Raw genomic sequence first — 144,179 nt, forward strand, 5'->3', positions numbered from 1 at the left:
ATTGGTGCACAAAATTCCTCCTCAACATTACCTTCTCATCAATCCAAACTTGTCTCCAACACTACTCTACCTTCTTTACCATCATCAACATCACCTCACCAATCACATGTACCAGTTACTGAACCTCATCCTATACTTGCCGATTTTAGAATTCAAAATCAAAAACTTCATTCCAGACCTCTCATAGTAGACTTAACACCTACCACATCACACCCTTTCACCATTCAAAATCAACCTACTACATCACAACCTCATAGATTACAAAATCAAAGCCTTCTCACTGTTAGGAACCTCATTCCTGCCCTTTCATAGTAGACTTAACACCATCTCAATTTCCCATTTCATCCACTAATATACCTTTTACATCACACCATTCAAAATCAACCTACTACATCACAATCTCACTGATAACAAAATTAGGAGCCTTCTCACTGCCCTCTTGTAATTGATTTGACTCCATCACAATGTCTTACTTCATCAACTGGTTTGCATACTGCATTACACCCTCCTAAAACAAATCATTCAACATCAGCAACCTTTTCTCTACCTATGAATACACATCTTATATTAACCAGAGCAAAAACCAGTCTTCAAAACAAAATAGCCCTCATCATATCTGGTCAAGAACCTGTTCTACTAAAACCTAATCCCGTTGCTGAAGCCTTGGTCAGTAGTGAATGGAGAGAAGCCATGCAACTTGAGTATGATGCATTAGTAAAGAACAACACTTGGTCCTTTGTTCCCAAGATGAATGATATGCAGATTGTTGGTAACAAATGGGTCTTCAGGACAAAGTTTCTTGATGATGGGTCCCTACAAAAGCACAAAGTAAGGCTGGTTGCCAAGGGGTTTCAGCAAACCCTTGGCTTGGATTTTTTTGAAACTTTCAACCCTATTATTAAGCTCTCAACCATCAGAATTATACTAAGCCTTGCTGTGACAAATGACTGTGACATCCAACAACTGGATGTCAATAATGCTTTCCTAAATGGCATTCTTAATGAAACAATCTATATGAGGCAGCCTGAAGGGTTTGAAAATCCTCAATATCCTACTCATGTTTGCAAGTTGAACAAAGCCCTTTATGACCTTAAATAGGCTCCAAGACCTGGTTTGACAAGCTGAAGTTTGCTCTTTTGGATAGAGGTTTTAATAACTCTATATCTGACTCCAGTTTATTCATTCTCAAAACTGGTTCCTACATCATCTATGTCCTTGTACATGTTGATGATATATTGATTACTGGATCCAATGGTTCATCCATACATCAGCTTATTCAAGATCTTAATGATCAGTCTACCTTAAAAACTCTTGGGTCTTTTCAGTATTTTCTTGGTTTGGAAGCCACAAAAACCTCTGATGACAGTCATTTGAAGCAAACAAAATACATCATGGATTTACTATCCAAAACTAAGATGTTGGATGCTCATGCATGTTCCACACCCATGACTATTGGCACAAAACGTTTTTCCACTGATAGTGAGTTGTTCAAAGATCTTAGCCTATACAGAAGCACCATCGGGGCCTTCCAATACTTAACTTTAACAAGACCTAACATCAACTTCACTATTAATAAACTAAGTTAGTTTCTTCAAGCACCAATGGAGCTCTAATGGCAAGCTTGCAAGAGAGTTTTAAGGTATATCAAAGGCACACAATATCATGGGTTGCAATTTAGACCAGCTGCATCTCTGAATGTTAAATGCTATGCTGATGCAAACTTGCGCAGCAGCTTAGATGATCGATGATCCAGTATTGTGTTTATCTAGGAGCTAACCTTATCCAATGGAGTTCGCAAAAACAGAGAGTTGTTGCCCTTTCTTCAACAGAGGCTGAATATAGAGCCTTAGCACACACAACCATTGAAATAACTTGGTTGCAAAGCATGTTTTGTGAGTTAGCCTTGTCCCTGAAAACTCCTCCAGTAATTTGGTGCGATAATGTTAGTGCTGGTGCCCTTGTTACAAATCCTGTTTTTCATTCTAGGACCAAGCATATTGAGATTGATATCCATTACATCAGTGATCAGGTTTTGGCTAAAAAGATTATGGTTCAGTATGTTCCATCTCAGCTGCAAATTGCTAATGTACTTACCAAAGCTTTATCAGCAGCCCAATTCCTTGAATTGAAGCAAAAATTGACTATTATAGCCATGCCTGATTCTAAAAAGAAAGAGGAAGTAAAGTGTGGTATGAAAGACTCTGTGTGTTTATCAGAAGCTAATGCAAAAGCTAAAATATCAAGCTAATTCAGAAGTATTTACTACAACAATTTAGTAGCAAAAAAGTTAAATGTAGTTTAGTAGCTAAAAAGAAGAATGTAATTCTGAAGTTGAAAAGTAAAATGTAGTTCAGAAAGTATTAACTGAAGCGACAGTTTAGCTAAAGTTGGAGCAAAGTTCAAATAAGTAAAATGGAATTCAGAAGCTATTAATTGAAGCAATAGTTCAAAAGCTATTAATTGAAGCAGCGGTTCAACTAATGCTATAGCATAATTTAGTCTTTTAAATATATTGTGTGTCAATTACACCATGAGTAGTATATGATGTGGAATTGTTTTGAAGTCATTCAGGTTGCTGCAAAGAAGAAACAAAGTTCTAATCCTTAGCTGTCAAAAACATAGCCAAGGAAATGAAGTTTGGTTTGAGGGGAAATATTGAGCTTCAACCATATGAGGAGTAGTTCAGTTTGAGGGGAAATGTTGACCATACAAAGGGGGAAAACTGCAATTCTGAAAACACAAAGGACCACACCTATTTGTCAAAGACGGTGTCATTTTGAGTAGTTCATTTTACAGAAATCAATTGTACTCTGTTTAAGCTCACACACGAGCTACTTTACTGCTTCTTAACCAATTCTCTCTCCTATATATAAGAGAGATCTTGGTTGTATTCATTCTTAACATTGTTAATACAAAATCAGTTGTTAATTTTTTTTTGCTCTATTAAATCTTCACAATAGCCCAATTTATGAATATGTGTTGACTTTATCGTTGTTAAATTTTTAATTGAGCATTAATTCTAAGTTTTATTCAATTCTTAAGGGCCCGAGAGTTGAATGATTTTATGGGTTAGGTTGGGATCGAGAGATGAAACCTGATTAGTCTAAGGTAATAAAGCCATAGATTGAGCGAATGCTAGAGATAGGTTACCGCGATTTGTGAGGCTCTGGTAAATTCTATAGAACTTAATGATCTTTTAGCTTTTAAATCTACTTTGGAGATATTTTGGGTTGTTGCTTAAGGGTTAATTTGCTAATTGTTCGAGAGAAACTTAGTGAAATATTAGGGAGTTTGACCTTTAGAATAAGCTTAATTAGGTTAGCAATAATTGTTAATGCATAGGATTAAATTGGTGTGAATTGTGTGCCCTAGGTTTAGTCTTATTGATCTTTTCACCAAAGTATTAATAAAATTTTGCTTTTGTTTAGTTTTTAGTTTGTTTTATTTTTCATTAAATCATTCTTAAAATTCTGTTTTATCAAATAGTAATAAAATAGATTAGTTTGATACTTGATAAGTAGTTCTCTTGGGATTCGACACTCATTTACTCGAGCTTTACTACTTAAACGATTTTGTACACTTACAAATAGAAATGACATCACTATTTTTCAAACCTAAAACCCATAAAAGAAAAAAAAATTCCATGGCATGTTGTACCTGCACGAGGATTATGGATATCTCAATGGTTAAAAGGGCTAGAAATACGGGAATGTTCTTTTGGAAAATGAGCTTGAATTTCTTTACATGGAATATGTATTATTGATACGATTCTGAGAAGGCAATACAAGAGAAGAGATAAGATTATGAGAAGCATATGTATTATTGATAATGCGATGGCGCTTTAGATTGGATAAAATTAGGTGCATGTTGAGGATATATTATTCAATGTTCAGACTCAAAGAGTGTATGGGAACTGGGAAGATTAGTCCCTCAAGAACAAGTGCTTATCAAAGAGATCGATATTTGATATATCTTAGCATCTTGAATAAGCACTTTAATTAAACAATTATTTGTTTGATATTTGCGATGCATAAGACAAAATTTATGTTGGTTTCCCAGCCAATGGATCTTGTCTGGGACTAGGACTGAACCTTATCCATTCAACTATTCATCCACCTAAAAATTTGGATAATCAATGATATGTTAATATTAATAATTCTCTTCTAGTACATCTTTTTGTAATTTTTCTATCGTTCAGATTATAGAAAAAAGGATAGTAAAGTTCTAGTGTTGACTGCGATCTTTTTCCACTTTAATATCACTGCATTCTTTTACTGTAAAACAAAATAATGATACAGTAATTAGTATTATATCAAGTGATTACAACTAAATAGAGGGTGATACTTTATATTTAACTAAAGTGGCTCCTTTTTGAACCCATCTGGGAATGTTTATTATATTCATGAAATCATGGAAATTCACATTGTTATGAAAATTTTTAATATTTTGTATAAAGAGTTACGTTTGGTAGTTTGCATGTTCAATCAACTCCTTCTTCACATGGTTTTCCAGAAATCCAATGTCCTTTTCTTCCAAAATGGTGACCTGTTGAAACGCCAAACTTCCTCCAGCAAGGCTGTGGTCAGTAGTAAAAGAAAAACAAATAACTAAAGAGATTGCAATCGGAAACTTTACTTCTTTTGTTGTAAAATCCATCAAAACTGAAGTTTGAAGCTCATACCAAAATATCAATAATAGTGAATGAAAAGGAATTGTGAAAAGAAATGGGTATTTATCTTGTTGCTATCAGTGTTGTGTAAATATATACCAGAAAAGTATTGCAGACAGTGCAGGATTGATTAGAAATTTCAACTTTTATCCATAAAAGAAGATGCGCGTCTTGCTGAGTTGGCCAATATTTTTTGTATGGATCTCTGCATGATAGCATTTTTGGGTTTTACAATGCATGTACCTATTAAAGAGGCCAAAATTAGGGTTAAATATAATGGTTGAAAAGAAGATAACAATATCTTCATTGAAAATTTCAAGTGATTGTAAGAAAAAAAAATTCAGTTCGATGTAGAAGTAGTGATGGCAATGGGCCGGGCCTGATCCATATCCAACCAATTCAACAACAAAACATACCCCAAAACCAAGTAGAAATTCGGCCAAACTAAAAACATAAACAAAATCACACTTACTTGCAAACCCGGACCAAGACAAGTAGAAACACTTCAAGCCTAAAGGATTACTCCATCAACTTAAATTGATTCACCACCAAATCCCCTTGCCAAGACTTGGATAAAGAATGTACAATCAAAGAACACAAAAGTTCTCTCAAATGGATAAACCAATTTTCATATATTTCAAGACTAAATGTTATAATGGAATAGTTGCCCTTATATAGGAAAAATACAAGGATAAACAAGTAATTGACAAATACAAGAAAATGAAATAAACTTAGTTAAATATTACAAGCTATTCATTCAAAAAGCAAGGCCATGCCTATTTAATGCAAAAGAGACATAATTCCCTAATTCTAGGATATATGTCTTTAACCAGCCCATTAGTTATCTAAGCTTACTTCCATTAGATAAAAACTAATCAATGATCCCAATTAAGTATACTAATAAGGGTGTAAGAATTTGGGCCTTGAGAATCATGTAAATGGATCCAATAAGGGATCATGTGGATCTTCCCCTTTGGAATGAAACTTGGGCCGGATTGAACTTTTTCAACCCTTGGACTTCTTTCTTTGTGGGCTTGAGCTTCCCTTGTTGTGCTTGGGCTTGGAGTGGCTTGGACCGAATTGTTTGGACTCTCTCCCTCCTTGGAACTTGCTTGGGCCGAATAGCCTTCATTGCTTTCCACATTCCACAAACCAAGTGTTTTAGGACTTGGAGTGAAATTCTTCAATTCAACCGAATTAGCAAGTGTTTTAGGACTTGCAATTCCTTGTCTACTCATGTTTACAAGTAGAACTTGTAAACGTATCATCCTCCTTGGGTTGAGATGGATTTTCCCTAAAATCCAGATCATCCTCCAAGTATGGGCTTAGATCCCCCATATTGAAGGTGGTCGAGACTCTCCCATACTCACTAGTCAACTCCATCTTATAAGCATTGTCATTTACCCTCTCAACAACCTCAAAAGGTCCATCTGCCCAATGAGCTAACTTTCTGCCCAATGAGCTAACTTACTTTTTCTCTTACTTGGAAACCTCTCATTTCTTAAGTGAATCCACATTAAATCCCCAAGTTGGAAAAGCTTAGGCTTTCTATGCTTATTTGCCTTATTCTTGATCTTTTCATTTGATTTTTCAATTTCAGCTCTCACGGTTTCATGAAGTTTCTTCATTTGCCTCAATTTCTCATTAGCATCCACACTTTGCCCAAAATCAAGGGGTAGGGAAATGAGATCAAAAGGGATAAGTGGGTTTACTCCATATAAAACCTCAAATGGAGTGTGACCTGTAGTAGAACTAGGACTCCTATTGTAGGTAAATTCAACATGTGCCCATTGCAAATCCCAATCCTTTAAATGCTTACTCATCAAACTCCTTAGGACTTTGGCCAACACCTTATTCACCACTTCGGTTTGGCCATTGGTTTGAGGGTGAAGTGAGGTACTAAACATCAATTTTGTCCCTAATTTACCTCATAAACTTTTCCAAAAATGACTCAAAAATTTTGTATCCCTATCCAAGACAATGGTTCTTGAAATGCCATGAAGTCTCACTACTTCTCTAAAGAATAATTCGGCAACTTTGGAGGTATCATGTGTGGTATGACATGGTATAAAATGAGCCATTTTTTAGAACCTATCAACCACTACCATGATAGCATCCTTTCCCCTTTGGGTCCTAGGCAATGCAACCACAAAATCCATGTTAAGATCTTCCCAAGGGTGCTTGGCTATGGGTAAGGGTAAGTATAGGCTAGCCTTGAATTGACTTTTAGCTCTTTGACATGATCCACACCTCCTAATGAGAGCTTGAACATCCCCTAATATCTTAGGCCAATAGAAATATTCTTTGGTGGTTTCTAATGTCTTAGTAACCCCAAAGTGACCTGCCAAGCCACCACTATGTGCTTCCCTCATGATTAATTCTCTAAAACTACCCTTAGGAACACATAATTTTCAACCCTTGAACAAATACCCATCATGCATAATATAATCCTCAAAACCAGGTTTCCCACATTCAGTTATGCATGTTTTCATCTCCAAATCTACCTCATATCACAACATTAATTCAAAGCCTAAAACTCTAGAATCAAGTAAAGAAAGTAAGGCATACCTTCTAGAGAGTGCATTAGCTACAACATTGTGTGCTCCTTGCTTGTAATTCAGCACAAATGAGAAAGATTGGATGAACTCAACCCATTCAGCATGTCTTGTATTGAGTTTGTGCTGCTTACTGATGAACCTCAAAGCTTGGTGGTTCGAATGGAGGACAAATTGTCTTGGCCGAAGGTAGTGACTCCAATGGTCAAGTGCCCTCATAAAGCATAAAACTCCTTATCATATGTGTTATATTTTCTCCTTGAATCACTAAGCTTCTCACTAAAGTATGCTATTGACCTTTTGGATTGATTCAAAATTGCCCCAATGCTAACACCACTTGCATCACACTCTACTTCAAACACTTGGTTGAAATCCGATAAAGCAAGGATGGGAGCTTCACACAACTTCTTCTTAATCAAGTCAAATACCTCATTTGCTACCTTAGTCCACTCAAAAGATCCCTTCTTCAAACATTCAGTTATGGGAGCCATGATGGAACTAAAATTAAGTACAAATCTTCGGTAGAAAGAGGCTAAACCATGAAAACTCCTAACTTTCGTAATTGAACTAGGTTTAGGCCAACTATGACTGGATTCTACCTTAGATTGATCTACCTTAATTCCTTCTTCCGAAACCACATAACCTCAGAACACCAATTGCTTCATAAATTAATTCACATTTTTCAAGCTTAGCATACAACTTTTTTTGCCTCAACAATTCAAGCACTAAGCTAAGGTGTTCTACATGGCTATCTTCACATGTACTATATATTAATATGTCATCAAAATAAACAACCACAAATTTTCCAATAAAAGGCTTGAGTACCTCATTCATTAACCTTATGAAATTGCTTGGTGCATTGGAAAGGGCGAAAGGCATCACCATTCATTCATACAATCCGCCCTTGGTCTTGAATGCCATTTTCCACTCATCTCCTTCTCTCATTCTAATCTAATGGTAACCACTTCTTAGATTAATTTTTGAGAAGATGGTTGCACCATGAAGCTTATCTAACATGTCATCCAATCAAGGTATGGGATACCTATATTTGATAGTTATTTGCTTGATGGCTTGACTATCAATACACATTCGGTAAGTACCATCTTTCTTGGGCACAAGCAAGGCTAGAACCAAACAAGGACTCATGCTCTCTCTCACAAATCCCATGGAAATCAACTCTTCAACTTGTCTTTGAAGCTCTCTTGACTCCTTGGGATTACATTGATATTCTGGCCTATTGGGAAGAGGGGCACTGAGATCCAAATCAATGTAGTGCTCTATTCCCCTAAGTGGTGGTAAATCGCTTCGTAACTCTTGAGGAAAAGCATCCACAAATTCATCCAAGAGATGATGAACTTTTGGGTAAAATTCAAGTTGTTTCCTCTCTTGGTTTGTTTCGGCTATAAGAAGTGCAATAAAAGGCTTGTGTTTTTGGAAGGCTTTCTCTAATTGGATGCTATTTAGGATAAGGGTCTTTCGGGTTGGTTCTTTGGATGGTGTTTAGGAAAGTGTTTGGGAAGTTTTTTGTGTGGGGGCTTGGACAATGGCTTGGGTGGGGGCTAATGTGTTAGTGATTGATCTCGAGAAGGCAACGGGAAAAAAAAAAAAACACAAATTAAAAATAGAAATCAATCACTTTCTACGCCAAGATCCAGGTATAGATCAAATTGCTTACAGGTTAATAAACAGAAAAATTGTATAATATAAATCATAGTAAATAATCCATACAAAGATCAAGAACACATTACCAACGTTTGGAGGCTCCTTCAATACTTTGATTTCGCTTGTCGATTCAAGAAGAGAATCGCAAGAATGTCGTCCACACGAAGATAATCCGCAGAACCTACTATAGTTTTGCTAGAACTAATAGAAGGCTTCAAGAATCAAGTGAATCTAAGAAAGAAATTCTTTGATTCACACACTATGAAAAACATGAGAGAGAGAAGAAAAGGTGGCTAGGGTTTTCTTTTCAATCAATGAATGAAAAAAAATTATTATCTTATGTTTTAATTAAGTTTCACTTATATAGTGTCACTTAATTAAAAACCCTAATCCCAATAGGAATAGCCATGGACTCTTAAGTTAATCAATCCTTGCAACCAAACACACCTTTTATGGTATTTTAATTTTAATTGATTATATATATATAATATTAACATTTAATTATTAATAATAATCCATTTAAATATATGCGCACATATATTTAAATGTAATCTCACTAATTTTAATTTTAATATTAAAATTAAATACAGGCAACAACCTTAGCAAATTTAATTGCACTATGAGATTATCAAAATACCTTTTCGTCCTAAAAAGATGAAAATACCATTTTCACAAAACCAATTCTTAAATTATCTTCTAAGTGTGTGAGCTATAGGCTCCTTATCATATCGGCAGTGAGTAGTATCGCGATTAACGTCAATTAATCGTCTCACTACTCACAGACCAAGATTGGCCCCTAGCAAGGCATCATAGCCACCCGATAGATTTGGATTCAATGAAACAGCTACCTATCAACGATATGGTTACTGTACAATCAAATCCTTTCATCATCTATTATCTCATCGAGACTAAGGTACAAAAATGGTGTCAACCTCAGTTATCCTCGATATTTATGTATTCAATTACTGGACCAATAACCAAAATAATAAATTGGATTGAGCGAAAACTCAATCCCACTGTGGCCACAGTTTTAGTGTCATTGTAATTCACTGAATTGCACTGTGAGATAACTTCTCCCGTGCCTGGGAGTGATGAATCCTCTGTCGATGCACCATAGTCTTGATACACTCCTTGATGCAGCCAATCACTATCGTATTGACAGCTTTGAATAGAACTGCGTTAGGCTAGTGTCAAACTACACCAATCGGTGCACAAGGCACTCTGGTGACCTCAAGTCTAAGGAGCACATGCACTACCATTCGTTAGAGGATTTATTCCATAGACACTAGGGTTACCATCCATATGGAATCCTCTGGTAGGTCTGTCCAGTGAACTTGCCTCTAGCAAGCACCCATGCGTTGTACCAGGTTGTCGGCAAACAACCTTAACAAGTAAGATTAGTCACTGGCTTTCAACAGAGTCGTTCAACACTATGATATCCTTACCATATTATCTGTGTCCTTGGTTAGAATAATATTAGGGCTACGGACGTTTCTAGAATGACCACCATATGTGATCATTAGGTTCTCACTATCAAGATTTGAAACACTTGATACCCTCGTTATAGTTCTACCATCCTAAGGACATATATCATTATATACACAATATAGAAGAATATGTCTTTTTATTGATAAATAAACATTTATCACAGAGTCCATTTTATAATTATTGATTAGCTCTAGGGCACCTACTCTAACATAATGGTGCAAGGGTAATGGTTTTCTTATTAAGCTTGAATGAGTAGGTGTTCTTGCGGCCATCATGGATCACCTCTCGGTCATATTGCCATGGTCTTCCAAGTAAAAGATTACAAACATCCATGGGGATGACGTCACAAAGCACTTCATCCGAATAACTCTTACCAATAGAGAATGGTGCTACTACTTGCTTGACTACTTGGATGGTGTCTCCATTACTCAACCATTATAGCTTGTATAGATGAGAATGATTTCCAATTGCAGCCCCAATTTGTCCACAAGTGTGGTGGAGGCAACATTGGTACAACTCCCACTATCTATGATCATTGAGCAAACTTTCCCCTTGATGGTGTATCTTGTATGAAACAAGTTCTTCCTTTGGTTCTCTTAAGGTTTGACTTGAGTATGCAACAACCTCTTGAGCATAAGCATCTCCCTACTATCGGCTTCCACAATAACTTCATTCTCACTCTTATATACTTCCTCTTCTTCACTAGAATCCCTTTGACATGTATCATCAATCTTAACCTTGACACTTGGCTTGGAAGTGTCCATAACCTTGACACTTGAAACACTTCTTGTTCTTCAAATCTGGCCATGGAGTATCATGCTTCACAAAACTTGTTTTCTGCTTTTGTGCTTTATTGGCTTTGTTCTTATCATAAGCTATAGGTGCCACATATGGTTTGGTGTAAGAAGATGAACCCATTTGGTAGTTATTCTACTTGAAGAGCTTCTTAAGGGCCAAAGACTTCATGCTCTTCAATTGCCTCTCAATCTTTGAGGACAGCTTGCAAACATCCTCAAAAGAATGGTAAGTTTGCAACTCAATCTTGTATGCAATGTACTTACTCAAACCGCCAATGAACCTTGCAATTGTATGCTCTTTCTCTTTGGGAATATCACTTCTCAACATCAACCCTGCAAACTCCCGAATATACTCTTTATCTTTTCTATCTCCTTGCTTCAAATTATGGAGCATGAGATAAAGGTCTTGCTTGTGATTGTCGGGAAAGAACATTTTCTTCAACACTCTCTTTAACTTCTCCCATGACCTAATCCTAGTCTTCCCTTCCCTTTCTCTCTTCTTCTTTGTATTTTCCCACCACAAGGAGGTATATTCCTTGAACTTTAATATGGCCACTTTGCATCTCTTCTCATCATTGTAGTTTTTGAATTCAAATACCCGTTCAATCTCATGCAACCAATCAATGAAGTCATTTGGGTCAAGACTTCAATTGAATTCGGGTAAGTCTATCTTAATACCCCTAACATCATAAAAGTTTCTTCTTCTCCTCCTAGGTGCCTCAGTTTCACTAGAGGAAGCACTACTATCTTCTATCTCTTCCACCTATGGTGGTATTTCCATGGTGGTTCTTTGGTGGTAGTGTAGTCGTTCTTCTCGGTGCGGTTGGTGTAGGGTTTCTACATGAACGGGTTTGGGTTAGGATAAATTGGCTTTGTCCATAGACATGTTAACCATCATGGCCATCACGGCCATCAATGTATTCATTTGTTGTTTAACCTCATCAATTTCACCTTGTAACTTTAGGTTAGCAAACTCCGATGGGGGTGGAGGTGAAGGTGAGGAGGTTGGAGTTTTGTTTGGCAAAAACTTTGGGTGAGTTTTGGTTCTATAAACAGTAATCTCAGATGAACAATAACTTTTTTTGAATATGAGAAATGTGAAATTTGGGAGGGAAAGGTCAAGTGTATAAGTTTTGGCAATTTTGGTTAAAGTGAATAGTATTTATGATTAGTAGGGATTAGACTAATTAAGTGTGTTTAGGGTTTGGTTAAGGTTTATAGTTGGTTTGGTTGGGAAGGAATGGGTTTAGTTGAATTTGGAGGGAATTAGTTAGGATTGGGTGAGGAGACAATGGACTTGGTTAGAAGGGAACAAGATGTAAAGGAGTTGGTTAGGGTAATAGTGTTTGAGGAAAGAGAAAAAGGTTCAATGACATACAAATGAAAGGGAAAACAAGTCAAGCCAAAAAACCTTCCAAATCCGACAACTCCAACTCAATTTTCGGCCAAACTACACAAATTCAACCGTAAAACAATTTTACTCCACTTCACAACCTATGCTGTAATACCAAATGATCCATACCCAACCAATTCAACAATAAAATGTTAGAGTAGGTGCCTTAGAGCCAATCAATTATTGTAAAATTGACTCTATAATAAATGTTTATTTATCAATAAAAGGCATATTCTTCTGCATCGTGTATGTAATGATATATGTCCTTGGGATGGTAGAACTGTGACGAGGGTATCAAGTATTTCAAATCTTAATAGTGAGAACCTTATGATCAAATATGGTGACCATTCTAGAAACGTTCATAGCCGCAGTATTATTCTGACTAAGGACAGAGACAATACGGTAAGACTATCATAGTGGTGAATGACCCTGTTGAAAGGCAGTGACTGATCTCACTTGTCAAGGTTGTTTGCCAACAACCTGGTGCAACGCATGAGTGCTTACTAGAGGCAAGTTCACTGGACAGACCCACCAGAGGATTCCATATGGATGGTAACCCCAGTGTCTATGGAATAAATCCTCTAACGAATGGTGGTGCATGTGATCCTTAGGCTTGAGATCACTGAAGCGCCTTGTGCACCAATTGGTGTAATTTGACATTAGCCCAACGTAGTTCTATTCAGAGCTATCAATAAGGTAGTGATTGGCTACATTGAGAAGTGTATCGAGACTATGGTGGATCGACAAAGGATTCATCACTCATAGATAAGAGAGAAGTTATCTCAATAGGTAATTAAGTAAATGGAAATGAAACTAAATCTATGGCCACAGTGGGATTGAGTTGATGCTCAATCCAATTTAATATTCTTGTCATTGGTCTAGTAACTGAATACAAACATGTCGAGGATATCTGAGATTGACACTATTTCTGTACCTCAGTCCCAATGAGATAACAATTGATGAAAGGATTTGATTGCACTGTAACCATACCATTGACAGGCTGCGATTTCGCTGAATCCGAATCTATCAGGTGGCCCTCGCTAGGGGCCAATCTTGGTCTGTGTGTAGTGAGAGGATTAATTTGTGTTAATCGCGATACTACACACTGTCGATATGATGAGGAGCCTACGGGTCACACACTTAGAAGATAATTTAAGAATCAATTTGTGAAAAGGGTATTTTCGTCTTTTAGGACGAAAGGATATTTGTGTAATCTCACAGTGCAATTAAATTTGCTGAGGTTATTGCCTGTATTTAATTTTAAAATTAAATTAGTGAGATTATATTTAAATATATCTATGTATATATTTAAATGAATTATTATTATTAATTGAATGTTAATATACTATTATATATTAATTTATTATAATTATAATAATAATTTATTTATTTAAAATACCATAAAGCGTGTGTTTGGTTGCAAGGGTGAACTAGGGTTGGAGCCTATGGCTATTCCTAAGTGGAATAGGGTTTTAATTGTTGCACTATATAAGTGCAACTTAAAATTAAAACATTAAGGGATTATTCATTCAATTAAAACCCTAGCCACTTTATCTCTCTCTCTCTCTCTTAAGAAGAAAACTTTTCTTGTTCCTCTTTCTTAATTCTTGAAACCCTTGATTGTTCTAGCAAAATAATCAAGGGTTCTGCGGATTATCTTCGTGTGGATTTCTATGAGTGCGATTCTACTTTGGATCGATTGACGAAAAATCACGTGAACAGTAGACGATAAATAGTAATCGTGAATAGTAACTATGAACAGTGTTCCTATCCGAAATCAGAGATATTCGAAGGAGCCTCCAAACATACGTAAGTATTCTAATTCTTGAATGGATTTATTTTATACAGATTTTGTTTATAAACATGTAAACGGTATAATCTATACTAGGATCTAGGCAAAGAAAGGTAATTGATTTACCGATTGAATTTTTGTTTTCCGTTGCGTATGGTAGATCAATTATTTACACAAAACATACCCCAAAACCAAGTAGAAATTCGGCCAAACTAAAAACATAAACAAAATCACACTTACTTGCAAATCCGGACCAAGACAAGTAGAAACACTTCAAGCCTAAAGGATTACTCCACCAACTTAAATTGATTCACTACCAAATCCCCTTGCCAAGACTTGGATAAAGAATGCACAATCAAAGAACACAAAAGTTCTCTCAAATGGATAAACCAATTTTGATATATTTCAAGACTAAATGTTACAATAGAATAGTTGCCCTTATATAGGCAAAATACAAGGATAAACAAGTAATTAACAAATACAAGAAAATGAAATAAACTTAGTTAAATATTACCAAAAAGCAAGGTCATGCCTATTTAATGCAAAAGAGACATAATTCCCTAATTCTAGGATCTATGTCTTTAACCACCCCATTAGTTATCTAAGCTTACTTCCATTAGATCAAAACTAATCAATGATCTTAATTAAGTCTACTAAGGGTGTAAAAATTTGGGCCTTGATAATCATGTAAAATTTGGGCCTTGAGAATCATGTCAATGGATCCAATGAGGGATCATGTGGATCTTCCCCTTTGGAATGAAACTTGGGCCAAATTGAACTTTTTCAACACTTGGACTTCTTTCTTTGTGGACTTGAGCTCCCCTTGTTGTGCTTGTGCTTGGAGTGGCTTGGACCGAAATGTTTGGACTCTCCCCCTCCTTGGAACTTACTTGGGCCAAATAGCCTTCATTGCTTTCCACATTCCACAAACCAAATGTTTTAGGTTTTGGAGTGAAATTCTTCAATTCAACTGAATTAGCAAGTGTTTTAGGACTTGTAATTCCTTGTTCACTCATGTTTACAAGTGTTTTAGGACTTGTAAACGTATCAAGGCCGGGATCGGGTACCCCTTGGCCCAGGCCCAAGCCAGACCTCATGACAAAAGCCCAAGCCCGGCTCAGGCCCGTCACAGATATGACAAGTAAAGCCAAAGCCCGACTAGACGAGTTTTTTGTAACCTCAGGCCCGGCCCAAGCCCGTCCATTTTTATAATCTGAATTTTTAAATATTAATAAATTTCAATTTTTTTTTAATTTTTAATTCTACAAACAGTTTTTGAATATTAATTTATTTTTGAACACTTACCAAATGGGATGAGATTAGGGTTTGGGAACAATGGGTATATATATGTAGGATAATCTTGTAATTAAATATATAATATAAGGGTAATTTAGTAAAATTAATACTAAAATTATAGGGTAGGAAGATATACCCAAGCCCAACCCATATCGGAGGTCAAGCTTTAAAATCAGGCCCAGACCCAAGCCCAAACCCATAAACACTGGGTAAAGCCCGACCTTTTAAAGACAGAACAAGTCAGGAAACAGAAAATATCAGACCCATTATCATCTCTATACAGAAGGTTTATTTTCAAAGTTACAGAAGATAAAACAAGGAGATTTTTGTCCTCTTATTCAAAACTAAAGATAAAAATGGGGTAGAGCACTCCCCCACGAACACCAAGCATCTCAATTTTGCAACAAGAATGTCAGTTGTTGAAGTACTTCCAGATTTGTATTATAAAACAACTGCTCTGTGTTTTGTTTAATTTTATATAATAAGCCTAAGTCTAAAGATAATGTATTAACCCGATTTAGTTTTCTCTATTATAATGATCATATTTGAATAGTAAAACACCAGAAAACACCCCAATGAAATATTGAAAGGTCCACAGTGCAAGCTCCAAGCTGACCCTTTTGGTAATTGAAGTGAGAATCTTGCATTTATAAGGGATATATGATATATCTAGATCTTGAAAGGTCATGGCGTCACATTTCTTGAAGCTTGCCGTTTTGTTCCATTATTGACAAGTGTTTTCCAGGAATTTTCTTGGCTGCTTCGCGCTTGCAAAAAGTTACAACAGGGACCACGGCCAGCTTATAAAGCAACCGGGGTTCCATCGAGCATACACTTGAAATGAAAGCTACAGAAAGGACAAGAATGTTCTGTGTGAAGCTAAATATTTCTCTGTACTTGCAAAACAAGAAATACATAATGGAGTTGGTTAGTACTTGGACGAGGACAGGTCAAGTTGAAGAAAAAAAAAATGTGGATTTAAATTACCAAGTTATGACAAAAAAGATGAACTTACCAAAATGCCCAATTTGGCTAGTTGTATCAGGTATGTGTTGCGATCTATTCTATCAACATATACAGTACTCTTATTTTGGGGCTACAATTTAAAACACGGACTTTTTATATCTCACTACTCCTTTTCCAAAGCACTTTCACTAGATTTCTTTCGATGGAAACTACGAGCAAACGTCGACGGAAGCAGGCCAAAACATCAGTCTTTGAGTCTGAAGGTAAGAAAGAAAGAGAAGGTTTTATAGTTGTCAAATTTGTTCTTTTAGAATATGGGTTCGATCAGCTTTTTGTTGTTTGTCTCCTTGGGTTTGTTATGTTTATAATAGCTTTAAATTTTCTCTGTTTGGCAGAGGTTAGTAGTATTGAATGGGAATTCATTAACGTGACTGAACAAGAAGAAGATCTCATCTACAGAATGCGTAGACTCGTTGGAGATAGGTGGCAAATTAACCATTAAACTTAATTACATATTAATCATTAGACCCCATTCCCATTATATATGTATATATCTTCGTTCATGATCTTCTTCTTCATCTCTGTGCTGTGTTTGTGATCCTTTTGCTTTATTGTATCAGATATATAGAATTAGATTAAACTGTATTTAAAACACGCAGAAGAGCCATGTACTTTCTGGGTCTTAATCATATAATGCATTGATTTTTTTCTTTGATTAATAGGTGATAGACCCCAATTTGTAAATGAATACCAATAAGGCTTAATTTAAGTTGTGTTGTCTATAACTGATCACATGTTTCATTCAATTACAATAATAACAATAAGACTCTGGCTAGTGGCCACCAGAAACTTTAGACTGTAGTTTCCATATTTGGTGGTAGACCCCCCAAGCTGATGGTTCCTTGTGATTTACTCTGAAATGAAATCACTCATGTCTGCTATCTACAAAGATTCTATCTCATTTAAATTATTATTTCACTTTAAAACTTTGGTATTACTTTTCTTGATTGTCTTTGAATCTACTGCATTGCTAGCCTCATATATCTGTAGTCTGTACTTTGAACAAGAACATTTAATGGCAGTTCTCTGGGTTAAGACTCAAGTGTGGCTTGAAATTAATGCAGTAATGGATTGTCCATATCAATTTTCAGTGTCACAGTATAAGACACATGAAATTAATAACTCTACACAAGGACTGGTATTTGCATATTAATCAAATTTGGTATATCAAAATTGAAGAAACATAAGTAGCATTAGTATTAGATTTATTTAAATGAAATTAAGTTTTATTAAATGATGTCAAAAATTAAGTAAAAAAATAAAAAATATGAATACTTTTTCAGGTGGGATTTGATAGCTGGACGAATACCAGGACGCAAAGCAGAAGAGATAGAGAGGTTTTGGATAATGAAAAACTGTGAAGGGTTTGCTGAGAGAAGAAGACAGAGTAAGAAAAGGAATTCATAAATCTTTGGTGAAGGATTGTTAATGCCTAAAAATATTTTCTTAATTATTTGGTTTAACCTTTGTAAAAAAATTTTAAGGCTCCTAATTAATTAGGAGTCTTTTTAATTAGTTAGCATATTTTCCTGAGCAATACACCAGCTTCCATTGATCAGTGGTCTCTTGTTCAATTTATGATTCAATTTTATTATATATTCATGTAAGTACACATTGGAATCTTCAAAGTGTTTCAGAGAGGCATTTACTTGGAATCTTCTGTTGGTAATTCCTGTAGCTCAAACAACAATTCAATCTAGCTATTATCTCGCAGGTTAATGTTACTAAATGGATGTTTTCCAAGTGTGAATTCAATCAAGCTAATCTCGCATGTTAATGCTACTAAAAGGAAGAGAAAATAGGATGGTTGTAAAGCAAGAGAAAGGATAACCAATAAAGCATATATAATTCTATCTCATCTCATCTCATCAAACCAAATCCCTCTACGGTGAGCCTGGAAGAACTCGCAGTGTGAGTTAGGCCACTTTATTCGGCTCTTCCGCTACCATCACCAACAATCACAACAATGTTGATGATGGTAGCGGCTGAGCTGTTAAAAGTGGGTGGTAGATAAAGAGGGGAATTGTTGGTGATGCTCTAAGCTGGTATCACAGTAGCAAACTAAATAGTGGTTTCCGTTACTTATGAAATTGGCATATAGAGGTTCTAGCCCGTTTCTCTCATAACAGAAGAGCTACTACAGGGAAGGGGACCTCTTTCTAGAGGAAGGGATTTCGTGTACTCACTGATGCTTGCCTTAGCCCCTCCCTGCCTTAAATATCTGATCTTCAAATAAAAAGTTTTGACTACTAATTCCCATCAATCATCTAACTGAAAGAACTAGAGAGCATTTAGAATCAAACTAAAACTAATCACACACAAATACAGAACTAGTAAAGAGAAAAAAACACGGGCGATTTATCCTAGTTCATCCAAATCCGGGCTACGTCTAACAAAATCAATACTATTTTAATATTGCCCCACCTCTTTCATTACAATTAATGTATTTGTTATGATTTTCTATATCATTCATACAAGAAAATAATGTTTTCTATATCACTCAAAAGAACGGGACTCATGCGTGCATCGCCCCTTATAGACGAACTCATTGTTGAAGATAAAACTACTAATCCTCGAGCAATCACAATGGTTCATACAATCACTTCCTCAAATGATAATACCCCAAGATTTAACAGATTCTTCATGAGTTTCCCTGCTCAAAGGAATGGATTTCTCAAGGGTTGTAAGGGAATTATTGGCTTGAATGGTACTCATCTCAAAGGTCCTTACCGAGGTGTTCTAATATCAACAGTAACCTTGGATCCAAACAATCTGTTCCCAGTTGCAGTTTCCATTTGTGAGGTTGAGAATTCACGTAGTTTGGGGCTGGCTTCTTGAATTATTGCGTGGATCTTAGGTGATGATAATGATAACCCCATCACTTTCTGAGTGATAGACAGAAGGGTCTCATTCAGCTCTAAAGAGCATTGGCCAAACTCACCTATAGCATCGTGCGGCACATTATGTCAACTTCGCAGAGCTTTCTTGGGTTAAAGCTTAGAAATATGTATTGGGAAGCAAGCAAAGCTATAGAGAAAGATATTTTCTCTTAGAGGCTATGAAAAGAATAAGGATTGGGATGATGAAACTGTTGTAACTTTGGTAGAGGAAGAAAAAAATTATCTATTCTTTTTCTTAATCATACATAATACATTTCCCTTTTATAATTTTAAAGGAATAAACTAAATAACACACTTACTGATAACAGCAATAAGAGAAATTCAAATTCAATTTAAAATAAATTGCAATTCAGTTTTATCTAACCCAAAATTCTTTGGCCATGTCTTCTCATCGTGTTTTCCTCTTCTACCAAAAGGATTCAAACTTCAACACTCCTTGAATCTTTTTTGATAGTGAACTTCAAAGCATGATCTTCACTTTATGGTTTTTCAAGCCAAACTTGCAGCCAATCTTGCTGCCAAACATGTTGATTCTTACCCCTTCCAATCTTCCTGTTGGAGTGGTTCTCCCTCCATCTCTGTTTGGAGTGTTCTTTTGTTGGGATATGTGGCTCACTTTCCTATTTGTTCCTATGTAAACTGTATATCTTAGGAAAACTATTTAATAAATAATACAATTGTAGAGGAATAGAATTTAGGAGTCGTATTAGGAATTGAAATATGAATCCTATTGGAATTAAAATCCTTATCCTACCCAATGGCGGACCCATTATTTTAACAGCAAGAAAAATATATATATCAAGAACTTGAAAGAAAAGAATGCAATAACATAATACTTTCCTACTTGAATAAATCTATGAGAATCAAAATTTGAATAAATGTCAACCAAAACTTAAATCAAGTCAATGTTGCGTTTTTTAATATGAATTAATAGAAAAAGAGGAATTTTCTTGTGATAAACATAAATAATAACTCAAATTCTTTAGTAATTTTGAGCAGCTGAACGATGACGTTTGAAATGTAGGAAAGTGATGTGAAGAGCGAAGAATAACGCTTTTTAAAATATAGTTAAGGTTTTAATTTGGGAAAATAGGACATTCTTAGACACAAAACACAAAATAAACTTACAATATCTATGTCTTTTTCCCTCAAATTAGAATAATAAACCTCCAAAAAGAAAAAAACATGATTCAACCCTAAAAAAACTAAATTGAAATAAGCAATACGCATACCTAAAACTGATAAACAGAAACACTAACTATTGTGGCACCTGAGTAATGAAAGCTTCAACATTTAGTCTTCAAAAATTAATGAACAACATGAGAGGAAAAAGAGGATGAGAGAGTAAAGAATTTTAGGATAAAAATCATAAAAAACAAATGGAGCCGTGGAGAAGAAGAGTGAAGAAAGTTTTAAAATTTTAAAATGATGTGGGTTTGGAATATATATATTAATAACTGTTAGAGTCATGAAAGTGACTCTATTTTGATGATAAAAATACCCCATGTGTGATTAAATTGAAGTATATTGAGACAATTAAAGAATTTATGAATTTATTCACGAAAATCGCTTCCTAATATTTTTCTTATGAATTTAACGTGTTTGGAATGATTTTGGAAAGGATATGAGTTGATATTAGGTGTGGTTTATGGATTAGGGGTGATTTTGTCCCATTTATGTTGTTTAGGGGGTAAACTGTCATATTTATAAGGGTTGATTTTGTCACTTTTCAATTATGTAGGGACCAAAGTGATATTTTGTATTTTGTTCTATAAAATAAAACGAAAAGCCGCAGATCGTGGAAGCTGTTCATCTATCTTTTCTGGAGACTCCTCAGCTTCTTTTCCGACGACCTCCGGTGACGATCCATCTCACCGTTTCAGCCTCCATCATCAACCACCAAAACCACCGTAAACCGCCACCGTAAATCACGAAAATGCCGCGAACTTTCGCCTTCCAGGCTAGATTTCACTGTTTTTCGACAAACGTTTCGGCTCCCCAGGACTTGATCTCCCTTCCCCACAGCCGGATCTACACATCCCAAGCTTTAGCTCCCTAGGACCTGATTTGAACTCCCCATCACCAGAGCCTTCCATCGGTACCTTCGGATCCCATTTCTGCCACCATTTTTCGGAAGACCCACCGAAAAATTAACGTTTTTTGGCAAGTGCGGCTGTTCGTATTCCGGGCTGTCCGTTGGTCTTTTCTGCCCCTTTTTCGCATCATATCGTTGTCGATTACCTCCTTTTCGCCATGATCAACTTCGTTTCCACCGTTTCAGTCTCCGTCATCACCACCATGAGCGGCTGAGTTCCCAGTTGTTTGTTACGGTGTAGGCGAGATCGAGATTGACTCCACGACTCTGCTCATCAGCTCTCGACTAGTTGGATGAACCCGATTATAAGATATTTGGTAGTATTGTGCTTCGGATTATATTTGTTTTCGTTTCATGTTTGATTTCGATACTTTAATATGGTTTGAGCATAATCTGTGATGAATATTGTTGTCCATTTTAATTTAATGTTTTCATAGAACTCGCTAAATGATAAACGTTGGTTTGAAATAATTAAATGATGAATATTGCTTTTTATTACTTCGCATCGATTGTAATTGAGTTGTGTTCGGATTTAATTTCATTTCTATTGTTGTTGCGTTTATTATGAAGTTGGTTGATTGGAAGTTACGTGTTGACAAATTGTATTTGTTAATCGCGTACCAACTAGTGGTATTATCTTGTAGCGTTTATCGACATTTAATGATAGTCTTTAACCAATCGAATTTGAGTGATCAGGTGAGACAGGATAGATTATACCTAGAGTGCCGGGAGGCCATTTCGTTGATTTACCTTGCCTTGTAGGTTTAGGGGATCGTAGAGGGTGGAGAAGAATTATGTGAGTCGGTCTCGTGTCGAACCAAAACCGTAACGGTAACATTTTTATTATAAAGTCTTTATTAGTTTTAATTTCACTCTTTTATTATTTGCATTTAGTTTATTTAGTTTCATTAATCAATTGCTAATTTCATTTCCACTACTCAAAATACATTAGGTTGTTAGTCTTGCTCCCTGTGGATTCCTGCTTATTGCTAACTACGGTAATTAGATTTAATTTTGTGACTGTGACGACCGGTTCAACAATACCAATTTTTTTTTTTTTATATATAGTAGTTCTCATTTTCAAAAAAATCTGAGGGTAGGCCTAGGTATATATATTAATAACACTTTTTTGTAGCCTATATATTAATAATTTTTAAAAAAATATGAGGCTTACCCTCAAAGGGGATGGATCTACCCCTAATCCTACTTATAAATATAGGGGTGAGAACCAATTCAATGTTATGAGATAATGTAAGAACATAGGGTATTTGATGTAAGGGTTATTAAACACCATGAGGAGAGTGTCTTAGAAACTAAGATTGTTTCCACTCTAGGTATTGGGTTGAGCGTGATTAGAAACTAGCATGTTTCCGCTTTGTTTATATACCGGGTTTACGGTGTTGTGTACTCTTGTATATTATGTTCATGAAATTATAGTGTATTTCTCTCATCTGTGGATGTATGCGGGTTATGACAAACCATATAAATATCGTATCTCTTTGTGTAGTATGATTGATTCTTATGTTATTAATCTCGAATGCATATGTTCCGCTGTGCGATCTCCTAACAAGTGGTATCAGAGCTCCAAGTTGCAACTTGGGAGATGAGTTCTTTCAAGATGCACTACAAGAATTTAGGCTTCTCACAACAAAATAATTTGTCACTATAAATATCAAAATTGTGACAATTTTGCTAATGTGAAGAATTGTATTAGTCACTATGTTGGTCACATTAAGCTTATACTCTTAAGTATATAGTGACGTAAGAGTATTTGGTCACTATAGCCTAATTATTTATTGTGACAATAATAATTTGTCACTTTAAACTAGTTTATTGTGATAAATTATTTGTAACAATAGAAGACATTTTTTATCACTACAAGTAATATTTTGTCAAAATTGATTTATATTGAAAGACCAAATGATAAACTTTATGGTGAGAAAATCATATATTATGACAAAATTGATTTTGTCAAAATTGTGAATAATGACTAAATTATTTGCTCATAATTTGAATAGTGACAAAAATTTATTTGTCATTGACTTTATTATGACAACATTTATTTTGTCATATGTTTATTTATATGACAATATTATTTGTCAAAAATTGTATAGTGACGGAAATAATTTTGTAAAATTTAATAGCATGACAAATAATTTTTTATACAAATATTTTTACTTGACAAATTTTTTATTGTCAAAATAATATAGACGTGACAAATATTTTTTTTTAATCTCAATAATGATAAAAATATTCATGTCTATACTTATAAAGTCTGACGAATCTTTTTCATGAAAAGAATATGCAAGTGAAAAAATGATTTATGCGGAAATTAAAATCCTAATAAAATATATTTATCAAATTTTGTTAATAGCGACAAAAATATTTTTGTCAAAAACGTGAAAAGTGTAATGACAAAAATTTAAGTCATTAAATTTTGAGACCTTATATAATTTTTTTGTTAATATTAAAAGTAACAAAAGTATCTTGTCAATAATTTAAAAGAGTGGCAAAGGTTATTTTTTAACAATTTGATTTAACAATTTTATATATACATTTCATATTTAATAAATAAAATTATAAATAATTGTCTTTTTTTTTTTCCATGATGGAACGTACATCTATTATCATAAATAAAACTATGAATCTATATATCACTTTTCAGCTTAAAATGAAATTATATCAAGAAAAAATTTATTAAAATATATAAAGTCAACAACATTAAAATTTTAATGCCCTTAATTTACGTTTAACATATAAAAGCTAAAGATAGTATACTACGGCTATTTTATTAATAAAAATGTGAAAGTACCCATGTGTTGATACTCTCTTCTTGATAGTTTTTTCATTCTGCAAACAAAAAAAAATGTCATAAGAATATATATATAGAGAAGGAAAAAAAATAACAATAACCTCTAAATAATATTACATTAATTACTAGAAAGGCTTTCATTATATCAAAAAGTATATGAAGAAGAAAATTAAAAAATTTATTTAGACCTATTAATTAAGATATAATTTTACCTTAAGGGGAAATAGAACCATCTCATCCACTCGTTGTTGGCTTATCAATTCATCAACCTTTGACATGAGGTTATTGTGAGATTTTTGTAAAGCATCGATTATTGCCTGTTGATTTTTAATTTGCTCACACCGATCTTGTATTTGCTCCTTCAATTGACCATTTCGTTGTTCAAATTCGATTTTTCAACATGTAAAAGAGCCTCTAATTTTGAGCTTTTATTTTGTTTTACCCCCAAAACTTTCTCTAGAATTTCATGTCCAGTCATATCAATACCCTCCTTTATCGTTTGTGAGTGAATTACTTTCATTTTCTCCTATGAAACACAGAAAAAAAAAAAAAAAAAAAAAAAAAAAAAAAAAAAAAAAAAAAAAGTATAGTTTAAAATTACTTACATAATTTCTTGGGCTTGTGGGTGGATCCATGTGCCGTCATTCTTTACAATTAGGTGTCATGATTGTTCGTTATAAGAAGAAAGATGACAATAACGCTGAAATAGAAAAAAAAAAAAAAAAAAAAAAAAAAAAAAAAAAAAAAAAGCGCGAAAGAAGATGAAGGGTGAGTAGAAGGATGCAAAATGGAGGAATTAGGTTTTCATTCCGTAAATACATACTTGACTTGAAAGAGGAAAAATATTTTAAATATGAAATATACTTAAAAATAGAATTCTGTTTTTAATTATATATATTATATAATTGACTTAAGCAGGAAAGATATTTAAAATAAGAAAGATATTAATATTTTAGAGTTTTAATTGTACATACACTATATAATTGACTTGCAATAGGAAAAATATTTAAATACGAAGATACTTAAAATTAGTTTAGAGTATTAATTTTTACACCTAGGAGAGAACTAAAAAAAAAATTGCCGTGTCCTATGAATGCCTCAAAAATTTCCCACTCCAACAATTTCATCTCTGTATGTCCTTGCCTTCCCGTACAATTTTTATGTTAATTTACGCTACATATTATTATTTATGATAAGGTGTGAATCCGATTTACTATGGTGCATTATTACATGTTCCCATCAATCAATAAACCTACCACAGAAACAACCAAACAACATCCATAATTTTTCCCTCTCAATCTAATTTTTCAGTTATAAAATACTTAACAAAAAAGCTACTTCAAAATTTTCTTTTATCACACCATAGATTAGATAATATTCAAAACCTAAAAAATAATAGTAATAATAGTCATCAACATTGTTAAAAAATTTAAAAAGGTTGATTCATATTGTAGGCCAAGGACGGAGGGAGGGGGGTCAGTTGACCCTCCTTGACTTTGAAAAATTATCAAATATAAATATGAAATTAATTTTTAAATTTATCATATATAGCAAATTAAATTTTTAGTTTTTACAAAAAAATCCCACATATACATATAATAAATTATATAATGAATTTTATATCATTATTTAATTGTACAAATAACAAAATGAAGAAAAATTATATATCTTTTTATATATTTTATAAAATAAATATCATTTCTAAAATTTGTTTGTTAAATTAGACTACTGTCAATAGCAAATTAAATTTTTAGTTTTTACAAAAAAAATCCCACATATACATTTAATAAATTATATAATGAATTTTATATCATTATTTAATTGTACAAAGAACAGAATGAAGAAAATTTATATATCTTTTTATATATTTTATAAAATAAATATCATTTCTAAAATTTGTTTGTTAAATTAGACTACTGTCAATTGTTTTGTGTTTCAATTATATATATATATATATATTTATTTATTTATTTGTAAGGGTTAGCTTACAATCCACCGCCATGGCCCCCCATTAAATTGCAGATGTTCAGATGAAAAATCGAACTTCAAACCATGTGCATATATATGTGTGTGTGTGTGTGTGTGTGTGTGTGTGTGTGTGTGTGTGAGTGTATAAGGGCTAGCTTAAAACCCACTGTCATGGTCCCCCACTTAAATTGCGGATGCTCAGATGGAAAATCGAACTTGAGATCGTGTGCCTATTCAGTATTCACACTATCCTCAATTCGTTCTAACCATCTAGACTATCCATAGATAGGTTATATCAAAATATTGAAGTTAGGAAAAAAATGATAAATATAAAAAATCTGTATTTTGATGCATTATTTTAAGGGGTCGAAACATAAAAGTGTAATTACAACAAAAGTTATAATATTTAACTATAAAAGTTAGATACATCTTTAAATATTTTATTAATATCTCACTTGTCAAGGTTATTTGTCGATAACCTGGTGCAACGCATGAGTGCTTGCTAGAGGCAAGTTCACTGAACAGACCCACCAGAGGATTCCATATGGATGGTAATCCCAATGTCTCTAACTGATGGTAGTGCATGTGATCCTTAGACTTGAGATCACCGAAGCACCTTGTGCACCAATTGGTATAGTTTGACACTAACCCAACGTAGTTCTATTAAGAGCTATCAATAAGGTAGTGATTGACTACATTGAGAAGTGTATCAAGACTATAGTAGATCGACAAAGGATTCATCACTCCTAGGTACGGGAGAAGTTATCCTACTGGGTAATTCAGTAAATGGCAAGGACACTAAATCTGTGGCCACAGTGGGATTGAGTTGATGCTCAATCCAATTTATTATTCCGGTCATTGGTCTATTAACTGAATACAAACACATCGAGGATATCTGAGGTTGACACTATTTCAGTATCTCAGTTTCGATGAGATAACGGATGATGAAAGGATTGGATTGCACGATAACTATACCGTTGACAGGTTGCGATTTCGCTGAATCTGAATCTATCAGGTGGCCATGATGTCTTACTAGGGGCTAATCTTGGTCTGTGTGTAGTGAGACGATTAATTTGTGTTAATCGCGATACTACACACTACCGATATGATGAGGAGCCTATGGGTCACACACTTAGAAGATAATTTAAGAATCAATTTGTGAGAAGGGTATTTTCGTCTTTCAGGAAGAAAGAGTATTTTGGTAATCTCACAGTGCAATTAAATTTGCTGAAGTTGTTGCCTGTATTTAATTTTAATATTAACATTAAATTAGTGAGATTATATTTAAATATATCTATGTATATATTTAAATGAATTATTATTATTAATTAAATGTTAATATATTATTATATATTAATTGATTTTAATTATAATAATAATTAATTAATTAAAATATCATAAAGGGGATGTTTGGTTGCAAGGGTGAAATAGGGTTGAAGCCCATGTCTATTCCTAAGTGGAATAGGGTTTTAATTGTTGCACTATATAAGTGCAACTTAAAATTAAAACAAATGAAGGATTATTCAATAATAAAAAACCCTAGCCACCCTATCTCTCTCTCTCTCTCACGTTACACTCTTGAGTGAAGACTAAAATTTTTCTTGTTCTTCTTTGTTGATTCTTGAAGCTCTTGATTGTTCTAGCAATAATCAAGGGTTCTGCGGATTATCTTCGTGTGGACTTCCGTGAGTGCGATCCTACATTGGATCGATTAGCGAAGAATCACGTGAACAGTGTTGGTGAACAGTATCCAATGAACAGTTCGGTGAACAGTAGCCGGTGAACAGTATTCGTGTCCGAAGTCAGAGATATTCGGAGGAGCCTCCAAACGTCGGTATGAACTAAATCCTTCTATGGATTTGTTTTTATACAGTTTTATTTTACGTTTCAGTTTATGCATGAAAACGTTATAATCTGTACTCGGATCTTGGTTCATGTAATTGATCGATTCGTTTTAAATATTATGGTTTTCCGCTGCATGAATCCGGTTAATTACTAACACCAACTTCCCCGGAAGTGGCATTCTTTCATTCCATGGGCTGAGTTTTGGTACAATACTGCCTATCATGCATCTACAGGAATGACTCCCTTCCAAGCTCTATACGGAAGGCCCCCACCAAAAATTCCACATTACCATGAAGGTTATTATCCAGTAAATGATGTCAACCAAAGCCTAGCTTCTCGAGATGCCTTGCTACGACAACTTAAGGAAAATTTACATGCCACAAACAATCAAATGAAGCAGCAAGTAGATTCCAAACGCCAGGACATTAACTATTAAGTGGGGGAAGCTTCATCCCTACCGCCAGCAATCTGTGTTTAAAAGAGCCTATCAAAAGCTTGCAAGCAGGTTCTATGGGCCATATCAGATTAAAGAAAAAATTGGAAAGGTGGCCTACAAGCTCAAGCTGCCAGAAGGTTCTCACATTCACTCGGTCTTTCACGTGTCCATTCTGAAGAAGAAATTGGGTGACACAATTGCTGTTGGTACTGAGTTACCTCCAATTGCTGAAGATGGTGATTTGATTATGGAACGGGAGGCAATATTAGACACCCGTTGGGTCAAGAAAGGGTCCAAAATTGTCGAAGAAAGCTTGATCAAATGGAAAAGCCTTCCAGTAGATGATGCTACGTGGGAAAACAAACAAGAAATGAAAGACAAGTTCTTAAATATGAACCTTGAGGACAAGGTTCCAGCAAAAGGAGGGGGTATTGATAAGCCAAGAAGATCCCAAAGAGTGCCCATGAAGAACCCAAAGTATTTTGACCAAGAGCTGTCATGCATGGAAGATTCCACAAGTTTGCTTGCTTAAGAATAGGTCAAGTAGTTATTATTTACTTTTGAATAATTTTGGCTGCTTTGTTGTCATTACTTATTAGTGTCCTATTTCTTAGAGATGTGATCTAAGAATTAGGAATAGTTGTTAATTTCCTTTTGTATTTAAACTCTTTTATAGTCATAAATAAGACAAGCTAATTCCAATTAAAATTCTTGTGGTTTATTCTCACCCTAAGTAGAATACTATCTTCACTAAACAATAGTCTTATAGCTTCGATTGGGACCTATCATAAAATGTCTTCCAATCAGGTTATGCCTTTTGTACCCTCTGTGCATAAAACTATTGGTGCAACTCCAAGAGGTGGGAGGCCAAGGAAGGTGTAGGTATATTATTGATTTATTATGTTTTCTATTTATTAGTGATAAGTTCTCTCTTTTGAGTTTAATGGTCTTTAAATTCCAACCTTTTTTGTTGGTATCTTCAGACATTTCCAAGAGGTGTTTCTTCATCAATATCAAATGAAAGTACGTGTAGAGGAAGAGGGGTTTGGTGTTAGGCAACAAGAAGTGTTACAATTGGAAGAACAGCTACAAGTGGAAGGGGAGCAGCTTTTGTACTTGGTTCAACAACACAATGCAATCAATCTTCATCAACACCTCCACCACCGTGTAGCCAGAACAACCAGTGAATCAGAACCTTATGCCATTAACTTGTCAGGTATATTTTTGTTTAAAAATGAAAAATGGCTAATATTCATTACAATATTTTAAATTTATATGGTTATGTTGTGTATACTGTATACATGTAGTGTATAGATATATGCATATCATGATATCAGATTATGACATGCATATATGACTTGTAGTGCCATGCACAAGGGCATAAAACCTGCAGAATTATTGGCTTCGTTTATCTACTGTTGTTATAATAGGAATGTTTATTTATTTTGTCTTCTGAAGTTTTCTATGATGTTCTCAAATGTGCGTTATTATGTTTACATATTCTAGATCAACAAGAAAATAATTTTAGCAACCCTTGTACATACGGCTTTCTGTTGCCTAGTTTGTGAAGACGTTGATTGCTTCTCTATATAGTGGCTGTGCCTCTTTTTCTTGGTGGTGTATCGATGTGAGGATATGTGCTATGTAGATTGTCAAGTGTTGTGTGAGAAGTTGGTATTTGCTAATGGGAGAATAGGGTTGTGTTTCCGTTTTATGTCATTGCTTACTGGTTCATATAGAGTAGCAAATACAAAACGTAACCATTGGAAACTAGAATCCCAACGGTTACTGGTAGGGTGCAAATCCGGATATCCGATCCGAATAGGGCTTTTCCTGACCATCCGAATTTTCGGATCAGGCTATATAATGATCCGAATCCGATCTAAATATGTGGATATCGATTTTACGAATATCCCATATTCTGATCGGATATCCGAAATTGATCCGAATTTTAAAATTTTCTTATTAAAATCAAATAATCTAGCAATAAAATTGAAATTATAATTCCCTTACATGATAAAAGTATCTAAAAAAAAAATAACAGAAACACAAAACATTTAACCTATATTGTCCAAACACTGTCACAGCTAAATGAATGCTATCTTCATTGTCAATTCTACTCGTCATCATCCTCATGTACAAAACAAAACAAAAAAATAAACTATTTCAATAAACAACTTTTAAGATTAACAACAAAATTAATTGCATAAGGAATAAATTACATTGCATTGCCCTCATCATCATCGCTATGCATTGACAATATCATCACTGTAGTGTTCAGATTACACAATCAAACCCAAATTAACCACAGCAGCCGTTAGAAACACAAATCAAACACAAAATCAAACCAGTCACTAAGTTGAATCAAATCCAGCCACCAACAATCTTTGGAAACACACATAAAACCAAACCCAATCGGACAGTTTGAACAAACCCAGCCTCCATCAACCTGTAAAGGTTCGAAACGCAAATCAATACTAATTAACAATAGAAGGTTTGTAACGGGACAAAGAGAGAAGGCACCATATTACGGTGCATTAACATCAAACTCAAATCAACATCAAAAAAAAAACACCCATCAATTGTACCATTAACAAACCATCACCAATAATAATAAAGAAATAAGCACTACCAAATCGCACCAGGCTATACGGTGTGGCGGCAGTCGTACTAGGCTGTGACAACAATCGATTTGGGGCTCAATCGTCAGAGAGACTGAGATCTGAGAGAGTTGAGCGAGAGAGACTGAGATCTGAGAGTGTTCGAGCGAGAGAGAGTGAGAGACCGAGAGAGTTGAGAGAGTGAGAGACCGAAAGAGTTGAGGAGAGAGACTGAGATCTGAGTCTGAGAGAGTTTTGAGTGACTGTGTGTCTGTGTCTGTGTCGTTGTGCATGTTTGAGCGAGAGAGACCGACAGTTGAGCGAGAGAGGCTGAGATCTGAGTCTGAGAGAGTTTGAGTGGCTGAATGATGTGTGTCTGTGTCTGTGCGTGTTCGGCGCGAGAGAACGACGAGAGTCAGAGAGTTGAGCGAGAGAGACAGAATGAGAGACTGAGATGAGTCTGGTCTGAGAGAGTGAGAGGCTGTGCGTGTTTGAGCGAGAGAGACTAAGTGAGAGACTGAGATGAGATCTGGTCTGAGAGAGTGAGAGGTTGTGCGTGTTCGAGCGAGGAGAGAGACAGAAGTGAGAGAGTGACTTAATTGTGCTAGATTGTTAGGGTTATTTTAAAACTCAAAACGACGTAGTTTAGTAAAATCCGACGGATCGGATATTGATTTTTTAACAATCCAATTCGTATCCAATCTGAATATTCGGATTTTTTAAATTACGATCCGCATCAAATCCGAATTTTCGGATATCCAATTTTTTCGGAGTGAGTGGAGTGGATTAGGATCGGATATCGGATATTGATATTTTTTGCACAGCCCTAGTTACTGGTTTATACTTTTTATAGAGAGCAAATACAAAATTATATGTAAATATACTAATTACCAAAATTACATTTATACGTTACAAATTAAAATTAAAAAAACACATTATACATTACAAATTAAAATAAGTAAAGTAAATATACTACACATTGAAAATTCAAAATCAAATATATATGTTCAATTTGTAGTGTATAATGTGTTTTTTTTTTTTTTTTAATTTGAAGTTGTAGTGGGTAATGTGTTTATTTAATTTAGTGTGATTTATGTAAGCAAATTTTCATTTTTTTTTTCTAAAAGGGGTATCTTTGTCATTTCAATACAAATTTAAAAGTTAATAATAGTCAACTGACCTTTTGCTAAGTCAAAGGACTAAAAAAGTAGTATTTGAAACGAGATGGACCAAAAGAACAGTATTTGAATAGATTGTCCTTAAATACCCGAAACTATAGGGATGAAAAAGTATTTATTTCCGGTTCAGGCTGCTGGTGGTGATAGTTGTTTTCTGGGCCGTCTTGTGTTATCTGTTATGTTCTTGTAATAGCCTAGTGGGCGGTAGTTTCTTTCTAAGTGCTTTCTAAAAAAGAAAAATGCTTAAGTGGATGTTCAAATGCATAATAACCAGCCATAGTTTAAAGAAGACGTTTGGATCATATAATATTTTATTATACCTTGAAGATTATTGGAAATATTTAGAAAATGTATTTAGTTGGTTCGAATAAATTAGTGAATAATATGTTTAGTTAGGAGGATAAATAAATGAGTATGTTATATAGATTATTAAAATACCTTCCTTTTTAAATATTAATATAATAGTAATTTTTTTTTTTGAATCATTTCTTTTAACCCCCTACATTTGAAATTTTGCTAAAACACCACAACCATATAAAACTTTAATTTGTAGCAAAATTTCCCCTACCCACCCCAAGCCATTGTCGGCAACCAGCCACCACCGTCGGTGCTACTGACAGTCGATGGAATGGCGCACGACTGGCCTTATATGGCTGGTCGTGCGTCAATGAAGCCAAAAATGGCCATGGATCACAAATCCAAGGCATAAAAACAGCCACAGATCTGGTCGTCTGACCAGATCTGTGATCCATGGCCAGAAAAGGCCTTACCAACGCACGATCGACCAAATCCCGTCGGTCATGCACCATTATGGCGACTGAAATTGGCCACTCGCAGTAGTCGTGGGTGGTTGAGGGTATTTTATTAACTTTTAAACTTTTTTGTGACTGGCGTGTTTTAACTAATTTCTCAAATGTAAAGCGGCTGGGTAATTGTTATTTGGTAGACATTTGAGGGCAATTGTGTCTAAAATGGTTTTTAATTAAAGGCAAAATAGGTAGAAAAATCAAATTACCCCGGTAATGTTTTAATAACACCTCCTAATAAAGTAATAAGATTACCCCCCACATTACCAACAGTAAACATGATTTGTAATAAAAGATTACTGTAATATTTTATTACTTGCAAACCAAACACAAGAATTTTACAAAATAAATGAAGATTACCTCTGTTATCTTACATACCCTCATCCAAACGGCCCAAAAGGTATAACTTTTTCTTACAATAAACCTCACGTCTGAGCTCAGAACCCCGTAAAACTAATGGGTAAGTTCATCAAATCCCATACTATTTCTTGAAATATCACTAACAATCTAACATTGTTACATGGTGATCTGAAAATACTACATCTCAAAGTATTTTACTCCTTCGGGAAGAAAATATTACATCTCAAAGTATACGTATGGTGATTTGAAATATTGATTTTTTAAACATATATTACATGGTATGAGAATTTTATGTTCATGTAGTTAAATGGCTATGGTATAGATCATTGGTATACATCACTTACACAGTAATATTGGAACAACAAAGAGGGAGAAAATCGTATTATAGAGACGCATAATGTTGTTGATTCATCATTTCATACTACGTACTGGCGAAGATAATCAACCCGAGTAGGATGCTTGAGCTTCATGAGAGCCTTAACCTCATGCTTGCGCACCATTTCTCTTGAAATATTTAAGTTCCCCGCAATTTCTCCCAGTGTTCTATCGCCTTTCCCGTCTAGTCCATATCTCTGTCTAATCACCAAGCTCTCCTTAGGCTTTAGAGAATCAAGCTGGAAAGGAGATCCAAAAAAGGGATATAAGTTGTCAATGAGCAATAGTTCATAGTTTATCACACAGTACATTTACTAATCAATCAAACTATGTTTTTATATATTGCTTCCAGTGCAAGAAAAAGAAAGAAAAAGAGGCAGACTGCAAAGCGAGCACTCTGTTATTGAAGACCTATAATTAAATAAGAGCCTAGCCAATTGTATGGTTTGTGCATAAGGATTGCGTCTTAATATGATCTTACAGTTCACTCAGTTATATCATAGATGATTTCTAAAGTTTCTTCTTCTAGTTGTTTAGTAATCTTAATTTATTCTGACTGGCAATCAATGAATGACGGAAGAAATGTAAGGCTAACTAATTAGGATGAATGGTTACCACATCATCAAGTGCAAGCCTGAGAAGAGCTGGTTGCCTCGGTTTGTCGGTTTCAACACCATCAACATCAGTAATCGCATTAATGAACTCTTCTTGTGTGACTGCATGCCTAGAATGGAGAGAAAGAACAGGTTTTGAGGCCTTCATTACTTCACGGTACCTCTCAGGGGAGATACCGACCTTTTTAATTATCTCTTCCTCTGTTGGCAATCTCTGAAGCTCAAACAACAATTCAAGTTTTGCTCTCTGGATTTCCACTCTGACCTGCATAATTAAAGTGCATAAGTGAGAACAAGTCCCTGTCCACTAGGATCAACCATCATGAATGCTTTTTTCTTTCTTTTTTTAATGAAAACAAGAAAAACCAATATTTATTAGGAAGAATGCATACTGATTCAAGGCCAAACGGAACGCGTGTAAAGCTTGAAACTGTCATCGAACGTATGATAGCATGCCTAATCCAAAACAGACCATATGTTGATAGCCGGGATCTCCTTTTCGGTTCAAAGCGATCAATTGCTGTAATAAGTCCCTTCACACCAGCCTGACAGAGGTCTTGAAATTTGGGGCCATTTGCAAAGTCTTGAAAATATTTGTTGATAACAAATAAAACGAGTCGGAGATTGTGCTGCAACATTAATAAGCATTATTTGCCCATGTTTCCTATTAAAAGTTTCTATGCAAAAGCCAAATAGCAACTGCCTATTGACCAAAAGACTGAAAAAAAAAAAAAAAAAATTGAAAGAACCGTACTTTACAGACACCAATTTTCCATAATAACTATTATGATGTCCACCTTTCATTTGCTTTCTTTACAAAATAATAAACCAGATTTCTCATAGATTGTATAGTGCAGTGAAAGATGAGACATGGACCCTTCTTCGAACTCATTGAATCAGAAGAATTTCTTGTTGCTGTTATATGTTAAGTTTATCTAAAACTCTTGGAAATTAAATATGAAATTGACTAGCATTAGTTGTAATTAATAAGCATTTAGCAAAGGCAAATACAGAGAACATATTATAGCAGACTATGCACAGCACAAGTCCCTTTTTGCTATTCTATTATGCATAGTCTGAAATGGAATATGCAAAAAATACTTACTCTAATGAGCTTGTTTCGTGCAGCTCGACCAACCTCCAAGCATCTTCTTACTTGAACCACAGTCATACTTGTTGCCTCAGCTAATTCAGCGTCAGTTGGTTCTCTCCCTATGTCTTTCTGTAAATGCTCCTTTACTTGAATGAGTGCCTGAAATATAACAAAATAAACTTATCAGCAGAAGAGCATACAGGAGACATATTGCTTTTTGAAAAGAGGAGGCTCACCTTCATAGGCTGCATCAACTTGAACAACCAAGTATGCTCTGTAGACGAAAGAACTGGAGGTATCTTCATTTTTTTCCAATCCAAGCTAACCAAATCAGTTGAAGATGAATAATCCCTTACAAGTATCTCAATCTTCTCATTTTCAGCCTTAACATCCTTTGTTTTTTGTCTTTTTTCCACCACTTCATCTATCTTGTTCTTCCTCAGTTCAATTCTTTTATCAAGATTCAATCTTTTCGGCCTCTTAGTCATGTTCCTAACTACCGGTTTACTAGTATCAGCTTCGCTAGCTCTCTTTCTCCTCCGCCTTCCTCTCCTCATTACACCATCATTATCTTCAACATCTGAAGTTCTAATTGCAGGACTAAGCTTGTATATGTTTTCAAGTTTAGCAGCCGCTTCATTGTAATCCACTTCCGATGTACATGGAGAGGCCTCATCAGTGAAGACTGCTTTCACCCTCTTCAAAGATTTGCTGCCTTTTCCTAGTCTCTTCCGTTGCTGCTTAGGCGCTTCTATCGGCAATGGAATCAGCTCATGCGGTGCTACTAAAGCTGTATTGTCTGTTTTATCCCCTTTGAATGCTACAATCAATGGTCTCTTTAATGTTGAATGGTGAGTTTGAAACTTGGTGCTTAATCCAACTGGAGTCCTTGCAGCTGAACTAGAGACAGTCACAACTCCCATACCAATTTTTCTGATAAAAAATGAAAGCAATCTCAAACTGCACAAGATTATAAGGCTGATCAATAACACAATCGATTTAAATCTAAATTAGGAGCAAACTTTTTTTTTGAGGCAGTAACTCATATATAGCAGAATAGAAGAAATTTAATAATATTAGAGCTACTAAATCATGCTTTCAATATATATATATATATATACTATGTCAAAATTTGGGCACTACAACCTTTACAAACCCAATATATATATATACTATGTCAAAACACTATTCAACTATGTCAAAATTTGGGCACTACAACCTTTACAAACCCAATCTTCATCATCTTCCATTAAAATTCAAACATTTCATTCATTAATCAATAATCTGCCAATTGGTTTATCTCCATTAAAAAGCGATTTGGCTCAAAATCAAACAGATGCTTCGCACAGTAACGGTACTGATCAAAGTTACACGGTAATCTTCATTAGCTTCCATGCAAAACTAAAGTTTGATCATGCAAAATACTATTTAATGAACAACGAAAACACTCAAAATCAGCTAAAATTTATAGTGTTTTTCATGGAAGAACAAGCTCCTGCAACAAGCATTAACACAATGATCAATTCAAAGAGACACCAACGTACCTAAAAACGCGCAGATTCTAAGGAACTGGACTCAGGATTCCGATAGCAAATCTGTAGAGAATCTAAACTGTGAAAGTTTCTGAGTTTTATTGCAAGAATCATGTGTTTTGTTTACGTAAAAAACCGTAACCACAAATTATATCAGTTGGAAAATCGACGGACAGGAAAATATGGTTAGCTGAATCGAGGGTGGAGAAAGTGTACAAGTAAGTCTTGGAAGAAAATGATATGGAAGTGTTGAGATGACGTGGTGACTTTACAGTGGAAGAGAAGATATTTTGTGGTTTCTTACGGATGTGTCTGCCACACGTGGTTGATTTCTATTGGTCCACGGATATTACCAATTGGTTGTGGGACCTACTTTGTGGTGGTCACGGATGTCTTACGTTGCTTAATTTCAGCCATTTCATTATTTGGAATATAAATAAAAGTTTGAAAAAGAAAATGAAAAATATATTAGTCACTTAAATGTTAAATACTACCACAAATACTGAAATTATTTGATATTTAATAATCAATAATATTTTTTTTAAGAAAGAGGAAAAAATTAAAAAATAAAAACAATAAAGCTGTTTATGATTGATAAAGCTTAATGGGCTTGATTGAACTATAAGTGAGCCAATTGGATCTGTTTAGCTTGGGTCAAGTTAAACCAACATTTATAACGAAGAAAAATTGATCACCTACAGCTCCGTATTGCCCGGTCGCGCCCCCACTAAACTCAAATAACCTCTGCCTCGCCTCATCTCTGGATTTTGGGCGCCGGTGATCCCTGCATGAAGCAGGCAAAACCCACTCCTGCCTCGCTCTTGCTCCAACCCTCGAATACGTCCCTTCCTAAAAACTGTAATATGTTTTATTTTAATATAAAAGAAAAAAGATTAGATTAATTATAATACTCATTAAAGTATATTGGACTATCTACGCGTCGTTGCAATATAGAAAAAAAAAAACTCACAATCGTAAACTCAATTTTATTCTTTTTTACAAACTATAAATATTTGAGCTTAATAAACCACCCACGACATATGTATTAACAATTAATTAATATATTGATAACTATTTTTATCCAATTATAGTGTATAAATGAAGAGAAATGCTATATATATAAAATAAAGAAACCTAATATCATGAGATGAAATTCCTCCAACTAGGGTGTAGCCTGGATTTCAAGACAATAAGATTAAAAGATCTAAGTTGATAAATTTACAATAAAATATATATCAGAATAATAAGTATAAAAAATTATAATATAAATATTTAATTTTAAAAGTTATACACTATCAATTCTATAATTGTTCTCGATGATTTTTCATATTTTGAAAACGTTGCATAATTGATTTATTGACAATGTCATCAAATATCTCTTTCAATATATGCAATAAGATAATTTTTTAACAATTGATCTCTTGTTCGATTTCGTAATCAAAATCTAGGAATTTCATCTTCCAATTTCAAACATATTTATTAAACTCAACAAAAATCAAATATATTACCCAAAATTAACTAAACCTAGCTCATTCAACATTCAATTATGTCAATTACATACATAAAATGATTAAAACAACCTAAGGCAACATAGCTCATAATCTTTCATCAACTAAGAAAAATAGAAGAAGATATTTTAAATTAAAATAACAAAAAATGAGCTTCATTTTATCTTTTGACCTCCAAATGAGTAGTTTTTCTTAATTAATCTAACTAAATGAAGAAGAAAATATGAGAAAATATGAGAGGAATTGAGAAAGAGAGAAAACATGAAAAAAATGGATACTTTTGAATTCTAAAATCAATAAAAAATAAAAATATTTTAGTGATGTTAATAAAATATAAATAATTTTAATAGGATCAATATAAATTTTAGTAAAAATAAAATTGTTAATTACTATAAAATATACGCTGCTTTTAATAATTTCAAAATTTGAACGGGTCAACTGACCCAATGAGTATATTTTGGCTATACCCCTGCCTCCAAGGCTCCAACTCTGCTCTTGGCAGTTAGAGCTGGCCATGAATTCCTCACTCGACAGGGCCGGATTTGTTTGGATACCCGGTCCCACGTGTATTATTGATTTATTGTCAACCCTGATACCTATACAACAATCCAAAAAAATCAATAAAGTTTCTTGAAAACAAATATTAACAATTATTTTTTCAATTTTCTCTTAAAATAAAAGATATATATATTTTTTTTTCATCCTCCATTGATGTCAAAATCTATCATTTCCTCATTTATAAATCAGAAAGCTGAATATTTGATCTCATAAAAATCAAGAAACCTGTGATTTCAAAGAAAAATTTGGTGCTAGTTACAGCATACATGATCTGTTAAGAGTTTGGATCGTTGTTTACATTAAAAAAACAGTCAATATATTAAATATTCTTTATATTAATTTAATGTATATACCCCCACCTTAAACCTAAATTGTTTCGAAAATAAATGAAGACAAAAACATGAAGGCGTTGACTCAATTAAAAGAAGGATTCAATTCAAAGAATGAAATGCATAGAGTCCACACGTCTTACGAAAAACCGAAGGTGTAAACTCATGTTGCTTGTTGCGGCTAATAGTAAGACCCTTTCAACTTCAACCACCATTTAATACAATGTTTCTAGTCTTACATTAATTGCTTCTTCTTTGGGGCCTTACAATGATACGGAGCGGCGATACACGGTACAAGAGAAAGAGATGACAGCCGTGGTGCATTGTCTACGCACTTGGCGACATTATTTACTTGGGTCCAAATTCTTAGTGAAGACGGACAATGTGGCAACAAGCTATTTCCAAAGTTAGAAGAAACTCAGCCCCAAACAAGCTAGATGGCAAGATTTCTTGGCCGAGTTCAACTATGTGTTGGAGTACAAGCCCGGGAAAGCTAATTTAGTAGCAGATGCATTGAGTCGGAAGGCCGAGTTTGCAGCCATAAGCAAGGTACAAGGGGATCTTCTCAAGATTATAAGGGAAGGTCTCGATCATGACGCATTGGCCAAGCAACTCATCTCCTTAGCTCGAGATGGCAAGACCAAGCGCTTTTGGGTAGAAGATGGCCTCCTGTACACCAACGGGAGAAGGGTGTACGTTCCGAAGTGGGGAAATTTGTGGAGGAACTTGATCAAGGAGTGTCACGACACCAAATGGGCCGGACATCCCGGACAAAGGCGCACCCGAGCACTATTAGAAGTAGCCTACTATTGGCCACAAATGCGGGACGATGTGGAACAATTTATGAGAACTTGTCTTATGTGTCAACAAGATAAGGTCGAACACCGAAGCCCTGCTGGATTACTAGAACCATTGCCCACACCGAGTCGACCGTGGGAAAGCATCTCAATGGATTTCATAGTGTGCCTATCGAAATCCGAAGGGTTTACTACTATTATTGTTGTGGTGGACAGGTTATCAAAGTATGCTACCTTCATCCCCGCACCAAAGGAATGTACAGCGGAAGACATAGCCAAGCTCTTTTTCAAGCATGTTGTGAAGTATGGGGTCTTCCGAAGTCTATCATAAGTGATCGAGATAGTCGATTCACCGGGAGATTCTGGACCGAATTATTCAAACTCATGGGGTCGGCATTGCACTTTTCTACAAGCTTTCACCCTCAAACCGATGGGCAGACCGAGAGAGTGAATGCTTTGCTGGAGATTTATCTACGGCACTTTGTAAGCGCCAACCAACTTGATTGGGCGAAGTTGATTAATGTAGCCCAGTTTTCATACAACTTACAGAGAAGTGAAGCCACTAACAAAAGCCCGTTCGAAATAGTAATAGGTCAACAGCCACTCACGCCGCACACTTTGGGTACAAGTTATAAGGGGAGCAGCCCCGCGGCATTCAAAGTTGCTAAGTCATGGCATGAGCAAGCCGATATCACACGGGTGTATCTCGACAAAGCAACTAAGAAAATGAAGAAATGGGCGGACAAGAAACGGAGGCATGTAGAGTACAATGTGGGAGATTTAGTACTTGTCAAAATCCTCCCTTCACAACACAAGTCCACCCGATCATTGCACAAGGCCCTTGTCTGAAGATACGAGGGGCCATTTCCCATAATCAAGAGGGTCGGTAATGTGTCTTACAAGCTTGAGCTACCTTCTTGGTTGAGACTTCATCCGGTCTTCCATGTGAGTTGTTTGAAGCCGTACCATGAAGATACGGAAGATCCGGAAAGAGGAGAACCAAAGCGCGTACCGTTTGGCAACACCAAGTTCTATGATAAGGAGGTGGAGTGTGTGTTAGCCGATTGCGTCGTTCGACAAAAGGGCCATCCTCCAAGTCGGGAATACTTTGTCAAATGGAAAGGGCTACCAAAAAGTGAAGCTAGTTGGGAACCCGAGAGTGCATTGTGGCAATTCAAAGACAAGGTCCGAGAATTCCATGAAGAGTCGATGAGGACGTCTCCGGATTAGGTGGGGGAGAATGTGACGCATCTCAAGCATTTCATCAAACACTTGGTGTGCGTCACCCGGACATTCTAGAAGCTTCCGGAATACTCTTGTATATGCTAGAATCTTGTAATTAATGTGGTAGTTGGTAGATAGTAGTTGGTAGGTGGTAGTTGGGAGTTAGCTAATCTCCACCGTTGATCTTGGACGATCTAGACCGTTCATTGTATACTCCAACTACTATAAAAGGGGGAGGCTTTTATTTGGCCAAACCATCCAAGAATTGTAAAGTTCTCTCAATTAGTAAAGAGTTCTCTTCTAGCATCTCTTGTGAGTTTGTGTGAGTGTTTTCTTACTTGCAAGGCTAGGAGCGTGAGCAAGCAAGGTTGACTTAGGGCAATCGTCGGGAGATTAGCACCTAAGGCTGAACGAGTCCGAAGGGAAGCAATCGGGTCGTTACACTTGGCCCTAAGAGAGTTAGAGTTAGCCATGAATTCCTCACTCGACAAGGCCGGATTTGTTTGGATACCCGGTCCCACGTATATTATTGATTTATTGTCAACCCTAATACCTATATAACAATCCAAAAAAATCAATAAAGTTTCTTGAAAACAAATATTAACAATTATTTTTTCAATTTTCTCTTAAAATAAAAGATATATATATTTTTTTTTCATCCTCCATTGATGTCAAAATCTATCATTTCCTCATTTATAAATCAGAAAGCTGAATATTTGATCTCATAAAAATCAAGAAACCTGTGATTTCAAAGAAAAATTTGGTGCTAGTTACAGCATACATGATCTGTTAAGAGTTTGGATCGTTGTTTACATTAAAAAAACAGTCAATATATTAAATATTCTTTATATTAATTTAATGTATATACCCCCACCTTAAACCTAAATTGTTTCGAAAATAAATGAAGACAAAAACATGAAGGCGTTGACTCAATTAAAAGAAGGATTCAATTCAAAGAATGAAATGCATAGAGTCCACACGTCTTACGAAAAACCGAAGGTGTAAACTCATGTTGCTTGTTGCGGCTAATAGTAAGACCCTTTCAACTTCAACCACCATTTAATACAATGTTTCTAGTCTTACATTAATAGCTTCTTCTTTGGGGCCTTAATGTTTCCTCACCCTTATTTTATTATTATTTTTTAAAATAAAATTACCTTTCTCCCTCAAAAGGATGTGCCAAAATCATTGTATTCGATTTGGTCCATTTTTTATGTTCTATTAAATTAATCACGTTATCATTCCAACATATCTACTTGCATTTATGGTTTCTTTATAGTGCTATTTGATTTCAATTATGAACGTATTTTAAAATCTTTTAAGTCTATTAAATACTCTATCAACCTAATTAATTAAATAAGTCATAAATATTATTAATAAAATTTGAGATAAGTCTGACTCCTCATCCAATAAAGTTTTATTGGATATGGAGTCAAGCCTACCTCAAATTATATCATGGTATCAGAGTCCAAGTTTAAAAGAGCTGAATGTTTAACTAACGGGTGAGAAGTTAGAGCTAATAACTACCTCTATTAACAGGCATGATCCAATATATAGGCTTGACCGTGATGAAAAGTGTTGAAGTCTTACATTAACTAGACACGTTCAAACCTATTGGATTATAAAATGAGGCAATCCTCCTATTCAATAACGCCTTAGTGGGTGAGGAGTTAAACCCACCTCAAATTTTATCAATTATAAGTAACCTATTTTGTGGGATTCGAACACAAAACTGTTGAATAATTCATGTAACTAACTAAATTCTTATCATCCGGCTATAAAGGATAGTGGTTTACGAGTTTCTTTTGTCCTATAGTTGAGATTACGAGAAATTTAGACAATATATCATTACATTTGGTATTGGGTCTTTCAGATTATAAATGTGGGTAGAAAGTGTCACTTAATAAATTAGTTTTTTTTTTTTTTTTTTTGAGAATTTGGCGAGCACAAATACCAATAATATAATATGCTACGGTTTTGGCCGGTGATAAAGATGAAAAATCAAAACTGACAATTTGGGGTAAGTTGGCAACTAAACACATATTTCTAAGGTTTATATTCAAGTATCTCAATCATTATGCTACTATTCATCAAAAATAATATATTATAATTAACATTATCTGAGACACAAACCTAGCATGCACTATAGTATTATAGTATTATCCTTTAAGATAATAAGTTTAATTAGATATTGCTTCGAGGGTCGATTATTACACAAAAATAAGGTTTTATTAGTTGCAACCCAAATTTGAAACGTTTTCTGGATCCAGTCATATAATATGTGTCAAGTTGTTGTATATGTATAGTTGTTGATAGGAGATGGACAGACATTGATTAAAGCCAAAGGGCGAGCCGTAATTGAACAAAGATTGATTTATTTATTGATACGACAAAGGATGATAGAAATTAAAAGGCGGCTCATGAGTTCTCACACTGTATATTCTTCTGCTCCCTACTGCCCTCACCCACGCAACACTCTATTTATTATTTGGCCTTTTGCTTTGGGGCTTCAATTTTACGTCTGTTCAGAGGGAAGACAGATTGGTCCAATCATTGAATTTGAATTCGTCCTAAGTAACTAAACCTTTTCATACAACAAAATACTGTATCCTGTTTCCTGAGATGTTATCGCCCTAATTAAACCTTTTTTTTTTTTTTTTTAAGTTCTCAAAAATTATTTTATCTATTATTTAAAAATTATGATACAAATAACCTGAACAAATTATTCATGCACCCAAAAACATAATTCTTATTCCTCATAAACTTCAAATAATACTATTTCTAAATTATAAATGAGTAATACTATTTTTAGAAAGTGCATAAATAAGAGCGAGAGACAGATGGAGTTCAAGGGAAGCTATTCCAATATCTTTGTGTCAAACAAAGAATTGAATCTAAAACTGTAGGTTGAAACCATTCACAACCTCTTTGGTTTGCCCTTCCGACTTGACTGCCTATGGATGGGTATTATCAATTATTTTATTTTTCTATATAAATATGAGTAAAGTTGAAATTTATTTCTTTTAACAAATTAATTGTTTGCTCAAATTCAGACACAGAAAACAACTCAAATGTGTGGAGTTACATGAATCATTCACCAATTTTATTCTATAATTTTTAGGCCGAACGACTTGAATATACCCAAGGTTTATCGTAACGATAAGTTGGTACCTAAAAGGTTTTAAAACGACAAATAGGTACCTTCTGTCATGTTCTGTTAGTGATTTTTGTTTATTAATAGTGAAAAGACTAAAATGCCCTTCAAAGTTTCAATTTTAGTTTTTTATAAATTTAAAAATTTCTAAAAAACCCCCTAGGTTTGCTAATTTAATTAAACACCCCCATATATAAAATTTTTGTTAAATGACAAAAACACCCCCACCACCCCTAGTGCCAGATTCCGGCCACCATCGTCGGGATCTGGCCGGAAAACTGCGTAACGTGCCGATCTGGCCTTTTCCGGTCAGATCCGCCACGGATCTGGCTGGAAAAGGCCAGATCTACTGCTAGATCTTGCCGTCGACGCCGCAGATGGAGTTTTGCGGCGTCGACGGCCACATCTAGCCGTAGATTTGGCCTTTTCCGGCCAGATCAGCCACGGATCTCGTCGGAAAAGGCTAGATCGGCGCGTTACGACACAGATCCGACGAGTCTATGTCGTAACGCAACTTTTCGACCAGATTCCGGCGGTGGTGGCCGGAATCTGGCACTGCGGGTGGCAGGGGTGTTTTTGTTATTTTATAAAAATTTTATATATTGGGGTATTTAGTTAAATTTGTAAACTTAGGGGGTTTTTTAGAAATTTTTAAATTTATAAAAAACTAAAATTCTACTTTTAAGGTCATTTTAGTCTTTTCTCTATTAATAAACAGAAATCACTAACAGAATATGACGGAAAGTACCTATTTATCATTTCAAAACATTTTGGGTACCAACTTATCGTTACGATAAACCTTGGGCACGTGTAAGTCATTCTCTCTAATTTTTATTTAAAAAAATTAATTAATTATGCTTATGTTCAAGCATGAAAGTGACCAAGAAATTATCCACCATTCCACCTTCACACGCAAACTCAATAAATTAATTCCAGAACATGCATGCTTTTGAAAGCCCCCCAAAAAAAAAAAAAATTACATCACGTCCGCCCACGTGTAATCCACCCTGCTTTAGTTAATTACTATTTGAATAGGATTAATTATATTTTTAATAAAAGCATAAACAACAGAAATGAAAACAACGTATGCTAGGGTTCAACAATTAGTGTCATGGACACGTCATTACTGTTTCATCACTAAATTCACTCGCTAATGTTATAGTCATATTCGTATCCAGTATCCACCTCCTCTTTGACTTTTTTTTGTACGATCCCAATCATTATTTTAAATTAAAGGTTTAATTAAATATAATCTTGATTATTATTATTATTATTATTTTTTAATGATCGGAATCAGTTTTTGTTCATCTTAATTAATCTCTTAAGACCTTAGAACTATTGACAGAATAAGAGTTTTAGTGGTTATCTCTATTAGCAATCGAGAAGAGATTGAAAGTCAAGATTTTTTGAATAATATATCCAAGAGTCCCTATCAATCCCACTCGACTATCCAAAGATAGTTATAATCTTGATTATTCTTACAATTATACTTGATAATCATTTCGTATTTAAAAAAAAAAAATTACTTTATGTGATTAATGTTTTAAATTCATATTTATTAAATTAATTTAAGATTTATACATAAATTCATAATAATAATAACAAAATTAAAACTCATGTAAAAGTTATATACAGGGAAAGTAAAAATGAAATTGTGAGGGAATTTGCATGTGTAGAGCGTCAGAGGAGTACGCAAAGGAGAAATGGTCAGCAGTGGACTTTGTTCACTCTTTGAACCTATAGATTGTTCCTATGACCAAAGACCGGTCTTATACGAAGAAAATCAACTTTTCTTTAATTTCTTCAGTCAAACTTTCCCTCACTTTTCTTCATTTAAACAGAAAGCAACTCTTATCCCCTTAAATAAATCACAAACCCATCTCCATTCTTCCTCACCTCAATTTAACCCACAACTCATGTTCCGCAACAATTCATACATTTAGCTTCTTTATTCACTGCTACCTTCTTTCTTCTTCAAGTTAACAGCAACTTTTCGCCATTAACGGTTTCTTTTATAAACTTCCCAGCTAAAGCTATAGTATGATCATATAGCTTCTTCAATATTTTATACCTTTTGTGTCTAGAGATACTGTTTTGTTGTCCATTCTTCGAGCCATTTAATAGATGGAGAATATGGGTGACTGGGAGCAAAACAACCACCTGATAAATGAGTTAACACAAGGGAGGGAGTTGGCAAGGCAACTTCAATTTAATCTAAATGTGCCATATTCCTCCCATGAAACTCGTGAGATATTGGTACAAAAGATTGTATCGTCATACGAGAAAGCGCTTTCTATTCTCAACTTCAGCAGCAGTACATCAGTGGGCGAGCCACAGCCTGCAGGACTCGGAATCGAGTCCCCGCCGCTAAGTGGAAGCCCCCGGAGTGAGGACTCGGATCGTGATTTGACGGAGCAGGATGGCTCAAAAAAGAGGTACTATATAGTAAATTAAACTATTCATAATCCACTTCTTATAACTGTTCATACTTTAAGTTTCTTGTACGGTGGTTCTGAGCTTTTTTGTCTTTTGAATTTGTGTGTTGCAGAAAGACGTTTCCAAGGTGGACAAAACGGGTGCGTGTTAGTCCAGGAGCAGGATTGGAAGGGCCTCTTGATGATGGCTTTAGCTGGAGAAAATATGGGCAGAAAGATATTCTTGGAGCCAAACATCCACGGTATATATATAATTAAGAAATGTTTTCATCTATTTTCTTTGCCAGCATGAAGTGCTCTTAACATTACTCAAAACGAATATAAATCAAAAAATACGTGCATACGCAAGCACATAAATACTATAAAGAGTTATGTGTCTCTGAGCAGGAAGCAAAGAAGATAATCTTAAACTCACTCGTTATGGAATCTTACTAAGTTGAAGTTGTGGCCCTTGATTCCATGTTTTGCACCAATATGCATGGCCATATTAATTTTCATTACTACCCAAGAATGTGAGAACCCAAAGCGCAGCAAATTATAAGTCATCTTCATTAATTGGACGGTGCAAGTTCATAGAAATTGATGGCGAAAAATTCGGCCATCATGTGAATTACCCTATTTAATTCCCTCATTATCTATCAAAAATCGTTGGTCAATTTTATGCCACAAAGATGTTTCTCAATGTTTGGTTGAAATTTAATTTCTTTTTTTTTTTTTTTTTTTTTTTTTCTCACAGGGGCTACTACAGATGCACTCATCGAAATGTCCAAGGCTGCTTGGCCACAAAACAAGTGCAAAGATCCGACAAAGATCCCACAATCTTTGAGATAACCTATCGTGGAAGGCACACTTGTGCACAAGCCTCTAAAATGGTTGCTTCTTCCTCAGCGCCACTTGAAAATCAAGAACCAATCATCAATAGCAATATTGAACCACAACAACACAATTACCAACCACTGCAAATTACTCATCCACAACAACAACAACAAGAGGCACTCTTGAATCTGAGAGAAGGCCTTACAATTGTCACAGAAGATTTAGACGTTCACCAGCAGTCACTTGCTTCGTTTCATTTTCCACCTTCTATATCAAATACAAACACTGAAAGTCATGTGATCTCGTCTTCCATGGTTAATAACAATTTCACAGGAAACTTTTCACATTCGTTTATATCTCCAGCGACGTCTGGGACTAATTATTTCTCGGCTTCTTCAAGTGGGATGAATAGCTTTCAAGGGAATCTTAACTTTCGAAGTTCTGATCAGTCAGAACTCAATGAAATTGTCTCAGCTGCTACTTCTTCAGCAACCAATTCTCCAACTGTTGGCAGCCTGGATTTCCCATTTGGTAACGCTGAATTCGATCCAAACTTCACGTTTGACAGTTCACTTTTTTCCTCATTCCAACGCTTCGGAAAATGAAGATAATTTCGCTTAGTTACATTGAGTTAGTAATTGATTAATGATAATTTCTGTAGCAAGTTTGTCATGTCTTAAATTCGAAATTATTTGTTTGCCCCCTAAAAGAGCAGTTCCTTAGTCTTGATTCTGCGATGTATAATTGTATTATCAATTGTTGCTTATTATCATTTATATAGTAATGAATCTCAATATTCAAGATTGTCACGTCGCAGCTAGATAGAGATATAAACGGAACGATTTTTCTTTTTTTATCAACTCAATTCAACATATTATATGACATAATACAATCTAGAGTAGAGATGGGCGTTTGACCTAACCCACCCCGCCCCGAATGGGGTGGGGTTCCATGAAAAAGTCAAGGGTGAGTACTAGTGCGGGTCCAAAAAAAAAGCCCATAACTGGGTGCGGGGGTGAGAGCGGGAATGACCCCTCACCCGCACCCGGTTCTTAAAAACATAATGTACTAATACTATAGTTCTAATTAAGTTTTTCAATGTAAAAGTGTGTTTGTTTGAAAATTTTCAAAGAACTCTAATCATCTCGTAAAATTAGTTCATATTTTTTGTAACCACTACTATGGTCAAATTATTTACCTTGTCCAAAAAATATGTGAATAATTGGAAAGTTGCCTTCCCAACCTAATCCATACTTAATTTGTATAATCATGTTATTGCAACAACTTAAATTGTTTCTCTTAATTCAAAAATGTGAATATATATTTTCTGATTCTTTTAACTTCAAAATTCGTTAAAAACTATATACTTAATTAAAGATGTTATTTTAAAAAATTATTGCATATAATAATTTGTTTAATGTAAATAATGAGCGTGACATGTTGATTTTACTTTTTAATAAAGTACATCATTATTAACTATATTGAGATATAAAATTGAATCAATTGATATCTCAACTTTAATTGAAAAGTTATACTCTTCTTTAGTAATGTCACATTTTGAATTTTTTTTTTTTTTTTTTTTTATGGGATTATTCTCCACGGGTAATTTTGCCCAATAAAACCTCGTTAAGCCGAGCGGGGTGGGGGTCTCTCCTCCCCCATGGGGTGGGTGTAGGGATCCCCCGTCAAACCTGCCCTTGGAGGCGGGTTCGGGTGCAGGGGATGAGGTCCCCGACCTCGATCCGCCCCGTGCCCATCCCTAATATAGAGATATTGGTTTGAATAGGGATAGGGATATAAGAAAGGTACCCCCAATAACAATTGTTCTTCCCCTAATATTGCATGGAATAGAAATTGAAAATAATCCAATTTTTTTTCAAGAATTTTTCTGTTAAGGTTGGTAAGCCAGGTCTCTATTGTTGGTATCAAGCCCTGAAAGACAAATGTTATAGGAAGAAAGTGAAACCATCTGAGTGGAAAAACTAAAATGGGCTAATTGATGCCCATTGGGCTTAATTAAAACTAATAAATATGGGCTTACTAAATACAGTACAAAGTTTTGGGAGGCAGATAATAATTCAGTAATGGGCTTGCCTCTTGGGCTATTTCTAGAGCCACCAACGAGTTATTAACTACAATGTTCATTAAAGCATCTGAAAATTGAGAATGAATTGTCTTGTACAATTTGTAGTGGGTGGGCAGGCCATCTCATAAATATTTATGACCCTATACAAGAGTTACTTTGAAGGCCTTCTAATAATACAAATATATATTAAAAAAATTATTTCAAATTTATTTTTCTTATCTTTTGAGATGTAAAATCACTAAAAGAGGTAGACAACGACCAACGGGCTAATAGGGCCAGGTTGGTGAGGGGTTTTGAAGAGTAGATGCTAAAGAAGTGACGGTCAGTGAAATTGGTGATTTTCAATTCTAGAATTGACCAGAAAAGGCTCGAGAAGTCGCGACCCAATAGGTATCAGTGGCCGACAATTGGCGGAGTAAACAAATGAGGTATGATAGGAGTTTTGGTGAGAGGGCTGAGGGGTGGAAGATGGTGGTGTTGGGGAAGGCCAACAACACCAAGTACATGCCGAAAAGGTCGGAAATGGCTGTCGCACGTGCTAGAGTTAGGTTGCGAGATTTGTAAAAAATTGGTCAAATCAAAAGCTATCAAGATTTGGAAAACACTTGGGAAATGATAAAGTAATGATTTTGGTCGATTTTGGTGAGGAAATTGACCAGAATCAACTCCAAACGGTTGGCGGCGAAAGAGGGATGGAGATAATTTATGTGAATGTCGAATTTTGGGTTTGAATTGGGGGTGAGTAATTTGAGATATGTAAATGACTATTTTACCCTTTCATTGCTAAAAAAAAATTCAATATATTAATTTAGGAGTGTAAATTAGAATACATAAAACTAGAGGTATAAACTTGTTATTTCATCAAACTTTGGGTGGAAATATATGTAAAAAGTTTATAATTAATTTGAGTGTCTTTGGCTTTTTTTTGGGCTCATTAAACCTATCTAGATAAGAAATTATACACTATTTTTATTTTTGTAATATATTTAAAATAAAATTTACAAAAAAAAATTGGGCGCTTTTTTACCTTATTTTTGGGAGGCCCTAGGCAAGTGCCTAGCCTGCCTACCCCTTGAGCCGGCCCTGAGGTGGTCCAAGGCATTCATACAAATTTCAGCTAGCTGCTGTAAAATCTCAGTCTAAGCTTATGGGAGGGACCTTCTCACAATTTGATGTTTTTCAACTTCGGGTGGAACTGGACAACTATATCTAAAAATCCTGAATATTAAATTGTCTTTTCTTTTCTAAAATTTGTGTGTTTCCGACTTGTTACCTTGTTAATGACTTTATAAGTTACAATAAATTAATAAAAATTTAGCCAAAAGATCGATACTGATGGGCAATCAGAAAGATGATTGTGGCAACTACTTTATATAAAGGGTAACATTAAGAGCTTTAATTTTGTTGTTAATGAATTTAACCAAAATGCCATGCCTCTATATTTATCAAGCAACGACAGACTGAGTCATCCTCAACTTAGAGTCATCTGCAGCTTGTCTAACTAATTGGTCTTTGTTTGTTTTGAGCATGTGTGCTCTTGTTGGGCATATGTGCCTGTTTCTCTTTTCTGTTTGGTTTGAGACTACAAGTATTGTTAAGACACCTAAGCCCATCTCCGACATCTTCTAAGGGTATGACCTTAGTTTTCTTTATAGTTTATCCCCTCCCAAAAAAAAAAAAAAAAAAAACTTTTGGAGTAGGAGTCTGAACTCCTGGCCACTTAGCTAATTTTAAAGCCTTTTTGATTATATGGGTCCCACCTGATAAATTGTGGCTAACCAATTGCGATTACTGTGTCGGAATTATGAGAGAAATTTATGAGAGAGATTATGGGTGTAGCATTACTCATGGGACATACATATGCAAGAGATGTAGAGGTCTCAATATAAGTCATGTCTATTTTCTGCCTAATCAAGGGAGACTGCACAAATTGTATAATTGGTTTGCCAAATGGTAAGATTGGCTAGTACTTACGGCTCAAAAAATTATACAACCGGGGAACACTATCCACTCATACTAAACCATCTACTAATATTGAAACACTGAAATTTAAAATGATCATATCAAAGGAAATTTACTAAAAAAAATCATCAAAGGTCCATGATTCCTGAACATTTATGAACATGTCTATTGTCTAATATAGCAAATCATTATAGAACAGTATATGCATGTAGTGTCGCACTCCAATTTTGATTATGTTAGATGACACTTACAAAAATGTCGACTTCAGGAAAATTCCATCTTAGATTCTAAATTTGAAATGGTTAATAATGTCATTACTATTGCAGCAATTAATTTAAATTATTGGCTGGGACGCACTTGGCAGTGCTCTCTGTAGGAATACTGAAAATGATATAATTGATAATTAATTTGATGCAGATCTTATTTTAGCTGGCAAACATTTTTTTTTTTTTTTCTCTATAGAGGTGCCTATGTCAGTTTACGCGTACCTCGGTTATTCTTCAGGAGAAGTTATCTCACAACAACCCATTGTCGTGGCCCTTCAAGTAAATCATGGACAAAGATACTATTTTTGCTTCCAACGAGGAATCAAACTTGGGACTGTGAGTTTTTAGCTGGTAACTTCATTGAATTAAAATGGAGATGGAATTTAATAAATCATTTACATATTTTTCTAACACTCACATATTCTATTCAGATTCTCAAATTAGTTAATTCTATCATCATGCATGCATGCATGCATCCTCCTTATTTAACAAATAAATGTACAGAGCACATTCACATATTATAATTTTTTTTATTAGCTAGCATTTGCTCGTATTTTGAAAGATTTAGGTTAAATTTAGCTTGGGAAATGGAAATATATCATTAATTAATAAGACTCATACATACTAATTAATTAAAGTCGCTTGAGAATGCTCAAAGGGTTACACTAGCTAAAACAAGTCATGACACTTCTAATCATCTACGTACAAATTTAATTATATAAATTGGTCAATAGAAATGCCGGTTAATGTCTACCACATTTCATTTATTTATGCAAATCTTCTTCGAAACTTCCTGTTAGGGTTGGGACCTGAGACTGAAACTATCATTAGTAGACAGACTTAGCAGAATGTCTGTTGAATTTGTTGAGCAAGCTCCTCCGCACTCAGTTGGCATTCAATTCCAATCTATTAACAAAACAAACACTTCTTCAATAAATTTCAACTGTTAATGGAAACAGAAGGGGGCAAGAATCTAGAGAAACCCTAGTTTTTAGCAATGCATTATGTTCTTTAAGTGACATGCAATAAACATTAGAGTCCGTACCATTATAGTACGATTCTCCATTTTAGTTGAGTGTGAATTTACTCCTGCAAATTATTAAAGAAATATAGGACTTTTAAGTTTTGCTACAGTTTTTCCGCTTAGAGTTTACAGCCTTGCGAATAATATCTGTTCATTTAAATTTCACTATATTCATAAATGGAGCTTACTTTCATGGTCTAAATAATTTACGACATTAGTGACACAGTTTTTGATGAAATTATTCAAACTTTTTATCCCAAGAAAATCCCAAAATTTAAGCAAGAGGTGTATATGTACTAGCAAGCTTAAGCTTAGTTGGCAATTAATATACATCTGTTATGTCTTATTCAAAAGACAATATGCAGACGAGAGTGAGCAGAAACATTTTGTAAGATCTGAATAGCACTACAGACAAAGTGAAAAAAGCTTCATGGGTCACAACAGAAAAGACAGGTCGAAGAAAAAAAAGTTGAAGAAATTAAAGAAAAATGGTTAAAATTTTATAGCACCTTGCTCAAGAAAAAAAAAATGTACACAGCCTCAATGATCCTTTGTAGAAACTAGGTTATTATATTGTTAGTAAGGACTTATGATTAAATTAGATATTGATGATTAATGCTAACTTTTTTTTTCCCTCTTAAATGAGAAATTATCATTTTTCTTATAATTATTATTATAATTTCATATGGTTATTAAAGTTCCAAATTAAATGAGGTAGAGTTTTACCTTGATTGTGAAGGAGTTAAGCATGGTTTCATCAACAGTGTTGATGTTCACATTGAGAATCTCCAGGGAGAGGTCTTCAAGAGCGGCTATTATTTTCCCAGCCTGGCCAGGAATTCTTGGGGAAACCGTCTTTAAAAGAACGTTTGGGCCAGAAAACTTCACCTCCACATCAGCAATGGCAGACTTTGAATTGGCAACGAGCTCATTAATACTGTCAATGGAGGAAGTACTTGAAGAGCAAGGGGATGGTTCAACGGAACTCGGCTTAGTTGGAGATAGGTAACCTTGCTGCAACCTCGGCCGGTAAGGGCTTCCCGGCTGTGGAGTTCTCGGACTTATAGGTAGGTTCAATCTCGGACTGAGCGGCGGTTTTCTAGGGCTAAGTGGTAAAGGTCTTGGACTTGAAACTATTCTAGGGCTTAAAACCTCACTGTAAACTTTTCTTTGCTTCTTGGCTTCAAGTGATTGAAGAACTTGCTGCAACTCATTGATGTAATCAACAACACCTCCAATTATAGAAGCTTGATCTCCCTAATCCAAAACAAAATAGGAAAAGAAATAAATAAAAGATCTTCAGTCCTAACTTGAAGTAGAAGGTGATGACTTACTCTTTTGACATAGAAGCAAGGCATAAGAGATCGCAACACTGAGAGGTGCTCGTTCATTTGCTTTCTCCGGTTACGCTCCACCGTTATGTGAGACATCCTTTGTTGTCCATCCGGGAGCGCTTCATCAGAGGAATTGGTGGCAGCATTATTAATCTTCTGCCTCTTGCTCTTGGGTGAAGTTTCAAGCTCAGTTTCAGACTCTTGCAGAATACTTGAAGAAGTAGACTTCTGTGACACCAATCTTGCGCCCTTTTCTTGTTGATAGGAGCTTATTACAACAGTTTCATCCAACAGCGTAACTGGAGGGAAGTCCGTGACGCTATCTAAACTCTCAAAAATAGCGAAGAGATCATCCTCGGCCAACTCAGGTTCGTCAAAAAAATCAGACAAACAATCAACCATTTTGACCTTTTCTTTTCTTTTCTTGTCGAAACAAGGAAGATTGTTTTTCTTTCCCGGAAAGTGCGGTTAGGAGACAGAAGTGAAGTGAGAGTAGAAAAATACCCAGATATCCAAGAAAATTAGGAGTGATTGTCAAGATCAAGAAAAGGATACCAAAAGGAGTAAATAGGAGAGCTGATAAGAAAGGGACTAAACTATCACCATCAGCTCTTATTTTGATGGGCTTTCTTATGAAATCAAAAGATTTGAGTTTGTTGCCGTTAGCTGCTGGGTTTCTCACGAAAAATAAGGGCAGTCTCAGGGAAGCACAGAATTCCAAGAACTTCAAATGAACAATGATAGCCGTTGCTGATCGATTTGGAGATAGATAGAGAGAGGGACAGCAGCAGCTTGATAGAAGTAAGCTATATAAGATGTAAGATGGGAGATTGTTATGAAGAATAAAGGAAATTAATGTCGAAATCAATAAGAGTAGTGGGGTAGTGGAGGATTCTTGAGCTTTATTTATTTATTTATTTTAATTTTTTGTTTAAAATTAAAAAAAAAAAAAAAAATACCTTTGGTCGAGATCTTGAAATTTAATGACTACATGCATGCTGTTCCAGGCCACTTGCTTCTAGGGCATGTCTAAAATTAACCATAGATGCTACAATTTTGTTTGCATGCAAGACATTAATTGTTTATCACTGAATGGAAACACATTTCTATTTATAACTTTTTTATTTGAGTTTACAGACATTTACCCGAATCTCATAAAAATATAAGACATAGAGATAGCAGATCATTAATTGTTATTTAATATATATAATTGCGGAAATATTTATATAGAGTTGTCATTTTCTGAATTTAAAATAAAAATAAAAATTGACAGTCCGTTCAATTCATTTATCCTTTTTTTTTTCTTTTTTTTGAAAAAGATAAATTTCATAAAAGAAGAGAAACTATATAGAAACTAAGGGTATACCCTTAGAAAAGGTTTAAAGAAGACCAAAAACAGATGTGCTTATTTTTTTTAACAAAAGGATGGAAACAAACACCCAAAAGGGAGCACACAGGCTCCAAACCAAGGAGGGAGAAGGTCACAAGCGCCCTAACGGAGCTCGCAGGCTCAAACCAAATAGAAAAGACAAAATAGTACAGGCGTCCAACAAGAGCGCACAAGCTCAAAACAAACAACACCAATTAGTTGGGCAGGCTCCAAATGGCTCTAAGCTGAGAATGGATGACATACTTGGTTGCTATGTCAGAAGCTCGATCTCGGACTATGAAAAAGATCTCATCGTTGATCACACGCAAGGTCTTGCTCTTATAACTAAACACATGTGGTTATTCCTTTCGCAACAAATGAATCATCTATCCCAATCATACACTTAAAGCTATATATACAACATCTCAGCATCAAATATATTCCTTGATGAGAAAGATTTAAAATGATCCAATTTGAGCAAAAGATTCAAAATGATCCAATTTGAACTTTATCTTCTGCATGCCATCACATCACCAAGTGCATTCTCAAATACTTGTCAGATGAGTCAGGCCGTGATGATTTAAATTAAAGAAGGAGCAAAAGAAAGGTCCTTTGGTAATTAATCCCTCTGGTATTATGGCAAAAAAAGGTTCCCTGGTAATTAAATATGATCTCTATATTTCGAAAAATGAGTTTGGTTTTAATTCGTCTTCAATAGTAGACAAACAGTAAATAACACTTAATAGTAATGATAGGGCATTGAAAGGGGTGAAATCCGTGAAGGGGCATCGTTTCTGAACACTTTAAAGTGCCAGTTTCTAATTGACATCCATTAATGTTTTACGAATATGCATGGTGTTACTGTTTATAGCTGAAAATGGGACCAAAATTTCACTCATCAACTCTCTTAAATTGAAAGAATTTTAACTGTTCTCTGTTAGTACTAATTAACTAGATGCTTGCAGTTGCAGAGATTAGCCGATCGAGAAGTAATAACCAAATCTCATACAGTAAATTAAAAAAAAAAATCAAATATTATACATTAAATTTACTAAATCTAATGCATAAAGTTGATGAAAGCGTCTTAAATTTAATGGATATATATAGAAGATTTCAGTACAAAGAAACCTAAAGGCAACTTTGCAAGCCAAAAAGCATGCTCTTCATGAGTTATTTTCCGACTGCTATTACAATTTATTGCTCGTTGTGTGCTGGACTTTGACATAACATTATGTAAATACGTAGCAGAACTGATTATAAATGACAAAGATACCCTAAGGTAGTCGTTAGGTTTAAATTGAAGGAGGTTCTTCAATTTTGAATGTGATGTTGTCAGAAATTCCTGACCATCGCTTGTGGGTACTACCACTGCTTCAGATTCGTCTAGCCATCCACCTTGAGCCAAACTATATTGACATGATCAATAGGACCCACGTATTGATCATCCTGAACTTTTGTTTTTACAATTTCAATTGACATATACACTTAAACGCTAATTTTGTAAAGGAAATTTAAGCGATTAATTGTGCGAAGTCAGGAGGTACAATGTTGGGATTGTGCCTTAAATCTTAAATCCGATATTGCCGGGAAAGGGGGTTGCAAGAGGACTCTCCCCTTTAGATAGACTAGTAGATTGAGTTTTCAAAATATCTCAAAAAGTGTAAAATAGACACCAAAAGAATAGTCATTATGGGCCGTTATTAAGGGTGTAATTGAGCTTTTTGGGATAAAGTAAGAAGTTTACAATTTTTCTATTCTAAAAATTGCACAGTTGTAAGCTTTTGCTTAGTAGATTGTTTGAGTAAATAGTGGACGTACGTTAAATTGATTGGGCTAAACCACTTTAAAATTTTTATGTTTGGCTTGCTTTATTTTTTTTGTTGCTTGTCGTAATTTTGCATTTGAGTTGTGGGAATCTTTTTCAACAAGTGGTATCAGATCCCACGGTTCTTGTCAAGCATCTCAATTTTTTTGGAGATATGTCTAAGTTTGAGGTTCCGTTATTTGATGGTAAAATTAATTTTATGTTATGGCAAAGTACGATACAAGACCTTTTGGTACAACAAGGTCTTAATCAGACATTAGAAGAGAGTAAGCCAGAGAAGATGTCTGATAGAGATTGGAATAGAATTTAGAGGAGAGTTGTCAGTACAATCAGATTGACTTTAGCTCTAGAGATAAAGTACAGCGTGCTGACCGAGTCTACACCAAAGGGCTTGCGGGAAAAATTGGAGGGTATTTATGCGTCGAAATCGCTGACTAACAGATTGTGTTTTAAGATGGATCTGTATTCTCTGAAGATGGATAAAGGTTCGAGTCTCCATGATCATTTAAGTGAATTTAATAGGCTAGTATCTCTATTGTTGGGTATTTCTGATGAGTTAAAGGATGAGGAAAATGCACTGATATTGTTGTCATCTTTGCCTAAATATTATAGACTTTTAGTTCAAACTTTGTTGGTAGTCAGATCTACTTTAAAATTAGATGATGTGATTGCCTTGTTGCATGAGAATGAAAGATTTATAGGATCAGATAACTCATCACTTAGAGGAAATCTATTAGTTATAGAAGGTTCTAATCGAGGGAGGACTCAAGAGGTGATAAATCAAAAGTCAGAGATTACAGTAACAATGACTGTTATTATTGTGGAGAGAAGGGACATATCCAACCACGCTGTAAGAAATTAAGAGAATGTATGCTTGCTTTCAAGAAGGCTCAACAGACGAAGGATTCGAAGGATGATGCTTGGGTTGCTAACAATGAATGTGAATTTTCAGTAACATGTCAAGATGAAACTCAAACTTTAAAGGGTGAAAAAGGTTGGGTTTTAGATTCTGCTGCGTCTATGTATGTTTGTAATGATAAAGATTGTTTTGTTGAATTTAAAGAAGATGAAAATTATGGAAATATTGTTGTTAGTAATAACGAGAAAGTGAAGATTGAAGGCATTGGTAGCGTTCGTCTCAAGCTTTACAATGGTGCTGTCAAGAAGCTTTGTCATGTGAGATATGTGTTGAGTTGTAGTCACAATTTGATTTATTTGGATGAGTTGGCCTCTCGTGGATATACCTACATTGGTCAAAGAAATGGATGCGAAGTGTATAAATGTGATGTTCTGATTTTGCAAGGCAAAAGAAATGAAAAACAACTATATTTGCTTGATGAAGGTGAGTGTTGTAAGAAATCAAGAGATAAAATTGTTCCAGTTTCTATTGTGAAAGAAAAGAAGACTATCAAATGAGTAAGATTTTCATATGCTACTGTGATGTTTAAGGATTCAAGTCAAGCGAGGAATTGTTGGGATTGTGCCTTGAATCCCATATTGCCAGGGAAAGGGAGTTGCAAGGGGATTCTCCCCTTTAAATAGACTAGTAGATTGAGTTTTTAAAATATCTCAAAAAGTATAAAATAAACACTTAAAAATAGTCATTGTGGATTGTTATTAAAGATGTAATTGGGTTTTTTGGGATATTACAATTTTACTCTTCTAAAAATTGTACAGTTGTAAGCTTTTGCTTAGTGGATTGTTTGAATAAATAGTAGACGTAGGCTAAATTGATTAAGCCGAACCACTTTAAAATTCTTGTGTTTTGTTTGTTTTATGGTATTGCTTACCATAATTATCCGATTGAGTTATGAGAATCTTTTTCAACATTTAAGAGGGTATTTAGTCGATCATTTAAAGGAGAATGATGTGCAAACACAAGTTTCTCTGTGGGAAATTTAAATGGCACTGACTCGATGCTCAGCAGGTTACATTGTACTGGAAAACCATAGATGCAAACTGGTGAGGAAAGACATGGTTGAGGTACGGTAATAATTACGTCAATCTTTTCAGGTTCTTGAATCTGGATGAATGATCAATGTTTGATGATTTAAAGGAAGGGACGTTTGCAATAGAATGACACCTAAATGTAAAAAGTGGTCAGAAACAGCAGTGAAACGAATGTATATATTTATAAGTTTAATTAGTTTCCGGCATGAATTAATGCCGTAGTTTTTATCATCCGGAAAATCTTTATGTTTGCAAAAGGCAAAAGTGGAGAATATTCTTCATAAAATCATCAAAGGCTGCTGCTATTTATGTGCATGTGGTGGCTGCTACTAAAAACTTCATCAGATTAATTTTCTTTAATTTATTGCTATGAAATTTTGTAATCAACACATAAAATATATATTGTAGTGATGGATTGATATTACAGTTTTTCTTTTTTCTTGAAATCTCAAGTGGATTGAGTAATTTCCTGGGATTTGTTTTGAGAATCATGAGATTTATTGATAAACATAGATATGTCTCCTTCTCTAATAACTATTGAAATAGAAGAGTCACAGTCAATTGATGTCCAAGTTGAAAGTAATATTTAGAAAAATCATGTGGTTTGATTGAAACTTTGGCAACTGAAAACCATGCTTTCTATAGTTAGCGATAGCTTTAAAACGACAGCATTCAAAACACAACAAACTGAACATATACGTGAATATATGAATGATGAAAGAGAGAGACAAAAATTAGTAATTCATAATAATAAACACCAGAAACTCAAATTGAAAAATAAATAAATAAATAATAATAATAAATGACGAAGGCAATGACGACCAAGAGTACTCTGCAAAATCTGCAAGTTGTCTGCTTTGAGAGTTCCATATTTTAAAGATGGTGAGCTTTCAATGAGAGCAGACACGGCATCTCCGTGCCTTCGATGATCCTTCTAGTTTTCTACGGACGACTATCAATACACATTACAGAAAATGAAATTGCTCTCTCTTTCTCTCTCTTTGTTGCAGTGCGGCAAGAGTGACAAGGTGAGAGGAGTAATTGCAAGTTTCAGCATGGGAATGCGTTTCATTTAAGTTTAACGGAGTACCAAATTTTTGTTTTATTAAAATTTCAAATGTATCCAAAAGTTTCCTATCAACCATCAATTTTCACATTTACCATTCTCACCAACCTCCTCTCTCTCACTCTTCCTTTGGTTCTTTTCTACTTTAATTCATCATTTACGTTCAGATATCATTGAACACTCTCCCCCCAAACCAATATAATTACTAATAAAGGCTCCATTCATCATTAATTTGCGGTTCTAACTCCTTCAATTAGGGTTTAGTTGGCAAGCATGCAAAAACCCTAATTCAAACCCTTTCATTTCAAGTTCATATATATATATATATATATATATAGTGACCAAATTTTGTTCTTGTCTATACTGAATCGAAGCCATTTCTGTGAACAGTGATGAATTCATATAGATTTTTGGGTGCAGATCTATATAGCTAAGCTATATGTACGTAAAACATAATTTAATAAACGAATCATTTAAAGCCTACTAGGCAATCTATGTGAACTGAATATATATATATATATGGGACAAAACTTAAAACAGTTCTCAAGAATTAATAATCTGGGTCCTGCCACAACTTCATTCACTTCTCCAATCTCTGAAACATCATTTACTATCACCACGAAATGTATGAGCAAGACATTACTGCACTTTTACCCTCATCTCTCTCTTCTTCTTATTCTTCTTCTTCATATAAATATAAATATAAATAAATTTAAATTATATTGCATGGTGTTATTTTTAGACATATTGGGGTTTGTGAGTGGTCCCAATCGGATGGGTATGGATGTCGGATTGCCCAAACGAGGACCCACTAACTTGATTGCATATTAGATTTTGGTGACCCATTTTTTTATGTCATGTCCCTATAACCTTTGAGGCTTAAGCTTTGGTTCATCTCCCCCTTCCCTCCTCCATTAATTTGTGTGTTATATTATAGAATCAAATCATAAAATCTTTTAGTATCTTTTTAAGCTATTGAAGTAAATGTTGCCGCTCTCGGGTCCTACTACTATGCATATATTATATACATAAATTCATGTTTACGCGTGGAAGTAAATATTGTTTCCCTCTTCTAATTTCTATATAGAATACATACACTCAGCATTATTTTAAGTAAATAAAATTATCTCTGCTATAAATGAGCTCGTATTGGTCATTGTTATGTTCTTTTTTTTAATATTTTCCCGTTGGAAAATAATGAACTTTTGGACAAACCAAATAAAAGCCTAGCTGGTTATGAAAACGCAACCACCAGTTTATCAGTGTGGGAAGAAGAAAATATTAAAATATATACAGATTGAATGACATATCTTAAATGGTATATATTAATTAATCACCATTGATAAATCTTCCTAGTCAGGTGATGAGCATTCATAAAAATGAAATGACGCACACACACAAGACAGGGGCTGCCTCCTCTCGATGAGTGTTATCTTTCTTCATAGATTTGTGTTTGGAGGGTACTATTTCTCTGCACGGTGGAGTTAATAAAAAGGGACAAAGTGGGTGAGTGTCTCTCTCAATGAGCTCTAATTAAATCAACCATGAATGTCATGGTTAATGTAATATTGTATCTATAGTGCATGGTTAATGGAAAAGCCTAAGTACGCTCTTAGGACCATTCATTATGATGGGAATGTCAGCAACATATGTGTCACCTTAACTTCTATTGTTTACAAAACCAAACCATATCAATTCTCAGATAATTATACACCATTAATTCATCATACTCTCCTTCCTTTATCCTTCATCCGAATTATTTCATAAACTTTTGATGGTGGGAAATCTATTTATGTTGGCTCCTGAATTTGTCGCCTCGGCTCCCATAGGATGGGTCATGTTCTGGCTGAAATCCAGCTGTGGAATTTGTACATATGAGAAGGGATCGATGTAATGTAACATGAAATGAATTTCACAAAGTTTGGTGATCAAATCAGTTTGTGTCCAGCAAGAAGGGAAACATAATAAAGGCAGGAAGAGGACCCCCTTGTAATTCAATTTTACATCTTTTTGAATTGAAATTGAACGATAATGATGTTTTCTTTTAAATCAAGGACCATAGGCCTAGCCCAATACCAACCCATCGAAAATTTATGGGCCCTTGGGCTCGACTCGAGGTATTGGACCGCTGAAGTTTCTTCGGTAGGCCAATTATCTTGTTGTCCATCTTTTTTAAGGCAGAAGAGGAAGCCCAACATGACCAGAAACTTCTACGGGCTCAGTCAAAACTTCCTCTGTAAGATTTTCCGTTACGGTTTTTTACTTTTATTTACTGTTTCAACTCTGTAGTACCCGGGAAAATTGACAAAACCCTAAAAGAGAAGAGAGGATTTTGGGATAATTATTCGAGAAGATCGAGTTACCTTACAGCAAGTGAATGTTGGTTTGATATTTGATATGGAAGATGGGGAAGAGTGTCGTAGGTGCAGAGAATTGGAAGTTGAGATTGAGAAGAAGATGAGTGAGTGCAAAACTATGGAGGCTATGATTAAGAAGTTAGAAGAAAAGGTGAAGTCTTTGAAGAGGAGAAAGGGCGGTCCTGACGGAAATAGAAAGCTTTCTGGAATTGTGGACTTGACAGGAGAAGAAGAAGAAGATAGGGTGGTTGAACTCATGATTGAGAACAGTGTTTTGGAATGTGAAAAGAAAAAGGCTGAGTCTGAAGTTGAGTTTTTGAAGCAAAAGTTGAAGGAAGTGGAGATCAATGTCAGTGAAGCCGTTGAAGATAAACCAGTGAATAATTCAGTTTCTGGTAAAAAGATTATGTTTTTTTTTTTTTCAAGTCTTTTGTTTGTTATTTGAGATTAATTGTGTATTATTAAAATCTTTATTTTATTTTTGTTTTGGTATGATATTCCTAAGAGTTTCTTTTCTTAGGAATAATTTTTTCTCTTGCATTGTGATACCAGTGTCGTTCTATTTGTTGAAATAATTCTTTAGGCATATGAACTGGGATGTGTGCAATAATGAATGATGACAGTTTGTGCTGAATAATCATTAAACTGAATGTTATTTTTTTGGGTTGTATGTTAGAAACTCCTTATAATGGCACAATTTCTGAGCATGTTACTTGTACTAAAAAAGAAGAGGGAGTTCTTGGGTTGAAATCTCAAGTGGCATCTGGTAGACGAGTCAGAAAACATTTGGTATTTGATGAAGGCCAAAGTCCAGGCAAGAAGATAGCTCCATCGACACCTAGCGTTGCTACAACTGCTTCTCTAGGAATAATTGATGTGTGTGACAGTGATGAAGAACATGATATGGCCCATGATGGAATAACGTCTGTCGATAATCACGGAAATGGAAATGTCTGCCTTTCAACTGATCGCGCATTAGAAGGAATTGTGGGTAGTGAAAAGGAGACTTCTAAGGGAAGTGGGAAGATTGCTCTTTTTAAGCGCTGCTGTGAGGAAAACACAGCTAAATTTGAGGATGATATCCCATTTGTTTCGACTCCTAAAAGAAAACGGGCTTCTAATGTTGTTACTAGTGATACAGAGAGTGATGATGAGAATGATATTCCATTTAGTTCAAATCCTAAAAGAAAACGAGCTTCTACTGTTGTTACTAGTGATACAGAGAGTGATGATAAAGATGATAATATTCCCATCTGTAAACTCAGGAGGATGCATCTTCATGAAATAATTTCTGATCAAGTTCCTTCTGAAATAAATAGTTGCTCTGCAACTACTACTGCTTCCGGAGCTGACAACATTGCAAATTCCAAAACTCGTGCTAGGCGGCGCCTAGTGTCATTGAGAAAGTGCTTAGAAAAGAGTCTGGTAGCAGAATGTTCTTCAAGTAAGACCAATGAAACTGAATGTCAACGTGGAATTCATACAGCTGAAGTTCTTGAAGATGATACGTCGGAAAGGGATGGATCAGATAGTGAGGGTGAGAGCTTGAATGGATTTATTGTGGAAAGCTCTGAAGTTTCAGATGATGAGGATGCTTCTAGTGAGGCTAAAGATGAATCAGATGACAATGAGGACTTTCATGACATTTTATCTAGACTTAAAAGGAGCAAAGGTCGGAAATTGGAGTGGGAGTTTGAAGCAGACATGCTCGCAGCCTTTGGAAAGGATCCTGAACTGTGCATGAAGGCTGTATGTGCTCTTTATCGACAACAGACTAACGAAGAAAAGGCAATCAAGGGATCTTTGGTCTACAATCACAGGGGTTTCAGCAAATTTGATGCAGCCAGGTATGGATTTCCATGTTTCCTAGTCATGGTTAGTTCTTAAAGTAGTTGAACAGCGAATCCGATCCACTCTCATGCATTTAGTCATTACATACTAACATTGTTGTTTATGGTCGGAAAAAATAATTTGGTAATGTGATTTAGGAAAAAATAATTTGGTACTGTATTCGATGAAAATTGGTAATATGATGTAGAATCAACTTTTTGTCACTTCCTCCACATGTGGATTGGAGTCGCAAAAACCCTAGGTTTATGAATTTCCCAGTTTTTAACTCGACAAATGTCACTAGAGTTACTGAGAAAAAGTTTCCCTATCAGTTTTCCCAAATCAAAATGTCTGTCTGAATTAATTGGTTGTTCATTCCATCATTTAACGACCCCCATAAATTCTTTCCTTTGCCTCTGAAAAAGATGTGGTATTGTTTTTTGGAGCATTTATAAATGTAATTTGGTTCGACTCTGAACTGCGAATGTTGGTACTGGCTAGAGTTTTTGCAAAAGGCAAAATCTTCCTCATCCAGCATGCAATTTAAAGCCATCAGTCTAATTATAGGGTCTCTTCCCTGCAGTCATCATAACTTTAACTTACTCAAATTAGTGATTCTATAGAAACCCCCTAGCATGAGGAGAGTGACACTTCTTTGTACCAGGCAATAATTTTCTTGTAATGTTATTATAAGCAAATTGACAAGTCTACGTTCTTGATGTGCAAATGATGAGGAGATGCTATTTCTGATGCAATGTATTTCTATTTAGCTATTTATTTTTTAAGGATATGCCCTTATTGTTTTAGTCTATCCGCTTAGTGGAACCATTATATCTACCTGGGCTTAATTTCTAAAATGTGTTAAATCTCAACACACTGTATAAATCAACTAACCCTGTTACACTTATTCTTTCTGAAATCTCTACTATCTTTCTGATAGGGGCACTACTCTGGCTGAGTTTCTCACTGAGGGAAATGCACAAGAAGATCTGAAAAAATCTGTGAAGCAGTTGGAAGAGTATGACCATAAGGGGGTTGAGATGTGCAGAACGTTTGCCACTCGCTACTCTAAGCAATTGTTTGAAATCTACAAGAACAAAGAGGATCCTCTCTTTTCCCCTTCTTGACTTACCCTGCCACTGACCCAGACTTGAAGATATTACAAATCAGAGAAGTGCTTCTGGAAACCAAGTTGCAGAGAATGGCATTTTGTTATTTTTCCATTCACTGCATAGTATAATATTCGGTTTACTCAGATTTGGCATGTACATTTAATATTATTGTAGAAACACAACTCCATGGTTTATTTGTGTGTATATATGTTCCTATGACCAAAAAAAAATCGGTGCTGTACTTGTGATATTGCTGCCTAATGTTATCAAATGTTATATAAGTAGTTCCCACTTCCCAGTAGTCATCTCAGTGATTTTTTTGGGATGTTTTTTGGTACATTTTCCTGTTAGGGAGCTTGACTATTTGGAGAATTAAGAGCCAAAGATGGTCTCATAAATCCAGGTGGCAGACAAGTGGTTCATCAAATTCTAAAGAGTTCTGCATTTGGTGACCTAACGGTTGGGCAGGTATGGCTTTGGCATCACTTAATATTTAAGAAAGCTCCTTGAATGGCTCAGGGACAATAATCAAAGATTATAATATGTTTTTCCTTAATAATAAATTGCCATCCTAGATTACGTGTACTGAACTTTACCTCTCGTTCTCTTAAGTTATTAATATAAGAAGCTTCCTATCCTAGGCAGCATATGCAAACTCAGAAGATGGAATCAATTTCGTATGAAGTAGCTGGAGGTGTAAAAGGCCACAAAGGGAGCTACAATTCTGGGTTCCAAATGCCACTACACTACCCCAAGTACTGTAAATCAGATTATGAAGCCATGCCGGAATGGCAGCTCAATCGCCTTCTATCAGAATATGGTTTGCCGGTCGTTGGAAGTGTGGAACAGAAGAGGAAATTTGCCATGGGAGCTTTTCTCTGGCCTCAATAGAGTTTACATCCGAGTGAACAAGAAATTGGAGTATCTTGTGGTTCAATTGCATGAATGTTCATTTTGAGCTTTTCAAAGTTATGTTCTGTCCATAAATTTATGGGATTTTGTGTTTGTGAATTGTGATGTTTTTTGAAATTATGAAGCATATTTGCTTGGAAATTAATATTATAAGCCATTATTTAAGTCAATTTATCCATATTATTATTATTATTTTAATATAGTTTTATCCTTTATAAAAATTACTAAATAAGACTCAAAAATATTTTATACACGATTCATTTTAAATAAACCCTTTGCAATTTATTTAAAATTTCTAATCTATTGTATGCCTTGAATCTCATATTGCCTGGGAAAGGGAGTTGCAAGGGGACTCTCCCTTTAAAAGAATAGTAAATTGAGTTTTTAAAGTATCTCAAAAAGTATAAAAAAAACACTAAAAAATAATCATTGTGGTGTTATTAAGGTAATTGGTTTTTGGAATATTACAATTTTTCTCTTCTAAAAATTTACAATTGTAAGTTTTGCTTAGTGGATTGTTGAATAGATAATGAACATAGGCTAAATGATTAGCCGAACCACTTTAAAATCTTGTGTTGTTTTGTTTATTTTTTTTTATTGCTTGCAAATTTGAGTTGAGTTGATGCGAATCTTTTTCAACATGAAGAGGTTATTTAATCGATCATTTAAAAGAGAATGATGTGCAAACACAAGTTTTCTGTGGGAAATTTAAATGGCACTGACTCGATGCACAGCAGGTTACATTGTACTGGAAAACCATAATGCAAACGGTGAGGAAAGACATGGTTAGGTACGGTAATAATTACGTCAATCTTTTAGGTTCTTGAATGGATGAATGATCAATGTTTGAGATTTAAAGGAAGGGACGTTTGCAATAGAATGACACCTAAATGTAAAAAGTGGTCAGAAACAGCAGTGAAACGATGTATATATTTATAGTTTAATTAGTTTCCGGCATGAATTAATGCCGTAGTTTTATCATCCGGAAAATCTTTATGTTGCAAAGGCAAAAGTGGAGGATATTCTTCATAAAATCATCAAAGCTGCTGTATTATGTGATGTGGTGGCTGCTACTAAAACTTCATCAGATTAATTTTCTTTAATTTATTGCTATGAAATTTTAATCAACACATAAAATTATTGTGAGTGATGGATTGATATAAAGTTTTTCTTTTTTCTTTAAATCTCAAGTGGATTGGTAATTTCCTGGGATATGTTTTGAGAATCATGAGATTTATTGATAAACATAGATATGTCTCCTTCTCTAATAACTATTGAAATAGAAGAGTCACAGTCAATTGAGTCCAAGTTGAAAGTAAATTTAGAAAAATCATGTGGTTTGATTGAAACTTTGGCAACTGAAACCATGCTTTCTATAGTTAGCGATAGCTTTAAAAGACAGCATTCAAAACACAACAAACGAACATATACGTGAATATATGAGATGATGAAGAGAGAGACAAAAATTAGTAATTCATAATAATAACACCAGAAACTCAAATTGAAAAATAAATAAATAATAATAATAAATGACGAAGGCAATGACGACCAAGATACTCTGCAAACATTGCAAGTTGTCTGTTTGAGAGTTCCATATTTTAAAGATGGTGAGCTTTCAAGAGAGCAGACACGGCATCTCCGTGCCTCTATGATCCTTCTAGTTTTCTACGGACGACTATCAATAACATTACAGAAAATGAAATGCTCTCTCTTTCTCTCTCTTTGTTGCAGTGCGGCAAGAGTGACAAGGTGAGAGGAGTAATTGCAAGTTTCAGCATGGGAATGGTTTCATTTAATTTAAGGAGTACCAAATTTTTGTTTTATAAAATTTCAAAGTATCCAAAAGTTTCCTTCAACCATCAATTTCACATTTACATTTCACCAACCTCCTCTCTCTCATCTTCCTTTGGTTCTTTTCTACTTTAATTCATCATTTACGTTCAGATATCATTAACACTCTCCCCCCAAACCAATATAATTACTAATAAAGCTCCATTCATCATTAATTTGCGGTTCTAACTCCTTCAATTAGGTTTAGTTGGCAAGCATGCAAAAACCCTAATTAAACCCTTTCTTTCAAGTCTATAATATATATATATTATATAGTGACCAAATTTTGTTCTTGTCTATACTGAATCGAAGCCATTTCTGTGACAGTGATGAATTCATAGATTTGGGTGCAGATCTATATAGCTAAGCTATATGTACGTAAAACATAATTTAATAAAACGAATCATTTAAAGCCTACTAGGCAATCTATGTGAACTGAATATATATATATAGGGACAAAACTTAAAACAGTTCTCAAGAATTAATAACTGGGTCCTGCCACAACTTCATTCACTTCTCCAATCTCTGAAACATCATTTACTATCACACGAAATGTATGAGCAAGACATTACTGCACTTTTACCCTCATCTCTCTCTTCTTCTTCTTCTTCTTCTTCATATAAATATAAATATAAATAAATTTAAATTATATTGCATGGTGTTATTTTAGACATATTGGGGTTGTGAGTGTCCCAATCGGATGGGTATGGATGTCGGATTGCCCAAAGAGGACCCACTAACTTGATTGCATATTAGATTTTGGTGACCCATTTTTTTATGTCATGTCCCTATAACCGTTGAGGCTTAAGCTTTGGTTCATCTCCCCCTTCCTCCATTAATTTGTGTGTATATTATAGAACAAATCATAAAATCTTTAGTATCTTTTTAAGCTATTGAAGTAAATGTTGCCGCTCTGGGTCCTACTACTATGCATATATTATATACATAAATTCATGTACGCGTGGAAGTAAATATTGTTTCCCTCTTCAATTTCTATATAGAATACATACACCAGCATATTTAAGTAAATAAATTATCTCTGCTATAAATGAGCTCGTATGTCATTGTTTGTTCTTTTTTTAATATTTTCCGTGGAAAATAATGAACTTTTGGACAAACCAAATAAAGCCTAGCTGGTTATGAAAACGCAACCACCAGTTTATCAGTGGGAAGAAGAAAATATTAAAATATATACAGATTGAATGACAATCTTAAATGGTTTATTAATTAATCACAATTGATAAATCTTCCTAGTCTGGTGATGAGCATTCATAAAAATGAAATGACGCACACACACACAAGACAGGGGCTGCCTCCTTCGATGAGTGTTATCTTTCTTCATAGATTTGTGTTTGGAGGGTACTATTTCTCTGCACGGTGGAGTTAATAAAAAGGGACAAAGTGGGTGAGTGTCTCTCTCAATGAGCTCTAATAAATCAACCATGAATGTCATGGTTAATGTAATATTGTATCTATAGTGCATGGTTAATGGAAAAGCCTAAGTACGTCTAGCTCATTATGATGGGAATGTCAGCAACAATGTGTCACCTTAACTTCTATGGTTACAAAACCAAACCATATCAATTTCAGATAATTATACACCATTAATTCATCATACTCCTTCCTTATCCTTATCCAATTATTTCATAAACTTTGATGGTGGGAAATCTATTTATGTTGGCTCCTGAATTGTCGCCTCGGCTCCATAGGATGGGTCATTTCTGGCTGAAATCCAGTGTGGAATTTGTATATATGAGAAGGGATCGATGTAATGTAACATGAAATGAATTTCACAAAGTTTGGTGATCAAATCAGTTTGTGTCCAGCAAGAAGGGAACATAATAAAGGCAGGAAGAGGACCCCCTTGTAATTCAATTTTACATCTTTTTGATCAAATCAGATTGTTTTCTTTTAATCAGGACCATAGGCCTAGCCACTACCAACCCATCGAAAATTTATGGCCCTTGGGCTCGAATCGAGGTATTGGACCGCTGAAGTTTCTTCGGTAGGCCATTATCTTGTTGTCCATCTTTTTTAAGGCAGAAGAGGAAGTCCAACATGACCAGAAACTTCTAGGGCTCAGGCAAAACTTCCTCTGTAAGATTTTCCGTTACGGTTTTTTACTTTTATTTACTGTTTCAACTCTGTAGTACCCGGGAAAATTGACAAAACCCTAAAAGAGAAGAGAGATTTTGGGATAATTATTCGAGAAGATCGAGTTACTGACAGCAGTGAATGTTGGTTTGATATTGATATGGAAGATGGGAAGAGTGTCGTAGGTGTAGAGAATGGAAGTTGAGATTGAGAAGAGAAGTGAGTGCAAAACTATGGAGGCTATGATTAAGAAGTTAGAAGAAAAGGTGAAGTCTTTGAAGAGGAGAAAGGGCGGTCCTGACGGAAATAGAAAGCTTCTGGAATTGTGGACTTGACAGGAGAAGAAGAAGAAGATAGGGTGGTTGAACTCATGATTGAGAAACGTGTTTTGGAATGTGAAAAGAAAAAGGCTGAGTCTGAGTTGAGTTTTTGAAGCAAAAGTTGAAGGAAGTGGAGATTAATGTCAGTGGAGCCGTTGAAGATAAACCGTGAATAATTCAGTTTCTGGTAAAAAGATTATGTTTTTTTTTTTAAGTCTTTTGTTTGTTATTTGAGATTAATTGTGTATTATTAAAATTTTATTTATTTTTGTTTTGGTATGATATTCTAAGAGTTTCTTTCTTAGGAATAATTTTTCTCTTGCATTGTGATACCAGTGTCGTTCTATTTGTTGAAATAATTCTAGGCTATGAACTGGGATGTGGGGATAATGAATGAGACAGTTTTTGCTGAATAATCATTAAACTGAATGTTATTTTTTGGGTTGTATGTTAGAAACTCCTTATAATGGACACATTTCTGAGCATGTTACTTGTACTAAAAAAGAAGAGGGAGTTCTTGGGTTGAAATCTCAAGTGGCATGGTAGACGAGTCAAAACATTTGGTATTTGATGAAGGCCAAAGTCCGGCAAGAAGATAGCTCCATCGACACCTAGCGTTGCTACAACTGCTCTCTAGGAATAATGATGTGTGTGAGTGATGAAGAACTGATATGGCCCATGATGGAATAACGTCTGTCGATAATCACGGAAATGGAAATGTCTGCCTTTCAATGATCGCGCATTAGAAGGAATTGTGGGTAGTGAAAAGGAGACTTCAAGGGAAGTGGGAAGATTGCTCTTTTTAAGCGCGCGCTGTGAGGAAAACACAGCTAAATTTGAGGATGATATCCCATTTGTTTCGACTCCTAAAAGAAAACGGGCTTCTAATGTTGTTACTAGTGAACAGAGAGTGATGTGAGAATTATTCCATTTAGTTCAAATCCTAAAAGAAAACGAGCTCTACTGTTGTTACTAGTGATACAGAGAGTGATGATAAGATGATAATATTCCCATCTGAAACTCAGGAGGTGCATCTTCATGAATAATTTCTGATCAAGTTCCTTCTGAAATAAATAGTTGCTCTGCAACTACTACTGCTTCCGGAGCTGACAACATTGCAAATTCCAAAACTCGTGCTAGGCGGCGCCTAGTGTCATTGAGAAAGTGCTTAGAAAAGAGTCGGTAGCAGAATGTTCTTCAAATAAGACCAATGAAACTGAATGTCAACGTGGAATTATCAGCTGAAGTTCTTGAAGAGATACGTCGGAAAGGGATGGATCAGATATGAGGGTGAGAGCTTGAATGGATTTATTGTGGAAAGCTCTGAAGCTCAGATGATGAGGTGCTTCTAGTGAGGCTAAAGATGAATCAGATGACATGAGGACTTTCATGACATTTTATCTAGACTAAAAGGAGCAACTTTTACGAATATGCATGGTGTTACTGTTTATAGCTGAAAATGGGACCAAAATTTCACTCATCAACTCTCTTAAATTGAAAGAATTTTAACTGTTCTCTGTTAGTACTAATTAACTAGATGCTTGCAGTTGCAGAGATTAGCCGATCGAGAAGTAATAACCAAATCTCATACAGTAAATTAAAAAAAAAAAAAAAATCAAATATTATACATTAAATTTACTAAATCTAATGCATAAAGTTGATGAAAGCGTCTTAAATTTAATGGATATATATAGAAGATTTCAGTACAAAGAAACCTAGATGCAACTTTGCAAGCCAAAAAGCATGCTCTTCATGAGTTATTTTCGGACTGCTATTACAATTTATTGCTCGTTGTGTGCTGGACTTTGACATAACATTATGTAAATACGTAGCAGAACTGATTATAAATCACAAAGATACCCTAAGGTAGTCGTTAGGTTTAAATTGAAGGAGGTTCTTCAATTTTGAATGTGATGTTGTCAGAAATTCCTGACCATCGCTTGTGGGTACTACTACTGCTTCAGATTTGTCTAGCCCTTGAGCCAAACTATATTGACATGATCAATAGGACCCACGTATTGATCATCCTGAACTTTTGTTTTTACAATTTCAATTGACATATACACTTAAACGCTAATTTTGTAAAGGAAATTTAAGCGATTAATTGTGCGAAGTCAGGAGGTACAATGTTGGGATTGTGCCTTGAATCCCATATTGTCAGGAAAGAGAATTGCAAGGGGACTCTCCCCTTTAAATAGACTAGTAGATTAGATTTTCAAAGTATCTCAAAAAGTGTAAAATAAAACCAAAAGAATAGTCATTATGGGCCGTTATTGAGGGTGTAATTGAGTTTTTTGGGATAATGTAAGAAGTTTGTAATTTTTCTCTTTTAAAAATTGCATAGTTGTACGCTTTTGCTTAGTGGATTGTTTGAGTAAATAGTAGACGTACACTAAATTGATTGAGCTGAACCACTTTTTATGTTTGGCTTGCTTTATTTTTTTTGTTGCTTGCCATAATTTTGCGTTGAAGTTGTGGGAATCTTTTTCAACAAGTGGTATCAGAGCCCACGGTTCGTGTCAAGCATCTCAAATTTTCTGGAGATATGTCTAAGTTTGAGATTCCTTTATTTGATGGTAAAATTAATTTTATGTTATGGCAAAGTACGATACAAGATCTTTTGGTACAACAAGGTCTTGATCAAGCATTAGAAGAGAGTAAGCCAAAGAAGATGTTTGAGATTGCAATAGAATTTAGAGGAGAGTTGTCAGTACAATTAGATTGACTTTAGCTCCAGAGATAAAGTACAATGTGCTGACCGAGTCTACACCAAAGGGCTTGTGGGAAAAATTAGAGAGTATTTATGCGTCGAAATTGCTGACTAACAGATTGTGTTTGAAGATGGATTTGTATTCTCTGAAGATGTATGAAGGTGTGAGTCTCCATGATCATTTAAATGAATTTAATAGGCTAGTATATCTATTGTTGGCTATTTCTGATGAGTTAAAGGATGAGGAAAATGCACTGATATTGTTGTCGTCTTTGCCTAAATATTATAGACCTTTAGTTTAAACTTTGTTGGTAGACAGATCTACTTTAAAATTAGATGATGTGACTGCCTTGTTGCGTGAGAATGAAAGACTTATACGATCAGATAACTCATCACTTAGAGGAAATCTACTAGTTGCATAAAGTTCTAATCGAGGGAGGACTCAAGAGAGAGGTGATAAATCAAAAGTCAGAGATTACAGTAACAATGACTGTTATTATTGTGGAGAGAATGGACATATCCAACTACACTGCAAGAAATTAAGAGAATATATGCTTGCTTTCAAGAAGGCTCAACAGATGAAGGATTCGAAGGATGATGCTTGGGTTGCTAATAATGAATGTGAATTTTTAGTAATATGTCAAGATGAAACTCAAACTTTAAAGGGTGAAAAAGGTTGGGTCTTAGATTTTGCTGCATCTATGCATGTTTGTAATGATAAAGATTGTTTTGTTGAATTAAAAGAAGATGAAAATTATGGAAATATTATTGTCAGTAATAACGACAAAGTAAAGATTGAAGACATTGGTAGCGTTCGTTTCAAGCTTTACAATGGTGTTGTCAAGAAGCTTTGTCATGTGAGGTATGTGTCGAGTTGTAGTCACAATTTGATTTCTTTGGGTGAGTTGGCTTCTCATGGATATACTTACATTGGTCAAAGAGATGGATGCGAAGTGTATAAGGATGATGTTCTGATTTTGCAAGGCAAAAAAAATGAAAAACAACTACATTTGCTTGATGAAGGTGAGTGTCTTAAGAAATCAAGATATAAAATTGTTCCAGTTCTTGTTGTGAAAGAAAAGAAGACTATCAAATGAGTAAGATTTTCAGATGTTATTGTGATGTTTGGGGATTCAAGTCAAGGGAGGAATTGTTGGGATTGTGCCTTGAATCTCATATTGCCTGGGAAAGGGGAGTTGCAAGGGGACTCTCCCTTTTAAACAGACTAGTAAATTGAGTTTTTAAAGTATCTCAAAAAGTATAAAAATAGACACTAAAAAATAATCATTGTGGGCTGTTATTAAGGGTGTAATTGGACTTTTTGGAATATTACAATTTTTCTCTTCTAAAAATTATACAATTGTAAGTTTTGCTTAGTGGATTGATTGAATAGATAATGAACATAGGCTAAATTGATTAGGCCGAACCACTTTAAAATTCTTGTGTTTTGTTTGCTTTATTTTTTTTATTGCTTGCCATAATTTTGAGTTTGAGTTGTGCGAATCTTTTTCAACATGCAAGAGGTTATTTAATCGATCATTTAAAAGAGAATGATGTGCAAACACAAGTTTATCTGTGGGAAATTTAAATGGCACTGACTCGATGCACAGCAGGTTACATTGTACTGGAAAACCATACATGCAAACTGGTGAGGAAAGACATGGTTGAGGTACGGTAATAATTACGTCAATCTTTTGAGGTTCTTGAATCTGGATGAATGATCAATGTTTGAGATTTAAAGGAAGGGACGTTTGCAATAGAATGACACCTAAATGTAAAAAGTGGTCAGAAACAGCAGTGAAACGAATGTATATATTTATAAGTTTAATTAGTTTCCGGCATGAATTAATGCCGTAGTTTTTATCATCCGGAAAATCTTTATGTTTGCAAAAGGCAAAAGTGGAGAATATTCTTCATAAAATCATCAAAGGCTGCTGCTATTTATGTGCATGTGGTGGCTGCTACTAAAAACTTCATCAGATTAATTTTCTTTAATTTATTGCTATGAAATTTTGTAATCAACACATAAAATATATATTGTAGTGATGGATTGATATTACAGTTTTTCTTTTTTCTTGAAATCTCAAGTGGATTGAGTAATTTCCTGGGATTTGTTTTGAGAATCATGAGATTTATTGATAAACATAGATATGTCTCCTTCTCTAATAACTATTGAAATAGAAGAGTCACAGTCAATTGATGTCCAAGTTGAAAGTAATATTTAGAAAAATCATGTGGTTTGATTGAAACTTTGGCAACTGAAAACCATGCTTTCTATAGTTAGCGATAGCTTTAAAACGACAGCATTCAAAACACAACAAACTGAACATATACGTGAATATATGAATGATGAAAGAGAGAGACAAAAATTAGTAATTCATAATAATAAACACCAGAAACTCAAATTGAAAAATAAATAAATAAATAATAATAATAAATGACGAAGGCAATGACGACCAAGAGTACTCTGCAAAATCTGCAAGTTGTCTGCTTTGAGAGTTCCATATTTTAAAGATGGTGAGCTTTCAATGAGAGCAGACACGGCATCTCCGTGCCTTCGATGATCCTTCTAGTTTTCTACGGACGACTATCAATACACATTACAGAAAATGAAATTGCTCTCTCTTTCTCTCTCTTTGTTGCAGTGCGGCAAGAGTGACAAGGTGAGAGGAGTAATTGCAAGTTTCAGCATGGGAATGCGTTTCATTTAAGTTTAACGGAGTACCAAATTTTTGTTTTATTAAAATTTCAAATGTATCCAAAAGTTTCCTATCAACCATCAATTTTCACATTTACCATTCTCACCAACCTCCTCTCTCTCACTCTTCCTTTGGTTCTTTTCTACTTTAATTCATCATTTACGTTCAGATATCATTGAACACTCTCCCCCCAAACCAATATAATTACTAATAAAGGCTCCATTCATCATTAATTTGCGGTTCTAACTCCTTCAATTAGGGTTTAGTTGGCAAGCATGCAAAAACCCTAATTCAAACCCTTTCATTTCAAGTTCATATATATATATATATATATATATAGTGACCAAATTTTGTTCTTGTCTATACTGAATCGAAGCCATTTCTGTGAACAGTGATGAATTCATATAGATTTTTGGGTGCAGATCTATATAGCTAAGCTATATGTACGTAAAACATAATTTAATAAACGAATCATTTAAAGCCTACTAGGCAATCTATGTGAACTGAATATATATATATATGGGACAAAACTTAAAACAGTTCTCAAGAATTAATAAGCTGGGTCCTGCCACAACTTCATTCACTTCTCCAATCTCTGAAACATCATTTACTATCACCACGAAATGTATGAGCAAGACATTACTGCACTTTTACCCTCATCTCTCTCTTCTTCTTATTCTTCTTCTTCATATAAATATAAATATAAATAAATTTAAATTATATTGCATGGTGTTATTTTCAGACATATTGGGGTTTGTGAGTAGTCCCAATCGGATGGGTATGGATGTCGGATTGCCCAAACGAGGACCCACTAACTTGATTGCATATTAGATTTTGGTGACCCATTTTTTTATGTCATGTCCCTATAACCTTTGAGGCTTAAGCTTTGGTTCATCTCCCCCTTCCCTCCTCCATTAATTTGTGTGTTATATTATAGAACCAAATCATAAAATCTTTTAGTATCTTTTTAAGCTATTGAAGTAAATGTTGCCGCTCTCGGGTCCTACTACTATGCATATATTATATACATAAATTCATGTTTACGCGTGGAAGTAAATATTGTTTCCCTCTTCTAATTTCTATATAGAATACATACACTCAGCATTATTTTAAGTAAATAAAATTATCTCTGCTATAAATGAGCTCGTATTGGTCATTGTTATGTTCTTTTTTTTAATATTTTCCCGTTGGAAAATAATGAACTTTTGGACAAACCAAATAAAAGCCTAGCTGGTTATGAAAACGCAACCACCAGTTTATCAGTGTGGGAAGAAGAAAATATTAAAATATATACAGATTGAATGACATATCTTAAATGGTATATATTAATTAATCACCATTGATAAATCTTCCTAGTCAGGTGATGAGCATTCATAAAAATGAAATGACGCACACACACAAGACAGGGGCTGCCTCCTCTCGATGAGTGTTATCTTTCTTCATAGATTTGTGTTTGGAGGGTACTATTTCTCTGCACGGTGGAGTTAATAAAAAGGGACAAAGTGGGTGAGTGTCTCTCTCAATGAGCTCTAATTAAATCAACCATGAATGTCATGGTTAATGTAATATTGTATCTATAGTGCATGGTTAATGGAAAAGCCTAAGTACGCTCTTAGGACCATTCATTATGATGGGAATGTCAGCAACATATGTGTCACCTTAACTTCTATTGTTTACAAAACCAAACCATATCAATTCTCAGATAATTATACACCATTAATTCATCATACTCTCCTTCCTTTATCCTTCATCCGAATTATTTCATAAACTTTTGATGGTGGGAAATCTATTTATGTTGGCTCCTGAATTTGTCGCCTCGGCTCCCATAGGATGGGTCATGTTCTGGCTGAAATCCAGCTGTGGAATTTGTACATATGAGAAGGGATCGATGTAATGTAACATGAAATGAATTTCACAAAGTTTGGTGATCAAATCAGTTTGTGTCCAGCAAGAAGGGAAACATAATAAAGGCAGGAAGAGGACCCCCTTGTAATTCAATTTTACATCTTTTTGAATTGAAATTGAACGATAATGATGTTTTCTTTTAAATCAAGGACCATAGGCCTAGCCCAATACCAACCCATCGAAAATTTATGGGCCCTTGGGCTCGACTCGAGGTATTGGACCGCTGAAGTTTCTTCGGTAGGCCAATTATCTTGTTGTCCATCTTTTTTAAGGCAGAAGAGGAAGCCCAACATGACCAGAAACTTCTACGGGCTCAGTCAAAACTTCCTCTGTAAGATTTTCCGTTACGGTTTTTTACTTTTATTTACTGTTTCAACTCTGTAGTACCCGGGAAAATTGACAAAACCCTAAAAGAGAAGAGAGGATTTTGGGATAATTATTCGAGAAGATCGAGTTACCTTACAGCAAGTGAATGTTGGTTTGATATTTGATATGGAAGATGGGGAAGAGTGTCGTAGGTGCAGAGAATTGGAAGTTGAGATTGAGAAGAAGATGAGTGAGTGCAAAACTATGGAGGCTATGATTAAGAAGTTAGAAGAAAAGGTGAAGTCTTTGAAGAGGAGAAAGGGCGGTCCTGACGGAAATAGAAAGCTTTCTGGAATTGTGGACTTGACAGGAGAAGAAGAAGAAGATAGGGTGGTTGAACTCATGATTGAGAACAGTGTTTTGGAATGTGAAAAGAAAAAGGCTGAGTCTGAAGTTGAGTTTTTGAAGCAAAAGTTGAAGGAAGTGGAGATCAATGTCAGTGAAGCCGTTGAAGATAAACCAGTGAATAATTCAGTTTCTGGTAAAAAGATTATGTTTTTTTTTTTTTCAAGTCTTTTGTTTGTTATTTGAGATTAATTGTGTATTATTAAAATCTTTATTTTATTTTTGTTTTGGTATGATATTCCTAAGAGTTTCTTTTCTTAGGAATAATTTTTTCTCTTGCATTGTGATACCAGTGTCGTTCTATTTGTTGAAATAATTCTTTAGGCATATGAACTGGGATGTGTGCAATAATGAATGATGACAGTTTGTGCTGAATAATCATTAAACTGAATGTTATTTTTTTGGGTTGTATGTTAGAAACTCCTTATAATGGCACAATTTCTGAGCATGTTACTTGTACTAAAAAAGAAGAGGGAGTTCTTGGGTTGAAATCTCAAGTGGCATCTGGTAGACGAGTCAGAAAACATTTGGTATTTGATGAAGGCCAAAGTCCAGGCAAGAAGATAGCTCCATCGACACCTAGCGTTGCTACAACTGCTTCTCTAGGAATAATTGATGTGTGTGACAGTGATGAAGAACATGATATGGCCCATGATGGAATAACGTCTGTCGATAATCACGGAAATGGAAATGTCTGCCTTTCAACTGATCGCGCATTAGAAGGAATTGTGGGTAGTGAAAAGGAGACTTCTAAGGGAAGTGGGAAGATTGCTCTTTTTAAGCGCTGCTGTGAGGAAAACACAGCTAAATTTGAGGATGATATCCCATTTGTTTCGACTCCTAAAAGAAAACGGGCTTCTAATGTTGTTACTAGTGATACAGAGAGTGATGATGAGAATGATATTCCATTTAGTTCAAATCCTAAAAGAAAACGAGCTTCTACTGTTGTTACTAGTGATACAGAGAGTGATGATAAAGATGATAATATTCCCATCTGTAAACTCAGGAGGATGCATCTTCATGAAATAATTTCTGATCAAGTTCCTTCTGAAATAAATAGTTGCTCTGCAACTACTACTGCTTCCGGAGCTGACAACATTGCAAATTCCAAAACTCGTGCTAGGCGGCGCCTAGTGTCATTGAGAAAGTGCTTAGAAAAGAGTCTGGTAGCAGAATGTTCTTCAAGTAAGACCAATGAAACTGAATGTCAACGTGGAATTCATACAGCTGAAGTTCTTGAAGATGATACGTCGGAAAGGGATGGATCAGATAGTGAGGGTGAGAGCTTGAATGGATTTATTGTGGAAAGCTCTGAAGTTTCAGATGATGAGGATGCTTCTAGTGAGGCTAAAGATGAATCAGATGACAATGAGGACTTTCATGACATTTTATCTAGACTTAAAAGGAGCAAAGGTCGGAAATTGGAGTGGGAGTTTGAAGCAGACATGCTCGCAGCCTTTGGAAAGGATCCTGAACTGTGCATGAAGGCTGTATGTGCTCTTTATCGACAACAGACTAACGAAGAAAAGGCAATCAAGGGATCTTTGGTCTACAATCACAGGGGTTTCAGCAAATTTGATGCAGCCAGGTATGGATTTCCATGTTTCCTAGTCATGGTTAGTTCTTAAAGTAGTTGAACAGCGAATCCGATCCACTCTCATGCATTTAGTCATTACATACTAACATTGTTGTTTATGGTCGGAAAAAATAATTTGGTAATGTGATTTAGGAAAAAATAATTTGGTACTGTATTCGATGAAAATTGGTAATATGATGTAGAATCAACTTTTTGTCACTTCCTCCACATGTGGATTGGAGTCGCAAAAACCCTAGGTTTATGAATTTCCCAGTTTTTAACTCGACAAATGTCACTAGAGTTACTGAGAAAAAGTTTCCCTATCAGTTTTCCCAAATCAAAATGTCTGTCTGAATTAATTGGTTGTTCATTCCATCATTTAACGACCCCCATAAATTCTTTCCTTTGCCTCTGAAAAAGATGTGGTATTGTTTTTTGGAGCATTTATAAATGTAATTTGGTTCGACTCTGAACTGCGAATGTTGGTACTGGCTAGAGTTTTTGCAAAAGGCAAAATCTTCCTCATCCAGCATGCAATTTAAAGCCATCAGTCTAATTATAGGGTCTCTTCCCTGCAGTCATCATAACTTTAACTTACTCAAATTAGTGATTCTATAGAAACCCCCTAGCATGAGGAGAGTGACACTTCTTTGTACCAGGCAATAATTTTCTTGTAATGTTATTATAAGCAAATTGACAAGTCTACGTTCTTGATGTGCAAATGATGAGGAGATGCTATTTCTGATGCAATGTATTTCTATTTAGCTATTTATTTTTTAAGGATATGCCCTTATTGTTTTAGTCTATCCGCTTAGTGGAACCATTATATCTACCTGGGCTTAATTTCTAAAATGTGTTAAATCTCAACACACTGTATAAATCAACTAACCCTGTTACACTTATTCTTTCTGAAATCTCTACTATCTTTCTGATAGGGGCACTACTCTGGCTGAGTTTCTCACTGAGGGAAATGCACAAGAAGATCTGAAAAAATCTGTGAAGCAGTTGGAAGAGTATGACCATAAGGGGGTTGAGATGTGCAGAACGTTTGCCACTCGCTACTCTAAGCAATTGTTTGAAATCTACAAGAACAAAGAGGATCCTCTCTTTTCCCCTTCTTGACTTACCCTGCCACTGACCCAGACTTGAAGATATTACAAATCAGAGAAGTGCTTCTGGAAACCAAGTTGCAGAGAATGGCATTTTGTTATTTTTCCATTCACTGCATAGTATAATATTCGGTTTACTCAGATTTGGCATGTACATTTAATATTATTGTAGAAACACAACTCCATGGTTTATTTGTGTGTATATATGTTCCTATGACCAAAAAAAAATCGGTGCTGTACTTGTGATATTGCTGCCTAATGTTATCAAATGTTATATAAGTAGTTCCCACTTCCCAGTAGTCATCTCAGTGATTTTTTTGGGATGTTTTTTGGTACATTTTCCTGTTAGGGAGCTTGACTATTTGGAGAATTAAGAGCCAAAGATGGTCTCATAAATCCAGGTGGCAGACAAGTGGTTCATCAAATTCTAAAGAGTTCTGCATTTGGTGACCTAACGGTTGGGCAGGTATGGCTTTGGCATCACTTAATATTTAAGAAAGCTCCTTGAATGGCTCAGGGACAATAATCAAAGATTATAATATGTTTTTCCTTAATAATAAATTGCCATCCTAGATTACGTGTACTGAACTTTACCTCTCGTTCTCTTAAGTTATTAATATAAGAAGCTTCCTATCCTAGGCAGCATATGCAAACTCAGAAGATGGAATCAATTTCGTATGAAGTAGCTGGAGGTGTAAAAGGCCACAAAGGGAGCTACAATTCTGGGTTCCAAATGCCACTACACTACCCCAAGTACTGTAAATCAGATTATGAAGCCATGCCGGAATGGCAGCTCAATCGCCTTCTATCAGAATATGGTTTGCCGGTCGTTGGAAGTGTGGAACAGAAGAGGAAATTTGCCATGGGAGCTTTTCTCTGGCCTCAATAGAGTTTACATCCGAGTGAACAAGAAATTGGAGTATCTTGTGGTTCAATTGCATGAATGTTCATTTTGAGCTTTTCAAAGTTATGTTCTGTCCATAAATTTATGGGATTTTGTGTTTGTGAATTGTGATGTTTTTTGAAATTATGAAGCATATTTGCTTGGAAATTAATATTATAAGCCATTATTTAAGTCAATTTATCCATATTATTATTATTATTTTAATATAGTTTTATCCTTTATAAAAATTACTAAATAAGACTCAAAAATATTTTATACACGATTCATTTTAAATAAACCCTTTGCAATTTATTTAAAATTTCTAATCCTCTTCTACATCATAAACCCTAATTTTATTTTTGAAATATCGCAAATAAAATGAATTTGATCAATAATATATATGCATTAGCTTCATTGGATTCATTTTATCATATTTTATTGTTTCTAACTTTCAATTGATTTGCATAAATACATAATTTATAAGTTTGTTATTCTATTTTTTCATTTTTTTTGAAAAACAAAAAAAAAAAAAAAAAGATGTGATTTAATGTGCACAACTATTTTATGCTTGATTGATATGTTAAATGAAGATTAAAAAAAAAAAAACAAAAAGAGGATATATAAAACAAATATCGATAAAGTATGTTTAAAAATTTTATGGGGTAAATATAAAAGTGGGGTTTATTAAGATAAATTATAGAGGGTAATAGCATCACTCAAGTATTTATTGATAAAATTATAAACATATTTTAAATAATTATTTAATAAGTTTTTCACCAGCCATTTACCCAAAAGAGTGTATCTATTTCAACGAAAATACACAGCAAACATATAGAAAATTACAAATAGTTTTAATTAATTAAAAAAAAATATAAGAAAAATAATTTAATATTAATAAAATCCAACATATTTAAGAATGATCATTGACTTTGCAACAAAAATGGAACATTCCATTCTGGCAACAACTAATAGTTGAGCAAACAACCTGTCTAATATCTCTTTTAAAACATACAGCTTGGAATTATAATGAAAACAGATCAATCAAACTCAAAGTAACTTCATTTGCATGCAAATTTAATTAAATAAATCAACTCACGTCGTATAAAACTGGTTGTTTCTCTTGACTCTTCACCACGTTCACCATCACACCACCTTTTGCCTCTTCTAGGGTTTCTATATCTCTTCTCTTCTCTTTTCGATATGTAATTGGTGCAGGCACCTCAATAGACCAAGGAATAGCTTATGTTATGATGCTGGTGGCATTGATTCTCACTTACCTCATTCATTGAAGTGCCTACCCATTCACTGTAGTAGCAACCTCAATTCTCAATAATAATGGTTTCATTTTGATTAGCCTTTACAAAGAGTGCAATTAGGGAGAATTAGCTGTGGTGTGTGTTCATAGATTGCCTTGATTATGCCATTTGTTGTTATTCTTATTCTCCATTAATAATAATCTCCGTTTAATTTTTGTCTAAGTGAGGCTTGCTAGCACCAATCACCATTATTTTTCAGATTTATGAAAAATATAAGTTTGACGACAACTCAATCTCATACCTCATGACTCATCCCCTCTCACATAATTTGCAAAACTATTGGAGATAAATCGAAATTATTCACAATTACAGTATGAATAAATGTATCCCTCACAGGGATTTCAGGAGCTTCTTTTCCTTGAACCCAAAATCCATCCAGACATTTCTGAAAGTTTCTCAAACAACTTCCACATGTTCACCAAATTCCAAACTTGTTTCAAAACCTTACTAGCTAAAGACTCTTCCAATTTACTTTCCCCCCTCCGACAATATAGACGCCGTCTCACCAGTTAAGTGAACCTTCCTCTGTATAGTTCTGGCTTGTAGACACCAAAGTTTGATGAATACAAAAGCCCAAAAGTGAAAGACTTGTAACTAGCGAAACTGAGATTACCTCTCAGCAAAAAGAAAAAATTGGAAAAAACAATTGCTTAGGTAACCACCCAAAGCAAGACAAAATTTTGCTCAAACGAGCTGTACACAGTACATTTCCAGTAACCTGAAAACCAAAATTGTGTTAGACAAAAGGTCCTGTCTCTGCTTCGCAGGCCTACAGGAAAAAGGATCTAACATGATCAGTGCATAATTTTATTTTGTACGTATGATATGCACAGAAATGCTTGTAGACATCTTGTTGATGTTAGGTGTTGCTCCTATGCTGTCACCAAACGTTTGATTCCTCTTAAGACAAGTGTGTGTCCCGGTCCTAATATTAAGCATTATATCTGCTATGTAGAACATACTTCACAACTTCATAGAATGAAACCACAATCCCAACTGAAGGGCCTGCACGGGCAACACGAGGACCAACTCCTGTGAACAAACCCTTCATTCCCGAATCCCTGTTCCAAGAAAAAATTTTAAGGTCACTATTACTGATATTTGCATTTTATAAGTCAACCATAAATTGTAACAGCCAAAGAAACCAATAGATTCGGCACTACCCTTTAAGTAGTAAACAATATGGGAAAAGATTTAGGATGTTTAAGCAAACACCCAAAGAAATTTTTAAATCTGATGAAATGGTAGTTAAAAGTAAAATTTGTAGTTTGGCTTCCTAGGTGCAAATGGGATATTGACAGGACCAAAACACAGCATGGCCACAAACTCAAAGATCATATTCCCAACAAAATACAATCAGAGAACAAAGTTCTTGTGAATAAATACTTCATAGAGAACTTGGTATAGTTCAAATTGAGATCTAAAAGGACATGAAATGCGAAAAATACCTCCAAACGTCAATCAATGTTTGCCGTGTTGTCATCCTCAATGCCCTCACAGGATCTTTCTGAAATTAAGAGAATAGTAACACATTTACTAGATGATATTTACATGAGTTTAAGAAAGCAATATGTCAATCTAAAGTTGTTCATAAAGAACCACAGTTCATCTTTAATATCAATATTATCAATTTACATACAAGGCATTCAATTATTCTCAACAGTCAGAAGGGCATTTCATATATGGTTTATCATAAACAAATAAGCGCCTAAAAGTTATTCCTCATAGAAATTTTCTAACTGATATAACTGATAGCTTGCATCATCCTAGCCCAATCAAGAAAAATGTTAAAAACCTTTCAGAAATACCTCTATTTGCCTTCGGGTTTTTGCAACATCTAGAGGACATGTAGCACCTGCAGCAAGGCTTCCAGCAACAAAACCAGCAGAAAAGTTTGCTCCCAGAACACCGGCTGCGTTAGATTCCTCACCAACCAGAGTAAGAAGTCTTCTCCGGATCTATTCGAAAAGAGAAATTAAATTATGATCAACTAATATGGCAAATGAACGAGAACCTAGTGTATCTTAACAAAATATCAGTACAAAAGAGCAAAGTTTGACAGAACAAGATCTCACAGGTTCAAGGGTAGACCAACAAATTGCTGAGAATGGAACATCACGAGCAAGCTGGGTTCCCATGCCTGTCCAAAGCATGCGGTAAACTTTCACTGTCACAAAAAAGAGTGTCAGTTTGAATGGAAATCCAAGAAACAACAAAATTGTTCATGACAACATGTTAATATGAATTTAGAAGTATCCTCCTAGCTATTCTCTCAAAGCTGAAAGATTTCTGTTTTCTTTTATCAGTCTTTAATGTTTTTTTTCTAGCAACCAAGAAAATCTTTTATTTTAAGATAACAGCTTAAAAATTAATTTACAGTGGTATTGTTAGTACAAACATATATAACCTTATCTAACTTATAAATGTGAAAACAAATTGAGATAGGGAGAATAGGTTGGGTCTTATATGTATAAAAAATTATCGATTAGACTTCATAAAAAAAAAAATAATAATAATAAATACTAAAATATCCAGACTTCAACTTAAGGTAACAGCTTGCATGCTTCCATTTTTAGTATTTGGTTAAAAACTTATAGAAGTTATACACATTCATGTTAGTCCTGGAATCATTCAGTAGTTAATTTGTCACAGTGACACATTTCTTAAATGCTTTACTACTATAGCGAATGAAGTTCACTTCTTTAAGAAGTCTATCTGTTCTAATGCACTAGCCTAACATCTCCAAATTCAAAGACCCAATTGCAGTAAAGTAAAAATGAGCAAAGATTCTAAGATTACCAACTCAATGACAGATAAACCACCATTTCATAATATTTGGGATAATGAGCAAAGCAAAGACCTTGATAGGCTAGTGATTGATTAAGCCAGGTTCAGAATTATAGTAGAGTAGCAAATCAACTTACAGCTGTTTTGAACATTATTTGTGCCCTTAACATGGGAGACAACACCAACTAGGGTCCTCCAGACGCCAGGAGGTTTATTACACATTTGGGTCTCCTTGAATGCCTATTACAAAACAAAGGAAGAAAAATAACAATATAAAAAGTATGAATAGAAAAAAGAAAAAAGAAAAAAGTAATATATGTTCAGGATCATCTCTCCTTGACATGCTTCCCAAAAAATATAGAAAAAAAATTAATAACAAAAATTTGGCATTGATCGTCATATAACCTGCATCCTGGTCCTGGCAAGTTCAATAGGGTAGCAAGTTGTGCAAGCTAATGAGCGTGCCAATGATCCTGAAACCAGAGGGACATATGGTGTTGCAGATGGAGCATTCTGGGTTGTTAGATCCTCTAACCAGTTGCGAAACATGTCATAGCAGGGCAGATAGATCCCAACCTGCACAGAAAACGTGAATGCCCATCAACTAGAGCTCACTCAACAATTATAAAAAACATGCCAAACAACACACTTAAAACTGAAATCGCCATTCCAAACAGATAAACTCACCGTTGGTACAGCCAACGCGAGACCCGCATTTGTGCCTCTCCAGAGCCTTGAAAATCCTTCCTGCAACGTCAAAATGCAATGCGAGCACAAAAATGTTACAATTTCTCCAACAATGCCAGAAAATTATTAGAATCACTTTTGGCACCGAGAAAATCATTAGAACCTGAATCACAAATAAAATCCAGCACAAAAAATCATTTCCACCAACCTGTCTTATAATTTTGTAAAAGACATCAAGGGTGCCCTTGTACTGAAAACAATCCGGAGGACAAATTGAAACAGTACCATGAACTCCAGCACGGGTGCAAGTCGGAGAACACCTTAAATCAGCAAACAACTGGCCAAAATAAAACCAAGATCAATTCAATTCACAAGCACAACAATAATTTTGAACAAATAATAACAATTAAAAGCGAACATTAGTACAATACTCAATCAAACGCACCGTTCTAGGTCCAAAATATGCCATACGACTAATGAGATTACTTAACGGATGCGAATAAGGTACTCCAGCAGCTTGCGCTTGTAATCTCGTCTGAAAACAAATTTAACGAAAGTGATAAATACAGACATTCACCATTAATTAATTTTTTATATTTTAATTTTAAAAAGAATTTGTCATATTACCTTGACCACATCAAGAGGATTAACAATAATCGCCGACAAAAAAGCGGCACCGGCTGCGGAGAAAGCTCTCGCTCCAAACCCTAATTTTACCTCGGATGGTGATGCATTGGTCGTCTGATGAGACTGCGAAGTACTGAATTCAACCTCATCTCTATCAGAAACCGCCGATTCCATCAATGACAAATCACGTCCGTTGATCTCCATAGTTTCCGTTTGCACAGAACTCATCCATGGATTCTGCGTTTTCCCCGCCTCCACCATCCCTACTAAAAACCCTAGCAAAACAATGACTTTGTTTTTTTAATTTTAATTTTCATATATTTTTAAGAGAAGCAAAATATAAATCTATTTCATAATTTTCGAAACAGTTTTTGTTTACTTTTTCCAATTTCCTTGAAAAGCAAGGAAGCGGCTTACCTAAACAAAAGAAAGACAGCGTTTGTAGATTCTAGGAAAGCGACTTTTTAAAAGCAGTTAATTTTGTGGAATTAGCGGAAGATGAAATTATTCTATTTTCACTTGAATTGCAACCACTGGTTAAGTGAGAAGCAGAAGTGAAAATAGGACTGCGCCGCCCCTGAAGACCAGGGTTTTAGAAACAAACAGAGCCTTGTTCTTATATGGTCAGTGATTAATGGCCGTTGGCTTTTCTAGGACTTTCTGTTGAACTTTAGGGGCTCGACATGTGGCGCTATTCACGCTTTGAAATCGATTAACCTGAGCCAACTGGCTGATATTTACCTGAGAAAATTAATTATTATTTTTGTAATTAAATAATTAAATTAATAATAAAGGGAGTGTTTGGCACATTCTTTATAAAAGAAAAATAATACACTTATCAAGAATGCGGACCAAATGACGTGACGTCATCCTGATCGTCAATTAATTATGAATTTTTTTTTAAGAAAACAGGATGGTGCCACGTTATTTGATGTATGAATTTAGTATGCATTCTTCAGTAATTGTAACATTACTTTTTATAAAAAGGATTATTCGAAAGACTTTTAACCTTCATAAGAGAATAAACGACATGTTCCCACTTCCCACCAAGTTTTGGCGAAATTACAAGTTCACGCCTCTTGTTTTATATATTTCATATTTCTATTCTTAAATTAATAAAAAAAATTATTTAGTATAACGTTTAAAGGGTAAAATAATCATTCTAAATCCCAAATTTTATTTGATTGGAATTGCATCCGACCGGATGCGATTTGGTTGGAATCGCATCCGGCTAGGTGCGATTCCGGCACCGAGACCTCACGAAATCCAAACTTTATCTCCATCTCCTCAAACCACATTAAACCTAAATCCAAACTTCATATCTCGAAATCAAAACATCACAGATCCAAAATCTAAAACAATTCAAGAATCTACCTTCGCGACTCCCCTCTTCAGCCAATCCAACCTGATTCTGACGTCGTCGGACACCCGCGACACCACCAAACGTTTTCCCATAACCCACACACCAAAACCCCTTTCATGCCCACCCAAAAACATGAACATGTCGTTTACTCTTCATAAGAATAATTAACAATAATAATGTAATTAATTACCAAAAATGAATGTCCTTTATACGTGGATTTAGTTTTATAGTTGTTGTGCAGTCAATCCAGAGAGGATAATTCTCTATTAGGAGAGAAGATATTTAGAGTGGCTCTAGAAGGAAGATATTCAGATTAACTTAGACTCCAACTAAGATAGCCCAACTTCCTAATTCTACGTATTTAAATCTTATCTCAACTCTATCATGTAAATGTGTGCTATATAAACCCATCATAACTTGTTTTCAAGGGAGCTTAGAAATTGTTCTAAGAAAATCTTCCTAGGAATTATACTATTCTTTGTAAGCTCTCAAAAGCAATAAGATAACAGTGGACGTAGGCTCAAGTTCTAACTTGCCGAACCACTTTAAAAATTGTTTTGTGTTCTTATTTATGATTCTTTCTTTTTTGTACATTGCTGATTTTCATTAAAATCACGTGCACATCCATTTCAGTTTCGACAGGGTCAATCAAAATTCTCTGGTTGGAGCAGATTTTTGTATCAACATTTTAGTGCTAGAATGAGGGTCTGATTCACATTAGCTCTCCATGTTTTTCCAGCAAGTCTCAACTTCTTCAGCAAATCCCACATTCTTTTTCTAGAATCACATTATTAAATGTGAAAATCTAAGTAGGATAAAGTCCAAATCTGGCTAAGTGGTAAACACAAGAATTGTAGGCCATCGAGTTAGCTTTCCGACAGTCTAAGAATCATCCAAATCTTAGGCCTACATCTCAAGCTATCGAGCTCTGAAGCTAGCTCTCTAGCTACCAAGCTATCGAGCTCCCAAGCTAGCTCTCTAGCTCCCAAACTATCAAGCGCTCAAGCTAGCTCCCTAGCTCTTAAGCTATCAAGCTCTCAAGCTAGCTCTCTAGCTCCCAAGCTATCAAGCTAGCTCTCTAGCTCTGCACAACGACGTCTCAAAAATCTCAAGGATTACATCCCCGAGAATCGTTGAGCGTGTTGGATAGTCAAAGATGCAATCAATGTTGTGGCTACTCGATGAAGACATGGTAAAAGCTCGCCTTTGGGTACCTGAAACAGAAGTGAACATGTGTCAGAGCTAAAAATTTTGGCGACCTATCCACACTTTGCTTTCAGTTCAGGCACCTAGAGTAGCTCGTGTCGAACAACTAACACAAGCGAGCTACTAGGATTCCGGTGGTTGCCACCGTAAACCCTTCTTAAACCCAAAACCACTAGAGACACATAAAAAAACCCTAACAAAGTCCTAAAAAACTCAATGTAGCCACGACAATGGCCACCCTCAATAGCAAAAAGGCATAAAAGTAAGTAAATAAGGGGAAAGAAACCTTACTGAAGTGTAAAGATGGAAGAAACTCGTCGGAAAAGCGTCATAAAAACGAAAGAGCTGCGACAGAATAAGCAAAGAAATTTGAAAACTTTGCAAAGTGTGAAGAAGTTCTAATGAGGTTGCCCGCTTTTATAGTGGTTTGCATGGGAGACGAACAGGCGGGATTCGACCATAGCCGTCGATCTATAGTGAATCTCAGCCCTTCATTCGTCGAGCAATCCTAGCATTTGGACGTGGCCATGTGTCAACCATCCGCAAGGGTCGATCAACCGTCAGACTGCCACAATCATAACCGTCACCGCACATCACTTTAATCTCGCGCGTGGATAGTTGTAGTCGCCCACGCGTAACGAAAAGTAACTGCCAAAGGCTACTGCATTTAATGTGACATGATCGCGTGGAAGTTACACATATACCCCTCATTTCAAATTTCGAGTTTGTCAAGCATATCATAATAGAGGAAAAGCCAAGTGTTGAGTACGTCAACCGAAGATAGGTCCGACTCTTGAAGCTCGACCATACCTACATTCATCACACAACCGATGAAGTCCGAGCTTGATATCAAATCGAGAAATAGTCTTCGAAGTTCGAAACGAGCACCGAACATTAGGGGGTAGATGTTGTGTGTGATTTTTCCATCAAGCTGTTAGGAAGCGATCCAGTTACGCAGCGAAAAACAAAAATTTACAACAATAGATCGTTCCTTAGAACCCAAAATCAAGGCACAAAAATTACAGTTTATACATTATAAAAATCTGCAGAAAATTAGTTTGAAGTTTAGGAACCATACCCACGTTGGAGGCTCCTCCAATTTTATCTTTGAACGTGTTTTGCTACCGACCCAAGTGTAGGATCGAACCGATGAAGTCCATACAAAGACAATCGCAAGGAACTAAAGAGAGATTTGCTAGATCCTCTTTAGCCTTAAGAACAAAGAAGAAAAATCAAAAGAATTTGATTTCAAAGCAAATAAGCAATGTGGCGTGGGAGAAAGTGTTTTTGGGGTTGTGTGTTTTCTTTCTCGATCAAAGAATGAATCAATTAAAAATCACACACACCTTTTTCTTTTATAGTCATATTTTAGTTGCCCTATTCTCTTATGGAATAGGCTTGGGGTCCAACCCAAACACCCCATATTTTCAAACACTCCCAATTAAATATTTATTTTAATTCATCATTATCTTCAATTAAAATCAATTAATATATATTTAATATATATATATATATATATATTAACATTTAACAATAATGATAATTTATTTAAATATATGCGAACACATATTTAAACGTAATTTCACTTATTTAATTTTTCTAATAAATTAAATAAAGGCTACGACCTCAGGAAATTTAATTGCACTGTAAAATTACCAAAATACCCTTTCGCCAAAAAAGACGAAAACGCCATTCTTTGTTTCTGGCTCTTAAATTATCTTCTATGTGTGTGACCCATAGGCTCCTCATCATACCGGCAGTATATAGTATCGCGATTAACACCAATTAATAGTCTCACTAATACACAGACCAAGATTGGCCCCTAGCAAGGCATCATGGCCACTCGATAGATTCGGATTCAGCAAAGTAGCTACCTGTCAACGATATGGTTACCGTACAATTCGATCCTTTCATCATCCGTTATCTCGACGAGACAAAGGCATAGAAATAGTGTCAACCTCCGGTTACTCTCGATATTATATATTCAGTTTCTGGACCAATAACCTGTATTATAATCCGAATAGAGCAACAACTCAATCCCACTGTGGCCACAGTTTTAGTGTCATTGTCATATACTGAATTACGCTGTGAGATAACTTCTCCCATAACCGGGATTGATGAATCTTCTGTCAATCCACCACAGTCTTGATACACTCCTTGATGCAGCCAATCACCACCGTATTGATAGCTCTGAATAGAACTTTGTTAGGCTAGTGCCAAACTGCACCAATCGGTGCACAAGGCGCTCCGGTGATCTCAAGTCTAAGGATCACATGCACCACCATTCATTAGAGGATTTGTTCCATAGACACTAGGGTTACCATCCATATGGAATCCTCTGGTGGGTCAGTCCAGTGAACTTGCTGCAGTGTATTCGCCACCTCTTTCATTACAATTAATGTATTTGTTATGATTTTCTATATCATTCATACAAGAGAATAATGTTTTCTATATCACTCAACAGAGCGGAACTCCTGTGTGCATGGCCCTTTATAGACGAACTCATTGTTGAAGTTACAACTACTAATCCTCGAGCAATCACAATGGTTCATACAATCACTTCCTCAAATGATAATCCCCCAAGATTTAACAGATTCTTCATGAGTTTCCTTGCTCAAAGGAATGGATTTCTCAAGGGTTGTAAGGGAATTATTGGCTTGAATGGTACTCATCTCAAAGGTCCTTACCGAGGTGTTCTAATATCAACAGTAACCTTGGATCCAAACAATCTGTTCCCAGTTGCAGTTTCCATTTGTGAGGTTGAGAATTCACGTAGTTGGGGCTGGCTTCTTGAATTATTGCATGGATACTTAGGTGATAATAATGATAACCCCATCACTTTCATGAGTGATAGACAGAAGGGTCTCATTCAGCTCTAAAAGAGCATTGGCCAAACTCACCTATAAGGCATCGTGCAAGGCACATATATGTCAACTTCAGACAGAGCTTTCTTGGGTTAAAGCTTAGAAATATGTATTGGGAAGCAAGCAAAGCTATAGAGAAGATATTTTTCTCTTAGAGGCTATGAAAAAGAATAAGGATTGGGATGATGAAACTGTTGTAACTTTGGTAGAGGAAGAAAAAAATTATCTATTCATTTTTCTTAATCATACATAATACATTTCCCTTTTTATAATTTTAAAGGAATAAAACTAAATAACTACACTTAACTGATTAACAGCAATAAAGAGAAATTCAAATTCATAATTTAAAATAAATTGCAATTCAGTTTTATCTAAACCCAAAATTCTTTGGCCATGTCTTCTTCATCGTGTGTTCCTCTTCTACCAAAAGGATTCAAACTTCAACACTCCTTGAATCTTTTTTGATAGTGAACTTCAAAGCATGATCTTCACTTTATGGTTTTTCAAGCCAAACTTGCAGCCAATCTTGCTGCCAAACATGTTGATTCTTACCCCCTAGCTCCAATCTTCCTGTTGGAGTGGTTCTCCCTCCAATCTTCTGTTGGAGTGTTCTTTTGTTGGGATATTGTGGCTCACTTTTCTATTTGTTCCTATGTAAAACTGTATATCTTTAGAAAAATTATTTAATAAAGAATACAATTGTAAATAGGAATAGAATTTAGAAGTCGTATTAGGAATTGAAATATGAATCCTATTGGAATTAGAATATCTCGTATCCTACCCAATGGCGGACCCAGGATTTTTACAGCAAAGAAAATAATATAATATCAAGAACTTGAAAGAAAAGAATGCAATAACATAATGTTTTCCTACTTGAATAAATCTATGAGAAGCAAAATTTTGAATAAATGTCAACCAAAACTTAAATCAAGTCAATGTTGCATTGACTTTTAATATGAATTAATAGAAAAAGAGGGAATTTTCTTGGTATAAACATAAATAATAACTCAAATTTCTTTAATAATTTTGAGCAGCTAAACGGTGACGTTTGAAATATAGGAAAGTGGTGGATGAAGAGTGAAGAATAACGCTCACAGTTAAGGTTTTAATTTGGGAAAGTAGGAACATTCTTAGACACAAAACACAAAATAAACTTACAATATCTATGTCTTTTTCCCTCAAATTAGAATAATAAACCTCCAAAAAAGAAAAAAGCATGATTCAACCCTAAAATAAACTAAATTGAAATAAGCAATACGCATACCTAAAACTGATAAAACAGAAAACAAAGCTAATTGTGACACCTTGAGTAATGAAAGCTTCAACAATTTTAGTCTTCAAAAATTTTAAGAATGAACAACATGAGAAGAGAAAAAGAGGATGAGAGAGTAAAGAATTTTAGGATAAAATCATAAAAAACAAATGGAGCCGGGGAGAAGAAGAGTGAAGAAAGTTTTAAACTTTTAATATGATATGGGTTTGAAATATATATATTAATAACAAGTTTTTTTTATATATAATAGTTCTCATTTTCAAAAAAATCTGAGGGTAGGCCTAGGTATATATATTAATAACACTTTTTTGTAGGCCTATATATTAATAATTTTTTAAAAAAATATGAGGCTTACCCTCAAAGGGGATGGATCTACCCCTAATCCTACTTATAAATATAGGGGTGAAAATCAATTCAATGTTATGAGATACTCTAAGAACATAGGGTATTGATGTAAGGGTTATTAAACACCATGAGGAGAGTGTCTTAGAAACTGAGATTGTTTCCACTCTAGGTATTGGATTGAGCGTGATTAGAAACTAGCATGTTTCCGCTTTGTTTATATACCGGGTTTATGGTGTTGTGTACTCTTGTATATTATGTTCATGAAATTATAGTGAATTTCTCTCATCTGTGGATGTATGTGGGTTATGGCAAACCATATAAATATCGTATCTCTTTGTATAGTATGATTGATTTTTATGTTATTAATCTCGAATGCATATGTTCCACTGTGCGATCTCCTAACAAGTGATATCAGAGCTCCAAGTTGCAACCTAGGAGATGAGTTCTTTCAAGATGCACACTACAAGAATTTAGGCTTCTCACAACAAAATAATTTGTCACTATAAATATCAAAATTGTGACAATTTTGCTAATGTGAAGAATTGTATTAGTCATTACGTTGGTCACATTAAGCTCATAGTCTTTAGTATATGGTGATGTAAGAGTATTTGGTCACCATAGCCTAATTATTTATTGTGACAATAATAATTTGTCACTTTAAACTAGTTTATTGTGATAAATTATTTGTAACAATANTCCATGTTTTGCAGGACCTAGGTGAGGACACTGTCGGATGGATGTCGGCGTTCGAGAAGGAGTGGTTACACTGTCCCTTATGTTTTTGATGACTTTTGTATATGTTATACATTTTGTGTAAAATGTATATGTTTGTAAAGAATATATATATATGTTTAATAAAAAAAAAAATTTGGGCCCAATTTCTTTATATTATTTCATATGTATTTTATTATGAGAATTTGAGTAGTAGTGGCTATTACAAGCTTAGAAATTGTTCTAAGAAAATCTTCCTAGGAATTATACTATTCTTTGTAAGCTCTCAAAAGCAATAAGATAACAATGGACGTAAGGTCAAGTTCTAACTTGTCGAACCACTTTAAAAATTCTCTCGTGTTCTTATTTATGACTCTTTCTTTTTTGTACATTGCTGATTTTTATTAAATCACGCGCACATCCATTTCAGTTCTGAGAGGGTCAATCAAAATTCTCTGGTTGGTGCAGATTTTTGTATCAACATTTTGGTGCTAGAAGGAGGGTCTGATTCACATTAGCTCTCCATGTTTTTCCAGCAAGTCTCAACTTCTTCAGCAAATTCCACATTCTTTTTCTAGAATCACGTTATTAAATGTGAAAATCTAAGTAAGATAAAGTCCGAATCTGGCTGAGTGGTAAAACATAAGAATTGTAGCCCTTCGAGATAGCTTTTTGACAGTCTAAGAATCATCCAAATCTGAGGCCTACATCTCAAGTTATCATCAAAATACTGAAGCATGTTTCAAATCAGAGCTCTTAGATCACTGGCCAGATCGTGCGCTTAGATCTCTCAGATTAGAAAGAGTTCGCTAGCTCTCAAGCTCTTGAGGCCCTAAGCTATCGAGCTCTCTAGCTCCCAAGCTATCAAGCTCTCAAGTTAGCTCTCTAGCTCCCAAGCTATCGAGCTTTCAAGCTCTCTAGCTCCTAAGCTATCGAGCTCTCAAGCTAGCTCTGTAGCTCTCAAGGTCCCAAGCTCTCGAGCTCCGAAGATATCGAGCTCCCAAGCTAGCTCTAAAGCTCTCAAGCGCTTTAGCTCCCAAACTATCAAGCACTCAAGCTAGGTCCCTAGCTCCTAAGCTATCAAGCTCTCAAGCTAGCTCTCTAGCTCCTAAGCTATCGAGCTCTCAAGCTACCAAGCTATCAAGCTTTCAAGTTCTCAAGCTCCCAAGCTCTCAAGCTCCCAAGCTATCGACCTTTCAAGCTAGCTCTCTAGCTCCGCGCAACGACGTCCTCGAAAATCTCAAGGATTACATCCCCAAGAATCGTTGAGCCTGCTAGATAGTCAAAGATGCAATCAATGTTGTGGCTACTCGATGAAGACATGGTAAAAGCTAGCCTTTGGATACCTAAAACAAAAGTGAACATGTGTCAGAGCTCAAAAATTCGGTGACTTATCCACACTTTGCTTTCAGTTTAGGCACCTAGAGTAGTTCGTGTCTAACAACTAACACAAGCGAGCTACCAGGATTTTGGTGGCCGCCACCGTAAACCCTCCTTAAACCCAAAACCACTAGAAACACATAAAAAAACCCTAAAAAAGTCCTAAAAAACTCAATGTGGCCACGACAGTGGCCACCCTCAACCGCAAAAAGGCATAAAAGTAAGTAAAGGAAGGGAAAGAAACCTTACTGAAGTGTAAAGATGGAAGAAACTCGCCGGAAAAGTGTCGTGAAAATGAAAGAGCTGCGGCGGAATAAGCAAAGAAATTTGAAAACTTTGCAAAGTGTGAAGAAGTTCTGACGAGGTTGCCCGCTTTTATAGTGGTTTGCATGGGAGACAAAAGGGTGGGATTCGACCATAGCCGTCAATCTATAGTGAATCTTAGCCCTTCATTTGTTGAGCAATCCTGGCCTTTGGACGTGGCCATGTATCAACCATCCGCGAGGGTAGATCAACCGTCAAATTGCCACAATCATAACCGTCAGACTACCACAATCATAACCATCGCTGCACATTGCTTTGATGTCGCGCTTGGATAGTTGTAGTCACCCACGCGTTAGGGGTGGGAGAAATAATCCAAAAATCGATATGAACCGGAAATCGAACCGAAATTTAGGCTTTTTTACAAACCAGTTCGGTTTACAAAATGTAAAAACCGAAAAACCAGTTCGGTTTTTGGTTTGGAGAAATATCTCAAACCAGTTAACCAGACCGATTTTTAAAACCGGTTATACACTTATACCCTAAGTAAGTAAGTATATAAGCAAACCCTTATTTTTTTTTCAATATTCTCTTATCTCTGCTTCTCTTCTCCGTTCCAAGCTCTAATCTGCACAGTACACACTCCACACAGCAGACTCCACTCACTCCATTCCACTCCATTCCATCTTCAAGTCTTCATTTCTTTCATTCTTTGCACTTCACCTTCGACAACACCTAGCAGCTCCACCCACAGTGAGTTGACAGTCCAGCAACAGCACCATTCAGCATCCATTTCGCGTTTCGCCGACAGTCCAGCAGTAGCACCATTCAACTGAGTTTCTTTCTTTCTTAATTTTTTTTTTTCCTGTTTTACAAAAATAACAAAAAATATCCATATCCTTAGAGCTTTAACTTTACCATATTGTCAAGCTCACTTTCAGCTTCCTCCCAATTTTTAATTTTAATGGTGAGTTTTATCTGGAAGCTTGTATCCCAGTTAGAAATTATGAAATAGAGCATTGTTATTGTTTGAAGGTGGAACTGGTGAGGATTGAATGGCAGATTCAGTAAGAAACTGCTCTTTTTTTCTTTCTTTCTTTTATAGATTGATAGCAGGAGATTCCTTTGAATTTTATTGAAAAGCTTGATCTAAAGACAAGTGGAATGGCTGTTGATTCTTTGGTTGTGTCTTAAGGGCCTCCATTAGTTCATGAAACGTATGTGTAGACATATTTTGGATTCTTATATTTTTGTAGCTATGTGTCCAACTTCCTCTTCCTCAAGGTCAAACTTAACATTTTTAACAGGTTTATTATTTATATAAAATAATAAATATTTAAATTTAGGGACTTAAATGAAACATTGAAGAATTTTAGGGATTAATTTGAAAACCGGTTAATCGGTAACTGAACCGAATATTCGGTTCGGTTTACAACCAATTTATAACCGAAACCGGTCCGGTTTTGGTTTGCATTTTCTCTAAACCGAATAACCGGTTTGGTTTTCAATTTTGCTAATCCGGTTCGGTTAACCGGATTATCCCACTCCTACCACGCATGACAAAAAGTAACTGCCAAAGGCTACTACATTTAATGTGACATGACCGCGTGAAAGTTACACATATACCCCTTATTTCAAATTTCGAGTTTGTCAAGCATATCACAATAGAGGAAAAGCAAAGTGTTGAGTACGTCGACTGGAGATAGGTCCGACTCATGAAGCTCGACCATACCTGCATTCATCGCACAACCGATGAAGTACGAGCTTGATATCAAATCGAGCAATAGTCTTCGAAGCTCGAAACGAGCACCAAACACTAAGGGGTAGATGTTGTGTGTGATTTTTCCATCAAGCTTGGAGGATTGTGAAGTTATAGCCTGATCCAGAATTAGTTCGACTCAATCGATTGTCCGACCCAACATAAGCTCGTCGAGATGTAACTCGACCTATCACAAACTAGTTGCGACCAATCCCTACAACTGTTCAACTAGCTCACAGATAACTTCGGATCCCAGATATCTCAGAAGGGATCAGATCGACAGCAATCTTGGCGCAATCTCAGCGCTCAATCGCGAGAATATCAGAGTTGCATTTCAATTTTAATTGTAATTCCTTTATTTTCGATTTTTCCTTTGTACAAAATCTGTATATAAACCCCCTCCAACGATGAGAAAATGGTTAATAAATTGTTCTAGGAATATTATTGTAAGCTGTCACAACAAATACAAAAACAGTGGAGATAGACTCAAGAGCTTAACTCGTCAAACTACTTTAAAAACTCTCTGTGTCATTATTTTACTGTTTTTTATCCATAACATTGCTAGTTACCCGTAATCACGTATACATTCATTCCGATTCCGTCAAGGTGAATCGGATCGCTCTAGTTGGTGCAAAATCTTGTATCAACAATAGTTGGATTCGAGATGCTGTTAATTAATTAGCCTAATATATATGGTTAACGCACAAGATATTCATTCGGTAACGATGTCAACTATATTGCTGCAATGACTCGTATGACGTTAATTAATAGATCATTAGACAAAAAGTCGATGTAGACTTTAGATCAAGAGTATATAGATTGTTTAATTTAAATTATCTGATTAATTAATGAATCTCGATGATTTATTTGATGTACATAGTTTAATATATAGTTTCCTTATATAAACTGCCGGCGGGCCGTTGATTCTCAAGAAGTTTCTTTTTTCTGGCTCTTGGTTGGAGGCAAAAGTTGGTGTAGATTCAATTGACAATTGATACAAACATGTAAATAAAGTCCATTATCAAATGTTAAACTAATTTAAGACATGTAATTAATTTGTATGTATAAAATATCAAATTTGTTTTGAAAAAATATATTTTTATTGAGTAAATGGAGATCGATAAGAAAGTTAAAGGAGAAAGTCACACTCCAGCCTAGTTGTCTTGAAATTAAAAATTAAAGCAAATAATGTTGGGGCGTAGGATGCAAAGAGACAAACAAAGAAAAATCAAGCTAAGAAATAAGAGCATGTCAAACTAAGCAGAACTCTGAAGATTGCTATCAGTTTCAAGGAAGGTCCGAAATTATCTACGCATCTTGGAAGGATATATTTGGTTCCTTATTAGCTTCCTGGCATCAATAAATCAAATTCACAAGAAAATCAAAGAGATGTGATGTAATCTAAGATCGATCAGACGGTCATTGATGTAGGACGAGTTTAATAAATATTTAGAATTAGAGTAAACAACTTTTCCCTATCCAAGGTTTGCCTTAATGACACTTTCCCACCCAAAAAGTTTTAAAACACCACTTTCCCACTCAATATTTATATTTCATTAATATCTAAAATGTACTTCACTTTCTCAGTCGGAGTTCAACGAGTTACCAAGAGCCAAGGTAAGAGAGGTTTTATAGAGTGGAGGCCGGTAGATTGAATGATGGTGACCAATTGAATATTCGCTGCAAGAATCAATAGGAAACCCTAAGAATAAGAAACTCTAGGAGACCCTAAGAATAAGAAACTCTAGGAAACCCTAAGAATAAGAAACTCTAGCTTTGCAGTGGCCTTCAATCAGCAAGAAATTAATCAGGTGTCGGAATGAGAGAGCTTTTATATAGAGGAGACCAAAGATTCAAATAGTGGTGACAGAGAGAATTTTTATTGCCGAAATCGACTTTGGATAATAACAGAATATAAACTTTAGGGGGAAAGTGGTATGTTGAAACTTTTGGGATGGAAAAGTGTCGCTAGGGCAAACCGTGGGTGGGAAAAAGTCGTTTACTCTTAGAATTATATAAAAACTAAACCATACCCTTTATATATTATTTGTCTCATTTGTTGGGGACAAAATACTCACAAATAGCAAAGAATAATCTTAATCAAAATCTACGCTCTATATATAAAAATAAAATATAAATAACATTAAACGCAGATATTGCCAATTAAGACTTTGGAGCTTAATGTTTTGTTCTTTGGCTTGAATAATTAATAGGTATAGCTAGCTAATTAGCAAGCAAGCAAGCTTAATTAATGTTTATCTATGTTATTATAGAGCATATGCCTTGTTTCATCTAAGCTATAATAGAATATCTTTGGATATTCTATGTTCAATTTCTTGTAGTTCCCCCATCTCTTAGAAATGAACGAGCCTAATTTGGTTGTCATCCTACAATCACTTCTTCCAAGAACCAACTCTATATAATCAGCGAAATAGCACACAACTAAAGCAAGCAAACAACAAACAAAATTAAACCCACTGGAGAAACAAGCCATACACAAAAATGTCTGGCAACAGTCTAGGAGTGCTTCATGCACTCGACAATGCTAGGACTCAATGGTACCATGTCACAGCCATCGTCATCGCCGGTATGGGCTTCTTCACCGATGCCTACGATCTCTTTTGCATCTCCGCCGTCACAAAACTCCTCGGACGCCTTTATTACTTTGATGCCGCTAATCCAAAACCAGGAAAGCTACCCCCTAGTGTTAATAACGCAGTTACTGGTGTAGCCCTAGTTGGAACACTCACTGGCCAATTATTCTTCGGTTGGCTTGGTGACAAACTTGGTCGTAAAAAGGTTTACGGTGTCACTCTCGTTCTCATGGCGTTTTGTGCTATTTGCTCAGGTCTATCATTTGGAGCTACTAGAGAGGCTGTTTTTGGAACACTCTTATTCTTCAGATTCTGGCTGGGATTTGGTATCGGTGGAGATTATCCTCTCTCCGCAACGATAATGTCAGAATATGCTAATAAAAAAACTCGTGGGGCGTTTATTGCTGCAGTTTTCGCCATGCAAGGCGTTGGGATTATTTTTGCGGGGTTAGTTTCAATGATTCTGTCCAGAATATTCCTCAGCAGATATCCAGCGCCCCATTATCAAGACGATCGACTCTTGTCTACACGGTCTGAGGGCGATTTTCTTTGGAGGATTGTATTAATGCTCGGTGCATTACCGGCCATTCTGACTTTCTATTGGCGAATGAAAATGCCCGAAACTGGGCGTTACACTGCTTTGATTGAAGGAAATGCTAAACAAGCAGCGGCTGACATGGGTCGAGTTCTCGACATTGAAATCGAAGTTGATCAAGATAAGTTGTCACAGTTTAAGGCCGCCAACGAATACAAATTATTCTCCAGCGAGTTCTTTCAACGCCATGGCTACCATCTGATAGGCACAATGACCACATGGTTCTTGTTGGACATAGCGTTTTACAGTCAAAACCTAACCCAGAAGGACATTTTCCCAGCCATTGGTCTAACACACAGTGCGGAAAAAGTTAGCGCTCTCGGAGAAGTCTACGAGGTTTCACGTGCCATGTTTGTAATTGCATTGTTTGGTACATTCCCTGGCTACTGGTTCACAGTCTTCTTCATTGAAAGAATGGGCCGGTTCAAGATCCAACTCATGGGCTTCTTTATGATGTCCATTTTTATGCTTGTTATCGGCATAAAATACGACTATCTCAAGCAGGATGCTCACTGGCTGTTCGCTCTTTTGTACGGACTAACATTCTTCTTCGCGAATTTTGGTCCAAACAGTACGACATTCGTACTTCCAGCCGAGTTGTTCCCGACCCGCTTGAGGTCCACGTGTCACGCGCTGAGTGCAGCTTCAGGGAAGGCTGGTGCGATGGTGGCAGCTTTTTGGGTGCAATCTTATACTTTAGATGGGCATACTCACCAAATTCGGAAAGCGATGATGATTTTGGCGTTTACAAATATGCTAGGATTTTGCTTCTCATTTTTGGTGACTGAGACCAAAGGGCGATCCTTGGAGGAGATTTCCGGGGAAGACGGTGGAGATCAGAATAATAATGAGACCCAGATGGCGCCTGTGCCAAAGTTGGGTCGGCAGGTCTCAGGCCGCATGGAATCAATATGAAGAACGATGATAAATTACTTGCTTTGATAGTTGATATAGTAGGTAAATATGTGTGAGAAGTAAAAAATAAATAGGCAGAAGACGATGGTTTTTTGCTTTGAGAGGGTGATTGTTCAATGAATAAGAATGGCAACTGTTGTGATTTTTAAAATCTACGAATGGAAGATGGTTTGGCCATTGGCAAAGGAGTGCCTAAGGACGATGATGATGATTATATATATATATATATATATATTTTTTTTTTTTTTTTTTTTTTTTTTTTTTTGTTTTGCTTTCTTCTTCTATAATAGTGATTTCTAGTGATTACGGATTAAAAAGATATATGCACAGCATTTGACGATTATTATTAATATTTTTTTAGAAAATATTCACCATAATTTTTTTTACAAAATTATATATAAAAGTGACGTGATAATACTTTATTTTGTTATGTTATTATATCACTTAGTATTTATTTATTTAACTATCTTATGAGAGAATGCTAAAGGCAAATTGGGCAATCACCTTCATCATCTCTCCTCCCTCAGTCAGCTTATTAAGAGCAGCAGGTGGAATCTTCTTTTTAATAATTGGAATGTTGATTGAACATTCTACAAGCCCAATGGATCATATAAATCACAAATATAATAGATAATTATTTTATAAGACTCAAACATAAGACTTTCGGATAATTCACCCAGAACAAGTGGAATCCTTTGTTATTTCAAAACCTGTTCCATAAAAACTCATATCTTATTCATTTAATTACATAATACGTCAAAGTAAGCCATCATTTAATGTTAAAATTACAACTTATGCCAGTCACAAACAAAACTTATTCAATCCACTATGCAATGAGATGAATTAAAAAAAATTGCTGGATTTGTATAACTTAAGTTATTATAGACAAATTTAAATACAAAAATTTTCACAGTAAATATAATTATAAATTATAACTATAATTATTTGTTATTATTTCATATCTAATCATTCTAGATTCTTACGAGAAATTGAAATTTCAATTATATAATTGTTTATCAATCAAAATTTTACATTAGATTTTATATCCATTAAATTTTAAAATTCTTTGCAATTATAAGTGTTGTGTGTGATTTTCCTATCAAGCTCGGAGAAGTCAGAACTCCGTAAAGTTATAGTCTGACCCAGAATCAGTTCGGCTCAAGCGATTGTTCGACTCAGCGTAAACTAGTCGAGACCTGGCTTGACCCAACATAAGCTCTCTAAGCAAATAAGAAAAACAGTGGATGTAGGCTCAAGATTCAAACTTGCCGAACCACTTAAAAAATCTTATGTGTTCTTTACTTTTTCTGCATTTATATTCATTAAATTGTTGGCTATCTTTAATCACACATACATCCATTCCGATTTCACCAAGGTCTATCGGATCACTCTAGTTGGTGTAAATTTTGCATCAACATTTTGGCTCTAAAAGGAGGGGCCCCACCTACTTTCAAAATTTATGGCAAACAATCTCAGTGATCCGATCACTCAAGGCTTACAATGGTTCGTATCATATCAAAAACCACCACTGGAAACCACAACAATGTGGAAGCCACCCACTAGGAGGTGCATCAAGACGTCGTCGGGCGTTGACCATTAATATTGTCGACATAGCAGGTCACAAATCAGCTGGGGGTAGAGACATCTAATCTCAAGAATGGCCAACTGATGGAAATGATAAGGACGATGGTTGCATAGGCGGTGCAACAAAACGTGGCTGAGATTCGAAACGAGCAACTCGCGCACCAACTGAACCTCAATCAGCCACGCTTCACATAAGTTACCCTGTAAAACCCCTCCTTGGCCGAGTATTTCCTAAGTATCCCTTGGCCATTGAGAACCTAGAAAACGCACACCTAGGAAAGAAGTTTATTTTAAAATCTTATTTAAAAAATAAACCTGTAGTTTAAAAATATATATATTTTTAATTTAATTTAATTTCTAAACTATAATAAGGTCATTTTACAAGTAAAAAAATATAGTTTCTTTTCTTGGAGTAAATTATGAAATCCATAGTAGTACTTACTAGAACATACACACTTTTACAAAATTTACTAGCAATTTGATTTCCTTTATTAACACAAACATATATACTCCATAATAACATGGACATATTTACTGCATTATGAGATATAAACATAATTACTACACTAAATACTAGCAAAACCATTCAATACTCATAATTAAAACATCCCTTCATGCTCATAGCGTCCCTCGGAATCCTCTCCCANATGGCCTCTGCTACAACTCGTGCCCCATTTGCCATCCTCAAAATGATCTCGCCCTTTGTCACCTCAGAACTATTTTGAAGTACCTGCAAAGATATACAAACATGAGATGTTGCTGCTGAATCTAATATCCAGGAATGACTATCTGAATTAACACTTAATTCATATTCAATCATAAGACATTGGTTCTTACCTGCTTTTCCTTTGCCTTTCTTTAGATTGTTCAGGTATTGAGGACAGTTCCTCTTCCAGTGTCCATCTTCTCCACAGTGGAAACACTTTCCCTTTGCATTGGCCTTCTCTGCCTTTGTCGCCGGCTTCTTCAAGCTCTTATTCTTGGGTCCAACTTTTGGACCTCTCTTTGGTAGCTTTTTAGGCCTTTTATTGGCCCTGCTGGTGGAGGCGGCAAAGACATCCTCATGTCCTTTCCCTTTCACATTTTGCCTGTGAAATTATTTAAGCTCATTTAGCAATTCAGAGAAGTTTCTCTCAATCCTATTGAGATTGTAGTTAGTTATAAACGGTTTATAACTTGGAGGAAGGGATTGTAGAATCAAATTCACTTTGAGGCAGTCTGGCATAACCACCCCATATCTATCCAGTCGACCTAATCCATTAATCATCTTAAGAGTATGATCATCTGGAGGTACCCCTTTCCCTCAACTTCATGCTAAAGAGGGATGCACATAACTCATACTCAACCACTCTTTGATTTTCGTTGTACAACTCTTGTAGAGCTATGAGGATATCATAAGCATTTGAAACCTGTTCATGCTTCGTTTGAAGTTCTCTATTCATGGAGGCTAGCATGTAATTTTTAGCTCTCCTACTATCCTCTCTCCACTTTTCAAGAGCATCAAGCTCAGCTTGTGGAGCATCCGATCCAATATCAAGTGGAAGAGGTGCTTCCAGGACATAAGCAATTCTTTCAAAATCTAGAACAATTCTAAGATTTCTTAGCCAATCTTTTAGGTTGGGTCCGATTAACATGTTATTGTCCATTATCCTTAGGAGAACATTGTTTTAATTACCAACCCATAAATTTACCCTGTTACCCTTTAACTATTAAAAGGTTATTTTTGTCATTCCATTAATCTTAACGCTTTATAATAAATATAATTAATTATTGCTTGATCATTTTAACCCTTAAAATGTCACAAACAATTTTCTATGTAACTATTACTATAGAAATCCCGTCATTACCCTTGGAAGGTGCTAGCCCTCTTCGGATAATCATTCTCTCTCTCATCATTCTCTAACTTCCAAGGCTATTGGTGTGACCATATAGGTCACCATGGATTAGTCGTGAGTTGGTTCTGGATGAATCTGGAAACCTGTCTGGAGGCCCACGACTATAGTAAACATCAGCAATGTGATCAGTCCCTAAACAGATGAGAAATACTTCATCGAACCATTTCAGATCATACGTAACATGCAAGTAAAGTCCCTCCATGAAATATCCTTATCAAGCATGGATTCATGGAACGTCAAAATCCTAAACTCGATCTTCTACCGAATCGTCGATCAATATGTCCGGAACTCGTCCTCACAAACTTCCTTTTGTGTGACTAATAATAGACTCTGGCCAGAGATTTATTTTTTGACATTTATCAACGTTCGTCTAGGAACTCGAATCCGGATGGAGTCAGCGGTACTCCCGATCCATATTTTCGAGTCAATGGATCCCCTCTTGACCCTAATCGTTTCCGCATATGAACAATGATTGACCAAATAGGCTATTATACGAAACATGATTAGTCTCGTACTTATACACCGTATGAACCATACGCATCCGTATCAGATCCGACTACAATGTCTCAGGTCAAAGGACTACATCGTGCACTGATATAACTAAACAATAAATCATTGACTACTTGCTTTTCTAAGGATTTGTCGTTACTCGGTCACATTCGAAAAACAGTTCACCAACCGTTAATCCATACCAATGCCCAGTGACATGACTATCATCGTCTTCCGTATTATATCAACTCATGATATCTTTCGGAAGCACTGATATGCCTACTGTGCAATATAGTTGCCAAATTATATTGCTTTCGTAGGGAACCCTTTTCGATAATTATTTACCGATTTAATGAATCATCTGGATAATTCATATACATACTTTATTTTAATGCATGACTAAATAAGGAAGCAATTTATATATATGATTGAAGAACTCTTTCTTCCATATTATGATAAATTAGATACAAGACAAAATGCTCTGAAATCGACAACACGAATGGTTTCTAGGGCATACACTAATATACACTAACAAACCTCATTGCACTAAAGCCATTCGATGTGTATCTCATACCCATCTTCTCAAGATGATGGTCTAATTGCTTCAGTGTCATCGCCTTAGTCAGTGGATCAGCTACATTTTCTGCTGAAGGAGTCTTCGAATCATAATCTCTCCAGCTCCAACAAATCTCTCAAAATGTGATACTTACACTGAATGTGCTTGGATTTTTGGTGTGCCCTTGGTTCCTTTGCCTGTGCAATAGCTCTAGTATTGTCACAGAACATGCTTATCAGGTAAGCATGTTCGGAACCACACCAAGTTCAATTACAAACTTTCGCATCCAAAAGTCTTTCGCTGCTTCAAAAGTGGCAATGTATTCAGCTTCTGTAGTGGAGTCAACTGTGGTTATCTGTTTGGAACTTTTCCAACTAACATCACCTCCCATACATATAAAATATACCCGACGTAGACTTTCTATATCAATATCTGATTGGAAATCAGAATCTGAGTATCCTTGAATGTTTAACTCTGAACATCCATAACAAACTAGATCCTTAGTCTTCTCAAGTACTTAAGGATCGATTTACAACCGACCAATGTTTCTCCCTGGGTTTGACTAATATCTGCTCAACACTTACAGCATAAGCATATCAGGTCTTGTACATAGCATTGCGTACATTAAGCTACCTACGGTAGACGATAAGGCACATTACGCATCCGCTGCCGCTCTTCATCGGTCTTTGGACCATCTCCTTAGAAGATGAAGACCGTGAGTGAAGGGCAAGAGACCTCTCTTAGAGTTCTCCATGCTAAATTTTTAGCATTTCTCTATGTACAATTTCTGGGTAATCCAATTACCCTTTTTTTTCTATCTCTATAGACACAAATGTCAAGACATAGGTCGCTTCTCCTAAGTCTTTCATCGAGAAGGTTTTAACAACCAAACCTTAACCTCTGTCATCATGCCTATATCATTTCCCATCAAAAGTATGTTATCTACATATAATATGAGAAATGTGTGGCTAATCTTAACCCATTTGTATACACAGGGCTCATCAGATTTGACAAAACTAAACGATTTGATTATGTCGTCAATCGAATGTTCCAGCTTCTTGAAGCTTGCTTCAATCCATAATGGATTGATGCAATTTGCATACCTTATGTCTTTAGCGAGGAACAAAACCTATTGGTGTTTCATATAGATGTTTTCCTCAATAAACCTATTGAGGAAAGCTGTTTTGACATCCATCTACAAATTTCATAATCATGGTATGCTGCGATGGCTAGCATTATGCGGATGGATTTAATCATAGCACAGGCGAGAAAGTTTCCTCATAATCCAATCTTTGTTTCTGAGTATAACCTTTCGTTACCAATCGAGATTTGAAGGTCTCTACCTCCCATCCTTGCCAACTTTTCTCTTGTAGACCCATTTACAACCTAAGGAACATTCCCGGTGGATCCATAAGTGACCATACTTGATTGGCATGCATTGATTCTATCTCAGAATCCATCGCTTCCAACCTTTTTCCTGAATCTCTATCAGTATTGCTTCTTCATAGCTTCTAGGATATCACCATGATCATCTACCCACTAAGTAAGATTCAAACTCTGCTCATATAGGAACCCATATCTCTTTGGGGGTTTTGATATTTTAGAAGACTTTCGTATTGGAACCATAGTATCTGTACTGAGGTTCGCTGAGTGACGTTCCATCTTAGCAATCTCGGTTCTTGCTCTTGAACTCTTCCTTGAGTTCAATATTTCTTCCAAACCCGCCTTCCTCCAAGAACTCGTCTCGATGAAGCGTGCATTCTACGATCCAAACTCTTTGATCACTTGGGAAGAAAAATAATATCCTAAACTATCTTTAGGATATCCAATGAACGACCCTTCTCGGATTAACATCCAGCTTATCCGATTTAACCAATTTAACATAAGTTGGGCAGCCCCAAATCTTCATATAATTCGACTTTGACGTTTTCCATACCAATCTCATACGGTATTTTCTGGACAGTTTTAGACGGGACCCTATTAAGGATGTGCACAATGCTCTGGAGAGCGTACCCCCATAGTGACGTTGGTAAGTATGTAAAACTCACCATCAATCATACCAATCCAATAAGGTACAATTTCTCCTTTCAGACACTATCAAGCTGGGGTGTACAAGGAGGAGTCAATTGTGAGATGATTCCATTTTCTTTTAAGAACTCTTGAAACTCTGTACTTAAGTATTCACCCCCACGATCTGTCGTAGTATTTTAAACTCTTTCCAGTTGTGATTTTCTATCATTCTTGAATTCTCTGAACTTTTCAAAGGATTCTAATTTGTATTTCATTAAATACAATACCATATCGTGACATATCATCTGTAAAGGTAATGAAGGTATTCAAATCCTCCACGGGGAAGTACTAAATGGTCACAACACATCTGTATGTATGAGTTCTAAAAGTTCTTTAGCTCACTCTCCTTTATCTTAAAGGGAGACTTGGTCATCTTTCGTTGGAAACATGATTCACAGGTTGGATAGGGTTCAGACCCCAATGAGTTTAGGATCCCACTTTCTCCAAGCTGTCTAATCTTCTTCTCCTATAGACCCAATCTATGATGCCATAGAATTTTAGGATTGATTCAGGTCGAGTTCTTTTATTAGAAATGGTATTGATTGAAGCATAGTCATTCAATTCTAAGACATACAGACCATTTGTATTCACAGCTTTACCAACTAAAACATTTCCAAAATGTATTGAACATTCATTCATTAAAACAAGATTTTTTCCTTACCTTAGTATTCAAAGCACAAAGACACTCCTCCTTAGCTCCAAAGGTTCACCCTTTCTACCTTATACACATAACCACTTATGAATTTCTCTTTTAACTAAAAGATCAGAACAACTAGGGTTTTGAAACTCACCTTAAACCCTGATATTGAAGTTCTTTAAGTGTGGATGGTGATCTCCTTTGAAAATCAACTTGAAATCCTATAAAAATTTGAGAATAAAATGCTTGGATTAGTGGCTTTTACGGTGGATTTGAGAGATGAAGAAGAAGATGATGAATTTGGGGTGTACAAGGCCGACTCCTCTCTCTTAAAACCTTATAAATATTTATTTCATTGGTACTCTATTATGATTGGTCAATAAAAGTTAGATATAAGGGTTATTTGGCATAAATTTTTCATATAAGGGTGTTTTGGTCATTTCCACCGCAACATAATGATTAGCATTCATTTAATGCCATTTGACTTCTTCAAAACACTTAACAATTAAACAATCCCATTAGGTAAATGACTAATTTACCCTTGGTACACTTTTATGGATACTTAAATCATATGGATTTTTATAAAAAGGCTAGTATACCCTTGGTTACCGTTTATGCCGTTTAACCATATCAATCAACTTTATGACCATTCTACCTTCATTTCTCTTCAATGACATCACCCCTTACAATTTATAATGGCCACATCTCAAAATACATGTAAATTGACCATTTTACCCTTCCATTAAAAAAAATTACTTGAAAAGGTAAATTTCATACCTTAGGGCATCGGAATAATAACGCGGGGTTTACATACGCCCTAGGAGAGAACGACTCTGCTGGCAACCAATCAGATTCGTCGACACCAAGGAACGACCAAAAACCCTAACATCGCCAGGCGCCCTCCAGTCAAAAGTGTGAGTCCCATGAGCAAACTAACCCCTGGGAGGTGATCAGACAAACAGCCTGTGGAGGAGAATGAAGGCAATGGTCGCCCAAAGGGATGCTCGACCTGCTCGACGATATCCCCAACGCCAGCGTGCCGGTTTTCACCACGCCAAGGTGAAGCTCAAGCCTTGCAAGCTCGCAAGGTTAGCCATGCACACCAATTTGGCAACAATCGACATTCTGGTTTTAACCAACGTCGCAAGCAATGTATCGAGGAGTATGATAACACTTACTATCCTAGCCATCATGACTCCACTTTGTGCATTGATGCGCACGCCAGAGCAAGCTCACAAGCAACTGATCTCCGAGCTCACCTACTCGAGGTAAGGCTAAACAGGGCTCGCAACCAGAATGCTCCTCATGGAGAAGACTTAGATCAGGTGCAGAGAATGTTCGACGATCTAAAAGTCTGCCAAAATAACTCAACGGAAGAGATAATGAGTTCTCTGTTCATGGAGGAAGTTTGTCAGGCATCGCTTCCCCAAGGATTCATGGCACCAGAGAGCAAGTTCGACGAGAAAAGGGATCCTACAAACCACCTGGACTCTTTCAATAACTTGATAGAGCTGCATCAGGTCTCTAACTTGGCAAAGTGTCGATGCTTCGCAGTCACTTCAGTAGGGGATGTCAAGAGGTGGTATAAGAGGCTCAAGACGAACTCAATACAGTATTGGCAATAGTTCTCCTCGCTATGCTCACAGCAATTCCAAACGAGGAGACAGTTTGCAATGCCATAAATCTATCTGAGCAATATTTGTCAAGAAAGAGACGAAACCCTGACCTCGTACTTAACGAGGTTCTAGAATAAATAAGCAAAGGTCGTAGATGTGCCTGAGGAATTGATCCAAACTTTGCTAATAACAGAAATAAGGTCATAGATGGAACTATGGAAAGAGCTCCAAAGCGAGGACCATGTGAGCCTGGACAGGTTCCATCAGATGACCATTAGCGAGTGAAAAGCTCACTAGCGGTCTTAGCTAGAAGCTCACCAAGAAGAGTCTCTGACAGGCGAGAAGATCACCCGACAGACAAATGGAGGGGCCAATATCGCAATGATAGGGACCGGAAGAGGTTCCAAAAGAGACAGAAAATAGAGAATCGTAGGAAAAGGCAACATTTCCCGCAATATGCAGAGTACATGAAAGAACAACATGCATGCATGAAGAGTGGTGGAAATGGAGAAGAAAGCATGAAAGGATGGATTCAAAAAACGGTTTTTAAACAAAGCATGGAAATGAGATTATACCTACTCCTTTGCTTTGGATTGATGAAGATTAGCCTAAAAAAGATGAGACCTCCACACTTTAACACCACCTTGAGAGGATTAGAGAGTGGCTGTGGCTAGGGAGAGAGAGCTTTTAGTTTGTGTTTGAGTGAACAAGTGAAGAATGAACTAAAATACAACCTTTTGCATTTATATATACTTGGGCAACTTTGTAATTATTTATTTTTCACTTCCAAGCCCAATAAAATCTTATTTTAAAAGGGACCCCACGAATTCATTATGCTACCCTTTGAATAATCAATATTATTCAAGGGCACATGTAAACTAAACTAGTTTACATTAACAACCCATAAATTTACCCTGTTACCCTTTAACTATTAAAATGTTATTTTCGTTCATCTCGTTAATCTTAACACTTTAAGATATAATAATTAAATATAATTAATTATTACTTGACCATTTTAACCCTTAAAATGTCACAAACAATTTTCTATGTAAGTATTACCATGGAAATCCCGTCATTACCCTCGGAAGGTGCTAGCCCTCTTCGGATAATCATTTCTCTCTCTCATCGTTCTCTAACTTCTCAAGGCTATTGGTGTGACCATGTAGGTCCATCGTAGATTAGCCGTGAGTCTGTTCTGGATAAATTCGGAAACCTGTCCAGAGGCCTAAGGACTATGGTAAACATCTAGCAATGTGCCATAGTCCCTAAATCACGATGAAGAAATACTTCATCAAACCCATTTCAGACTATACGTACCATACAGGTAAAGTCCCTCCATTGAAATATCCTGATCAAGCATGGATTCATGGAACGTCAAAATCCTAAACTCGATCTTCTACCGAATCGTCGATCAATATGTCTGGAACTCGTCATCACAAACTTCCTTTTGTATGACTAATAATAGACTCTGGCCAGAGATTCTGTTTTTTGACATTTATCAACGTTCGTCTAGGAACTCGAATCCGGATGGAGTCAACGGTACTCTCGATCCTATATTTCCGAGTCAATGGATCCCCTCTTGACTATCGTTCGTTTCCGCATATGAACAACGCATGACCAAATAGGCTTTATTATATGAAACATGATTAGTCTCGTACTTATACACCATATGAACCATACGCATCCGTATCGGATCCGACTACACTGTCTTAGGATAAAGGACTACATCGTGCACTGATATAACTAAACGATAAATCATTGACTACATGTTTTTTCAAGTGATTTGTCATTATTTGGTCACGTTCGACAAACAGTTCACCAACCGTTAATCCATACCAATGCCCCAGTGACATGACTATCATCGTCATCCGTACTTATATCAACTCATGATATCTTTCGGAAGCATCCGGTATGCCTACTGTGCAATATAGTTGCCCAAATTTATATTGCTTCCGTAGGGAACCCTTTTCGATAATTCATTTACCTATTAAATGAATCATCTGGACAATTCATATACATACTTTATTTTAAATGCATGACTGAATAAAGGAAGCAATTTACATATATGAATTGAAGAACTCTTTCTTCTATTATTTATGATATATATAGATACAAGACAAAATGCTCTGAAACCGACAACACGAATGGTTTCTAGGGCATACACTAATATACACTAACAAACTCCCACTTGCACTAAAGCCATTCGATGTTGTATCTCATACCCATCTTCTCAAGATGATGGTCCAATTGCTTCAGTGTCATCGCCTTAGTCAGTGGATCAGCTACATTTTCTGCTGAAGGAGTCTTCAGAATCAAAATCTCTCCAGCTCCAACGAATTCTCTCAAAATGTGATACTTACGCTGAATGTGTTTGGATTTTTGGTGTGCCCTTGGTTCCTTTGCCTGTGCAATAGCTCTAGTATTGTCACAGAACATGCTTATCAGGTAAGCCATGTTCGGAACCACACCAAGTTCAATTACAAACTTTCGCATCCAAATAGCCTCTTTCGCTGCTTCAAAAGTGGCAATGTATTCAGCTTCTGTAGTGGAGTCAACTGTGGTTATCTGTTTGGAACTTTTCCAACTAACATCACCTCCATTACATATAAAAATATACCCTGACGTAGACTTTCTATCATCAATATCTGATTGGAAATCAGAATCTGAGTATCCTTGAATGTTTAACTCTGAACATCCATAACTTAAACTAGATCCTTAGTTCTTCTCAAGTACTTAAGGATCGATTTTACAACCGACCAATGTTTCTCCCCTGGGTTTGACTGATATCTGCTCGTAACACTTACAGCATAAGCTATATCAGGTCTTGTACATAGCATTGCGTACATTAAGCTACCTACGGTAGACGCATAAGGCACATTACGCATCCGCTGCCGCTCTTCATCGGTCTTTGGACCCATCTCCTTAGAAAGATGAAGACCGTGAGTGAAGGGCAAGAGACCTCTCTTAGAGTTCTCCATGCTAAATCTTTTTAGCATTTTCTCTATGTACAATTTCTGGGATAATCCAATTACCATTTTAATTCTATCTCTATAGACACAAATGTCAAGGACATAGGTCGCTTCTCCTAAGTCTTTCATCGAGAAGGTTTTAAACAACCAAACCTTAACCTCTGTCATCATGCCTATATCATTTCCCATCAAAAGTATGTCATCTACATATAATATGAGAAATGTGATGGCATAATCTTTAACCCATTTGTATACACAGGGCTCATCCAGATTCTTGACAAAACTAAACGATTTGATTATGTCGTCAAATCGAATGTTCCAGCTTCTTGAAGCTTGCTTCAATCCATAAATGGATTGATGCAATTTGCATACCTTATGTCTTTCAGCAGAGGATACAAAACCATTGGTGGTTCTATAGATTTTCCTCAATAAACCATTGAGGAAAGCTGTTTTGACATCCATCTACCAAATTTCATAATCTGGTATGCTGCGGTGGCTAGCATTATGCGGATGGATTTAATCATAGCTACAGGCGAGAAAGTTTCCTCATAATCCAATCTTTGTTTCTGAGTATAATTTCGTTACCAATCGAGATTTGAGGTCTCTACCTCCCCATCTTGCCAACTTTTCTCTTGTAGACCCATTTACAACCTATAGGAACTATTCCCTCTGGTGGATCCATAAGTGACCATACTTGATTGGCATGCATTGATTCTATCTCAGAATCCATCGCTTCCAACCATTTTCCTGAATCTCTATCCAGTATTGCTTCTTCAAGTTCTAGGATCATCACCATGATCACTACTCCCACTAAGTAAGATTCAAAATCTTGCTCATATAGGAACCCATATCTCTTGGGGGTTTTGATATTTTAGAAGACTTTCGTATTGGAACCATAGTATCTGATACTGAGGTCGCTGAGTGGACGTTCCATCTTCAGCAATCTCGGTTCTTGGCTCTTTGAACTCTTCCTTGAGTTCAATATTTCTTCCAACAACGCCTTCCTCCAAACTCGTTCTCGATGAAGCGTGCATTCTACTGATCCAAACTCTTTGATCACTTGGGAAGTAAAAATAATAACCTAAACTACTTTAGGATATCCAATGAACCGACCTTCTCGGATTTAACATCCAGCTTATCAGATTTAACCAATTTAACATAAGTTGGGCAGCCCCAAATCTTCATAATTCAGACTTTGAAGTTTTCCATACCATATCTCATACGGTATTTTCTGGACAGTTTTAGACGGGACCCTATTAAGGATGTGCACAATGCTCTGGAGAGCGTACCCATAGTGACGTTGGTAAGTAGTAAAACTCACCATCAATCATACCATATCCAATAAGGTACAATTTCTCCTTTCAGACACTCCATCAAGCTGGGGTGTACAAGGAGGAGTCAATTGTGAGATGATTCCATTTCTTTTAAGAACTCTTGAAACTCTGTACTTAAGTATTCACCCCACGATCTGATCGTAGTATTTAATACTCTTTCCAGTTTGATTTTCTACTTCATTCTTGAATTCTCTGAACTTTTCAAAGGATTCTAATTGTATTTCATTAAATACAAATACCCATATCGTGACTATCATCTGTAAAGGTAATGAAGTATTCAAATCCTCCAGGCTGAAGTACTAATGGTCCACACACATCTGTATGTATGAGTTCTAAAAGTTCTTTAGCTCACTCTCCTTTACTCTAAGGGAGACTTGGTCATCTTTCGTTGGAAACATGATTCACAGGTTGGATAGGGTTCAGACCCCAATGAGTTAGGATCCCACTTTCCAAGCTGTACAATCTCTTTCTCCTTATGACCCAATCTATGATGCCATAGAATTTTAGGATTGATTAGGTCGAGTTCTTTATTAGAAATGGTATTGATTGAGCATAGTCATTCAATTCTAAGACATACAGACCATTTGTATTCAAGCTTTACCAACTAAAACATTTCCAAAATGTATTGAACATTCATTTCATTAAAAAGTACATAATAACCTGCTACAAAGCAGAAATAGAAATGATGTTCTAGTGTCTTTTTCACAGTACAATACTTTAAATAAATTCAAAACATGTTGAAGGTAGTCTTAGTGGGAAAGTCCCCATGGCCTCTGCTACAACTCGTGCCCCATTTGCCATCCTCAAATGATCTCGCCCTTTGTCACCTCAGAACTATTTTGAAGTACCTGCAAAGATATACAAACATGAGAGTTGCTGCTGAATCTAATATCCAGGAATGACTATCTGAATTAAACTTAATTCATTTCAATCATAAGACATTGGTTCTTACTGCTTTTCTCTTGCCTTTTCTTAGTTGTTCAGGTATTGAGGACAGTTCCTCTTCCAGTGTCCATCTTCTCCACAGTGGAAACACTTTCCCTTTGCATTGGCCTTCTCTGCCTTTGTCGCCGGCTTCTTCAAGCTTTATTCTTGGGTCCAACTTTGGACTCTCTTTGGTAGCTTTAGGCCTTTTATGGCCCTGCTGGTGGAGGCGGCAAAGACATCCTCATGTCCTTTCCCTTTCACATTTTGCCTGTGAAATTCTTTAAGTCGTTTAGCAATTCAGAGAAGTTTCTCAATCCTATTGAGATTGTAGTTAGTTATAAACGGTTTATAACTTGGAGGAAGGGATTGTAGAATCAAATTCACTTTGAGGCAGTCTGGCATAACCACCCCATATCTATCCAGTCGACCTAATCCATTAATATCTTAAGAGTATGATCACTCTGGGGTACCCCTTCCCTCAACTTCATGCTAAAGAGGGATGCACATAACTCATACTCCACCACTCTTTGATTTTCGTTGTAAACTCTTGTAGAGCTATGAGGATATCAAAGCATTTGAAACCTGTCAGGTCGTTTGAAGTTTCTATTCATGGAGGCTAGCATGTAATTTTTAGCTCTCCTACTTCCTCTCTCCACTTTCACAGAGCATCAAGCTCAGCTTGTGGAGCATCCGATCCAAATCAAGTGGAAGAGGTGCTTCCAGGACATAGGCAATTCTTTCAAAATCTAGAACAATCTAAGATTTCTTAGCCAATCTTTTAGGTTGGGGCCGATTAACAGTTATTGTCCATTATCCTTAGGAGAACATTGTTGGCCATTTTTTGATTATTATCACAAAGATGAAACTGCAAAGAAAAGAATTTTATTAGTGTCTTGTAAACTTTTAAACCTTTTATGCATAATCAAATTAGCACTATTTATTCGAGTCCCACACTCCCTTAAATAGGATCTGGAAATTTTGTTGGATTAAATTTCTAATGGAGAATCAATTTCTTATCAAATTCAATTAACCTCAACATAATAGAATTCTTGGTTAATTAAGTCTAATAAGTAGGAAACTCTTTTCTTTTATATCAACTATATAAGGTTTGATTCATATTCCTTGTCCTAGCTTCGGATACCTCACATAATAGAATTCTTGGTACCCTAGGCTAGTTAAATCCGAACCATTGTGCTTTCTTAGGATGGCATTTCATCATGTCCTCACATAATAGAAATCTGGTCAAGGTGAAAATATCCATCTAAGAACAAGATAACTTAATTCTATGATATAAAGAATTATCCTCACATAATAGAAATCTTGGGATATTAAAATTTATATCAAAAAATTTAGTTATCCCACAATGGGAGACTTGGATTTAATAATTTTAAATTGGGGAGATTTAGGTTTAACCTTAGTTAATTCATTTTTAGCATGCCATGTTTAATTAACCATTCATACATATCACATATATGTATAAATTAAAGCATGTGGGTTGACCATGGGGCTTTTCGAAAATACATCTTAAAGGCAAACATTTACCTTAATACTAATCTTCGATGGATCACATCTGGTGCTCTTCGGTTCCCGTCTAGCCGATCCATTACATATTGGATCTTAGGCACGCAGGCCCGATTAAAATAAATAAATAAATTTAATTATACATGCCATTTAATAAAAGAATATTACAAACATCTTTGAATATTTTTAAAACAAATGGCGCCCATGATCAACCCTCTAATTAATATTCATTATCACATAAATAAATATTAAACATTCATACCAAATTAATAACAATTATTTAAAATATATATATTCACTAATATTATAAATATAAATATATCTCATATATTAATAATATATATATATATATATATATATATATTATATAATATATATATATATATATATATATATAATATATATATATATATAAAATAAATATTCATGTGGTAATTTAATCATAACTTTGGGGCATGCAACAATTACACATTTTATAGGAATCATACACAAACACTTTTGTCATATTCCACCAAAGATATATTATTTAATTGTTAGCATCATCTCAATACTTTTCACAAAAGTTATGGCATAGATAAATGGGTTTTATTACTCCAAGAGTAATCATTCTATGACACAAGTTACTTTTAACTAAAGAATAATTTTTTAGACACATTTATCTTCTTAAAGACAATCATATCATCTTGATCATCAATTTTTGAAAATTCAAACAACCAAATTAACATTTAAAAATATAATAATTTATGTCATACAATGATGCCCTATTAGATTATTTAATCAAATTAAACATCATACATTAAAATTAGCCATCATATATACATAACATCACATCATCATATGAATTAATAATCCATAACTTTATGCTAACATCAAATTCCACCACTAAACACTTGCTCCATGCATACACTCATGCAAAATTACTTTAATTAAATTAAAGGATAACACATTTAGCATGTCAAAGCATAAACATTTAATCAAATTAATGGAAATGCAGCATGAACATTTTTCAAAATAATCATCATGCAACAACCACATCCAAGCATACATTTTGACCCTTTATGGAACAACTTCCAAAACACATTACAAACTATTTGAATAAAACAAGAATCAAATGAACAAAAAACATGCATGGCCGAATCTAGCAAGAAAAATTATGCACTTATCAAGGCATGCATGAACACTTTTGTCACCATAAAATATATATATACTGATTCTTGCATGCTTCAAATTAAAAATCAAAAACATCTAATACATTTTATGTCATGGCCGAATCTCATTCCAAGGAAAAAACAATAAACATTTCATTATCTTATTACTAGGCCAAAACAAGAACATGCATGTCACTTTCATACATGATTAACACAAGAACACTTGGAAAATGTCATTTTGCTTATAAATTCGACATGTAAGGAGCTTTTTAGCCTGATACCATTTGAAAGAACAGCATACATGCCTGAAGAGTAGTGGATATAGAAGAAAGCATGAAAGGATGGATTCAAAAACGGTTTTAAACAAAGCATGGAAATGAGGATTATACCTACTCCTTTGCTTTGGATTGATGAGAGATTGGCCTAAAAAAGATGAGAACTCCACACTTTAACACCACCTTGAGAGGATTAGAGAGTGGCTGTGGCTAGGGAGAGAGAGCTTTTAGTTTGTGTTGAGTGAACAAGTGAAGAATGAACTAAAATACAACCTTTGCATTTATATATACTTGGGCAACTTTGTAATTATTTATTTTTCACTTCCAAGCCAATAAAATCTTATTTTAAAAGGGACCCACGAATTCATTATGACCCTTTGAATAATCAATATATTCAAGGGCACATGTAAACTAAACTAGTTTACATTAACAACCCTAAATTTACCCTGTTACCCTTTAACTATTAAAATGTTTTTCGTTCATCTCGTTAATCTTAACACTTTAAGATATAATAATAAATATAATTAATTATACTTGACCATTTTAACCCTTAAATGTCACAAACAATTTTCTATGTAGAGTACCATGGAAATCCCGTCATTACCCTCGGAAGGTGCTAGCCCTCTTGGATAATCATTTCTCTCTCTCATCGTTCTCTAACTTCTCAAGGCTATGGTGGGACCATGTAGGTCCATCGTAGATTAGCCGTGAGTCTGTTCTGGAAAATTCGGAAACCGTCCAGAGGCCTAAGGACTATGGTAAACATCTGCAATGTGCCATAGTCCCTAAATCACGATGAAGAAATACTTCATCAAACCCATTTCAGAATATACGTACCATACAGGTAAAGTCCCTCCATTGAAATATCCTGATCAAGCATGGATTCATGGAACGTCAAAATCCTAAACTCGATCTTCTACCGAATCGTCATCAATATGTGGAACTCGTCATCACAAACTTCCTTTTGTATGACTAATAATAGACTCTGGCCAGAGATTCTGTTTTTTGACATTTATCACGTTCGTCTAGGAACTCGAATCCGGATGGAGTCAACGGTACTCTGATCCTATATTTCCGAGTCAATGGATCCCTCTTGACTATCGTTCGTTTCCGCATATGAACAACGCATGACCAAATAGGCTTTATTATATGAAACATGATTAGTCTCGGTACTATACACCATGAACCATACGCATCCGTATCGGATCCGATACACTGTCTTAGGATAAAGGACTAAACCGTGCACTGATATAACTAAACGATAAATCATTGACTACATGTTTTTTCAAGTGATTTGTCATTATTTGGTCACGTTCGACAAACAGTTTCACCAACCGTTAATCCATACCAATGCCCCAGTGACATGACTATCATCGTCATCCGTTCTTATATCAACTCATGATATCTTTCGGAAGCATCCGATATGCCTACTGTGCAATATAGTTGCCCAAATTATATTGCTTTCGTAGGGAACCCTTTTCGATAATTCATTTACCGATTAAATGAATCATCTGGACAATTCATATACATACTTTATTTTAAATGCATGACTGAATAAAGGAAGCAATTTATATATATGAATTGAAGAACTCTTTCTTCTATTATTTATGATAAATATAGATACAAGACAAAATGCTCTGAAACCGACAACACGAATGGTTTCTAGGGCATACACTAATATACACTAACAGTACACCCCCCTGACTCAAGATGTAGCTCACATCTATGAAGTCTCCTACGAGGCTAAGAGACTGCCCGCGTTAGAAAGAATGAGGGGGGCACCAGGCAGAAGAGATCGCTAAAAATAATGCCAATACCACCGAGACATCGGGCACAACACCAATGAATGTCAGGCTCTGAAGGACGCAATTAAAAATTTGATCAGAAGGGGCCACTTAAAAGAATTTGTCAAGGAGGCACCAACTCGCGAAAATCAAGGCGAGCAAAATAATCAAGTCCAACAAGCTCCGACAAACGACGATGTATTGTTGGGTATGATCTATGGGGGACCTGACATTGCACGGAGTTCAAGGCGCTCTTGTGAGCAATAGGTGCGGGAGACCAGCATAGACTCGATCCCCCGAATAATGAGCTATGAGCAAAAGCCATCGAAGCAACCTAGATAAGAAAGCAAGGTGATAGGATTCACCAAGGAACAGTGTGAACAATCTCCTCGCCACAATCATGATGCGATTGTAATCGTAGCAAGCATTGGTAATGCTCGAGTACTCAGGGTAATGATCGATAATGGTAGTACAGTGAACATCATCTTCTTGGGAGTCTTCCAAGAGATGAGATTCACCGAGCGAGACCTGAGGGCATGTCCATCACCATTGTACGAATTCATTAGGGATAGCTTAGTCCCCAAGGGAACAATCGAGTTGCCCATGACTCTTGGAGAAGGGTCTCGGATAAGGACAGTGATGACTGAGTGTTTAGTGGTCGACTATCGAACCACTTATAATGTCAATCTGGAAAGGCCTATCCTAGACGACCTGAGCGTAGTCACCTCAGTGCGTTGCCAAGTAATGAGATTCCCAACTCCAGACGGAGCTGCAACAATCAGAAGTTATAGGAAAGATTCTTGAGAGTGTTACAATCGGGTCATTCATGCTACGCAAAAATGGTTGCTCCTGAGGACCATGGTCATTGCTAAGTCCGAGCCAAAGCCCAGACCATTAAAAGACATCATAGATCCTCACATCCACAAAGAAGAGACTACAACATGGCTAATAGAAGAGTTGCGAGAAGTATCTGTCAGCGAGGAAAATCCAACTCCCGTGCTGAAAATTGGAGTAGTTTAACTGACAAGCTGGCGAACAATCTAGTGGGGTTCCTAAAGAAAAACCTCGACATGTTCGCTTGGGTACATACAGATATGGTGGAAATCTCGAGGTAATGTGCCACAGACTGAACATCGATTTAGGGGCTCAACCAATAAGACAGAAGAGGAGATCTATGGATACTAGCTCCAAAACATCAACTTCATCCAAGAAGTAAAGTATCTAGACTGGCTCGCCAACCCAATCTTGGTGAAGAAGTCGAATGGCAAGTGGCAGACTTGCATCAACTTCACTAATCTAAACAAGACTTATCCCAAAAACAGTTTTTCGCTGCCCCAGATCGATCAACTAATAGATGCGACAGCCAAGAATATGCTACTAAGCTTCATGAATGCATACTCGGGATGCAACCAAATCCCAATGTATCAGCCCAATGAAGAACACACCTCTGTTACTACTGACCGAGGTATTTATTGTTACAAGGTTATGCCATTTGGCCTGAAGAACGTTGGAGCGACCTCTTAGCGTTTGGTGAATCAAATGTTCGCCAAGCAAATTGGCAAAACATTGGAGGTTTACATTAACAACATACTCGTCAAGTCAAAGGTCACCGAAAGCCACATCAAGCACAATGTTCAGTATCCTCAAAAAACACCGAATGAGATTAAATCCTCTGAGTGTGCTTTTGGGGTAAGCTCGAGGAAGTTTCTGGGATTCCTTGTAAATTAGCGAGGTGTTGAGGCCAACCCAGATAAGATTCAAGCTCTCCTAAACATCAAGAGCCTAGCTAGTATAAAACAGGTTCAAAGTTTGATAGAGCAAGTAGTCACACTAAGCAGGTTCATTTCCCGATCCACAGATAGGTGTCTGTGTTTCTTCGAACCCCTGAAAGAGAACAAGGGTTTTAAATGGACAAAGGGGTGTGAGAAAGCATTCCAGGAGTTGAAGAAACACTTGGAGCAGCCTCTTTTGCTGTCAAAGCCCATTCTGGGCGAACCCTTACTATTATATTTATCAGTATCTAAGTCTACAATCAGTGCGACTTTGGTATGCGAAGAAGAGGGGTACAGTGGCCAGTGTACTATGTGAGCAAGTGGTTGCTTGATGTCGAAACAAGGTATCCCAAGATGGAGAACTCGCCTATGCACTTATCATAGCCGCTCGAAAATTGAGTCCCTATTTTCAGGCACATTCCATACATGTCCTAACAAATTTTCCACTAAGAAAGATAATGTAGAAGCCTAAGGCATCGGTAGATTAATTCAGTAGACTATGGAGATGAATCAGCACAACATCAAGTACATCCCGACGGGGCAAGCACCTCAAAAGTTTATGGCAATGGACCTTGTACGTGGACGAGTCCTCAAACTCGGGCTCCTACTCGAAAGTCCTAAAGGGAACTCAATCCAAGCCACAGTCAGATTTGGTGAAGCAATGCTCGCGGGGAACCACCTCGCCAAAGAAATGGGAGCATAATCAATAAAGATCTATAGTGACTCCCAACTCGTTGTAAAACCCCTTCCTAGTCAAGTACCCTCTGAATATCTCTTAATAAGAATCTAGAGAATTCTTGTCTGAGGAACGAGTTGTATTTAGAAAACCTGTGCAAGGATAATGATAATGTCCAAAACATTACTATAAGATGTACCGCGGGATCAAAATTTGTACCTTCAAAAATAAAATAAAAATAAAACTTGAATTCATTTGGGCATCAATCAATCAAAACATATTAATACCACATATGGTGGAAGCTTCAAAAAGGTGTTTCAAAAACATTTGTCATTTACATTATTTACATCAAGATAAAATGTTAGGATGACAATAAATTATCTCCACTCACGCATTGTCTTGCTATCTCCAGCATCCTTCGCTTCTGGATTACCTGTAAAACATTCAACCATGAAAGGGTGAGTGCTAATCGCTTAGTAAGGAATGATCCATTTAATACCAAGTATGTCAATTGACATTCATTCAAACACATTCATTCATAAACCACACCTCTTTTGCATCTAAGTATGGTTCCTTTTCTTCAGTAACTCATATACTTTTCATCATCTTCCCAATGGTCATATAAAACTTCAAGTGTACACATACAAATAAGTATGTAAACATAGTGCACACACATCACGTGTCATGACATAACATCTAAATATCATCTAACATGAGTACAAATCATCTCATGATGTAAATAACATCATAACTCATGTAATGCAACTAAATGAATATGAATCATTTAACATCTAGCCGATCATACTTTTCTTAGCGTCTTAAGCTCTTCATATCGTCTAGCCTCAAATTCATCTAGAGCTCATATCATCGGAAGGCATGCTTATGCGTTATTTAGTATCTAAAGCATATATTCATCTTTCCTTTCATCTAGCCTCAAATTCATCTAAAGCTCATATCATTGAAAGGCATGCTTACGCGTTATTTAGCATCTAAAGCATATATTCATCTTTCCTCAACCGCTATACGAGGATATGCTTACGCATTTTATGGCATGTAAATACATGTTTTAGTGAGCTTAATACTTTTGATTCATCTATGGATTATCAATCCATTTACATTACCGCTTGCTCACATTCATCATCTTGAAACATATATTACATTACATCTTCATGCCATTTCATAACATTAATCATGCATTCGCATCCATGACCATGTATATCTTTCAAAGATCATCTAACTAATAGGTAAACATTAGTACATGGCTTAATTACAAAAATACATTAATAATCATAAGAATTGATCATGTTAAATTTTAAACTTTAATAACCAGAAGTTTATTCTTGAGGCCATTTTCCATCCATTTCTCAAGCGAATTGGCTCTTGGCATAAACATAAAAGTTATAGGGCTATGTCTTAAATTTCTAATGCTCAAGAATCATCTCATTTTGATTTTTATAAGTCAATTTATGGTTGAAATACTGAAGCATGTTTAACATAACCCCTAAAATTGCCAAATCTAAATTTTTCATATTAAACAATGTCATATCAACTTCTATTGACAATTAACAAATATGTCAACTTATGGATCAATTAAACCTCCCCTTAATGGTCTTTAACATCTTAAAGGAAGGGGTAAAACCTCACTCCCATGATCATCCATCATCGCTATAACATTGTAAGTTAATGCAAACAACACATCAACACTTCTAATAGCAATCATTCAACACCATGTGGCCTCCAATACTACAAGTTTTGCCACAATCAACATCAATACTTCATTTTCTTCAATTAAACATAACAACTCATAAAACATAAATGGAAATAACTTTATGTATAATGAAATCAAGGCAATAAATAACATTAATGAGTTCAACTACACATGCCATCAACTAATTCTATGCCTTAAAGCCTTAATTTAAGGTTTCATTAAAATCTACAAACCCTAGCATAATTCCTAAAGTCATGAGAGGTTCTTCCTTACCTTTTTAAAGAATTCCCTCACCAAATCATTTGCCTTTATCTTCTTTTACACCTTAATCTTACATATATAACATCATACCTTAACATCCACCTCAAATCTTCAAATCACATCAAAATTGGGGTTTTTAATCCTTACCTTAAACCTTTCAACTGAAGATCCAAGGCTCCAATCTTGTTTTCTTGAAAAATTGTGCAATGCTCCTTTAAAACTTAGAGAGAGAAAGCTTGTTTCATGGAAGATTTGAGAGAAAATGGAAGAAAGGTTGAAGAAATGATATCTCTTCTGGCTTGAACGAATTTCTTCTCATTTATAGGAAAATATTTCATTAATTTTCCAAAATTATGCTATTGGCCAAATTATTTTAATTGTATAACTCATAAGTCCTTAATTCTTCATATAAAGGCATTTTGGTTATTTGACACTAAACATAATTATTATTTAATTAATTTCATTAAATGCAATTAAGCCTACTCATCCTTGACTTTTGCAATGCTTATCCATAGGCAATATGACTATTTTGCCCCTAATACGCTTTTATGGATAATTGATTTATATCATTCCAAATGAATTGACTATTTTGCCCTTTGTTAGATTTTATGTTTTTTAACATAAAATTAACATCTCAATGACTGTTTTGAGTTAAAAACATACCTTTGACATCTTGGGTATTACACTCGTGGTCCACCAAATTTCCGGAGAATATCAAGCAAAAGAGGGCAGAATGGGCATCCTATCTCTGACAGGTAAAATCTGAGCTCAAGCAGTTCAAGACTTTCACTATTCTATAGATTTTGAGAGAGAAGAACTCAGTGGCCGACGCTCTAGCTCGCCTAGCTTTAGCGATGAGCAAAGAAGCAACTGATTCCATTCCTATCAAATTTCTTCCAAGTCCTAGCATCCTCGCATCACAGGAATCGGTTTTGATAACAAGGTAGAGGTACAGTTGGATTGATGCAATAACCACGTACCTGAGAGATGGAATAGTGCCCGAGGGAAGAAAAGAGGCCAAGGCTTTTCGAGCAAAATCAGCTTGGTACATGCTTATCAACGACGAATTGTATAAGCGAGGATATAACTCTCCACTCTTGTGATGTATTGATCACGAAAATACGGAGTATGTCTTGAAAGAAATCCAGAAGGTATTTGTAGGAATCATGCTGAGGGCGGATCCCTGGCATACAAAGTACTCCGCCAGGAGTTTTATTGGCCGACAGTCTTCGATGATGCGACAGACTTCATACGCAAGTATAACAAACGTCAAAGATTCGCAAATAGTCTGCAAACTCCACCCCAAGAATTGACCACTATAACTAGTCAATGGCTATTCACAATCTGGGGGATCAATCTGATAGGCCCTTTGTCTCAAAGAAAATGGGGCATTAAGTTCACAGTGGATTACTTCACCAAGTGGGCAGAAGCCGAGCCTTTGGCCACATCACTTCGATCAAGCTAAAGGATTTCATCTACAAAAAAATCATTTGTAGATTCGTAATCCCCCATACCATCATAATCGACAATAGGAAATAGTTCGATTGTGAAGACTTCTAATCATTCTGTGAAAGGCTTAGAATCAAGAAAAGCTTCTCCGTTGTCTACCAGCCCCAAGCCAATGGTCAAGTAGAAGTTGTAAATAAAGTAATCAAGCACACCATCAAAAAGAAGCTTGACTTTCTCAAAGGAAGATGGGCTGACGAACTGCCTGAGGCCCTATGGTCTTACAGAACAATCGCCAAAAGCTCGACAGGTGAAACCCCATTCTCACTTTCATATGGATGCAAAGCAATGGCCTTGGTGAAAGTGTGGATTAGTTCAGTTCAAAGAGAAATTTTTAATGAAGAAAGAAACGAATATCTCCTCCGCCTAAGGCTTGATCTTATCGAAGAACATCGGGTCAAGTCTCAACTAGACTTGCTTCCTATCAACAGCGAGCCAAAAGGTACTTCAACCCCAAGGTCAAAAACCAAGACTTCGGAGTGGGCGACCTGATTCTCAAAAAGGTCTTCCCAAGTACACAAAACCCCAACTTGGGGGTACTTAGGCCCAAATAGGAAGGTTCTTTTAGGATCTTAGAAAAGTTCACACTAGAAATTTTCTACTTGGAACACCTCAATGGTGAAACTGTGCTACGAGCATAGAATGCCAAGCGTTTGCGAAGGTACTACCAATAAGCAGCTCGGGTTTCAATTATGTTTTATCTTCTTTTTCCTAACCAATGTAAGGTCTCTTATGGGCAAATCTCATTTATTAATAAAGAGGTATCATTCATAACCTTCGTTTTGTTTATTATTACTTATTTGTTTCTTCAAAATCGCGACCTAAGCAATCACATCCAAAAACTCAAAGCCAAGAGTTCGAAAAAAGGAAGATTAGTTTTATAAGACATGCCAAAATTCAATTTATCAAGGAAGAAATTCCCTGAATCGACGAAGTTAAAACTCAGGAAACACTCGTGTAAAACACATCAAAAGAAAATCAATTATAAATCAGCGACCGACACTCGAGATGAACAACTGATCCAAACTCGAAGTTGTTGCATGAAAGATTTTCTTATTTGTTCGAAAAATTCCTAAATAAGCGAGCTACGCAAAACTTGGAGCAAATTCGAATATTTTATGCTAAGTTCAATAAAAACAATCAAAACGACTCTGCAGAAATAAAATATTGCTTGGCAAAAATGGGAAAGAACGAATTTTCATCGAGTAAAATAGTTTAGTTACAACCTAAACTAAAAAAAATAAAAAGTAAAAAAAAGGATAGAAAAAGTCTAAACACTAGGGGGAGGAGCATCGTCGGTAGTAGTAATCTGAATAGCATCCTCGGGAACATGAGTTGGGGCATCTTTTGGGGGCTCAATCGAGGGAAGGTTAATGGCAATAGCTGGAACGAAGCCAAAAGGGTTGAGTCTTCAACATCTTGTTTGACCTCGGCTTCCTCCTCCTCTTCCTCGATCTTTTCCTCATCCTCATTGTCGGACTCGAAGCTATCTGAATAAACATTCTTCAAGCCTTGTGCCTCAGTTTTCATCCTCTCGATCTCCTCTGGTAGACCGCAGGAAGGAAGAAGAAGTTGAGCAAGGGATGAGCTTCCCACAGCCTCTGAACAAGGCAAACTGAGGTGTCCCAAGCATGGCTCTTAATTATCGATCTCAACTCCTTAACATCGATCGATCTTGAGCCATTTGGCCACCGACTCGACCTCTTTACGATCTTCCTCTCTTTAAAAAGATCGCCTAAAGCCTCCATATAATTGGCCTCCCATTCCGAGGTAGCCTTTTGAGACGTGGCAAGCTCAAAATTTAGCTTGTTGTTGGCACCTCGTTGCTGTGCTAGACTCTTCTCAATTTCGGCCAAGTTCACACAGCCTTTGCTCGAGCGGCCTCGCTCACCTTGAGTTTCAAAAAACTCTCTTTCCTTGACCTCGAAGGTCTCAACCTCTTTTTTCAACTGCTCAAGTCAACTTACAGTGAGTCTTTCTCCTTCTTTGCCACCTCGGCCCTAACCAAGGCATTCTCTTTACGCTTCTCTACTTCTTGCCACCTCACATGGTTACCCTCCAATGTGAGATAACTCTTATCAAGAAGAAGCTTGGTTGCCACGCAAGCTTGAAAAAGAAGAAGCAACTAGCAAGAAATAAAGGGAAAAGTCTCTGAGCAAGCTACTCGTAATAGAGGTGTCTCTAAGCGTCTCATAGGTCCATGGCGAGATGGCCGCCAAGGCTCAAACACCTATGTGCTTTGGGAGCCCATCAATCAATGCGTTGAGTGCAGCCTCAGCTGCCTCATCCACCTTCCCTCTGCCTCCTCGTAGAGGTGAGCTTGACCTGTTTCCCACGGGGATGACGACTTCACCCATTGGAAAGGACTTCTTTTCGGTCGAGCCCTTGGTCGAGATATCCTTTAGGCCACCAGTTTGCCTGACAACCTTCTTGCCCGAACCTTCCTGCTGCTCAGTGATCTTTCGCTTTCATATTCCTGGTTACTGCTTAGTCGACTTTTTCTTGCCTAAGCCCTTCTGCTGCTCAAGCATCTTCTTTTTTTCCCAAGCCATGTTGTTGCTCGAACATTTTCTTCTTCCCTGATCCTCTAGCTTGCCCGGGGGTTCTCTTAGCCAAGCCCTTTAAGGGCTTAAGGGCACTCTTCTACCCGAATGCCTTGCAAGTAGTTGCGAGCTTCTTTGCACTTGGGCCTTCCCCAAGTTCGCTACTACTGCACTTGAGAGTCGGGCATGAAGAGCCTTCCTGGCAGTGTTTGCAGGCAGTTTCTTCACTGGGATAATCGGTGACTTTTGGTTTTTCGGTCGACATGTCTATAAAGAAAAAGAAACAAGTTATTAGTGACCTAACAAAGCAAGATCATAAGCAGTTCACTATCAAGCACTTACCATTTTAAAAAATGGTGCAAATTTAGCCTAGTCGACGCAGAAGCTATACGCTTTCAATCGAGAAAGCGTGATGAGCTAGGTAATGTCACGCTCACTATTGGGGAGATTGCTGAAATGCTGAAACTGCTCTAAGCTCGCTTTAGGGAGGAAGTTATGTTTGACGTTTACTGGAAAACAAAGGGAATATAAAGTTAGTTTGCTTGCCGAACTAGGAAATATTCTTTAGTCACACAAAGATCAAAGTCTTACTAGCTTCCGAGGCAAAAGTACTGGTCTCCTCGTACTTATAGAAAAAATATTGTGAGTCCCAATGCGGAATATTCTTTGGGACTTCGACCAAACCGTTAAAATATACTTTCCTCACCTTTAAGAGGTAATACGTTTGGTTCTGACTCTTCTTCAATCTATACAAGTAGACAAGCTCCTCTACAAATAACTCACCTAGATCAGCTATCATGTACACTATGTACATGCCTACTATTATTATATATGAGTTTCTCATTCATTGAAGGGGAGCAATGCCAAACCTATTCAGGACGTTGCCGATGAAAAAATGAGGGGGAATAGACATCACACACCTCGAGAAGATATCTTAAATTACCGCCCAACCTTCAAGGGGATTTTTCCGGGAAAAGTCTCTCAAAGCCCTCAAAGGAAATTGAGGGGCTTAAACGTTTGTTATGCGCTCAATATCCTCAGCCCCAATCAAGGAACTTGGTTCCTTCTAGGACCTATGAATTTGAAACTTTCTTGATTGAGGAGTCTCCGCATAAGCATGGTCGGAGGAGCCCACAGCATTGGAGTCCGAGCTCCGTATGATGAAGTCCTCAAAAACCTTTGGGACTACTTCCCTGCGAACAGTCGCGGTCATAGGGGAATTGAAGAGTCGATCTATGTTATGGGTGCTGGAAGAAGACATGATGGAAGTTCGCCTCTGGGTACTTGAAACAGAAGTGACCTAGTGTTAGAGCTCAAAAATTCGGTGACCTAACCATACTTTGCTTTCAGTTCGGCACCCAGGGTAGCTTGCATTGATCTACAGATACAAGCAAGCTACCAAGATTCTGGCGGCCACCTATTTAAACCCTTCTAAAACCCAAAATCAACAAGAATACTCAAAAACCTCAAAAAATGCTAATATGGCCACGGCAATGGCCACCCTCAACAGTAGAAAATGTTTAAAATGAGTAAGAAGGAAGAAATGAGCCTTATCGGAGCGTAAAAGTGTAGGAGTTCGCTGGAAAATCGTTGTAGAAGCGAGAGAGCAACGACGGAGCAAAAGCATTAAATAAAGCTTTGAAAATATTGCAAGTGTGTGTTCTGACGAAGAATGCCCGCTTTTGTGGAGGTGAGCATGGGAGAAGAAGAGGCGAGATTCAACTATAACTGTCGATCTACAGCAAATCTCAGCCATTCATTCGTTGAGAAATCCTAATCGTTCGACATGGCCACATGTCGATCATTTGAGAGGGACGATCAACAGTCAGACTAGTGAAATCATAACCGTCGTCACACGTCACCTCGACTTCACCCGTGGACAACTGTAATCACCCATGTGTAACGAAAAGTAACTGCAAAAGTCGACTGCATTTAATTCGACATGACCGTGTGGAAATTACTCGCATGCCCTTTATTTCAAATTTCGAGTTTATTGCGAATGTCACAACGGAAAAGAGCCTAAGTCTTGTTCACCTCGATAGGAATGAACTCCAACTCATGAAGCTTGACAAAATCTGCATTCAACACACAACCTATAAAGTCCGAGTTTGACATCAAATCGAGCAATTAGTCTTCAAAGCTTGAAACGAGCACGGAACACTAGGGGACAGATGTTGTGTGTGATTTTTCCATCAAGCTCAGAGAAGTCAGAACTCTGCGAGGTTATAGTCTGACCCAGAATTAGTCCAACTCAAGCGATTGTCTGACCCAGCGTAAGCTCGTCGAGACATAGCTCAACCTAGCATAAGCTAGTCGCAACCAATCTCAACAATTGTTCAAGCAGATCACATATAAGTTCAAATCCCAGCTATTTTGAATGGGATCAGATCAACAGTAATAAGGGCGCGATCTTAGCACTTTATCGCGAGAATATCGTAGTTGTATTTCAATCTTAATTGTAATTCTTTAATTTTGCTTTTTCCTTTATAAAAAAACTTGCATATAAACCCCTTCCAACGATGGAAAAGGGGTTAGCAAATTATTCTAGGCACTTTATTATTTCTTGTAAGCTCTCTTAGCAAATAAGAAAAATAGTGGACGTAGGCTCAAGATTCAAACTTGTCAAACCACTTAAAAAATCTTCTTTGTTCTTTATTTTTTCTACATTTATATTTATTACATTGCTGGTTATATTTAATCATGCATACATCCGTTCCAGTTCCACCAAGGTCAGTCAGATCACTCTCCTAGTTAGTAAAAACACGTATTATATGCGAATTGTATGGACAACCGTATAATTCGTGTATAAAACGCACGTATACGTTTTTTACAAATTCTGCCGAATTATACGTGTATTATAAAGCTTCCCGTATAATTCGCGAATTATTCGCGAATAATTCATGAATTATTGAAAAAAAAAAAACAAACAAAAAGGTCACCCCCAAAACAACGTCATTTTAGTGGGTTTTTACTAAAAATTAAAGCAAATCTCTCTTCTTCGGTTCTTCTTCATATCTTCACTTCTTCTTCCTTAGTTCAGTTCTTCTTCAGCTTTTCTTCCTCAAATCTTCACATTTTCAGCTTTTCTTCATCTCTTGTTCTCTTTCCAAGCTTCAACTTCAAGTTCGGGACTTCAAGGTACACACTTAACACTTGTTCTCTTCTCTTTGATGGATTGATGGATTTGTTATGGTAGTGGATTGCTGGATTTGTTTGAAACATGGTTCTTCTTGTTAAGGAGTATTGGTGTTTGATATTTCTGTTATTTTCTGACCGAACTTTTTCTATTTGGATTGTTTCCTTTACTGGGTAGTTAACCTTTTTTTGGGTATTGTATTTCTGGTATGATATGTTTTGCCGTTTGATGATTTGCTTATAATCCTACATATTCTTACTGTTTCCACTACTTGCTTGTTGGAAATAATGATGGTATTGGAATGTTAGCGTTAGCTTTCTTTGTATGATTCTGAATTCATAAATACAAGTCTTTGGGATTTTGTCTTCTCTGTTTTGCTCTGTTTGTAAGTAACCATCAGTTGTGAAAGGTTTTGTTTCTGTGTATTGGTTTTTGTCATGAATTCTGCACTATTTGAGTGATTCCTTTGTTGGGGATCTTCCAAAGATTATTGGGTATTTTTCCTTGTGCATTTTATAAGTTAATTCCTTAGGTAAGAAGATGTAGACAAGATATTTGATCTTATCCTGAAAAGGAAGAAAAATATGTTACTGAACCATGGAGAACTAGTGCGCAATCAAGAAAGATGTTACAGGTTATAAAATTTAGAGAAAAATATTTCATTCACTTTATTGAAGTGCTTGGTTTAAGTTTAATACACACACTGAGTTTCACATTGTTTATTGATTTCATTTTCGCAGCCTTGTTTTGAGAGAATAGAAGAATCAAAATTTTAGTTTTTATTTTTTAGTAATAATAATATATAGGAATATTGAAGTGTGTTGGGTTTCAAACTTTCATGTAGTGGATAACTGGATATATGGCTGGAAAAGCAAGAATATATCAGTACCAAACATCNTCTACCATTCTAAGGACATATATCAATACATATTGCAATAATAATGATTTACGCGATATAGAATAAAATGCCTTTTATTGATTAATGAACATTATTACAAAGAGTCAATTCTACAATAATTGATTGGCTCTAGGGCATCTACTCTAACAACTGGGGCATTGGTATAGATTAGCGGTTGGTGAACTATTTTTTGAACGTGACCAAATAACGACAAATCACTTGGAAAAGCATGTAGTCAATGATTTATCATTTGGTTATATCAGTGCACGATATAGTCCTTTGACTTGAGACATTGTGGTTGGATCCGATACTGATGCGTATGGTTCATACGGTGTATAAGTACGAGGCTAGTCATGTTTCGTATCATAAAGCCTATTTGGTCATGCGTTGTTCATATGCGGAAATGAATGATGGTCAAGAAGGGATCCATTGACTCGGAAATATAGGATTAGGAGTACCGCTGACTCCATCCACTTAGAGAGCTTATTCCAGGTTGTTTGAGGGTTAGGATCTACTTGAAGAGCTTATTTCAGTAGTGACTATTAATGGAGAATTCGGGTAACAGAGCTTGTTGTTTCCTAGGGTCAGTAGTTCCATAATAACGAGATAGAACAGTGTTACGGTTAGTTCATGTCCAATGCATGTTTAGGTGGATCTTGAACCGAGAACTGATTGTTTTTAATCTGATTTTTTCTTCCATTAGAGACTTCTTTGTTTTACTCTAGTTTGCCTTGATTACAAACCCCTTTCATTATTCTGTTGTGTTGTCCTGTTCACTGTTTAGGGTTTTATTGTGTTGTTTTCATTGTGGCTATTGGCATAGAATATAGGATTTAATCGAATCATTCCCTGTGGGATAGACCCTTGCTCACCCTATATACAATTTAGTAGTTAGGTTAGTAAGGCTAATTAATTTGGTGCATTCGGCACGCTACCAGTGATGGATCTACTGTTGGTTACTTATATGAAGCAATGATGACGGCAAAAGTTGCAATCAAAGAAAGATGTAATAATGAGGCAAGCAAGTATGGGAGAATGTGGGAATTGTTTGAGAATCGTCGGGTCAACAACATCATTAATCCTATACATGCTACAGTTGCCTTCTCAATTCAGCTTACTTTTCTCTCAAAATTTCAGAGAGGATAGGGAGATGAAAGATGGCATCAATTTCATTCATGAAAACCTACTTCTAATAGAAGAAAAGCATCCATTTATGAGAGAGGTTCAGTTGTATCATAGTAGCCCAACTACCTTATTTACTGCAACGACAAAAACAATGTTACAAACAAGTCATCCTCGTAAGTGTTTTAAAAAATTTCAATATCTTTTATGTATATTGCTTCTCTCTTTATATTCAAGAAAGCTTTTTATGTCATTTGCAAGAATATGATGGGATTACAATGGGGATGATCTTCCTGTGCTCAAGAAGTATGCCATTCAAATTCCGAGTCAACCTTGTAGCGCTTCATCATGTGAGAGAAATTGGAGTGCCTTTGAAGCTGCTCAAACAAAAAAAAGGAATAGGTTGTCACATGAAATGCTAGACACACTTGTGTATATGAGGATGAACACAATGATGATGGATAAATTCACTTCCACGATGAGTCGTGACTTGGAACATATAAATCTTGAGAAATTGGGGGAGCTTCTAGACTATGAATATGAAGAAATTCATATGGACGAAGATGCTACTTTTACACCAATAGTTGAAGGTTCCATGGATGACTTAATGGATAATGATGACATTGCTTGGTTGGACGATGCTCTTTTTTTAGTTGTTATTGACTTATTGCTGTTTATGTATTTTGTGAGTTTTTGTTGTAAACTATAATTTGAATCTTGGTTGTATTATTTGTATATTTTATTTGTTTGGAGCTCTTATTCGACTTTGAATTTTGGTTTTGTTATGACTTATGTGCTTGATTTGACACTATAGTTGAATCTTGGCTAAATAATGTGTTTGAGTCTAGAGACTATAATTTGAATATCAGTTATATTTATATATTGTGTATTTGTGTTATTGGTTAATTGAATACTTTGCATTTGAAATGTTATATTGATTTTAACCAGGTAGTCCATAAAAGTGTTAAGACTAAGATTAATATTACCGTATTTTTCAAAACATATTATCGACAATGCACCGTATTAAACCCGTATATATCCGTACCGTATTTTTCCTATATCCGAATTTTATGGCTGAATTTTTATAAACGTATTTTTCACCGTTTGCCGTATTATACCCGTAAAATTCCCGTACCTTTTTTTTGCCGTACTCGTATTTACTAACTAGGTTGGCAACAAAGAGAATAATTGAGAGATTTCAATAGAGATTAGAGAAAATGAGAGAATGAGAGAATTTGGAATGTGAGAAAATATTAGAGTTTAGGGCCTATTTATAGAAAAAAATGGAAAAGAAAATGATGAAAAAGACCCCTCCAACTGCTATAAAACGGCTATATTTCAAGGGTAAAAAGGGTATTTGGAAAATAAAAAAATTATTATTTTTTTTATTTTTTCGGCCAACCCGCCGGGTTGAAAACTCCCAACTCGGCGGTTTGGCGGGTTTGTTTGCAAAAAAAAAAAAGCAACTCGCCAGGTCGTCGGGTTGCCATGTAAAAACCTGGCCCGCCCAGCGAGGTGCATGCGGGTCGGGTTCAATCCAGCCCGCCTAACGGGGTGCATGTGAGTCAGGTTCATCCCGACCTGCCTTATAGGCAGTCCAAGTTGAACCCTCCTGATTACGGGCCGGGTTAGGGTTGACCCGCCTAACCCGACCCATTTATTCTTGTAACAACTGCTGTAAACTAGTACAATGCATGCATAATAACAATAGAAAATGGGCCCAAAACTTTTCCTTTTTATTATAAGTCATACGTCTTTTATACACAAAGAACGTCATTTACAAAAATGCCATTTTAAAAGACAAAATAGGGGAAACAATGTAGCTATTGCTCCTCGCTTGTTGACGCCCCTCCGACTGCATCGTCACCTAGATCCTGCATCCACAAAGGAAAATAACAAGGTGAGCACAAAATAATGCTCAATAAGTAAAACCCTCTATCTGTCTATCCCCGTATGTATTACTCTTAATTCTTTCCTCACACTTTCTGTTGTTTCCTACTAAACATCATGGCCTCATCTTACTGGAGGTATGGCCGGATGGCGTTCACACAGCACCATCTCACTCTTCATGACTATCGGGTGGAATTTACACAGCACCAACCCGTTCTTAGTGACTACCGAGTGGGGATCACGAAGCACCTACCCGGTTTTCGTAACTATCAGGTGGAGACCACATAGCACCTACCCGTTCCTCATGACTTTCGGGTAACGATCACCAAGCATTAACCTGTTCCTAATCACTATCGGGTGATGATCACAAAGCATCAACCCATCTCTAATAAATATCGGGTGACGATCACAAAGCATCCACCCCTTTTCTAATAACTAACCGGGTGATGATCACAAAGCATCCACCCCATTTCTACTACCTATCGGGTGATGGTCACAAAGCATCAACCCATTTCTAATGGCTAGTCGGGTGATGATCACAAAGCATCAACCCGATTCTCATAACTGTCGGGTGATGATCACAAAGCATCAACCCATTTCTACTACTCTTCTCATTCACTCTACTCTAGCACTTCTCATTCTCTCTACCCTTAGAGTAGTTGCATCCACAAAGTTCTCTACTCAAAGAGCAAGTGCATACACAAAGTTTCCTACTCTTTCTTAGGTCACTTCTCAATGCACAATTAATGCCTATGGATGGTTCATCTCCACTAATGCACTTATGAAATGCCAACATGCAATGTTGCAAGAATTAAGGTTCACTACTCATACTCAAACCTCTATTAGGCATTTCATCAAACAACTCAAGTGCATAATAAAACTCTACTATAACAATAATTCTAAATCTTTCTCTAACCATCCAAAATGGGGAGAAACCCCCTCACATAGCCACAAATCCTGCCAAAGAAAGACACTTCCAAAAAGGATTCCTCAATATCCTTCAATTCCATCTCAAACTACCTTTCCAACCCACATCTCACTTCTTATATTTGAAATGTATAAACAATCACAAAGCACTAGAAATCTCCATTTAAGACTCAATAACATGGCATATAACATGCATATAACATACATACATAATTGCTATCAAAACCCTAATCAAGAAAATTCTCAAATCTCAACTTGGGTTGGGATTTACTTACCTTGTTATGGAGAGATTTCACTAGCTCTTCCTTTCACTTGGTTTGCTTGACTTTTTCTCTACTCTTAAACAAATGAACAAAAACCCTCAATATTCAATATACACAAAAACTCACAAAACTTCACAACCAAAGCAAGAATCCTTACCTTAGGATGCCTTAGATTGATTTTCTACCCCAAATCACTCCAAAAGCCCTTTAAAACTCCTTGATCAAAAGAAAGAGAAATTGAGAGGAAGCAAGAGAGGAGAGTGGCGATGGAGAAGAAGAATGAAGGGTTTGCAATGACTTAATTCCTTTTAATGAAATTTATACACAAGCATTCCCATTTTGCCCTTACTCTTCTTTGGGAATTCTATCTATATCCTTTGATTCATTACAAACACACTCCCATAGCAACATGTTCTCCATGAAAATTCCTTACATTTTACTCCCCATTTTTCCTGCTAATTAGGGGTAGAATGGTCAAATTGCCCTTAGGGAAGAAAATATCTAAAACTTAACAAACATTTTGGTAGGCCTGTCGCCGCGGCGAGGAAGCTTCTGTCACCGCGGCGAAACTATCCAACAGCTTCCCGTGGCTTCAACACCTCTTCGCCGCGGCGAAGCTTGGAACACTGAACTTCTTCTATTTTCAACCAATCTCAGGGCAAGTATTCAACATAACACTCAATCAAAGGTCAACCAAACAATATTACCAAGAAACCAACTCAAATAAGAGCAAAAGAAGAAACAATAACTACGTACCTCAAGTGGGGCGTTACAATTCCACTTCTACTCTTAGATTTTATGCATCAGAGCTCTCAGATCGCGCACATTAAAGGTCTTAGATCATGCGTATTGGGTCTCTTAGATCATGCGGTCAGATTTCTCTAATCATACACATCAGAGCTCTCAGACCGCGCCACCAGATCTCTCAGATCATGCGGTAAGATCTCCAGATCATGCGGTCAGATCGCCAGATCACGCACATTAGAGTTCTTAGATCACATGTTTAGATCTGTCTAATCACACTCATAAAAGCTCACAAATTGTACAACCAGATCTATTAGATCGTCCGCATAAGAGCTCTCAGATCGCGTGGCCAAATCTTTTTTATCACGACCATCAAAGCTCTCTGATCACACAACTAGAGCTTTCTGATCATGCAGTCAGATTTCTCATATCGTACGCATCACAGCTCTTAGATTGTACAACCAAATCTCTTAGAACATGAGGCCAAATTTATTAGATTGTATGCATCAGAGCTCTTAGATCGCGCAGCTAGGTTTAGTAGATCACACGACAAGATCTCACAAATCACGCACATTTGAGCTCTCAGATTGTGCGCATCTGATCTCTAAAATCACATGCATCAGAGCTCTCAGATCGTATGGCTAGATCTCACATATCATACGATTAGATTTCTCAGATCATAAGCATCAAGACTCTCAGATTGGGCGGTCAGATCTCTCAGGTCGTTCATATCAGTTCTCTCATATCGTACGGTCAAATCTCTCATATCCTACACATCAGCTCTCAAATCGTGCGGCCAGATCTATTAGATTGCGATATCAAACTACTGCGATAGCGCGCATTAGATCTCTCAGATTGCTCAAATCAGAGCTCTCAAATTTCGTGGTTAGATCTGTCAGATTGTGCGACTAGGTCTTCCAGATCGTACGTATAATAGCTCTCAGATCGCTGGCCTGATCTCTTAGATCCCATTGTTAGTAGCTAAGATGACGTGATTAGATCTCTCAAATCGTGCAGTCATATCTCTCAAATCGTATTCATCAAAGCTCTAAGATCATGCGACTAGACATCTCATATCGTGCGGTCAGATTGCTCAGATTGCATGGCTATATATCCTAGATCGCGCGTCAGATAGCTCAAATCGGGCATGTTAGATCTCTCAGATAGAGTAGTCAAATCTCTCAGATCGCGCAGCTAGATCTCTCAGATAAAGCAATAAGATATCTCATATTTTACGCATAAGAGCTCATAGATCTCACCCAATAGAGCTTTCAGGTCCCATGCATCAGAGCTCTTATATTGCTCGCATAAGATCTCTTAGATTGTACGCATAAGAGCTCTCCGATCGTGGGGCTTGATCTTAAGATCGTGCAGTCAAATCTCTCAGATACCACAGTCAGATGCTCATATCGCGTGCATTAGTGCTCTTACATCGCACGGTCAGATCCCTTAAATCGTGTGGGCAGATCTCTCAGATCGTACGCATCATAGCTCTCAAATCATGTGGCAAGATATCTATGATCACGTGGTCAGATTGCTCAAATCGCTTGCATTTGATCTCTTAGATTGTGTGCAAAGATCTCTTAGATCGCGCACATCAGACCTCTCAGATCACGTGCATCAGATCTCTCTGATCGTACGGTTAGATCTCTTTGATCATTTGCATTAGATCGTGCATGAAAGAGCTCTTAGATCATTCGTCTAGATCTCTCATATTGAGTGGTCCAATGGCTAAAATCGCGCGCATCAGAGCTCTCAAATCACACGACTAGATCTCTCAGATCGTGTTGTTAGATCTTTTTGATCATTTGCATCAGATCATGTGCATAAGAGCTCTCAGATTGTGTAGCTAGATCTCTCATATCGTGTGGTCAAATAGCTCAGATAGCGCTTATTAGAGTTCTTAAAGCACGCGTTAGATCTCTTAGATCAGATCGTCTAGCCAAATCTCTCTGATCGTGTGGCCTAATCTCTCAGATCGTGTGGCTAGAGCTCTCAGATCGTGCGGCCAGAACTCTCAGATCGCGCGGTTAGATCACTCAGATTGCATGCGTCAGATTTTTTAAATCAAGCGTATCAGAGCTTTCAATTCGGGTGGCTTATTTTGTAAGATAATGTGATTAGATCTCTTAGATCGTATGCATAAGAGCTCTCATATCATGCAGCCAGATCTTTCAAATCGCGTTGTTAGATCGCTCAGATCACATGCAACAGATCTCCAAAATCACGTGGATCAGAGGTCTTAGATCGTGCTGTCAGATCTCTTTGATCGTACGCATAAGAGCTGTCAGATCGCATGACTAGATCTCTGAGAACGCGCGGTCAGCTTGCTCAGATCCTGTGCTTTAGAACTCTATGATCACGTGCATCAGTGCTCTTAGATTTCACGTATTAGATTTCTTAGATCGTGTGGTCAAATCTCTCTGATCTTACGCATAAGAGCTCTTAGATCACGTGGTTAGACTGTTCAGATCGCTAGCATCAGAGCTCTCAAATCATGTGGCTAGATCACTCTGATCGTACACATTAGAGCTCTAACATCGCGTAGCCAAATCTCTCAAATCTCATGGTCAGCTCTCTCAAATCGCGCGCATCAGATCTCTTTAATCATGTGGTCAAATCTCTCAAATCGTATGCATCAAACCTCTGAGATCGTGCTACCAAAACCCTTAAATCGCACAGTCAGATCGCTCAGATTGTGTACATCACATTTCCCAGATCGCGCGTATCAGAGCTCTCATATCGCGCGGCTAGATCTCTTAGATCGTGCAGTGAGATAGCTCAGATCGCGCGTATCATATCTATTAGATCTTGCGCATCAAGGCTCTCTATTGCGCAGCCAGTTTTCTCAGATTGTGTGGTCAGATCTCTCATATCGTACTCATCAAAACTATCAGATTGCAAGCCCAAATCTCTCAAATCGCACGATTAGACTGCTCAGATCACGTGCATCATTGCTCTTAGCTCACGCACATCAGATATCTCAAATTGTGCGGCAAGATCTCTGAGATCGTACGCATTAGAGTTTGCATATCGTGTGATAAGATAGCTTAGATCGCGCGCATCAGATCTCTCAGATTGCGCGGCCAAATATCTCATATCGCACGAATAGATCTCTGAGATCGTGCTGTCAGATCTCTTGGATCGCAAGGCCAGATTTCTTGGATCGCAAGGCCAGATTTCTAAGATCATACACATCAGAGCTCTCAGATTGCACGGTCAGATAACTCATATCGCACGTAACAAATCTCTTAAATCGCGCTCATCTGATCTCTCCGATCACGTTGTAAGATCTCTCACATCGGGCGGTCAAATCTCTTAGATCGTGCGCATCAGAGATCTCAAATCACGTTAATAAAAGCTATCATATTGCGTGGTCAAATCCTTCAGATTGTATGCATCAGAACTCTTAGATTACGTGATCAAATAGCAGATCACATCTCTCAGATCTTGCTCATTAAAGCTCTCTAATCGAGCGGTCAATTCTGTTAGATTATGCGGTCAGATCTTTCATATCGTACGTATCAGAGCTCTTAGATTGTGTGCCCAGATCTCTCAAATCGTGTGATCAGACAGCTCAGATTGCATGAATCAGATCTCTCAGATCATGAGGTAAGATCCCCAAGATCCTACGATAAGATCCCAAAGATCGTATGCAGAAGAGCTCTTAAATAGTGTGCATCCGATCTCTCAAATCACAAGGCTAGATCTCTTAGATCATGTGGTTAGATCTCTTAGATCACACGACTAGATCTCTAAGATTGTACGCATCAGAACTCTTTGATCACGCAGCTTGTAAAACCCCTCCCTAGCCGAGTATTTCCTAAGTATCCATGGGCCATTGAGAACCTAGAAAACGCACGCCTAGGAAAGCAGTTTGTTTTAAAACCCTATTTAAAGAATAAACCTGTAATTTAAAAAAAAAAAATTTAATTTCTAAACTATAATAAATTCATTGTACAAGTCAAATAATATAGTTTCTTTCTTCGAGTAAATTATGAAATGCATAGTAATAATTACTAGAATATACACACTTTTACAAACTTTACTAGTAATTTGATTTCCTTTATTAACACAAACATGTTTACTCCATTATAGAATATGAACATATTTATTACGTTATGAAATATGAACATAATTACTTCACTAAATACTAGCAAAACCATTCAATAGTCATCGTTGAAACCAAGTTCTCAAAATCC

At 36.1% G+C, this 144,179-nt stretch overlaps 9 protein-coding genes across 14 annotated transcripts; 6 read left to right on the forward strand and 3 right to left on the reverse strand.

The window, feature by feature from the left end:
- Positions 1-16,742: 16,742 nt before the first annotated feature.
- LOC116115098 (transcription factor TRY) lies at positions 16,743-18,303 on the forward strand. The gene is made up of 3 exons (XM_031401245.1): positions 16,743-16,881; positions 17,014-17,101; positions 17,962-18,303. The coding sequence occupies exons 1-3, from the start codon at positions 16,821-16,823 to the stop codon at positions 18,083-18,085; spliced, it is 273 nt and encodes a 90-aa protein (XP_031257105.1). The 5' UTR covers positions 16,743-16,820; the 3' UTR covers positions 18,086-18,303.
- A 15,418-nt stretch (positions 18,304-33,721) lies between these two features.
- On the reverse strand, positions 33,722-37,461 carry LOC116115100 (RNA polymerase sigma factor sigE, chloroplastic/mitochondrial). Of its 2 annotated transcripts, none has more exons than XM_031401246.1 (6): positions 37,305-37,461; positions 35,997-36,720; positions 35,773-35,919; positions 35,060-35,296; positions 34,669-34,932; positions 33,722-34,292 (listed from the first exon to the last, which is right to left on the reverse strand). In XM_031401246.1, the coding sequence occupies exons 2-6, from the start codon at positions 36,681-36,683 to the stop codon at positions 34,095-34,097; spliced, it is 1,533 nt and encodes a 510-aa protein (XP_031257106.1). In that variant the 5' UTR covers positions 36,684-36,720; positions 37,305-37,461; the 3' UTR covers positions 33,722-34,094. The 2 variants fall into 2 exon arrangements, with proteins under 2 accessions (XP_031257106.1, XP_031257107.1); XM_031401247.1 differs by having other exon boundaries at positions 35,997-36,693; positions 37,305-37,460.
- Positions 37,462-46,743: 9,282 nt separating this feature from the next.
- Positions 46,744-48,779, forward strand: LOC116115101 (probable WRKY transcription factor 30). The gene is made up of 3 exons (XM_031401248.1): positions 46,744-47,297; positions 47,411-47,539; positions 48,034-48,779. Exons 1-3 carry the CDS (start codon positions 46,987-46,989, stop codon positions 48,716-48,718), a joined length of 1,125 nt encoding a protein of 374 aa, XP_031257108.1. The 5' UTR covers positions 46,744-46,986; the 3' UTR covers positions 48,719-48,779.
- A 4,312-nt stretch (positions 48,780-53,091) lies between these two features.
- LOC116115105 (transcription factor SPEECHLESS) lies at positions 53,092-55,230 on the reverse strand. Its single transcript, XM_031401256.1, has 3 exons — positions 54,786-55,230; positions 54,178-54,708; positions 53,092-53,333 (listed from the first exon to the last, which is right to left on the reverse strand). Exons 1-3 carry the CDS (start codon positions 55,185-55,187, stop codon positions 53,268-53,270), a joined length of 999 nt encoding a protein of 332 aa, XP_031257116.1. The 5' UTR covers positions 55,188-55,230; the 3' UTR covers positions 53,092-53,267.
- An 8,033-nt stretch (positions 55,231-63,263) lies between these two features.
- LOC116115104 lies at positions 63,264-67,061 on the forward strand. 2 transcript variants are annotated; one of them, XM_031401255.1, is made up of 4 exons: positions 63,264-63,747; positions 64,029-65,199; positions 66,123-66,762; positions 66,907-67,061. In XM_031401255.1, exons 1-3 carry the CDS (start codon positions 63,393-63,395, stop codon positions 66,307-66,309), a joined length of 1,713 nt encoding a protein of 570 aa, XP_031257115.1. In that variant the 5' UTR covers positions 63,264-63,392; the 3' UTR covers positions 66,310-66,762; positions 66,907-67,061. The 2 variants fall into 2 exon arrangements, with proteins under 2 accessions (XP_031257115.1, XP_031257114.1); XM_031401254.1 differs by having other exon boundaries at positions 66,936-67,047.
- A 7,650-nt stretch (positions 67,062-74,711) lies between these two features.
- LOC116115089 lies at positions 74,712-75,257 on the forward strand. Its single transcript, XM_031401233.1, has one exon. The coding sequence runs from the start codon at positions 74,712-74,714 to the stop codon at positions 75,255-75,257; it is 546 nt and encodes a 181-aa protein (XP_031257093.1).
- Positions 75,258-79,127: 3,870 nt separating this feature from the next.
- Positions 79,128-83,222, forward strand: LOC116115103. 3 transcript variants are annotated; one of them, XM_031401252.1, is made up of 4 exons: positions 79,128-79,611; positions 79,893-81,063; positions 81,987-82,626; positions 82,771-83,222. In XM_031401252.1, the coding sequence occupies exons 1-3, from the start codon at positions 79,257-79,259 to the stop codon at positions 82,171-82,173; spliced, it is 1,713 nt and encodes a 570-aa protein (XP_031257112.1). In that variant the 5' UTR covers positions 79,128-79,256; the 3' UTR covers positions 82,174-82,626; positions 82,771-83,222. The 3 variants fall into 3 exon arrangements, with proteins under 3 accessions (XP_031257112.1, XP_031257111.1, XP_031257113.1); XM_031401251.1 differs by having other exon boundaries at positions 82,800-83,222; XM_031401253.1 differs by having other exon boundaries at positions 82,804-83,222.
- Positions 83,223-84,626: 1,404 nt separating this feature from the next.
- On the reverse strand, positions 84,627-89,035 carry LOC116115095 (mitochondrial carrier protein MTM1). 2 transcript variants are annotated; one of them, XM_031401242.1, is made up of 11 exons: positions 88,878-89,035; positions 88,461-88,735; positions 88,279-88,368; positions 88,042-88,170; positions 87,834-87,893; positions 87,552-87,722; positions 87,284-87,386; positions 86,435-86,526; positions 86,168-86,317; positions 85,808-85,866; positions 85,291-85,420 (listed from the first exon to the last, which is right to left on the reverse strand). In XM_031401242.1, the coding sequence occupies exons 2-11, from the start codon at positions 88,719-88,721 to the stop codon at positions 85,291-85,293; spliced, it is 1,245 nt and encodes a 414-aa protein (XP_031257102.1). In that variant the 5' UTR covers positions 88,722-88,735; positions 88,878-89,035. The 2 variants fall into 2 exon arrangements, with proteins under 2 accessions (XP_031257101.1, XP_031257102.1); XM_031401241.1 differs by lacking the exon at positions 88,878-89,035 and having other exon boundaries at positions 84,627-85,420; positions 88,461-88,721.
- Positions 89,036-102,084: 13,049 nt separating this feature from the next.
- On the forward strand, positions 102,085-103,871 carry LOC116115096 (inorganic phosphate transporter 1-11-like). The gene has a single exon (XM_031401243.1). The coding sequence runs from the start codon at positions 102,125-102,127 to the stop codon at positions 103,724-103,726; it is 1,602 nt and encodes a 533-aa protein (XP_031257103.1). The 5' UTR covers positions 102,085-102,124; the 3' UTR covers positions 103,727-103,871.
- Positions 103,872-144,179: the final 40,308 nt, after the last annotated feature.

Source organism: Pistacia vera, unplaced genomic scaffold, assembly GCF_008641045.1.
Source record: "Pistacia vera cultivar Batoury unplaced genomic scaffold, PisVer_v2 Contig730, whole genome shotgun sequence".
Lineage (NCBI taxonomy): Eukaryota > Viridiplantae > Streptophyta > Magnoliopsida > Sapindales > Anacardiaceae > Pistacia > Pistacia vera.

Excerpts from the sequence above, each read along its gene's own strand:
- LOC116115098 (XM_031401245.1), top strand. The coding sequence starts at position 16,821 with ATGGAAACTACGAGCAAACGTCGACGGAAGCAGGCCAAAACATCAGTC. Across the intron at positions 16,882-17,013 it reads ATCAGTCTTTGAGTCTGAAG|AGGTTAGTAGTATTGAATGG; the intron begins GTAAGAAAGAAA and ends TCTGTTTGGCAG. Across the intron at positions 17,102-17,961 it reads CGTAGACTCGTTGGAGATAG|GTGGGATTTGATAGCTGGAC; the intron begins GTGGCAAATTAA and ends ATACTTTTTCAG.
- LOC116115101 (XM_031401248.1), top strand. The coding sequence starts at position 46,987 with ATGGAGAATATGGGTGACTGGGAGCAAAACAACCACCTGATAAATGAG. Across the intron at positions 47,298-47,410 it reads CAGGATGGCTCAAAAAAGAG|AAAGACGTTTCCAAGGTGGA; the intron begins GTACTATATAGT and ends TGTGTGTTGCAG. Across the intron at positions 47,540-48,033 it reads CTTGGAGCCAAACATCCACG|GGGCTACTACAGATGCACTC; the intron begins GTATATATATAA and ends TTTTTCTCACAG.
- LOC116115095 (XM_031401241.1), bottom strand. The coding sequence starts at position 88,721 with ATGGTGGAGGCGGGGAAAACGCAGAATCCATGGATGAGTTCTGTGCAA. Across the intron at positions 87,387-87,551 it reads TTGCCAGGACCAGGATGCAG|GCATTCAAGGAGACCCAAAT; the intron begins GTTATATGACGA and ends GTTTTGTAATAG. Across the intron at positions 86,527-87,283 it reads AAATAATGTTCAAAACAGCT|TGAAAGTTTACCGCATGCTT; the intron begins GTAAGTTGATTT and ends TTTTTGTGACAG.
- LOC116115104 (XM_031401255.1), top strand. The coding sequence starts at position 63,393 with ATGGAAGATGGGGAAGAGTGTCGTAGGTGCAGAGAATTGGAAGTTGAG. Across the intron at positions 63,748-64,028 it reads AGTGAATAATTCAGTTTCTG|AAACTCCTTATAATGGCACA; the intron begins GTAAAAAGATTA and ends GTTGTATGTTAG. Across the intron at positions 65,200-66,122 it reads AGCAAATTTGATGCAGCCAG|GGGCACTACTCTGGCTGAGT; the intron begins GTATGGATTTCC and ends TCTTTCTGATAG.
- LOC116115105 (XM_031401256.1), bottom strand. The coding sequence starts at position 55,187 with ATGGTTGATTGTTTGTCTGATTTTTTTGACGAACCTGAGTTGGCCGAG. Across the intron at positions 54,709-54,785 it reads CTTGCTTCTATGTCAAAAGA|GGAGATCAAGCTTCTATAAT; the intron begins GTAAGTCATCAC and ends GTTTTGGATTAG. Across the intron at positions 53,334-54,177 it reads TTAACTCCTTCACAATCAAG|ATTGGAATTGAATGCCAACT; the intron begins GTAAAACTCTAC and ends TTTTGTTAATAG.
- LOC116115089 (XM_031401233.1), top strand. The coding sequence starts at position 74,712 with ATGCTTGCTTTCAAGAAGGCTCAACAGATGAAGGATTCGAAGGATGAT.
- LOC116115096 (XM_031401243.1), top strand. The coding sequence starts at position 102,125 with ATGTCTGGCAACAGTCTAGGAGTGCTTCATGCACTCGACAATGCTAGG.
- LOC116115100 (XM_031401246.1), bottom strand. The coding sequence starts at position 36,683 with ATGGGAGTTGTGACTGTCTCTAGTTCAGCTGCAAGGACTCCAGTTGGA. Across the intron at positions 35,920-35,996 it reads AGTTGATGCAGCCTATGAAG|GCACTCATTCAAGTAAAGGA; the intron begins GTGAGCCTCCTC and ends GTTATATTTCAG. Across the intron at positions 34,293-34,668 it reads GGCTTGCACTTGATGATGTG|CTTGATTCTCTAAAGCCTAA; the intron begins GTAACCATTCAT and ends TCTCCTTTCCAG.
- LOC116115103 (XM_031401252.1), top strand. The coding sequence starts at position 79,257 with ATGGAAGATGGGGAAGAGTGTCGTAGGTGCAGAGAATTGGAAGTTGAG. Across the intron at positions 79,612-79,892 it reads AGTGAATAATTCAGTTTCTG|AAACTCCTTATAATGGCACA; the intron begins GTAAAAAGATTA and ends GTTGTATGTTAG. Across the intron at positions 81,064-81,986 it reads AGCAAATTTGATGCAGCCAG|GGGCACTACTCTGGCTGAGT; the intron begins GTATGGATTTCC and ends TCTTTCTGATAG.